Source organism: Lygodium microphyllum, chromosome 30, assembly GCF_053477565.2.
Source record: "Lygodium microphyllum isolate KBCC chromosome 30, Lygodium_microphyllum_v1.1.10, whole genome shotgun sequence".
In the NCBI taxonomy this organism is placed as follows: Eukaryota; Viridiplantae; Streptophyta; class Polypodiopsida; order Schizaeales; family Lygodiaceae; genus Lygodium; species Lygodium microphyllum.
Genome location: NC_141164.1, coordinates 26,371,266 through 26,515,444, shown reverse-complemented (window position 1 = coordinate 26,515,444; position 144,179 = coordinate 26,371,266). Strand labels below are relative to the sequence as shown.

The 144,179-nt window shown below is 41.6% G+C and overlaps 1 protein-coding gene and 1 non-coding gene across 11 annotated transcripts; one reads left to right on the top strand and one right to left on the bottom strand.

Moving 5' to 3' along the window:
* Nucleotides 1-49,903: 49,903 nt before the first annotated feature.
* LOC148009637 (putative NOT transcription complex subunit VIP2) lies at nucleotides 49,904-127,315 on the bottom strand. 10 transcript variants are annotated; one of them, XR_015689780.1, is made up of 18 exons: nucleotides 127,044-127,312; nucleotides 126,871-126,954; nucleotides 126,674-126,748; nucleotides 126,348-126,490; nucleotides 77,790-77,901; nucleotides 77,508-77,680; nucleotides 77,017-77,413; nucleotides 76,053-76,262; nucleotides 75,820-75,918; nucleotides 75,605-75,693; nucleotides 73,551-73,727; nucleotides 72,996-73,430; nucleotides 72,838-72,890; nucleotides 72,629-72,670; nucleotides 52,065-52,209; nucleotides 51,812-51,892; nucleotides 51,262-51,376; nucleotides 49,904-51,084 (listed from the first exon to the last, which is right to left on the bottom strand). XR_015689780.1 is itself a non-coding variant. In XM_087673452.1 (12 exons), exons 2-12 carry the CDS (start codon nucleotides 126,384-126,386, stop codon nucleotides 72,625-72,627), a joined length of 1,830 nt encoding a protein of 609 aa, XP_087529578.1. In that variant the 5' UTR covers nucleotides 126,387-126,490; nucleotides 127,044-127,314. The 10 variants fall into 10 exon arrangements, 1 of the variants encoding a protein (XP_087529578.1); XR_015689783.1 differs by lacking the exons at nucleotides 126,674-126,748; nucleotides 126,871-126,954 and having other exon boundaries at nucleotides 51,262-51,358; nucleotides 127,044-127,313; XR_015689785.1 differs by lacking the exons at nucleotides 126,674-126,748; nucleotides 126,871-126,954 and having other exon boundaries at nucleotides 126,385-126,490.
* On the top strand, nucleotides 77,790-77,867 carry LOC148009638 (small nucleolar RNA snoR35). The gene has a single exon (XR_015689817.1). It is a non-coding gene; the product is annotated as a small nucleolar RNA snoR35 (small nucleolar RNA).
* Nucleotides 127,316-144,179: the final 16,864 nt, after the last annotated feature.

Here is a 144,179-nt window from a genome sequence, read left to right as displayed (position 1 = left end):
TGCTAAGAAGTGATGTCTTGTGGTGTGTGGAGATTGATGGCCTGATTGTCCACACATTCAATTTTTGTAACCTGCAACATGCAATTTAGTAGTATGTCCATTTTACGAAGAAAATTTGCTTGTTTTTTACATTTTATGGTCTAAATGAAATTAAAATTTTGAAATACGAAATTTAAGTGAAAAAATAAGGGTTTGATCCATTTCGAGTGGAAAAATCATATTCTTATGGGATGAAATGAAAGATAGTGGTGAATCTTAGTGTAATTCTAATCAAGCTGAATCAAAAAATAAAAAACTAATGGTAATTATTAATAAATAAATAGAAAAATATCAAGAAAAATGGACTTTAAATAAGAAAAAATAGTTTTTATGTGCCAAAAATTTACAAATGTGTTTGTGGATGTATGATGGGCCTAAGCCATGAGATTTAGCCTCAATTTATCCCCATTTTCATGTTACATTGCATGCTTTATTGTTTTTTGGACAAGAAAATGACATAAAAACACTCTCTACACCTATCACGACAAGCATAACATTAAACGGTAGGGAAGGGAGAGGTCATGAGTGTTGAATATAGGAGGATAAAATTTGTTTTTTAATTATGAACTTTATATATATGATATGTTTATTTTAAAAGTTAAAGGGTTTAGTAGCACAAGTATACTCAATGTTGTCCTTATGCAATGCCACAAATATGCTAGTAGTATGAAATCATGAAAAGAATTGGTTGTGCACATCCACATTGCTGATTTGATTTAATAAATTTTTTGTGCACTTGTGGGTATTCATATTTGCAACCCATTCCATATATGTAGTGTCAAATGAGTATCAGCTCTCTCGGATTGCATAGCACTTGGTTTTCTAAATGTTGACCCAGGTTGAGAGTGTGAGAAGTTCCAAGAAGCTATAGGGTTAATACGTTCGTTTCTTTGGGGATTGATTCAGTATAAGGATTATACTTAATCTCTTGGAATGATTTTTATAAAGAGAGGACTATGTGTCGTATGTGTTATATATGTGAACAGTGCATCTTGGGACTAATCCTCGAGGTGTAGGAGAGCCGTAGTGGGCCACGATAGCTAGTCGAGGGGTGCTCCTTGTATATGTGGTACAAGGTACTAGGCACCATTATGTTTGGGTAGTCCTTGTGAGGAGTTGAAAAGGGATTCGTTGGACTATGAATAGTTGAAACATGTACCTAAGTTAGACCAGTGTGTGTAACCTATAGATGCTCCTGGTCGTGAGGCCATGGGGTGTTTTGGTTGAGCATAGAGGCTTGGCTAAAGCATTTTTTGGTCTCAACAGGTAGTGCATTTTTTGGGAGCAGCTAATAAATGGTGTGATAGAATCTTAGTCGATAGGGAGGACCAATTGATTAGTATATACCAAAAGGCAGTGAAACAGATCCAAAAGACCGTCAGCTGAGCTTCAAAGGCAAGAGAGAGCTGAAAGGGCTAGACGGCAAGCCGAAATTATTAGGAGGTATTCTCCTCAATGGAGAAACCCAATATTCCTACAAGGGAGGGATGTTTTATGAGTAGTTATTTAGGAGAAGGAGAAAGCTCTAGTACTTCCCCTCTCCTAGTCGACCAGCCTACTTTGAGTGGGGTAGTGGTTCGACTCATTCAAAGATCCTTAGAAAATCCGTTTGTTGTCATGGCGCAACTCATCACAATCCCTGTAGAACACCATAATTTCTAGCCTTGGGATTCCCTTTGCCCATTTTTAATGGGTTAGTAGAGGAAGATGTGGAGGTCCACATTAATGAGTTCCAAAAGTTAATGTTCAATTGTTGAGTAGATAAACTTTGAGACTAAGGACACTATTTAGTGATTTTTTCTCCGTGCTACACAAGTACAAGACTAGCTTTGACGCATGCAGTCTGCTCTTCCAAAGGCACATCTTGTGGGGATGGTCCTCTATAAGCTCCCCCCAGAGTTTGATGGAGTGGCCAATGCTTTGAGGGTGCAAACATCTCTCGATCCCTATGAGTTTTACCCATATGTCCTTCATGATGCTTAAGCATGAGGCAACTTTGCATCTATAAGGGAGGCTTCTGTCTCATTATGGAGGTTCTAGTGAGGCTCTTGTTGCTTCTGAGAGGGGTGACAAGAAGAAGAAGTCAAAGCCCTAGTGTTATCACTATAGTGAGAAGGGATACTTGCATAAGGAGTGTATAGAATTAATAGCTTTAATAAGGAAGAAGAAGGAGAAGATGAAGAAGAAGGTTCCGAACTCTTCCACTAAGTCATCCTCTTTCTCAGACTCCAATTCAAATCCACTGGCCCAAGTGAAGACCAAGGAATGAAAGGGGTTTGCTTCTTCAGATCGAGGGAAGGGCTTGCATGTCCCTTCCTTTGTTGCTTTCTAGTACAAGTAATGTGGTCACCCCTCATGACTTTTCAATGCCAGAGAAGGAGTGTAAGAGGGTGGTGAGATGCGACAGGCAAACCTCATCCATGTAGGTATACAAGTGCACATGTTCAAGAGTGGGACATCCCTGATGCATCAGCCAAAGTCTAGCAGGTTCAAATCCTAGAGTTAGGATTGACATTCACACTCATGATGGGATGGTATTTGACAAAGAGTGGGATTGGCTCCTAGTCTAAGCTCACATGAGGGGATACTTTGGCAATCTAGGGAATATGTGGTGACATCTGTTCAGAGGCATTTTTGAAAGGATGGTCTTGTATGCTATTACGAAACATTATTGACACATTGAGAGCTGCTTTGATTCTTCTCTATTTTCAAGAGGTGGTATGTTCAACGTCGACATCATGTTTTCTTCAAGGCACCTTGTGATGGCTTGTGCATCCATTGCTTGGGTATCCATGGTTCTACTATGTTGGACATTGCTATATGCACTATGATGGGACATTATCATTGTATATTGTATCATATTAGATCACCTGGAGATCTTGGAGGATAGAGGTGCTAGTGCTAGTGCATGTGCATCCAATGACTCATTATTGTTCGCAGCTGCCTCATGTCTTGGTATATGGATTCCATTTCTTGAGAATTCTTATGAGTTCTCTTCTTTTGTGGTGTTATTCTTTTCTCTTTGCCTTGAGTTTCTTGGGTTCAATAGTCTATTTCGACATACATATACGCTTCCATTGTTCCGTTCACTTCTAACATGTTTTTACCAACCCATTATTATGGTTGGCTTTGCATGTACCAAGTTCAACCCTTCATCAAAAGTGGTTTGTTTTAACTCACTTGAAGAATGTGCTAGTTTGACATTAGAGATATTCCCTTTTGATAAATAATTTTTTTAGTCCACCATACTTTTTTGTTGCATACATCGATTTTGTGTTATATACTTAATTATATTAGTTTTTAAGATCCCTAAAACTTGAAATATAGCCTCATGGTTGCATGATAGTGTCTAATTTGGAAACTTTACGAGTCTCTAACTAGTATTATCGTTTGGTCCCTTTCCACAATTTACGTATTGATGTGTTTCGAATTAATAAGTTGATGTTTCTATTCTACAATTTGAAAACACATGTAATATAGTGTTGAATGCTGAAATGACTAGATTTTTTGGTTGATTTTTGTTATTTTTGAGGCTTGAATGGTTGATTTATGATGGATTTTAAGTAATGATTAGTTTTTTTGGAAGTGTTTGAGAGTGTTTTGGATGATATTGATTATGTTTTGGAAGCTCATGATGATTCTCACTAGAAATATGAGGTTCTGTGATGTTTTGATAGGTTCTATGATGTTCTAATTGATTCTGATACCTTCTGTTTAGCTCCTGTTTTGTTCTGATTTTCTTCTATATGAAGCATGGATTGATGATTGATGAAGGTTGGGTCTTTTGAAAGCTCATTGAATGGTTTTTGATAGTTTGGAATGGTTTTAGTATGAGTTATGAGGTTCTGATGTTTTGTGTTGATCTTCTGTAACCCTCTATTGAGCTTCTGTAGAGCCTCTGTTCCTGTTCAATTCTGTTTTGTATGCTTCTGTAAGTGTTCTGTGGAATGTATGTGTGACTTTGGGAAATTTTTCTAGCCTTGGAAAGAGGTGAGTGTAAGTCCAAAAGAGCTCAAGGAAGTGGAAGAAGTAGCTGCTGAAGACTCAAGAGAAGACTGGAGTGAAGTGACAGTGTTGAGCTATGAAGAGTCACTGTAGTGGATCTGGTGACCTTTCATATCAGACACACCTCTTATAAGGGGAATCCACGACCTAAGAAGGATTATTATGAGTGATTATTGAGTATTGTAGAGAGGAGATGATGTACTATTAATTGAGAGAGGAAGAGAGAGCCAGAGATAGCCAATTCAATGCAAAACAATGTATCTATCTACGAGAGATTGAGAGAGAGAACTATGAAGACAATGAAGATGAATACTATGTAATTATTTCCATTTAAAAGTGGTGTATTATTTTTTGTTCTTATTAATTTTGATGGATTCTATGAATATGTTAAAGATTATGGTTGATTCTATCAAATCCGTGGGAGATATCTTCTATGATGATGCGTGAAGTTTTGTTCTTTTCCTTGTTGTGGTTCTCTAAAGAATGAAACAAAATCTTGTTGATGTTACAAGATAGATTTTCTTACAGTAGAAACCCATTTTCCTTGGTGTCTCTCTTGGGGCTCCATGTTTTTGGTGCGCAGTTGGGGAAGCGTGCCATCAACAAGCATCAGAAGAGGCTGAAAATGAAGGAAATGGCATTGCCAAGAAGAGGAGAATTCAATGGATGTTTGCAAAGTTCCTTCTTCCACTGAAAAGTTGGAGATTCTTATTGCCAAAGTCACTTTCTATAAGAAGTTCATTCCACAATGGAGGAAACATATTACCATCATGATGCAAGCTCTATGTGGTGGACTATTTCCTCTTTTAGTTGAAGCAACAGAGATGTGCATGTTGGTGGCAAATTGTTTGAGAACAAACTGAAGTGCAAAAACAGAGAGAATGACTATCCATGGAAGATTTGGCATTCATTGAGAAGTTTCTAGACATCATCAAGTGGGAGATCGTGAAGAAGCTTCAGGAGTTGTGGTCAGTGGAGGTTCACAAAAATAAGAAAGAAAATAGTTGGAAATTGTTCGTGGATGCTCAACAGCAGGACACGTGGGATGCCTGGTGCACTGATAATCTCCTGTTTGTTCAATTAGCAACCCACTGGAGTTTGGTGGATAGAGTATTCTTCATAACATACACTATTGAAACCATCAAAAGCTGGCATTATTATGATGATGGCACAACAACGATCCTCAAAAGAAGGAGTTTTGATACCTATAGAATGGAATATCTACCCCTCTGTAGTGGCATGAAAGCAGAATTCAGAGATGTTGAAAAGAAAGAAGTAGAAAAAATGTTGACAAGGGAGTCCTCCAGAGACTAAAGCCTTCTGTTATCCTTCTGTGGACCACTAACAACTTAGTGGAGCCAATCCTCTCATGAATTATGCCATAAAGGGACAAGCGCTAGCATGAGTCTAGAGGTATGTGAGAAGAGAGAAGGCCAGAATCAAGGCTGAGAACGAGCTTGTAGCAGAAGCCTCCTTTGACACCTTAAAAGCACTCTTTGCAGAATTCCCCATGGTGACTCAAGGTCCCCTTTCTAGTCAGATTCAAATATTGATGACAGGCTAGCAAATGTAGTCGCATTGCTAGCTTTTAGGGGAGAGTACAATGAAGACCCTGATCTTCATGTAGCAAAGTTTATGGTAGCATGTGTAGCTAACAATGCCAGAACCCCCGAGCATTGCTTAGCAATATTCCTCGCCACTTTCAAAGGCACGGCGTTTTAGTGGTATGAGAGACAAGCATCAAGAACTTTTGGCACATGGGACGACCTAAAGTTGGCCTTCCTCACTAAATTCAGGCGTGAAGGTTTTGAAGAGAGGATGCGAGAGGAGTTCATGAACCTAAGTCAGTCCTCTGGAGAAAGAGTAGAAGCTTATGTCTCGTGAATGGAATCCATCTTGTAGAGATGGACCAATCATCATTTGGATGAAGGCATCCAGAAAGGAGTGTTCCTTAGAGACCTACAACCAAAAGTTTGCAAGTTCGTGGAATTGAGAAAACCAGTCAATCTGCAAGCTGCAGTGGAAGGTGCAACACTGTATAACGAAGTTAAAGCAAGACTGTCAATGACCTCAGGAAGAGGAGTCTTACCTCCTCCCATGCCAAGAATTCTATACCCACCAAATGCAATTCCAAGGACAGTTCCCTACCCCTACCCCTAGATGCAAACAATACCGCAGTACAATGCACCTAATCCACAGTGGTGGCCACTGCAATCGACAGTGCCTCAAATGATGGTTCAACCACAAAAACCGTGGCCTCAAATAGTTTCTCCAATGGTGACTCAACAGCAATGGAATCCAACCTAGTGGAATCAACAATCCCAAGTCTCAATAGAAGCTTTGAATCAAAACCAGAATAGAGGACCTCCTGGATCAACCCAACCAATGTATGCAATAATTATAGAGGCTTCCCAAAACCCTGCTACAAGTACTTCAGGAGGTGAAAATCTGAAGGACTACCTATCCAATTTAGTGGCAAGTATCAAGAAAGAGCTTATGGATGTGATTACAGAGCAACTACAGACGCTGAAGGTGAATACCTCCAATATATCCACTCCTGCGGGAGGTGGGAGAGATGTGATGCATTCTAATACATGGTGCGGAAAGTGCCATCAAGTGGGAAATTTAGCCATTGAATGTACGTGAAAACCAATCATTCCTAGAGCTTTCTATTCATACTGTTTAAGAAAGAACCATACAGAGGATATCTGCTCTTTGAAAGAGATGCACGAAAGAAGAAAGAAAGATAAAGATGCAAGATTCAACTTGCTAGAATAAAAAATGACAACACAAGAGGTTTTCCTCTCAAAGTTATAGAGGATGATAGTTTACTGGCAGTGGTCAGAGATCAGAGGTGGAATGTTACAAATGTGGAGAAAAGGGTCATATCTCACCAAATTGTCCAAGCCCTAGAAGATCTATGGATTACAAGCCCTTATACAATCAATGAAAAGGAGAAGGCCACACTGCAAAAGATTGCCCAAGTCTAACCCCTGTGAAATCTGCTTCTGACACTACCCAATAGAAGACCCAAGAACCTGCTTCCAATTTGGTGGAATTGAAAGTGGCCGCAATAACACGAGCAAGAAAGGAGAGCCCGTAGTTCCAAAAGAGAACGTTCCTTCTCCCAAGACTGTGAAGTTCAACCTTCCTTGGGAAAAATAGAACAATGCAGTCCAGAACAATGTAGTGCAGAGTACTACAGAGCCACAGAGAGCTACAGAGACAGTTACAGAGACAGGACCAGAGGTCTAGGAAATAGAGGATGAGGAAGTAGCTCCTCATGAAAAAGAAGCACATATGTTGCCATTCCTAGAAGAAAAAGCAAAGATAAAGTGGACGTGGCCCCATTTCCTAGTCGATTGGAAAAGCTTGTGGATCCTATCAAAGAGTATGATTTGGTCCAAGACCTAGATACTTTTAAAACAAACTTAACATTCTGACAAATTTTTATGTTGTCTCCCAGCTATTGAAAGAAATTCAAAAGTATATTGACAAGAAGAAGAGGCCTAATAATTGTTTCCTTCGTGGAGATCAAGTCCAACAGAGCCTCAGAACCTGTGAAGGAAGTAGATGTGGCCAACACGTTCCTGGATCCTGAAACCCCAGAGATTGGCGTATGAATAAAATTATGCTTTATTGCAGATGCATTGATTGATGGAGGCTCATCAATAAACATAATGATGGATGTGATAATGAAGGATCTAGGCTTGCAAGGAATGTAGCCTATGCATTGGCTTATTAGATTGGTAGACCAAAGCAGAATCAAACCGTTGGGCATCCTCCCATACGTAAAAACAACCCTTGCAAGAAGAGACTATTGGGCTGACATATTTGGTGGTCAAACCAAATTCCTACAGGACCTCATACCCTCTGCTGTTGGGAAGATCTTGGCTTTTTGAAGCAAGAGCAAAGACGGGGACTGGTTCAAAGGAACCCTAACCCTAGGTAGAGGACCCAATAAAGTGGTGTTGAAGTTGTATGGATCGCAAAAAGGCAATGGATCTACATCTATCAAAGTCATAACAGACTCCTCCAATGAAGTAAAAAATGGTTCATTAGGAGACAAAGAGGTTGTCAAATAGATATTTCCCAAGAAAACAGAGGCACAATCCCTAACATTAGGCACTATAAGCCAACTACCGAATGAAGCAAAGTCTTTGTCCATGGGAGAATACCTCTTGTCTAAACCCAAATTAACTTCTAAAATCACCCTTGACAATGAAATAGAAGCATGTATGTACTATTCTCCCTGTTACATGGTAGTCACAGAGTTAGAGGCAGAGATGGAAGCAAAGACAGAGACTTAGTTAGAGGCAGAGGCAGAAGCACATGACATAATAGAGAGCTTGTTCTTCTCTTACAGAACACCCACAGATGAAACAGAACCTGAAGAGGACAAAAGTGATAATGCAGACAAAGATTATGAAAGAGAGCTAAAAGGATCTATCCTACTCACAGAAGGCAGAGATGAGGAAGACGTTCCTGATGTTCATGAAGCCTTAGAAGCAAAAGATCCCTTTCTGTTTGATAGAAAGATTGTGGTACCCTTTGGACATATCCATGAATCATGTCATATGCAAAGACTTTATAAGAAATTGATTAAGAAGAATAAGCCTTCCTACGACAGTGGCTCTTGTCATCCAAAGTTACTCTTTCTTAAAGAAGATGATGACGATGCACCATGCCATTAACCCCTGGCCCTGTAGCTCAAACAGAATGCAGGAAGTTCCTATTATGTGATGTTCTTGGATGCATTTTCGGAAGACGAATTCTCGAGCCAAGAAGTAACTCATCCCCCAACCCAAACTCCAAGCCTCAATTATGCCCTTTCAGCCTCCCAAAGAGCGAGCTAAGCCTCCATTAAAAGACAATAGTAGTTTCAGTGTATCATAAAAAAATGAGACCACTCCCTTGAAGGAGTCGGGGATCTCTACCCACAAGCAATCCGTGGGACATTTATCCGTGAAGTGGAAGGTGAAAGGAAATTGACGTTCTTGGATGCTCACGATACTGAACATCACCTGAAAGTGGGTCTAAATCTTTCAGAAGAAGAACTAGTGGTCCTACGAGACCTAATCAAGGAGAACTTAGATGTGTTTGCATGGTCGTATAAAGATCTAAAGGGGAATGATCCCACAGTATGCCAACACCACATCGATCTAGAGCCTAATGCCAAACCTATGGGGCAAAGACAGAGGTGCATGAATCCCAATTATTCTGCTCTAGTGAAGGCTGAATTATTGAAGCTTCTTGAAGCTGAGTTCATTTATCACGTGGCTAACAGTGAATGGGTTTTTTCCATTGTGATCGTACCCAAGAAGAATGGGAAACTTTGAATATGTGTGGACTTTCGAAAGTTGAACTCCAAGACGAAGAAGGATCATTTCCCTATCCCTTTCACAGACCAACTGTTGGACACAGTGGCAGGCCATGAGCTCTATAAGGGAGCTACGGAGCTCTACCTCGAGGCCTACGGACCGATTATTGATCAAGCGTTTCAAGCCGAGCAGCCATGGCTACCTCTCACATAGTCGACGTGCAATGCCTACCTTGCGGGTGTAGTGAGCTTACCTTGATGCTCGATCGAGTTCCCTCCTCTCTCTCTCACTTCGGTAGCTCCACGATCCTCATGGCTAGTTCAAGCAACCTCAAGCCCTCTCCGTCAAGCTCCATCCTCCAAGCCGCGCGAGACAAGAGAAGAGAAGAAGGGAAGGAAAGATGAAGAGAGAATATGGGAAGCTTCTTCTCCACGATCCCTCACTCTCACACACTCACTCTCTCACACTCCCTCAATCCCTCACTCAAGCACAAGCAAGAAGGTAAGAAGCAAGACAAGAGGAAGAAGAAGCTTTAGCCACACCCAAGAATGAACTTCTCATTCACTTTTGAACTTTATACACATGCCCTACTTTTTGGGCGGTCATCCCCACTTTTTACATGGCCGGCCATTAGCCTAGGCCCTCTTTTCCTATTTCCCACCATTCTAACTTTTCCCGTTCCCACTAATGCATACAATTTGCACAGGAGTGATCCCGACGCTCTTTTTACAAGGATTCGGGAGCGCCTTTATATTTAATGGCGCGCTTTTACTCTTTTCTTTTCTCGAGGTGACACCGTCATTCAAATTTTCAGAGTCTGTCCTCCATCCAGGACGCCTTTCCTTTCTTTGTCTTGTGCCTTCTTGGTTGTCTCCTTCTTCCATTTTTCCTGCACTTTTGCTCCATTTTTCATTCCTTTGTGCTGTGGTAAACATTACCCCCCCCTAGCGAAGTGCCAGTCCCATGGCACTGGGGTGGGGAGCAGCAGGGTAGTTGGGGTTGGTGCTAAGTGGAATTGGTGGGTAGATGACCACTATCAAAAAGGTGGTGTTGTGAATGAGAGATGATGGGGTGTTGATTCCTGATGATTTGGAGAGATTCCGGCTTGCTTTGATCTGCATGAAGATGCTCGGCCTTGGTTACACAGTTGGAATTTGTCGTCGGCGATGACTGTCAAAACCGAGGCTTCGTAATCAATTGAAGAACACGTGGTTCCAAGATCTATGCCAATGGCGGGCCCCGATTGAGTTACGAACAGCCTTCAAGAGAAATTTGTGCACTCCCTAAGGGGTGTATCTGTCTCACGGTGAGGTGTAAGTGCATGTGCAGTGGAACTGGGAGGAGATGGGTCAACCTTGGGCAAGCCCTTGGTAATGTCTCACACTTGAGGACCCAGTTTGTGTGTTGTTGAAGGTGCAGTGCAGTGCAGAGCTTAGGGTGATAGTTCTAAAAGTCCTGCCCTTGATGTGCCCTAAGCGTGGAGTGGGGAGAGGGGCTAGGGGTGATCCCTAGGTGCGGTGAGCAAAGTTTGTGTTTTTTTTTTTCATAGAAGGCATTTGGCTAGTGTCGATCACCGTCAACCGAAGCGCAGGGAGGTCACAGGCATTGGGATAAGAAGGCACGGCTTTGGAGATATTCTTTAATTACAGCTCGGGCCTTCAGAGGTGTGGATGACAAAAAGGGATGGTTACACCTTGTGAAGCGGGTGTCATTCATGTTTTCTAAGAGTTCCAAGCAAAAGGAAGGATGCCCTCATCATTAATCTAGTCATAACTCTACTATCGATGCCTAGATTGATGTCAAAAAAGAGGGGGGAAAGGTGAGCTTCTTCAGCAGTAGGCTTTTGTATTAATAGGAATTCGAGCAACCTAAGATAGTTATAGGTGGTTAGGAAGGCAGGATCCAGGCAGGAGGAGAAGTCCGCGAGGAAGCGGGTGATGGATGGAAGGATATCCTGTTGTCTAAATACTAAGCATTCCTCGGGAGTTTGGGCATTTACATTATATATTTTAGAAAAATCAAAATCCCCGTGAATGGTGCGACCGTAGTCCACTCCATGCCGGCGGGGGTAGGGCATGTAGGAGGGGTCATTTCGCTCCTTAGGGAGTGAACTGCAGAAGGCAGTCTAGGAGTCAAAATTGGTGTCCCAAATCCTCCTCCGCCACGTTAGCTACGCTTTGTAGCCTTGGACGGATTTGGGAATCCGGTTCACCTTGTCCTGCTAGTAGTCTGTAGGCTCCTGCCTCCACCTGGTCATAATTAGGCTCCTTTCTTCCACCCATCTATTTGGTAGGTCATTGGCTAGATCCTTGATTTTGGATAGGATACTAAGCAGCAATGCCCGGTCCAACGAGTGTGGGTAGGAGAAGGACATCTCAAAAGGCCTCGTCTGAAACTCCCGGTCACGCCAGATGACCAATTCCTATGGCCAATCAATGGGGTTGGGGTCCCTTCGTAGTGGTACTAGCTCGTCAGAGAATTGTCTGGGTAGTGACCGGGCTCTGCATTTTGCATCCTCTACCAGCTCCTGCCTCCTTCTTGTGGCTGCCACAATGTGCTTTGGCATGTGGGTATCTTCAATCTCATCTGGTGGGAGGTCTGATAGAGGGGGACTGGGCACTTTCCATAGTCCTTCGTCGGCCTCTTAGTCTGAATCTGGGCCTTTCTCAGTATCTTGTTTGCCACGGCTGGGATTGTTTGCGGTGGTGCTACGGGTGGTTCTTGCTCTTCGAATCCTAAGTCCTTGAGCTCAATAGTGGAGAGGGTGGCACTGCGCAGGTAGCTGAATTGCTGTTCCTTGGTGAGTCCCGTGCTGGTGGGGAGCTCCCATTCCTGAAGGCCGTACCTTAGCACTCGGGTAGTCAATTCCAATTTTCTTCTCACCCTTTCCACTGAATCATTGCCCTATGCTTGGGTGACATGTAGCACGGTGCTGAGAAAGGCTTGTCTTTGTGCATGGGTGCATACATTGGCTGCTTCAGCTCTAGATTCGGCAAGCACTCTCTCGCACTCTGCCATCGCCAAGCGCTCCGTTAATTGCCTGATTCTGTCAAAGTTGTTTGCTTTCCAAGCATTGGCCCTTTCATCCATCTTTTTTCTTTCCTCTTCCATCGCACTTGCTAGTGTGGTTACCACATGTTGTTGTTCGCTCGTTAAAGCCCAGAGTTGGTGCCATTCCCTAGACTTCCAAGCTAGCTGTTCTTCGCCAATTTCCTTCGCTTGAGTTGCGATACTAAATTTATGCTCTGCCTCATCAATTCGTTCTGATCTTTCCTATGCCAGTAGCTGCTCGTGGCTCTAGATCTCTGCAAGGTGCAGTCTTCGTTGCATGAAGGCCATGGCCATGAGGGCCTCAGTGTCTTCCTTGGCAACTTCCAATGCCCCTTGCAGCCGTTGTACCTCTTGTTGTTGTTCTTGCACTTCCGTTGCGAGGGTTGTGGACCGGCCCTGTGCTAGGAATTCTATCTCTCTTTCTAGCCTATTTTGCTCCTCGAGCTCATACTGAAGCTTCGCCATGGTGTCCCCCTGCCCCTCGCTCGGTTCACCTTCTTGAGTTGCCAATAGTCCATACCCCTCCAGTCTGGCCGTTCTTTGCTCTAGGTCAGCTGCACCAGCAATTTTAAGCTCCGTTGCTCAGCCACCAGGTTCTGTTCTTCGTCCTCCAACCTCTGTCGTAGGCAGTTCTCATTCTCCTGGGCCTCCTTCTTTTTTGCCTCCGGCTGGTCTTGCAATGCCTTAACCTCCCTTCGCCGATTAGCCTCTTGCTTTGAAACTTCGAGCTTCAGGGCCATCAAGATTTCCCTTTCTTTTTCTAGCTCCAGTAGGGCCACCTTCTTTTCCTCCTTTGCCGCCTCCAGCTGCATTAGGACCTCGGCCACGTAGGCATCGTAGTTTGCTCCCGGTGACAGGGGAATGGGAGCTGTGGTGGTCGATGCTTTGAGTTTTTGCCGCTTAGGGTCTTTCCTAGACTCAACATCAGCGGTGGTAGGTCTTTTCGCTCCAGGTTCTGGGACAATCTCTGCCACCTTACTGACCAACATCTACATCATGCTCATCAGTTGGGCCGTGTTCGAAGAAGGCGTGGGTTGTGGGGCATTTGGGGTGTCTGTTGGCGTCGGCACGAAGGAGGGAGGCAGGGGGTGTAACAATGACTTTCCCTTGCTTGTGATCATCGGGGCTGCCCTTGCGCTGCTACTCGCTTCGGTTTCATGGTGAGGACCATAGGGGTTGATTTCTCCTGTTCTATGAGTTTCTTCAATAGACTTGTGAGTGGCCTCAGCCAACTCGGCCAGTTCCTTCATGCTCAGTTCGTAGGCTTCCTCTTCTGCCCTTCTCTGTCGTTCCTCTTCTACCCATTTTGACTCCTCTTTAACTCTTGCGAGTTCTTCCTCCTCCTCCTTTTGCAGTTGTCCTTCCAACCCACATCACTCTTTTCGAGCCCTCTTCACCTCAGCCCGCTCCCCTTTGCTAAGGGTCTTCGCCTTCATTTGGCCCTTGCCGTTCTTCATTTTCTTTTGAGGCTCGGTCTTTTGCGGGGGTGGTAGTTCAGGATCTCCTACATCGCTAGCCATCCTTTTGCTCGAGCCTTCCTCCTCTCGACGTGGTGAGTCTTAGTGCTCAATCTGCTCTCCCTCCACTCCAACACCCTTGATGGCCTCGTCAATGATTGCTGTAAGTATACCTTCGTACCTGATCGTAGAGGACTTGATGGCAGGTTTTTTCCTCGTGGATCGCGCGGTGAAGGCTGGGGATTCCCCACCGGCTAGCATTGCGGCTGGAGCTAGAAGGGCGGCTAAACTCTTTATAGTCTTCTGGACGAAACCGTTCCAGTCCACCTCCTCTGGAACTCCTGCGCAATGCTTTCCAGCAATGGCACGCTGATCCTATTTATGAGGGCATTGTACCTGTGGCTGGAGAAGAGAGAATGGATCATCTTAGCCTGTATTCTTGTCACCGGGCCTGGAATGTCGGCTAGACTAATTCCATCGACCGTGTGCACATCTTCCTTTTTGACTCCCAACATGGTGTACATGTCCCTTTTTGGGCGTCTTTCTTTTTTGGGCACGAGTCCTAAGGCTCTTTCGACAGTGGAGGCATTAAGGGGCACCTGTACCCATCTTTCTTGATTACCTTCCCTTACTGTGACCGTGCTACAGCTTCGTCCTTCATTGAAATTTCTCAAGAACTCTATGCACATGCTATAGTCGACAGCCTGCCAACTTTCTCTACGTACTTTTAGAGGCTGCATTTGTCCACCAGCTCTCTTACGGCCGACTCCTCCAAGATAGCCTCATCCAGGTTCATGGTATGCTTGAAAGTAAATTGGCTGAATCCTCATGTTTCGATTCTGATTCCATATTTCGTCATCTCTGCTTGCGTAAATGGAAGTCTGCCTTGTCGTGCCATGGTATGTGCCTGTCATTACCCCAGCCAATATTAGAGTTACGATTTGATTCATTCTCAACATATCCCAAGAAAAAAATATGTGTGCCAGTTTACCGGGCAGATTTAAGGAGATGAAACTTTTTAGAAATAGTTAACAACCAACATCTTTTCCTCCTTGCTTTCTTTCCTATTTGAATTTAGTAGAGCATTGTTAGCCTTCACACTTTTGCTACATCACTTCATCGGTCCCTTGGTTGTCACTGGCTCTTCCCCCCTCTTTTCTAAGTGGCACGGGGGAGGGAAGGCTCGCATGGGCTGTGTGGGGTGAGCTACTTGGCCATAAGCCAGGTATACAAGTTAGGGTTGTATTCAAACTAGGCATGGCGATCAAGTTCGCCTGGTTGCAGGGAATCTTGAGTGATGTAGGTTAAGGCATCATGAAAGATGTCTCCCGAGTTGAGACGACTAGCAATGTGCAACTCCTCCTCTATGAGGAATTGGCCAATGTACGGATGGGTCAATACCTGATCATCTAAGTGTAGGTTGCATGTAATGGCCAAAACTCTGAATGAAAGAGGTGCCATGTACGTAGGGTCGCATTCAATTGTTTTGATTGCCCTACTTTGCTTAGCATTAGTCATGATCCGGTGGCCTTTTTTCTCCCATTGGAGTCATAAGGCGTACCACAGTTGCAGGAATGAAGAAGCAGAGCTGGCAAGCTGCACAAGCTCCTCCAGTTCATGTTCTGGCGTAGAGTGAGCTGGCTTGCGATATGAGGTGACTAGTTGTCTGAGAACAGCTTGTTCCTTCGAGATCTCTCCATTAGCGATTAGCTCGGCTGCAACTTTGGGAAACTTGATGGTCATGAACTTGTAGTCCTCCCAAGTGCATGGCAATGAGCGAACATCGAAAGCGAGGGGTTCGTCAAGAAGTCCTAGGTCAAGTCTCTCGTAGCTTCTAGCGAATGTAGTGAAGGTGTCGTCCAACTCCTTGATGCATGTCACTACATCATTCCCAGAGGTCTCAGCGAGATCCTTGGCCACTGATAGGAAGTATCATCTTTTGTACGAAGGTTTCAAACCTGCTTATGGCAATGGAGCAGTTGGGCTGGACAGTAGTGACTCCCTAGCAGGCGTCGTTAATGGGGCTGTGCTCTTTGGATCATTTGGAAACGCTGCGACGGGCTCCCGTGCCACAGGGAGTGTGATGCAATTGATTCGAGCTGGCATGGGGGTGTGCACCTCCTCTGACCTAGAGGGTGCTAGATCATCCGGTTTGGGACACTGAAGGTGTTGGGTGGCCTTAACCGTCACCGTTGCTGGTTTGACGTTCCTTGGGACTTGTGCTTTGCCTATGCCGGTATGTTCAGCTGGAGTGGGGTTGCCCACAGTTGACTCTTTTGGGTGTCTGACCTTAGGCACCCATATCCAGGGTTGCCCTCATAGTATCCTTGCGCTCGTAGGAGATCTTTCGGTATCCATCGTGGCATGGCAGTGCATCCATGTCGATGGTGCCTGGGCTGCCTCTTAGGCTGCGACTGATAATTTTTGCATTTAGAAGCGTGTTTCTGTGGTCTACCAGGAGGCGGCGCTCGTTGTTTCAGCACCCATGTGTGTGTGGGCTCCCTAGCCATGTGGATGGCTTGGGTGGGTTTGCTTCTGGTGGTTGGGGTATGGGGTAAGATATCCATACCCTTCTCCTTAGGCTTGGCTGCGGGGGTGTCCATCAGTGGTTCTGCAATTGTAGAAGGCACAAGCTAGCCCTTGCTGGAAGTAGTTACTATATGCACATTGCCCATGGTCAGGTGAATGCGGTCTAGGTTGTAGTCCACATTGCAGCTTGTCTGCTTTTTGAAAGTGCGCCCTAGTAGTGATTTATCACTGGCCCCTTTAATGTTTGGTAACACATAAAAGACGACTGGGATAGTCCCAGACTCAACGGAGACAGCCGCTCAGCATGTCCCTAAGAGAGGGTAAGTGTTGCCCCCAAATGGGCTAAGTTTCACGTTTGTGGGCTGTAATTTAGGCCGACCAATGCGTGTCCAATGGTCGTGTGTCAAGACATTACGGTCGGCCCCTTCGTCGATCAGGGCATCAAAAAAATATGTCTGTTTTGCAGTGACCGTGATTCGAAGGTAGGCGGGTGCCACTGCTTCTTCATCATGATCGGTTAGCTCGGTGATTGTGGCCACGTAGACAGTGACGGGGGGTTCGCGCATCGATGGTTCGTGCACTGGATGGGAAGGGGGATAGTACTTTTTCATGAGACTGCCATTGAAGAAGCCTATTCCTTCCCCTTCGAGCGTCTCCAACTCGACATTTCCTGCTTTGCTAATTGCACGCACCCGAAAAGGCCCCAGCCCTCGAAATTTCATCTTCTATTTGTGCCCTTTCACCGAGTAGAGTAGTACGAGGTCCCCGTGATCAAAGTTGCGCTGGTTGACGTGCTTGTCATACCACAGCTTTCATCGTGCCTTTTCACAGATTAGAGCGTAGGTGGCTAAAAGTCGAGTTTCTGTGAGATGCTCTAGCTCCTCTAAGCGGTTAGTCCAAGCCTCTCTTCCCTCCCAATGCTCCTGCACTGTTATTCTTAAGCTAGGGATAAAGAATTCTAGAGGTAGAATGGCCTCCGTCCTGTAGGTCAGCCGAAAGGGTGTTTGCCTGATAGCCATCTTATAAGTCGTCTGATAAGCCCACAAGGCGGCCATCAGCTTATTATCCTAGTCTCTTCTTGATGTGGATACTACCTTAGTAAGCACGTTAACTAGGATTTTATTTGTGGACTCCACTTGGCCATTTGCCTGAGGGTAGTAGGGGGAGGACCTTCTATGAATGATTAAAAAGGTTGAGAGCAAGTGGGATATCACTTCATTAACAAAGTGTGCGCCTTGATCACTTACTAGTTCGATTGGACAACCAAACCGCGAAAAGACATGTTCCCACAGGAACTTCGCAGTGGTCCTAGTGTCATTGCTTCTGGTGGCTCATGCCTCCGCCCACTTTGTCAAGTAGTCTATTGCCACAATGATGTAGCACGCCTGGGAGTATTGAGCTGCTAGACTGATAGGTCCGATGAAGTCAATGCCCCATTTTTCGAAGGGCTGTCAAGCTATTATGGGGGTTAACTCCATCTTATCTTTGCACATGGGCATCTTAGTCCTCTGGCACTCGTCACAGTGTTTGACGAACTTAGCGACGTCGTGGAATAGGGTGGGCCACCAGAGTTGGGATTGTAATACCTTACGGGCGGTCGTGTCCCCACTAAAGTGCCCGCCAGCTATCCCGCCGTGCACCTCTCCCAATACATCATGCATCTCCTGCTCGCACACGCATCCACATAGCAGCCCATCCTGTCCCAACCTATAGAGTTGGCCACCAATTAGTTGGTATGGCTGGATTTTTAAGGTAAGCCTCATTAGCCTAGCTTTCTCAATAGGTCTCTCTGACAGGCTGTTTTCTAACACTTGGACAACATCATCTGTCTAGTAAGGCATCAGATCAGCTCTAAACAAGCCCCTTTGCTAGACAGGCCAAAGAGATGCGTGCTCGGTAAATCATCAGGGATGCCTTGGCTAGCAGCTTCCCCTGTGGGTATGCGGGACATGTGATCGGCCATGTAGTGCTGCTTTTCTTTACACACAATCATTGAGAAATCAAACTCCAACAGGAGAAGTAACCACCTTGCTATGCGACCTGTGGCGCATGGCTTGTTCACGAGATACAGTAGGGCTTGATGGTCCACATAAAAGACGAAGGGTGTGGCCAACAGGTAATGCCTAAATTTCTTTACGGCGAACACCATGGCTAGCCCTTCCCTTTCTGTAGTGGAGTAGTTCATTTCTTTTTTGGTGAGCTGCCTGCTAGCAAAGCTCACGGGGTGATCAAGACTATGTTCACCATACTAGCATAGAACGGCTCCAATGGCAAATTTGGAGGCATCTATGTGTACATGGAATGCTACACTCCAGTTTGGGGCTCACAAGATGGGTGCAGTGGTGAGAGCCTTCTTTAACTGTTCATACGCATGTTGGCATTCCTCAGTCCACTCAAATACAATCAGCAACTTGTACAATGGTCTAGCAATCAGTGCGTAGTTTAGTACAAAGCGTCGGTAGTATCTTGTGTGGCCTAAGAAACACTGGATGCCCTTGTAATGGGTGGGCGGTGGGAGGTCGGTAATGGCCTTGAATTTTGAGAATTCATTGGCAATGCCATTCCGTGACACTACATGCCCTAGGATGCATCCGTACTTCACCCAGAATTGGCACTTCAAGGGGTTCAACGAGAGTTTTTATAGTCGACATCGTTCAAAGACGGCTCCTAGCCTCTCTAAGTGTTCGGCCCAATTGGAGTGTATGCATAGGTCATCTACAAACACCTCCAGCTCACGTCCCAGCATATCCTTGACGATCGTGCACATTAATCGTTGGAAGATTGTAGGAGCATTCATTAGCCCAAAGGGCATAACGATGTAGGCAAAGACACCCCACTCCATGGCGAAGGCAGTCTTGTGCCTATTGTCAGGATGCACTTGCACTTGATTGTAGCCTGAGAATCCATCCAGAAAGCTGTAAGCTTCTTTGCCTGCTACTCTCTCCAGCATGTGCTCGGTATATGGCAAAGGGTAGTTGTCTCTCTTTGTAGCGACATTCACCTTCTTGTAATTCACGCACACTCGAATCTTGCCGTTCTTTTTCATAACAATCACTATGGGCGATACCCAATCTATGTGCTCGATTTCATATATAAATCCCGCCTTCATGAGCTTATCGATCTCTTCCTTCACCGCATGAGCGTGTTTGGGATTCATAGGGTAAGGTCGCTGCTTCGTTGGCACCGCTTCTGGGACCATGGGAATGTTATGGGTCACAACCCTAGGATCGACTCCTCTCAGTTCCTCCAAGGACCAGGCGAACACATCAACATCCTCTTGCAGGAGAGCAACCAGTCTAGCCTCCTCCTCCTTGGTCAGGTCGTCAGCAATGAACACGGGTCGAGGTTTCTTACCCTCCCCTACCAAGTCGACTTCCTTGACCCTGGCGGGCCCCTCAATTGGTTCCCTGGCTTGCCCTTGTCTCTTTGCTCCTAGCAAAACCACCACTCTATCACCCTTCTTAAACTTCGTGAAGCATTTGGGTAGGTCATGTGGTTTCTTTTGCCTCTCTCCTTCTGAGTCTCTAGTTTTCCTCCTAGTCCCCTCCTTAATCCGCTTGCGCCTTAAGTGGACTGGCAAGTCCCCTTTAGTGCGTCTGACCTTAGAGGGTTGGGGTATTTCGGGATCACTCTCTGTACTAACTTTAGACTCCGAGTTAAACTCGCATCCCTTGCTTGAGGAAGGGGTTTCGCACGGAGGTCGTACTTCAGTAGGTGACTCCGTCTTCAGTATTGGGACTACCAGCAAGTGTGCCACCCCTGCCTGCTCATAATCCATAGCTCCCACCTGCTCCAGCCAAGTCCTATTGCATTCCATCCGCACAACTCCTTTTCCATCCCTTTCCCGCTTCTGCCTAGAGTCTGCCTCGATTTGCTCGATTGCTCTCCCTTCAGTGTCATAATCTATCGTATTAAACCCTTCCTCGCTCTCATCTGTCTCAGAGCGACAGTGCTCGTACTCCTCATCACCGGAATCTCGCCCCTCCGACTGCTCGTCATCCCCTAGGTTTTCCTCTCTGATCTCCTCTTCATTGGTGATTAAAGCCCAGTTGTATGATAGGTTGAGATCATGCACGTTGGTCAATTCCCATTCAGGCCGAGCCAAGAGATCGCTTAGGGGTTTTAGACTAGCTACTTTGCTGCCTTTCAGTTTAGTGGTTAGGTACCCTATGATTCCCTGAAGCTCAAGCTTGTTTGTGGGGGTGTGGAATGAGACCGGCCTCCCTGGATCCTGCAAGCTCCCCGCCATCATGCAGAGTGGCATAGTGGGCTCCTCTGCTGGCATGCTCGGTGACTTAACCACTTGCTTATACAACTCTTCCTTATCTGAGAATGGTAGGTCAATGGTTGCCAAGACATGCATCCAATCCCTCTCATCCTCAAGGCAGGGAATGTACTTGGTCAGTGTCCCATAGTGCTTGTGCGCTTGGGCATCGCCTTTTAGCATGGTCGAGATAGCATCAAGGTCGGCTGGAATATTCTTACATGTGTCCATCTCAACCCTTACCACCTCCATCCTATTCCCCAAGAATATGAGGTTGTTTCCCCAGTCTTCGACCACTCGTGCATTCCTCATCCATGGTTGACCTAGCAGTGTGTCATAGTCCACTCCCTTCATGAAATGAAATTTAGGAAAATTGCACTCCTGCGATCTTCACTGGCCATTTTTTTAAGACCCCAAATGGTCTAACCTTCATTCCGTTGGCCAATGTAACATTGAACATAGCCACTTCCATAGGTGGGTTTTCCCAGGGCTGTAGAACTGCATGGCTCAAGACACTGATCCCTGTGCCGGTGTCCACAATTCCTTTCCATGTTGTGACCCCTAAGGCTAAGACGGGTAGGACTGCATGCATCTCCGTGCTTTCCCAGCAAGTGTTGATGTGCAGTGACCTTGGAGCCAAGTGCAGCGTTAGGCTTGGAATTTGCGTGACTATGTCTTGCTTGCGCAAGTCAGCGGCAGCATGCTCCCCCTTCCCCTCCACCCAGTGCCCCAATTCTCGCCACAATGGAGGGTGCTGCCAAAGCAGGTCTCCCAAATTAACGATCACTGGGGTGGTTACTAAGGTGATGAGGAGGTTGCTGGGTAGTTGGCTTCCTCCTTGGTCACAACTCTTCGGCCACATGTCATGGCTAGCTTGTTGATAAGCTTCTCCCTGGTCTTGCCTTTGTGGCATCTCTTGTGGTGTTAGCGCATTCCCCGATTGAGGTCGCGATGGCGAATCGGGTGTGCTTGCACTAGAAAGGTCCTCCATCGGATCCTCCAATATGGGTTCTACATCCTTAAGGTGTTCTTGGGCATCCTTGACCCACTCTTTTACCTTGGCGATAGCCTCGAGTTGCCGCCTAGGATGAGGGTATTCCCCCACCTTGGCACTACCTAGTTCCGCCGTCTTGGGGGCGAAGGTCTCTGCCTCAACATCTGTGGCCTCCCTTCCTACCACTAAGGCTGTAGCTTCCTCAATCTTAAGAGTGATCCTTGCGTCTGCTCTCTTTCTCCTTCTCCTCTGGCTTTTCTTTCCCAATGAGGCTGCATCCAGGTTACTTGGCCCAGGCAGTGAGATGCATGTTCGTCTTGTTTGCGCTCGCATCATGACATGCAGTGGGATGGGTGTGTCCTCCCCGCCAAAGGTCTCTACCCCAAATAGCCCCAAGGGCACAGAGGGCACGTTGGCTGGACTGGCTGATGGTTTTTGCCTAACTAGGGCAGTCAAGAAACAAGTGCGTGATCCCACATTCGGCGTACCTAAGGTTAGCCTTGTCCTGATTTGCCTATTCCCTTTCTGGGCAGCGTGATGATATATGGCCTAGATGACCGCAGGTCCAACATGAGATTAGGTCCTAGCTTGGTCCTCCAAAGCCTCTGCCTCTTCTTCTGCCCAGCACCATCACCGGCACCGGTCAATAGTCCATTAGGACTGGATTACCTTCCTCGTCATAGGAGATGTATGGGTTTACGTAGCTCTCTTCTTCACTAGGTTCCTCCACATAATGAACAGGAGCGTCACTCGATGGTTGGGTTACGTAGGGTCCTAGTGGTCTGGGTATGCCTGTTGGGTTCATCTCTAGCCTAGGGATGGCTGGTCTCATGTTGTTTGGTGCTAGGAGTGCCAGCTGGGCTCCCCTGCCAAGGAAGTTAGATGGCCTGTTGCCTAGGTAAGGAGGGTTGTATTTCTACGCATATGGAAACCTCCTGGGCAATCTGCAGTGCAACGCGTCATGTCCGAACCTACCACAGTTTGAACACGGCCTAGATCTAGGATCTTGACACTCGACTGGAAGGTGGTTTCCACCACAGTGTATACACTGCACATGAGCTCGCGTAGGCTTCCTTATTTGTTCTTGCAAACGTGCAAGCTCCATTCTCACCTCAGCCAGGTCCTGGCCTTTGTTGACTCCCTTTCCCTTATCCCGTGTGCTAGAGCTCTCTCTCTCACCCGATGTCGTTGACCACTTTGAAGCCCTCTTGCTTGCACCGTCCCAACTAGTGTTCCTCATGCTTCGCTCCCTAAGCTAGTCATCTACCCTCATTGCTTCATCAAAAACCCTAGCCAACACATCTCTGTGTAGGGTGGAGTTACTAGCCAAGGCCTTGTAGAGTTCCTCGCTACGGATTCCATTTATGAACACGGTAGACACAACCTTTTCATTAGGTCGCTCATTGGCCAGGATCCTCTTAAAGAGGCTACGTACATGTCTGACATAGTCTCTTACGTCCTCCTTTTCTCTCTGGCTGACATTCATCAAGCAGACGATGAGGTTGTCGGAGTATCCTGCCTTAGAGAACCTCTTGATAAAGTGGTCCTTAAGATGGGAAAATTTCGCGTGCTCGACTGCATCCAGGCTGATGTACCACACCCTCCCCTTGTCACCTAAGCACAACCCAAAAGCTTGGGAGCGTTGTGCAGGGTCTGTGAGGCCGTTTGCTTCACAAACCTGTTCGAACTGCTCCACAAAGCTATATGGGTCATTCCTAGGTTCATACTTGTCCAGTTGTTTCGCTACTATAGGGATCCTAGATTGCCCCTTGTGCGACCCCTAATCCTGAGAGTAAGCCTGTGGCTAAGGCTGTCATGCCTTGCTCAGCGAACGTGTTATCCATGAGCCGCCTCGCTACAAGTTCACTTAATGACAAGTCAGCCTCCACTACCCACTCTCTCTCCGCATTTAGTCCTGCCTTTGCTGCTCCAGCCAGGGCTAGGACGCGCCGGGCCTCGTACATATCCACGTCTTGTTGGAGTTTCCTAGTCTTTTGCTCGTGGTTGTAGGCGATCATGCTCTCTAGCGCCCTTCTGATTGCCTTTCGTTCCTCTTCTAGGGTCGCTACCACTTCCTCTACTGGCCTACCCTGAACTACCATCCTGGCCAGCAAGTCATACTCGTTGACTAACTCCTGCACCATGACTGGGAATTCTCCCAAGTCCAATCGGTCCTCTCCTAGTCCGCCTTGGGATCCTGACATTGCTTCCACTTCCTGTTTCACTAGGTCGTCGATCAACTTGAGTAGCTCTGGCAGCGTCTGATTCTCTATGTTGTTGTCCTCCGGATCTTCGTGTCCTCTTGGGGCCCTACAAATGGAGTTCCCTAGTAGCCCGCTATGCTTCAGGATCCTCTCCTAGTAATGGGTTCCTTGATATTATTATGGTTCTTGTTAAGCTCCTTGTTACTAAAAACCGTCATTAATCTTATCCACAACTTGTGCTTCGTGCTTTCTAGTGCTCAGTGTGGAAGCAGGCTTTTCCCTTCCTTATAGTGCATCATAGGTGATGAAATCAGAAGGTGAGGTGAGGATGCACTAAATGGCTGATGCAGGCTCCACCCCACTGCCTACGATTGTGGCCTAATGTGGCTTTTGGTGCAGGTCCTGGCCAATCTAAAGTCTTACAGAAAGACCCCGTTGCATTCCCTATCCTACTTCAGGGTTGGTTAGTTGGTTGGCTGGTCTCGCGGAACGTCACATCCAATACCAAATTATGTTCGCCCGGTGTCTAGATATTCAGGGTGAATCTTCGGTCACCTTGTTTGGTCTCCAGATTCCAAGATTAAACTGGGTTCCTTGGGGGGTCAGAGACGTGACCAGGGTACCCAAGACTGTGGCCTAGGTGAACCACCTTTTATTCAAGCTCTGGTGCTGTAGTCCGATTTTGGGTTGGTCCGATTCTAGGAATCAAATGGGTTGGTCCAATCTTACTCTGGTCCGGCTTCCCTTAGTCGGAAGGGGATGGTCCAACCACTGCAATGGGTCGAGTGGCTCAAGTCTGGGGACTTAGACACGTGGCCCGACTTGGTGGGCTGGTCCGATTATAGGAGTTGGATTCAACTGGTCCGATCCTGGGAATCGGACGGGGACTGGTCCGACGGTGCGGTTGACGGCCCACAAGTTGCACACGACGCCTTTAGGTCAATGCCTACTCTATCAAATCATGCCGCACCTTCCAAATCAATGTGAGCAATGAAGGGAAATGTCTGGCATACCTCGAAGTGATGGGGCGCTCGATCGATCAGCACTTCACGATCTCCCATTGCTATGTCCCTCTCTCGCTCTCTCTCGGGCTCACAGGCTCACAATCTTCTCAAAAAACAGGGTGTCAAATGTGGGTACCCTGGTCTCCTGGGCCCCTTATTACCTCCCTCAGTTTGTTGTAGACTCAGAGACTAATCTCATACACTCCATCAGCCAGATGTCTGAATCTACGCCCCAACTTCCCTGTCTCCAGTAGCAACAGAACCCTTTTGTTCCCTTCTTTTTCCTATCCTACCCCTAACCTATTGAAACAGAAATCAGAAACAGAAATAAAGACAGATGGTCCTACTCTAACATTTAGCGACAAATCAAAATACTTACTTGCTCGAGGTATTAAAACCTCCTAATCCTCCTAATTATCTCGAGAACCGGTTCAGGCTGCAAACCCTACTGCCATGCTCAATCTGGTGCACGTGGCGCTCAAGGCTCGATTCCGTCTGTCACGACAACGGAATTAAAATGTAGGGGAGCTATGGAGCTCCACCCCGAGACCTACAGACCGCTTATTAATCAAGTGTTTCAAGCCAAGCAGCCATGGATACCTCTCATATAGCGGACGCGCAATGCCTACCTTGCGGGTGTAGTGAGCTTACCTTGATGCTCGGTCGAGTTCCCTCCTCTCTCTCACACTCCAGTAGCTCCACGATCCTCATGGCAAGTTCAAGCAACCTCAAGCCCTCTCCATCAAGCTCCATCCTCCATAGCCGTAGGAGACGAGAGAAGAGAAGAAGGGAAGGAAAGATGAAGAGAGAAGATGGGGAGCTTCTTCTCCAAGATCCCTCACTCTCACACACTCCCTCCCTCACTCCCTCACACTCCCTCAATCCCTGACTCAAGTACAAGCAAGAAGGTAAGAAGCAAGAGAAGAGGAAGAAGAAGCTTTAGCCACACCCAATAATGAACTTCTCATTCACTTTTGAACTTTATATACATGCCCTACTTTTTGGGCGGTCATCCCCACTTTTTACATAGCCGGCCATTAACCTAGGCCCTCTTTTTCTATTTCCCACCATTCTAACTTATCCCGTTCCCACTAATGCACACAATTTGCATAGCAGTGAGCCTGACGCTCTTTTTACAAGGATTCGGGAGTGCCTTTATATTTAATGGCGTGCTTTTACTCTTTTCTTTTCTCGAGGCGACACCGTCATTTAGATTTTCAGAGTCTGACCTCCATCCAGGACACCTTTTCCTTCCTTTGTCATGTGCCTTCTTGGTTGTCTCCTTCTTCCATTTTTCCTATACTTCTATTCCATTTTTTGTTCCTCTGTGCTGCGATAAACAAGCTCTATTCCCTCTTGGATGGATTTAGTGGATACAACCAAGTCCAAATCGCAAAAGATGACCAATCCAAAACAACCTTCACAATAGAATGGGAACCTATGCTTACAGAGTGATGCCGTTTGGGCTCTGTAATGCTCCTGCTACCTTCCAATGAGTGATGATGGCTACCTTCCAAAACCATCTACATGATTTCATTGAGGTGTATCTCGATGACTTATGTGTCCATAGCCTAATCCGTGAGCATTGGGGACACCTAGAGCAATGTCTTGATAGATGCTGAGAGTATGGGATTTCTCTCAACCTCGACAAATGTGTTTTTAGTGTCTCATCAGGAGTTCTTATGGGCCACATTGTCTCTGCACAAGGGATAGCAACAGATCCTGCTAAGATTGCCACCTTGACAGCCCCAACTAACCTTAAGCAATTGAGGGGATTTTTGGGCCGTATGGGCTATTACAAAAGGTTCATTGCACACTTTGCGACGAAGGCAGCCCCTTTGCATAAACTCCTAAGAAAAGATACCGAGTTTACATGGACCACTGATTGTGACGAGGCATTTAATATCCTACAACAGTGTTTGATTGAAGCACCCATCATACAGCCTCCTAATTGGATAAAGGAGTTCCATGTTCACACTATTGCATTAGTTGAAGGCCTAGGTGAAATCTTATGCTAAAAGGGCCCCTCTAAATTAGATCAACCAATCTATTATGCAAGTTGGAAAGTAACCGACAAAGAGCGAAACTACACAATGACAGAGCTTGAGTGTCTAGCAATAGTGTTTGCTTTGGAGAAGTTCCAACATTATCTGATGTCGACGCATTTCAAATTCTACGTGGACCATGAAGCCCTTTCCTTCCTGATGAACAAGGCTGATGTGAAGGGAAGAATGATGAGATGTCTCCTTCTATTTCAAGAGTTTGACTTTAAAGTGGTTACCAAACCCAGTCTCTCTCATGTCCTAGTTGATCACCTTTCGTGAATTCCTCAAAGTGATGATGATGAAGAGCAAGATGATCTAGACCTTCTTGATGCTTCCTTGTTTCTAGTCGAAACAGTTACCCCATGGTATGCAGACATAGCCAACCTCCTGGCAACCTAACAGTATTCCCCCAGCATCTCGAGCCATGAGAAGAAGAAGCTTCTCTTGGAATCATCCCCCTATACCTTGTTAGGTGGCCCTCTCTACAAGAAAGGCAAGGATGAAGTCTTCCTTATGAGACGGCATCCTTCTGCTAGCCCCTTCTAGACACCTCCCATCCTTACTCTATTCTCCTCTCATCTGATCCAATACTGGTGGTGAGGATGGTCTTGACACATGGTATTTCTATTATTCTCTTTATTAAAGAAAAAAGAAGGGAAAAAAATATCGATCATGGGAGAAAAGGACTTAGGTCCCTGTCATGCAGACCTATTCTTCGAGAAAAGATGGAAACACCCTTGGGAGTAGGAAAGAAAAAAAAAAGTAAGAAAAGAAAAAAAAACAAATAAACAAACTGCTATGAGAGAAAAGGAAGCAATTCCCTGTCATAGTAGGCCTCGTTCCAAGAAAAAGGTAGTAAACACCCTTGGACGGGAAGCTAGCTGTGGAAAAGGTGGTAACACCCCGTAGTCCAGGATAGCCGAATCATCAGCAGACACTTTTCCAGAAGAAATTCCAAAGGCACCTCCCTTGGTGTGTTGTCTCTGTACTCTCCGTAGAACATGTGATTCCCTCACACATAATAGGACATGATCTCCAAAAAATCATAGTACTAGATATATGGGCTACCACCCTAGGTATGCCTCATCTTCAACACCCTGATGACAATAATAGATGAAGCGATCTTCATCGTCAAATAATTGAGTGATGCGAGCTTTCATCTTAACAGGATGGGTTGTGAGTATGGGCTACCATCCTATTTATCAACAGTGTGAGATAGAGGGTGGGGTGAGTAATCAATCCTTACCCTTTACATTTAATAGAGAGGTGCAATGTGTAGAGTGTTGCACGCACGGGTTGGGCCTCTCAATGCACAAAGCACGATCTGTTCTTTATAAGACTCCATGGCTTTCCTTCTCACACTATATTCCGGCACAGGGCAGGTTTTAGGAATGGGTTGCCCTCTTACATCTCTCAGTACAGTGTGAGACAGAGGGGGTTTGAGTGTGACTGGTGTTTCCTAAAGCAATTATCGAGAGGTGCAGATTGAGGGATGTTACGATAATGAAAGTCAAGTATGTTCTTGTTTCCCTATGCACCCATGGGATGGGTCTCTGCCGTCATCACAAGACACATCACCCTGTTATGTACATTGCACAACAAGGCTCCCTAGCCTTCCTGCTTACACCTATGCTAGACAGGGTTAGACGCACTAATGCACTATCAATTGTGCACCCTGGTACACTCTCTCTACACAATCCCCTTATCGATTCCTCAACCGGGTGTGAGATCTGGGTTTCCATCAATATTACCTCAAGTGATGTAAGTTATGGGGCGAGTGACTGTTCTCTCATCCCATGTGAGTGCCCGTGAGCTGAGTGATCAATGACACTTACCCCGACGGGCTTTATCAACCAGATATCTCCCTGGGTGCTACTGCATGGTCCCTGCCATGCTGCCTGAACACTGGAGTGAGCCCTAGTACCTCCTACAGCCAGCCGACTCCAACCCTTCTATAGATGTGGTTCCTTCGACCATACACGAAATGGGCTAAGTTTTTCTAACCCTATCCTTCTGATTGCAAGCGTATGTTATGTGTTAAGTGTGGGGATGTCATAGTCCAGTTGGTTGACGAGTCCTAGGCGGTGTTGATGCATCGAATCTTTCCCATTAAGGTTTTAAGTGTGGGGATGCGTTCCTGCGTGTCTATGATGCATACCCCCCTTGCATATGCCTCAATTTGATCATGCATATTTGGCATGACTTACTTTTATCCTAGTGGAGTCCCTCCCCCACCCACTCTTTCACTTTCACCCCACTTCTAGGGTTGTTCCTTCGCTTTTTCCCTTTATCCCTTGTTTTGAAGTTTTTTCATGAGAACGCACCCAAAAAAAATCTTCCAGCCATGTTCGTCCCTTCGGATTGACCATTTTTTCTTTTTACCAACCCCTATTCTGCCAGACGGTTCTTGTGTTATTAATTTTTGAATCATTTTTTGTCCGTTGGTCGTGTTTCCATGTGAACACATCCTTTTTGCTTCGGAACAACAATCTGACATCACATCCCTGCCCTACGCCTTCCATATGACATTTTTCTTTTTACACCCTGTCATTCCGATGCATGGTTCGTCAGTTATTACTTTTTACGAGTTTTGGAGATCTTTTCGTGCGTTTTTTTTAAACATTTTTCCATGTGAACATGCCCTATTTTTACCGAAATTCTTGTTCCATTTAACAGTTGTGTCCAACATACCTTTTTCCTTTTTTCTCTACCCTATTTTGCATGTTGGCTTTTTAGTTATTAATTTTTCAATGTGTTTTCGGGCGTTTTTTTTGTGTTTTTCACATGTGCACCCCTCCTCATTTCCCCAACAATGAGTTTTGATGTGCCCGCCCTGTGAATCCCCTTCCCGTGGACATTTTTCATTTTTACTGCCCTTCGTTCCAGTACTCGATTCTTCTTGTATTAATTTTCGATTCTGTTTTTTGGGTTTTTCCCATGTGAACGCATCCTACCTCAGTCACACCCATGTTTTGACATGCTCGGTTTGATGGACACCTTATTTTGCACACTTTTCCTTCTTTCCGCCCTACATTTTGGCACGTGACTTTTCTGATATTCATCATCATATGTATTTTTGGGCTTGTTTTTCGCATTTTTATCCTGTGACTGCCCTGCTTTCGCTTTGGACACCCTATTGCACTTTTCCATCATCTTCCTCTCATCATTCGACCCATTTTTTCTTTTTACAATTTTTTTTTTCGATGCACGTTTTGCATGTTATTAATTTTTCTTTGTTTTGTCGTGTTGCCGCACCTCTCGCCTCGCACGTGACTGCGCGTGTTTTCTCTTTTACGTACCTTGCGACACCCCCATGGCGTCTGCAACTCCCTCGCCGCCATCCTGGCCCCATCTGATCCTGCCACTGTAAATTTTTTTTACCCTCATCCCGCACTTGTGCACGAGATGCGCGGGGCTACCTTGTTTTCTTTTTAAATACAAATTTATTTTTTTAACCCCATTTATCTTTTATTTTTTAACATTTTCCAAAAAAACATTCACTCCCCCCTTTCTCGACAGTTTCCCCAACCTCTCCTTCCTCCTTCTTCTCTCTTCTCTTCTTCCCTTCTCTTTCTTTCTTCTTCTTTCTCCTTGACCCCTCCCTCTCTCTCTCCCTTGCTGCGTCCCCTTTCTTCTCCTCCCACCATCCCCTCCCCTCCCCCCTCCTTCTCCCCTTCCTTCTCCTACACCATCTCCTCCTCCTCCTTCCTTCTTCCCCCTTCCTCCCCTTCCTCCTCGCTGTTGCCCACCCTCCCTTCTCGTTGCCGCACCGCCTCCTTGCGCTGCTTTTGCCCCCGCGCCGCTGAGCCCCAGGACGTCACCATGCCGCTTGCACCGGCCGCACCTGTGCCGAGGTCGCCGCCGTTGCCCACCTCACATCACCTAGTGCTGCCGGTGCCACCCACCGCACCTACAATACCCGCCGCTTCCCTCCCTTCTACCCCTCGCCCCCCGCCTGCCGTCCCTTGTCCCTTCTACCCCCTACCCGCCCGTCCCACCCCGCTTTGTCCCCTTTGTCCCTTCCCACTACCCACCCCCTCCCCCCTATTAGCCCCCCTTTCTCCCACGCACCCCCTCTCTTACGTGTGGGAGTACGTACTCGTGTCATTCGTGCAAGCTTGACTGTGGATTCGTGTGCGTGTTTGTGCACTCGCGAGGTCACTACCGTTGTTCACATGCAGTTGTGCGTGGTCAGTGTGGCCGTGGTCTTCGCGAGTGTTCACACGTGAGGACGCGCGTCAGACTTGTTCATAGGTATGCGCAATCGATGTTGTCACACGCAATCGGGTATCTCCTTTTAGTTTCCAAAAACCCGAGAAAACACCTAAAAATACTTAAAAACACTTTAAAATATTTTTAAAATTCATAAAAAATTATATAAATATAATAAAAACCCAAAAAATAAATAAAATTTTCTTTGACAAATTGAAAAGTTTTTTGGATTATTTTTCTAGTCATAATTGTAGAAATTTAATTGTAGGAAATCCGTGCGCCCTCAGTTTCTTGCATACACATCCCTGCCAGGTATTTATTTTTTATATTTTTTGCCATATTTATTTTTTGTCACCTCATAACCACGGTTAATTGTTAAAATAAACTTTAATCAACCACTTTTCAACGCGCGCTCGCCCATAACACACACTTTTCTAAAATAAAATAAAACAACCATTCACTTAGAACGTGCTTCATGTGCTATAGACACATCTAAGTTTATTAAAAAATAAACCCATCGTCACAAGTGCACGCACTACACAAAAAGTACTAAACGTACACTTAATTTTTAATCAATGAATTTGCATTTAAAGACCTCAGTCTAGGTATCGAAGTCTATGTTTCGTTTAAAGCACCGCTTTACCCTAATAATTTGTCATTAATATTTTAAGAAAAAATCATCGTTTTCTTATTAAGATTTAGTACATAATAAAATGTCACCCATTTTTAAATAATTTCTTAAAATAAGCATTCATTAAAACTCATTCCCCTCATTGCACTTATTCCCCTTTTCAATAAATGTGCTTCGTGGACTGAACACGTGCCGTCTTTTGAGTTGTAATGGCTTACTGGAGTTCTGGTTATGTTATGAGTGGGTTGTTGTTGTATTATGGTTTGGTTGTTATGATACGATTACGGGTACGGTCTGTAGTTTTCTTTTTTGCCTGATACGGGGATTCAAGGTGTTTGTATGTCTTGGATCGCATGAAGCTTTCGGTCGCACGTGTAGAGGTCATGCCGAATTTTTTCTAGGATGTGGATTGTTTGGGGTGGTTAGTTTGTCAGTCTCACGTCTATGTGTATTTCTTATGGTCGATCTTTTATTTTTAGTTATTCTATTGTTTTGCATGCATTCATTATGATTGTTTGTGTGTGTGGTGTGTGTGTAATCTATCTGAATGGTGCCTCAAGCTCCTCCTCTAGTTTAGTACGTCCCCTTGGTATCTCATGATTATTCTTTATTGTTGGAGTCCAAACTTATTGGCAAAGCAAGCTTAGCCAAGTTCATCGCACTCTCATTACCACTCATCCCAGAGAATACTGATACTTGTGATCAGTTTCTAGCCTCTTACAGTAAGAGGTATACTCCTGTCTCAGAGGAACAATTGTTCAATTGATGCCTAAAAGTTTGGGCCAGGCTTTACCCTATCGGGGAGACTCCTTTCCTACTGCTCGATAACTATTCTCAAATGAGGATATCCTTAAATTGTTACAGAAGCAGAGCCAAGATGTGTTGGATCCCAAGAAGGTTCTTACTACTTCTAGCATCAGTGTCTCCATGGTCTCCAATCCTGTATGGAAGTAGCTATGACAGTTTCTTTAGGACAAATTTATGCCTGCAAGACACCCTCTAATTACCTTGCAAAGGAATTGTTTACAGATTTTAGAATGGTGTTGAAAGGCATAACAATTGATTGGAGTTCCTATCTTCTGTCAAAATTTGAATCAACACTTTGTCAGAGCCACAAGGGGTAATGTAACTAATGTTACATTTTGTTCCTACCTTTCTGTCTTTTTGGTATAAGCCGCCCCTTCAACTGAAGTTCCTACCTTGATAGTTGATCCACCAGAAGCTCCTCCCCCTACTGAACACTCTAATGTCGTCATTGAGGATCTTGTTCCTATCCCTCCTGTGGTAGTTCAGAGGAAACGCTTAAAACGAGTGGCTCAATCAGCCCCAGCTCCTCCTCCAGTCTCCGTTCCTGATCAATCTAGTAGTCACCTACCCGCTTTCCTCACAATACTGAATCTTTTCAGGGCACATCGTGAGGGTACTCTGGAGATTTCCATCCCTTCAGTACAACACTTGTTGGTAGCTGGAGATGCAATTCCCTTCCTATGTCAAGATGTTCAGTGTTCTATTGAGCTCTCAGTGACTGCATGTATCCAGCATCTCTATTCCTCTTGCTATGATGAAGTCCAACAAACCAAAGAAGAGCTGACAAAAGCGAATCTAGAGCTAGCTTCTACTCATGAACGTTTTTCTGATCTTTGTACCCAAATGGAGCAACAGACTAAGATCATTGATGCTCAAAAAATGGACATTTCTGGTTTGCACACTCAGTTGGATGATGCTAAATCCCAAGTGGTTAATGTGACTGAGGAATGATATAGATTGTTGAAGGAATCTCAAGAGCTTCAGGCTTTACTAGCCACCCAAACAAAGGAGCTTAAGATAGCAAATACCACCTTAGAACAAAGCAGAATCCAAATTCAACAACTTAACGAGCAACTAGTCCAGTCACGATTTTCTACACCGAGTCCTGGGCAACCAGTTTCTTCTTTGGCCCCTGCGAACTTGGCCGTTCTCCAACGACATGCCGCGTTACAACCATTGTTCCAAACTAAAGTGCAAAGACTGCAGTCCAGGATGGACTTATTATGGTCTTTATTTGAGCAATTTCAGGAGTATGTTCCTCCTGACCATTCCTTTTTTGTCCACTATCAGTTGCAAAAGTTGGTCTTCTATATTAAGCTCTCAACGATGGATCTACTTCTTCCAGAGGAGGATGGTTGGAGTGGAGCCTGGTTTTTTGATTTAATGAAGTAGTTTGTATGGTCTTTGAAGATTCTGTGACTTTGAATACAATGCTGCTATCTTATATGTATTTACGAGGTGATCTGTTGATTCCTGATGATGAAGATTTGACTTGGTATGTAGGGGATATGGTCTTACAAGCTGCCTTGTATGTCAAACATTTGGAATTGAGGATAGATGAAATGTTCTAGTGCTATTCTTCTAAAGTGGCTACTTGTGCTGACACTTTATGGCATACAATGATTGATTTCGTAGTCTTAAACCAACAACAGAATAAAGCCTCTACTCATGTGCAAAACACTAACCAACTGAGGGTGGATCTTTTAGCTTATCTTTTCAAAAACCATCCATTTGATTCATTCTTCTTTGATACCTACCATCGTCAATCTGCTTTAGGTCCCTCCGTTCTTAGCTTATTCTATTATCAACAAATGGCCCATCAATATGATGCTTATTTTTCCCTTTATCAATCCAACTCAATGGCCATCTTACCTCTCCTTTTCCAACCTCAGGGTGCACCTCAAATTCCAATTTTTACATATTGTTCTTTCATTGAAAATCAAGTATTTTTCCCTTCTCCTTCTTTTCCTTCCCCAGTTATCCATATTCCTTCTACTTTTCATGCTTATCAATTACACCTTTCTTAACTAATTCACCTAAATTCTCAGCTAATCCTTATTTAGCTTATTCCTCATTTTATGATTTTGCCTACCCATCTCTTCATCCTCTTTTACCTATTCCTCTTCCATCTCCTACCACTTCTATTTATCAACCCCCTCAGTTGCTTAGTGGTAAAATTAATTCCAAGGGACTAGACAACTGCTAGTCAAGCATACCAAAATTATCTACATTTTTCCCAACAATATTCACAATCTCCAGATCCTTCAGTGAGATTGACAGCCTACTTTGCTTGGTACCTAGCATATATGCATAGGCATTCCCATAATGATCAAAAGGCCATTCCCAAGTTATATATGAATGTCAATGTGAACATTAATTCCCAACAACTAGATGTCCTATATTTTCTTGCCCTTTGTTTTCCTAGCAGATATCTTGTTTTGCTAGAAAGGATGTGATGCATTCAATTCTTTCAGAATCCTCCAAAATCTTTTGTAGATGAATCCTTATCCATGGATCATTTTTGTAATCATCAAGCTTTCAAGAGGGCTCATATTCACTGATACCCTTGGATGTATATTCTATGCTTCTTAATGATATATCTCTCTTTTGGAGGTGCCATTCTGATGGTTGTTTTGTGTTTGTGTTGTGTTAATTTTTATGTGATGAGTTTGTGGTGGTTGAATATTGGATTTGCTCGAGAGTTCTCTTTTTGACTACTGAACTGATGGTGATGGTGGATGGAAAGCCTACGATGCAAAGCTGAAGAACCTCTTATATCCTTTACAAGTTTGTTATGACTTTCTATTGTTTATAAGTTGTGTTACTAGACAATGGTGTTTTCCTTTAGTTGTATTTTTTCTTAAATACAGGTAACAAGTTGGAATCGTAGTTGGGTGGATTATTGAAGCACTAGAGAAGATTGAGTTGAGCTCTTTAATGAACTTATATTACCTCTTTCTTAGGTCGCGAGGATTCTTCCTTATTAAGTGTGGGGATATGTTGAATGCTGAAATGACTAGATTTTTTGGTTGATTTTTGTTGTTTTTGAATCCTGAATGGTTAATTTTTTATGGATTTTGAGTGATGATTAGTTGTTTTGGAAGTTTTTGAGAGTGTTTTGGATGATATTGATTATGTTTTGGAAGCTCGTGATGATTCTCACTAGAAATATGAGATTCTGTGATGTTCTGATGGATTCTGTGATGTTCTGATTGATTGTGATACCTTCTGTTTAGCTTTTGTTTTGTTTTGATTTTCTCCTGTATGAAGCACGGATTGATGATTGATGAAGGTTGGGGTCTTTTGAAAACTCATTGAATGGTTTTTGATAGTTCGGAATGGTTTTAGTATGAGTTATGAGGTTCTGATATTTTCTATTGACCTTCTGTAACCCTATGTTAAGCTTCTATACAGCCTCTGTTCATGTCATGTTATGTTATATATGCTTCTGTAAGTGTTCTATGGAATGTATGTGTGACTTTGTGAAAGTTTTCTATCCTTGGAAAGAAGTGAATGTAAGTTCAAAAGAGCTCAAGGAAGTGGAAGAAGTAGCTGCTGAAGACTCAAGAGAAGATTGGAGTGAAGTGACCGTGTTGAGCTATGAAGAGTCACTGTAGTGGCTCTGGTGACCTTTCATATCAGACACCTCTTGGAAGGGGCATCGATGACCTAAAAAGGTTTATTATGAGTTATTACTGAGTATTGTAGAGAGGAGATGGTGTACTATTGATTGAGAGAGGAAGAGAGAGCCAGAAATAGCCAAATCTATGCAAAACAATGTATCTATCTATGAGAGATTGAGAGAGAGAGAGAACTATGAAGACAATGAAGATGAATACTATGAAATTATTTCCATTTAAAAGTTTTGTATTCTTTTGTGTTCTTATTAGTTTTGATGGATTCTATGAAGATGTTGAGAATTATGGTTGATTCTATCAAATCTGTGGGAGATAACTACTATGATGTTACGTGAAGATTTGTTCTTTTCCTTGTTCTAGTTCTCTAAAGAATGAAACAAAAGCTTGTTGATGTTACAAGATAGATTTTCTTGTAGTAGAAACCCCTTTTCCTTGGTGTAACTCTTGGGGCTCCATATGGGCCATGGTCTTCTAAATAGCTATGGTCAATATTATTTATGTATCCCAAAAATAAACAAAGCACTTATCAAGTTATATGTATATTTCAAAATACATGGCTTGTTGAGACAATAATGCTAGCCTATGGGGATCCTTTACCTACACCTCCAACATTCATGCAAGGCCAATTCATGTGTATCAAGGATGCGAATTCCATAGGGTAATCATTGACACAAACAAAATTACCCTTAGTGAGGATGATGATTTGGAATCCTTACTAGGTTTAAAGTTGGATATAGCTTGCTAGCTCAAAGTATACTAGACTCACCTCACCAATCCATAATTTGTCATCATTAAAATCATGGTGTTAGTGCAACATCTTCACAAATTTATTGAAGAAGACAATTAAACACCTATTGAATGGCTTGAACTATCTAAAAAGATCTTGAAACTTGTGTTCCACATCAAAAAGGCCACCCTTGCATTTGAAAAGCCAAGGCCACACTAAGCTTTTGAAATACTTTCTCCTTTTCCTAGCTTAAGAGCAATTAAATGCACTTCCATAACTCCCCTAGCCTTTACAAAAGAAGAGGCTAATATTCTACTACCCCTTGGAAAACACAAGAGTGGACTACATAAAAGGATGAATCCTTGTATGTATATGCATTCACTCCCCGCACCCCAGGATATCTTGAAATTATAGTCCCAACTAAAGATATTAAGTCATGGAATTTTGGTACTTACACCTTATTGGCACCCATCCCTACTAAAATGTGGCTACTTCTCCTAGGTGAAAAATACCTAGCCTTGAATACTCAAGGCTCACACAAGAGGATGCATCATCTCTCTTCAATACACCTCATTTACCAGGTGCATTTTTTATGCAAATATTTGAAGGAGGAATATGCTCATCCCCATATGGGTTATGTATTGCTACTAGGTCACATAAATAAAGAGGGGGTAAAAAAGATTCCAAATTCTTGTATGGTTATATGATCTATTTCAAACCATTCATACAATGTGCATGCAATGCCATTGGATATAGAACTAAAAGTAAGAGTAGCTTTAGCTTGTCCTTTTCTTCAAATGGGTCAATGACACACATGACTTCATCAAAGGATCTTTGGTATTTTCTTATTGTAAGGAATTGGTTATTAGTGCTATGAAACAAACTTCACACATCATGGAAAAAGCCTACTCGGACACCTCAAGGGGTATGGCATTAAATTCATCAACAAATGTATCCTCCCATCACAAAGAAACAATAATCTAAGAGCTCCTACACAATCTATAGAGTGATAATTCTCAATTACATTTCCTTCACATGGTAATAGATGAGGACACAATGGTGCAAAGCCAAAACAATTTTGGCAATAGAATGGCCCTACATGAAGCTTCTACTTGGAGTTTGACTTCTAAAAATCATAGTAACATAGTAACACTATTAAAAAACATAGTAACACTATTAAAAAACTATTGGAAACCTAATGCAAGCTCAACTTTTGGAGTCTCCACATGGAAGAAAAATTATGCAAAAGAATAAAAATCCCTAAGTCTTATAAAACTTAGTACTCGGCTCATGTGCTACATGTACCAAATATTACAAAAAACTTAGTTTGTGTTGGTTAGATGGTGGAATAAGGATTGCATGTTTAGTTCACGTGTGATGTTGTTATGTAAAAAATCTCAAAAATGATTGCAGGTTAATTGCAAAAGGGAAACGTTCTAGAAGACTATTTAATCTTGATCTAAGTTTGCCTAAATTGGATGTTGCCATGTCTGCACAAGGTTCTATGGCTGATATTGAACTTTGGCATAAGAGAATTGGTAATGTGAATGTGTAGCAGTTAAAAGACACACAGTCAAAACAAATTGTGGATGGTTTGCCCAAGTTTAGGGTTGAAAGGATACATAAAGTATGTGAAGCATATCAATTTGGAAAGCAAGCAAGGCATGAGTTTCCACATGAAAAGCATGTGTACAAGAAGCTACTTGAATTGATATATTCTCATATGTGATCCTACAAAGACTCACAAAGTATGGGTTTACTTTATGTGTGAGAAAAGCAAGGCATTCACTCACTCTAACACCTTTAAGACTTTGGTAGAAGGAAGGGTTGCACATTAGATGCCTAAGATCAAATGGAGAGGGATAATATCTCTCCAATGAGTTTTTTTATTATTTGAAAAAAAAGTTATATAAAGACAATATACATGTAGATATACTCTACAACAAAATGGAGTTGGTGAGCATAAAAATAGGCATATTGTAGAGGTGGATCATGTATTGATGTTAGAAAGAAACTTGCCTTATTAGTCTTAAGCTGAAGTAATTACTATTGTTGTATACATTACGAATAGAACACCCACTACTACTGTACATGGTATGATACCCAAAGAGAAGTTAAAGGTAGAAAGTCAGATTTGTCCCATCTAAAAGTATTTGGATGTATTTTTTATGGGCATAATCTTGATGAGTTGCATAGTAAATTGAATCCCAAAGCAAAAAAATGTGTATGTGTGGAATATTCTCTTGAGGAGAAGAGATATAGATATTATAACCCAATTACACATGAGTTGAGAGTTAGTAGGGATGTTGTTTTTTATGAAATGAGTAGTTCATATAGTAATGTGAAGAATGCACTTGGAGCTAATAAGTATGAGAGTGTGGCTATGTAGAAAATAAATCATTAGTAGTCATAGACATTGAGTGGACCAGAAGAGTTTCCTAGTCATGGTTTTGTTGATAAACCTTGGAGTGGTAGATTGAGGTCACATATTACTCCACCAATTATACCATTGATATCCAAAAAAGGTAAAGAGAAAGTTGGGGATTCACCTATTATGACAAATGTATCATTAGGTTTCTCTAATGTTCACGTTAACTCGGATGGTTTTGAACAAAGCTTGGATGAGGAGTTTGGGATTCCTTCTATTAAAACATATGGTGTGTGGAATGCACAAGAGGATGCTAAAGCATATAGAAATGATCCAGTTCTACGTAGGTCAACTACAGTAAGAAAACCAATGTAGTATTTGGCCTTTGATAACTATGTAGCTTAACACTGTGCATACATGGCTAAGGTTGTAAAGGATATAGAACCCAGTTGTTTTGAGAATGGAGTGGATAATGAATATCGGGATCATACTATGGATGAAGAAATGACTGCACTTAAGGAGAATGACACATGATAGTTGGAGCCTTTACCTAAAGGCAAGGAAGTTATTGGTTGCAAAGAGGTTTACAATATCCAAGCACAAGTCAGATGGATCTATTGAACACTATAAGACATACCTGGTTGTCAAAGGGTATGCGCAGACTCATTGTATTGATTATGAGAAGACTTTTGCTCCAGTGGCTAAAATGGCCACTGTAAGGACTGCCATAGTAGTGGTTGCATCAAAAGGTTGGATCATGCATCAAATGGATGTTAAGAATTCTTTCTTATAGGGAGAGAGTCAAGAAGAAGTTTATGTGGAGTGGCCACCTGGTTATATGGATGAGAGTCATCCAGATTATGTAAGCAAGCTTCGTAAGGCCTTGTATGGGCTAAAGGGTTGAGATGGCAAGCTTAATACGTGCGGGCATTGATGATAGACCGCTTGGCTAGATGGGTCCGCACATCTACACTTAGCACGTTGGTGGTCATTATGGTACTCACATGGCCACTAACTTATCACTTATTATATTTAGTTTGTTACACCTATCTACAGCTGGCAAAGATATAGTGCCAGTCGATTAGTATAGTCTATTATGCATAGTTTGACTTAGTAGGCAACTTTCCTTTATATTTTATCTTATCTATACTTTGTGTACATTGTATAATGTGTGGAAGAAGAAGAAAAAATCAACAAGAAACCTTTTTGGCCTCCATCTCTCTTCTTCTGTTCTTGAGTAAGCTTCCTCTTATGTATACAGAGTGTGTTTGGTGCAACAGCTCAAGCAAGTCCCCCCACTACGCGATTCTTGATATGGTATCAAAGTGGCGCCACTAAGAGAGGCTAATTTTGAAGGTTGAAGTGAAGGAAAAGAAGCAAGATTTGAGCAAGCAAGTAACGGGTAAGAAGCTCCCCCATTCTTCAACTCTTTCTCTTGGATAGTCTTTGGAGGTATCGGAAGAAGGGTAGAGTGAAAATCTCAGATTGCTGTGAGATTTGGTGTGCAAGCATAGCACTGTATATTCTATTGATAAGTCGTTTAGGACTTGCCCATAATTTTTTTGGGCATTCTGAGGCCGTTTCAAGCCTCGTTTTAGAGCTGCAAGGTTGCAAACAACAGTTTCAAGCCCACTGGTTTTTTGGGCATTTGAGGCCGTTTCAAGCCCCATTTTAGAATCGCAAGGTTGTTGCAAACAATAGTTTCAAGGTATACTATGATTTTGGCTGTATTGACCAAAAGTGGGCGCACAAGTTATAGATTTTGAATCTGTAATTTTTGAGGTGTTTGCCACAGGGAGCAAACATAAGGTTTATTTGCAAACAGGTTGCAGATTACATGTACTATTGAGCAATCAATGAAGAAGGTTTCTTGATGTATTGCTGTGCACTTGTTTTTTAGAAATGTTGCAGAAGACTAGCTTGCTGTGTTGTATCATTTTTTGCGATAATGGTAGAGAATAGTGGAAATCCCATTATTGAGAAGCTCGACAAGAACAACTACCCTTCATGGAAGTTTTGTGTGACGAACTTTCTCATTGAAAAGGGCCTTTATGCTTTTGTTTCAAGTAAAGAAAAGGAGCCATAACTGAGTATCCATCTGATTGTAGATGAACTAAAGGCATGGAAAGAATGGAATACAAAAGACAAAAATGTGATGTATTGGCTATCTGTAGTCATTGATAAGGGACATCAGAAATGCAGAAACTTCACATGCAGCTTGGACAATTTTTGAGAACATGTTTTCAGTAAATACAAAGGCACGAAAGATTCAACTCAAGCAAGAGTTGAATACCTTGAAGAAAGGGTAAAATGTCTGTCAATGAGTATGTTTTGAAGGTGAGGAGCATTGCAGATGCTTTAGCAGTGATTGATGCAATGCCTAATGATGATGATTTGGTTTCATCCACTTTGAGTGGCCTTAATAATAAGAAGGCATGGAAATCATTTGTCACTTTTGTATACGTACGTCATTTTCAAATTTTGACGAGTTGGTCTCTCTCATGATTATCAAAGAGATCAATATCCAGGGTGACTCGTCTGAAAGAAATGGTGAACAGGTCCAAGCATTTTACTCAAGTTCAGGATGGGGATGTGATAGATCCTCTTCGAGTGGCCGTGATATGGGACATGTTGGCGATAACCAGCAAGATATGTTAAATTAACAATTTGGTGAAATGCAGGTTTCAAGAGGCCGAGGAAACTTTAGAGGCAGGGGGAGCTCTAGAGGAAGAGGTGGATGGCAAAGGGGTTTTGGAAATTCTGCTATTGTTTGACATTATTGTAGCAAAACAGGTCATATTGCAGCCCATTGTTATGCTAAGAAGGACGATATTTGCAGTGGCAAATTACAAGGAAACTATACATCGTCTTCACGACATAATGAAGATCAAAATGAGTGTTTGTTTTGTTATGCAACATATGATGAATGCAATTATAGGAAAGGGGACGCATGATGATGTATGGTATGTCAATTTAGGTGCATCTAATCATATGACCAGTCATGTTGAATGGTTTGGAGAGATGTAGGACTTACAAAATCCAGGTTATGTGCAGACAGGTGATGATTCATGCCATCCAATTTCACATATTGGAAATGTTCCCTTGTCCTTCCATGATGGCCGGACAAAGAGCCTGACAGATGTATTACATGTGCCATCAATCACAAAGAATCTAGTGTCTGTTGGCCAAATGGTAGAGCAAGGGTTGCAAATTTGATTCAATGTAAAAGGTTGTTTTGTAGAAGACTTTAATGATAAGTGCAGGTTAGTCGCAAAAGGAAGTAGAGCTGGCCGCATGTTCACTTCAGATGCTAGAATTTCTACAATGGATGTTGCTATGCATGCTAAAGGAAAAGGAGAGGTTGTAGACATTGAACTATGGCATAAACGTATTGGACATGCAAATGTGCAACGACTGAAATTAATTCAATCCAAAGGATCGGTTATAGGTTGCCTTCTTTTAGAGTTGCAGAATTTCATAGTGTGTGTGAAGCATGCCAGTTTGGTAAGCATGCGAGACAGCCCTTTTCGCATGATAGAGAAGTGAGCAGAAATATACTTGATGTAGTGCATACAGTTGTTTGGGGGCTTACATAGAATGTATCTCTTGGTGGTAGCAAATACTTTCACATTTATTGATGACTGTTCGAGGAAGCTATGGGTATATTTGATGAAGGAAAAGCGTGATATATTTGAGCACTTAAAATCTTTCAAGGTAGCTATTGAAATAGAAACAGGCTTGAAAGTTAAGTACTTGAGATCAGATGGAGGGGGAGAGTACCTCTCTAATGAGTTTATTGGCTTCTTGAGGACTCATGGGATAAAGAGGTAATTTACTTGCAAGTATACCCCATAGCAAAATGGGGTTGCAAAAAGAAAAAATAGGCATATTGTAGAAGTTGCATGGGCATTGATGGTTGAAAAGAATACACCAAAACATTTTTGGTCTGAAGCTACTCATACCGTTGTCTCTATTATGAATAGAACTCCCACAACTGCAGTTCATGGAATGACCCTGTAAGAATCACGATGTATCACACTTGAAGGTATTTGGCTGTGTTGTATATGTTCATATGCCAGATGAGCTGCGGAAGAAGCTTGATCCAAAGGCTTTGCAACCTCTATAACTCCAAAGCATGTTTTGTTAACAATAATGAGTAATAATGTTTTTGCCACCTCTATAACTCCAAATTCTATTCCTCCAATAATGAACATGTTGTGACATGATTTAGAAATATCTCTAACCCAAAGAAAGAGTCGCTTCTTTTAAATGGGGTTAACCATATCCCCTTGCATTCTTATAATCCTCTTCTTTTGGAAAAATCCTTAATTGAAGCATTCACTAGCTTCTTTACAGTGTAATACGAATAAGATACATTTTCTTTCATTATTTAAAACATTCATACAAAATAAATTAGAATTCATTTCTCATCATGATCTATGTGACCATGAAAGGCATGATAATATCTCCAACGGCCTAACTAATCATTTTTATATTTTTGGGCTAGATAAGGCCCCCAATAGTGCTCCTTTTATTTGCAAAAAAATTATTTTGCAAATACCTTTTGATAGAATTGATGCACTTGATTTTGAATATCTTTTTATTAATAGCAAAGATATGGCTAGCCTACTCCTTACTCTTACCAATGATTTAAGAATAATACTGACCCTTTGTCACCCTTCTCTTTCCCTCCTTATGGCTTACATACAAAGAGCATAAAAGAGACTTTAGATGGCTAACTAATGCCTCTAAATGTGTATAGCCATATATATACCCTTTGTGTCTCTCAACTACTCTCATGCAAAGAGGATGTTTCAAGAATCATATATTTTTAACTTCAGGATTATGTATTCCTCATCATGGGGATAATGGTTTGAAAACTATCATAGCCACAATTATCAAAATCAAACAAATCAAAATGATATATTGTTTGATGGGCTCCCTACCGATTACTGTAGCAAAAATTAGTCTAAAGCAAAAAGATCGCTCTCTTTAAACTTGGAAGAGACTATCATGATCAACCATTGTCTCATAGATCATACATCCAAAAAGTGTTTAGACAAACATGTAGTATCCCTATGGGTTTCTTATGATCTCCACTATGGTGCAACCTTTATTTATTCTACTTCATCTTGCCAAAAACTTCTTAGAAACTAAAGATGGGACCTATTGATATCATTTTCCCAGTTATAGATACTACAATGATATTCCATGTAGGTGACCTAGGAAGTTAAAAAATAAAATCTATTGCAATGCTATGCCAAGGCTTATCTAGAATATGTTTTACTTGTAGATATGCCCAAAATACTTCATACTAAACTTCATGGAAAACCAATTTCTTATTTCTCCAAGATGCTTTATTTCCACAAAAACAATATTTCTCAATATGAAAATAATTATTGGAGAATTTGATTATCTCAAAAGATCATTTCATAAAAGAGGTATCTCTTTCTCTTGAGTCAAATTCATTTATCATTATAGCAATAGACCATCATGTTGGTCACACAAGGTCATGCAATCACTAATACGTGCACTTATATACTCACACAATTCAAATTGGGAAGTGTTATTAAGCATTCACAAAACCATAAAGACATTTTACAATAATGTTTTTGATCAAGCACACATGGATGCTACTATATAATATTTGCAAAAGACTTCCTCAAGTTTCTCTTTCACAATAGAAAGCTTCATGGACTTCTCCAAAATGGTGTGTATAGAGTGACTTTATATCATATGGGTAGGTGCCTCTCTATGTGACACCTACCCATGGACATCCCTTGCTATGTGGATATAGGTAGGTAAATTTTGCACACATTCAATATATTTACTTGTGTGGATACTTCAAAAAGATTAAAATAATCCTTTCTATGGATAGGATTTGTCCAAATGTAATACAAGTGTAAAGATATCCTATAGAGTTGTTGGGAAAAAGTTGTCTTAAGAGGTAGGGTTTCTTAACCCTAACATCTTAACATTGAGACCTTTGTCCTCTCTTTCATCTTTTCCATTATCCTAGCTAAACCTCTGCAGACCATGAGCTGCATGCTTGCTCGTTTCATCATGGATCCACCACCTCAATCCTACACTTGGCTTCAAGGTTCCCTTTGGGCTCCTCATCATAGCTATTGTCCTCATTCATAGTTCTAGCTTGAAAATTCATATGCAGATTGCATGAATGTCTTGACATGCAAGAAATCAACACCTAGTGCTTGCTCCAATCTTCCCCAAATGGTTGATGTGTGCATCTTTCATCTTTTACAAGTATACTAATGGTTGAGTATCCTTTTTAACAATGCTTTCATACATCAATAGCTAATATAGTTTTATTCCAAGCCATAAATCCCTTCCACACATGTTATCTTATGGGCTACTTAATCATTCCCATGCAAATGAAAGTATGGAATGAGTTTGGCATTCTAGCTATTCATATACCTAGTGTGAGGAAAGCTAGGGTTGATGTAAAGGGATTACAAAGTGCTCAATAAGTGCTTAGGTCAACTAGAGCAAGGTATGATGTGCAAAGGTTGACTTTAGAATCACTTTAGCCCACTTGCTTTGAGGAATTTATTGTTCATGTCCATTGGGAAAAAGCCATGGATGAAGAAATGGGTGCATTAGATGTAAATCACACTTGGGATTTGGTGCAATTGCCTAAGGGAAAGAAAGCTATAGGTTGCAAGTGAATTTACAAGGTAAAATATATAACACAGATGAAAGTGTAAGAAGGTACAAATCAAGCTTGGTCGCCAAAGGTTATGCATAGACCTATGGGATTGATTATGAGGAGACTCTTGCTTTAGTAAAAAAGATGGCAATTGTGAGATCTATCATTGCAGTGGTTGTAGCAAAAGGTTGGGTGCTACATAAAATGGATGTAAAGAATGCATTCTTGCATGGCAAGCTATGAGAAGAAATGTATATGGAGCAACCACAAAGTTATGAGAACATAGTTCAACACAATTATGTGAGTAAGCTACATAAAACCTCAGATGGTGGGCTAAAACAAGCACCAAGAGCATGCCATGACAAGATAGGAAAGTATCTTGTCTCTATTAGTTTCCATGTTGAAAATGCAAACCACTCACTTTAAGGGTATTAAAGTGATAGAGATATTGATATGATTACCTTATATGTGGATGATTTGATTGTTGGGGGTGACAATGTGCAACAGATTGAGCATGTGAAGTCTTCTCAAGTAAAAATTTGACGTGAAAGATTTGGCAAAGATAAAGTACTTTCTTAGCATTGAGGTGATTAGGACATTCAAGGGGATATTGCTCTCATAAAGATAGTATATCTTGGGTATGTTGACAAATTATGGTATGGCTAATTGTAAGCCAAATCTTAAGGCCATTAATCAAAATGTGAAGCTAAATGTTAATGTGGGTGAGATATTGGAGGATCACACAATGTATAAGAAGATTGCAACTACTTAGTTGATTTAAGAGTAGGTTTATGCAAGTGCCTCAGAAACCTCATTTGGATAGTGTGAGATGTACCTTATGATACCTTGAGGCCACATTGGATTATGGTACCTTTTATGAGATTGATTTAGCCGTGCAATATTTTGGCTATATTGGTGCAGATTAGTGAGATTATATGTTTAACAAGAAGTCTGCTATGGCTATGTATTTTCATTCGGGAGGGGAGTTGTAACCTAGAGTAGTAAGAAACATCCCACTGTTACATTATCGAGTATAGAGGTAGAGTACAAGGCTATTGCTATGGCAACATGTAACATAGCTTGGTTGTGAAAGACATTGAGATTCATTACCATTTCATTGAAGAGCAGAACTTGGCAAGTCATATGGACCTCACATATATGAGCACAAAGAAGCAAATTGCAAATATTTTCACCAAGGCCATAGGAGCAAAAAAGCTTTGACGATTTCAAAGCATACTTGAAGTAGAGGTCATGGAGTTGAGCTTGATGGTGCATATTGAGATGTCGAGCCCAACCCACACTGACACTCATGTACTTGGATGATCATTTCGGCATTCATATCACCAACGCGGTTGGTAGTAACTTTCCATATGCTTTTAATGATACTCTATAGTTGAATCTACCTACCCAAGTGATGGGATATGCTATGAAGTAGAAGAATAGAAGAAGTAAAAATAGGGTTTTAATCTTCCTATCTTGAGTGCATTCTGTAAGTTTTATGTGTCTTATGAGAGCTCAAGCTCCCTCTCTCTTCCCCTATCTTTTCAAATAGTTGTGTATTATGAATAGCCATAGTTAAGACACATTATTGAGCCATCTAAGTTAATTTTCTTGAGAATTAAATAAACCCGTAAGAAATTATGATTTCCTCATTCTACAATTGAGGGAGATTTCGTGGATTAAGCTTATTATGGATTGACATAATCATATTTAGGCAATCTTCAAAATACACACCATTTGATCTTTCATTTACAAGGAATGTGATGGGCTTTTACCAAAACAAAAAAGGGTTATTAGAGGTTATCCACACCAAATATGAAGAAGTCTTCAACCACCTTCGAGGTAATGGAACCATTTGGCTCATAAATCCAAATGTTAAGACAATACCCATATCTATTTCAAGCTTATTAGAAACATATGAATTTAACCTGTCTTTAGAAATACTTTTATCAACGATACATATATCTAAGAACCAATCAAAACCATCCATAAGCACTAATTTAGCCAAATTAACATCATGACATCTAAAGAGAACGCGGTTGAGGCCTCAAGTGAGGAGAGTGCACATATGTTTATCAACAACCATCTAAATATTACTGGTGCCAACATGTAGGAAATCTTGAAAGTAATAAGGTTTATCATAGTACTAGCAATTACAAAAAGAGGGACTCTTCAAAAAGATATCATAAGACTTGTAGAGTATCCTTGAAAGGAAGGAAAGAAATTTCACCCCAAGAATGACACCATCAAAAATATGAGGTAAGGGCTAATTTCAGAAAAACAAGAATCCTTGGAAGCAATCCTTTGGATTTACACAATCAAATAGCACATTACAAAAAGTAATATACCATATTTTCACAAGGAACTTCACAATGGTAAGATCTTCCTTCCATGCATATGAGCTCATGGAACCTACATCCTTAGTTCACTTACGATTTCTTTGTTGTAGAACTATAATCATCCAAAAGCAATCCTTTTCTTTTCAAGTAGTCAAGTATGATGTATGTATTGCTAGAAGCTTGTTTAGCAGTAGAAATAATCCTCGTCCCTTAATTTTGTTGGATAATAGTAGCCTTCAAAGCACCCCCTAATTTTGTTGGATGATAGTAGCCTTCAAAGCACCCAATTACTGGTGTCAAGATCCAGATATTAGTAGGACAAAGCATAGCATGCCAATTAGTACATGGAATATTAGAGGGATTAGCTATAGATACACCACCCCCAAGTGCATGTGTTATCAAAAACAAGTTTAACCATATACTGAACATATTAAAGAGTTTCAAATGTCCAATCACATATGCTTATGATACATGTTTTATTGATGTGACATGTTATCACATTACCTTGAATGTCACCTGTGCAAACCATCTTCATGTAAGTTGTGTCCCATTCAAAGCTATTGCCACAATTATCTATGCCTTCTCCCAATTAGTGACATTAGCAGTAGTAGCAATAGGATAGAAATAACAATAACAATAACAATAACAATTCAATACACTGGTGGTGTTGGTGGTGGAATTAGAACAAGAACAAGAATATATGGCTTTGATAAACCATTTCTTACCCATGCTTCTTGCACTATAATTACAACCATGCTATAGAAGACGAGTGATCAACCAAAGAAACTAAAGACATGACTTTTTAGTGTTAACTTGAAATATACACAAGCAAAGGTAGCTAAATCAAAGCTAGAAGATTATTAGAACGTTCTGGAGTCACTTTTTCAGTCTAAAGGGAGCACGAGGCAAGGGAGTTTAGGAAAACCTTTCTTTTACAGATATTTAGCATGTGAAAACATAAAGGCAAATGGGCAAGGGGGTCAAATTTACCCTTACATTAGAGCATTGCAATAGTTCTTTCCCAAAATACTGACAAGATTGGTATTTTTGATTGACCAATAAGAGAGGGAGATGAAGCATGCTGATTACATGTCATGCTTCTAAACTGGCCTCCAGTTATTCCAATTTTGTTTTAGCTGCACACTCCTTCCAACAGGTCCTAACCTTTGAAAACGGCCAATCACTAATCCTTTCAACAGGCACTAATGTAGTCTTAACATGGTATCATCCTATTATAAGTACTATTAAGGTCACATCACATGATTAGGTACCTCATACATCGACTAATAAAGAGAGCTGTTCATCCACAGCTAGGGTACATGTGAAAAGTATAGATGCCATACTAAAGAGACTTGCAACCACTCAACCATAACATTCTGACATGCTTTGAAGAGTGATAAAAAGAGGATGTAAAGATCAGGTCAGTTCAAGCTCTGCAACTTGCCAACATTTTGAAGAGTGATAAAACAAGATCACAAAGACATAGCCACACTTTTAACCTGGCTATGCCAAAGAAAGGGTATGACAAATTGTAATTTGTTCAAAATGCATCAAAAGCCAAGAGATGAGATGAGGAAGCCTTAACTGAACTATCTCAAATGTGAACAAGTGAGGTATTATAAGCATTATCCTCAATCAGAATACATATGTTCTTTTGATCTTTCCTACACTAAAACCTGGGTCAGATGCTTCCCCCCCCAAAACACAACAGAAAAACAAAAGGGGATGTGCTCTTGTACTTCGCTTCTTCAGACTTTGACCCAAGTCTATTTTGCAGGTCTTCAAAGCTTTGCAGTGTAATTAACCAAACAGTGGTGTTGTTATGCCCTTCCTTCTTCCAATGTCTCTAATTTCTTATCACAATTACTTATCCATCTTTTAAAGAGAAGCTAGCAGATCAAGATGTCTGGGAAGAACCTATCCATTCATCTCATCCCATTGATTTCAAGGAATTCTTAAATGAAATGTGTAAGATCTCTAGGATTTGTTGATGTGATAAGTGGACAGCATGTGATTCCTCTCTTGTGATATATGCCCTCCTCCATTAACATTTTGCCTTTTATCTGTTTCTAATGTATCATAGGCCCAGTAGAAGGCATGCATAACATAATGCACTTCTGAATCACTTCTTGGGTAACCAAAATCACAAAAGAAATATAGAATCTTTAACATCTGTGAATGATGCAATTATACAGCTCTTCACGTCTGTTAAATATTGATTAATTTTTTAGAATTCGTAACAATCCCATCAGTACCATGGATTTGCTCTCCTCCTATCCTGCAATCTCTGCCATTTTTGGAGTTATCTCCATACAAGCAAAAACCTGTACTGCCAGAGTATCTCAACACAAATGAATTGAGGTACTAGGCCTCACCACCCAAACCCATCAGCACCCTGTTGCATAGATTTAAGATCTCCAATGACCACGACTCACATCAGATGCTACCTATTCATACTTGACAATCTTTACAGACTATCAAATTGGCACTTCCCTAAACAATTTTTGTCTACTGCAATATTGCACTTATCTCACAGTTGTACTCTACAAGATGTATCTCGCAATCTCTATACAGAGTAGACAGTCATTATCTGTTACAAAAATGCAGGTGTCATGAGCTTTACAAGACAGCTGCACAAAATGGCTCAAAAGACGATACAAGAAGTGTGACTACAGCTGAGAAGGGTGGCCCTTGTACCACCAGTTATTGGGAACCTAAAGGTGTCTATGCAAGCTCTGTACAGTTGGTTTTATGCTCCCCACACAATGTCTCGGCTCAAGACCTGAATGAAATATCATCAAACAAGGAAAGATTAATGTGTATCCTGCATCAACCATAAAATGGGAATGTGCAAAAGTGTGCTTATATGGTAAGTTCTATTCTGATGTGGTACAAAGGGAGCCATAACTGATACTGTTTGCAAGTGCAAAATGTACAGAAGTGTAAGTTCTAGTCTTACATGGTCTACAGGGAGTCGTAATTGTAACTGCCATGAATATCCAATGGCACAGCAGACAGTCTCAGGAATTGAGTAACCCAGTGGAGGTTATGGTTTCCTGTGTCCAAGGAGACACCTGGATATCACATTCATCAGACACTAACGCGATACTTTAGAAACTAGCAATGCTTGTTAGGAGTTTGAATAGAATGTCTTTTTTCTTCACACAATGGGTTTGAACATCTTACGGCAAATTATTGTCCTTAACAAAATGGCAAACCAATTAGCATTTTTTTGGCAGAAAACTACGTCAAACGTATTTTATACGTTGACTTTGAAAATGGTCAACAGGTTTCCTGCAGATAATTAAGTCTCAATGCTATGCTAAAAGTTTTAGAATTAATATGCATGTACCATGAATCGGGCAGAATAACCTGCAAAGCATTCTAACACTAGTCCAAAGTAATGAATTATGGGAAACTCTCAAAATGTAAAGCATGTCTAACAGTAGCTCAATTCAGAGAGTAATCAGAGAAAAGATTTAACTGCTGACAAAGTTGTAGGTGTATACCTTCAGCTTGAAACCTGATTATGGCTGTTGGGGAAGTGGCGGGAACTTTTCCACCATCTCATGATGAAGAACAAAGTTGTCCTGCCACATTTACATACAGGAGCTCATCTTTCTATCTTCCTCTGTAAGGTTTTATGCATCTTTTAAATCTAGCAAGTTCATGTTTCTTCTAAAACCAAAAATCATTTGAATCGTGACAAGAAGTTCAAATTTACTCAAAAGTTTGATTAACCTGACATATCAGAAGGCATACCTTTCTTGCTGTATCCCAGGAATTAACATCAAAGAAATAATAAGAACTGCGCTCATAAGCATTTGTGGTCACAAGAGGCTCAATGTTGGGCACGCGCATAAACCATGTACGAAGTTCTTTGTGATAAAACCAACCCCTTTTATACCTGTAGTAAAAAATAAGAGTGTTCCTCATATAGTGCAGGCGAGTGTCAATGTTCTATAAATCCACAGTTTTTGGCAATTTACAGTTTGATAATATAAACACTGCAAATTCCCATCTGATTCTGTGAAAGGAAAGTATGTAATAGAAAGAAGTTCAGGTCCTTTCAAACACATTTTAGATGTTATTGATTGCCTATGGGTGGTAGTGCTCACCTTTTGTATGGCATGGAATGCAATCTATGCAACAGTTGTGAAGTTAGAGAGATATTTGTGTGCATTAGAGGTGATGCAGAAGCAATGAGGAGTGATTACCTTCAATGGAAAGTGTCCAATCAAGGTGATACAAATTAGCTTGAGTGGTTCACTTTGAGTAAATGTGATGCATCATAGTCAAAGTGTTGACCACCTTGAGTGGAGGTGATGCACCGATCAATAATTAAATTAAATTGTCTAGGCCAATTTATCTTCCAAGTATCCCAGAGCAGTTATTGACCCTTAGACCGACATTGATAAATTAATTAATACCTAGTCTCTAATATCACTACTGACATTAGTGGCCAATATATTAGATCAAGCTAAGTAGAAAGTGTTTCTTGGATGAGAGATAGATAGGAGAGTACAAAGCATACCGCTGAAATATCAGCACGAGAGCTTGTTTTGAATAAAGAGAGAGACCTCCAATATATAGGTATGGGCCTTGGGTGCTCAAAAGTAGAAAGTAGAGGCTACAAATGATAAGCGTTTGCTGAAAATGACAAGTGTAGGCTTACTTGTCTCTTCAAAATGACACGTGTCCTCTTCTAGATGCCACATGTTACTTTTCTAAAGAAAGAAGCTTCCAAACCTTCTACTCTAAAAATCCCTCAACTAGTTAAGAATTTGAGATAGTTGCTGAAGACAAAATTGTTCCTTGAGAAATTCCGAAACCTTTTACGCGAACAGAATTTCCATTTGAACAACTTTCAAAAATAGTAATCTCATAAATTTTAGGAGTTGCCAAATTTAGCTTTTGGAGAGCTTCATTATATAGATTCACTGATTCATAGTTTGTTTCTTTGATCATGAGCATTTAGTTTCATTTTTTGAAACCACTCATTATATAGATTTCTAGTCAACGTGACTATCTGAGTATAAAAGTCTTAGTTATGTGAGCTTTCCAGTCAATCTAACCACTTGACTAAAACTTTTAATTTCTCTTGGGCATCTCGTCAATGACGACCCAAGTATAATTATAGGGCATTTTTGTCATTGGCTACCCTTAACTAGAAATATGAACATTTAATTATATCTTGAAATACTTAAATAATACAAGTCGTCTTTCAAAGTACATGAGCATCAAATTGATTTGGAATCATTGAGCCAATATGTCTTGATAATAATTAATATACAAAAGGTTTGTTACATTCCTCCCTTTTGAAATCCATCTTGTCCTCAAGACGTTGCTTAAAGTATTTTTTATCCTACAACTCCTTCATAAGCTGTAAGTATTTCTGGATAGTCTTTAAAATACTCATTTAGCATCCATTTAGAATCTTCTTTTTTTTCGCAAATAAAAAGTGGCTGATTATATTACTTCAAAAAAAACCCTAAATACAAGCTAGAGCTCATGCTCAACAGACTAGCTGGAGCTCATGCAGAGTCACAAATATATCAGATGTACAAGCCTTTCAGAGCGGTCTAGGGGGGATGGGGCAAGAAGCAATGGAGGGGATGTAATGTCATTTGGGGCTGCCTGCTTGCATCTCAAAAAACAGGTCCTGGCCGCCCCAAGTGCGCATGAAATGACAACGGAGCTCCTAAAGAGCCATGGACTCGCCCTGCACTTGATCCCATTAACCACAGAGGGAGTGGATGATGGAGGTCCAAAGCTCTGCTAAGGTCGCTTGTATTGAAAGTCTCTCTTCGCCAAAAACCTCCTGATACCGCACCTTCCAGATATGCCATCCAGTAAGACTCCTTATGATCTCCCATACTTCAGAGCAGTCTACTGTGGGCTCCAATACCTAGTGGATGGGTAGAGCCTCCAAACCGACCACTACCCACGACCCTGCCTTAATAATGAATATCATGTCCTGCATCCCGACCTCATGTAGAAGGTGACGGCCCTGGTTGATTGCCTACCAGCAACAAGCTCCCCAAGAGATACATCCAAGGCTGGGAGCCATGCGGCGAAGGATGCGACATGCTCCTCTCCACACTAGCTGGGCTGCCTCACACGAACAAAGACAGTGCTTTGGGATTTCCAGAGGTTGTTGTGTGCAGTGCTTACAACCTTGCTCCTTTTGCATCTGGGTAAGCCAACTTCCCACCGCCAAACCTCCATGTATCACCAGCCATAAAAAATACGATACCATCTTCAGTCTCCAGCTATCCCATTGGCAGCACCAAAAGGTCCGTCGGAAAGGCTCCGTGGTGCTGTGCTCCACCCAGTGCCTGCTACGTGATAGCACCCAATCCATATCCTCATGCATCAGTACATGTCTACCAATCCTGGCAGTATACTCCGGAAACCTCAGTGGCTTCTTAGCGACCACAGTGGCCGGCCATAGCCACTCCCTCGGATCCCACTCCAACTCATCAAGTGGCCTACCCTCCCAGATCCAGAAGCACCACACTCCGATCTCCTCCCAGAAGACAAAAAGGTCCAACCGTCATGTCTTTTCCTAAAGGCCAATCACTTGTATCCTCCTCCAAGTGGATCCATTTAGAATCTAAATGAGAGTAATTATTAAATTTTAAAAGAAATTTTCTATAAATATTTCTTCCTCATTATTTTATCATAAGAAATACTAATTGCTCTAGTTGAAGTATCTCCTTCTGTTCATCTACTTCAAATGGATCCTCTATTACAGGTTCCAATGATTAAGGCCCTTCATAAGGCTTCAGAAGATGGATATGAAAAGCATTGTAAATTCTCCAATGCTCTAGAAGTTGTAACTTGTAATAAACAACATTAATATTTTCAATGGCTTGAAATCGCCCATAATTTCTTAATAGAGCTTGGTAACTTGGGATGAAGGCTTGTTAGAGCTTTTTAGACAATCTTTGTCAAATTTCAATCAATTGCCTTCGATCCTTGTCTGCTGCTTTCTTTTGTTTTTCTTAAGATCTTTGAATAGCTCGTCTAACTTGGGTAAATGTTGTATCCATATCACGCACGAACTTATTGGCATAAAATATCTCCTTGGTTTTGAGAATAGGTAATAAGAGTGGTTTTCCATATATAATCTCAAATGGTGCTTTACAAGAAGTATAAATTATGTTGTTATAGGCATATTCTACCAAAGGTAAATACTTTTTCCATTGTTGGTTGGTTTCATAGCAATAGCATTTCAATATATCCAATATTGTGAGATCGCCTATCTCACTTCGACCATCTGTTTAAGAATCATAAGAAAATAAAAATGTACGTTTTGTACCCAAATTTTTAACAAGAGCTCACCAAAAGAGACTAGTGGCTTGTGGATCTCTATCACCCACAATGGAATGCGGCAGTCCATGATACTTAAAGATTTGTTGAATAAATATTCTAGCTATATATGGAGACTTAATAGTCTTCTTGACTGAAATGAAATGAGCATGTTTGCTAAACCTATCAATAATAGTTCATATATCATCATTGCCGTTTGCTGATTTTGGCAAGCCAAAAATAAAACCCATAGCAATGCTTTCCCAAGGTTGGCTCGGAATTGGTAATGGTTGCAAAAATCCTACAAGCTTTTGGCCAACAAACTTAACATCTTGGCACACAAGACATTCTTTGATAAATTACTCAATGTCTCGTTGAAGACTTGGCCAAAAGAAACATATTTCAAGTGCCTTGGTTGTGGCCAGAATACCACGATGAGCCATGTAAGGTGCCACATGGCATTCTACCATTACTTTAGGCCTGAAATCTTTACACACATAACTTATTCTCCATCATTAAAAACCTATCTTTAATAACATAAAAATTTACCCTTTTGCCAAGTTGTAAATTCTTCCGGATGATTTTAAAATCTTCATCAGAAGCATACATATTCCTCGTATTAGTAAAATCTATATGATGAATCATGGACACTACATGAATCTGAGATCTTCTTGACATGGCTACCTTGTTTCACTTTCTAGAAATATACAATATTTGAAAGTTAAATTGAGCTAAATAATTGGCCCATCAAATACACTTTTCAAAAATCTTCGGTTGATTAAGAAAATGTCTCAAATTATCATGGTCTATCTTGATTGAAAATTCTCCACCTAAAAGATAGTGTCTTTAATCTTTTAAAGCTTAAATGATACCCATTAACTCCTTTTCAGAGGTAGTAGCATTACTATCTCCATTTTGTAACCCTCTGCTTATATAAGCAACTGCATACCCTTCTTGGTTTAAGACTACATCAATGCAATCTCTTGAAGCATCACATTTTACAAAGAAAGGCCTCAACAAATTAGATATAATCAAAACACATCCTTTGCTTATATAGAATTTTAGAGTTTCAAAAGCTTCCTTCTTTAGTTTGGTCCATCGAAATGCCACTACTTTCTTGATTAAATCATGCAATGGCCCAGCAACCATTGTAAACCATTTAATGAATCTCTTCTAATAAGAACATAATTCCAAGAAACTTCGAACTTCATGAACGCTAGCCAATTCTCGTCATTCTACAATAGCCTTGATTTTTTCTAGATCCATCCGAATTTCATATTTGGATACAATATGACCGAAGTAGTAAATCTCTTCTAGGAAAAACTCACTCTTTTTACCATTAGCATAAAGTTTGTGTTTGCAGAGTTCTTGAAACACTATTTTCAAGTGTTGCTTATGCTCTTCTTCATCTTTTAAATGAACCAATATATCATCAAAGAAAGTACCTAGAAAACATTTGATGTGCACTAAAGATTCTTTCCATCATTCTATTAAAGGTTGCAAGAGTATGGTGAGACCAAATGGTAGCACAAGAAACTCATACAAACCAAAAGATATCCTGAATGCTATTTTATAAATATCTTGAGAACAATCCCTTTTTTATAATAGCCACTCTTCAAGTCAATCCGGCTGAATACTTTGCATCCATCCAATCTATCCAAGATATCATCAATTCTTTGGATCCATCCAATCTATTCAAGATATCATTAATTCTTGGAATCAGAAACCTATTCCGAATTGTAATTTTATTGAGGACCCTATAGTCCACACACATGTGCCAAGATCCATCTTTCTTTTATATTAAGAGAACTGGAGAGCAAAAATGTAAGAAACTGGGTTTTATTAGATCCTTCTCCAAGAGTTCATTCACTTGCTTCATGATCTCCTCTTATTGTGTTGGACTCAGACACTAGGAGTCATCTATTTGGAGGTGAGCTCCGAGGAATGAGATCAATGTGATGATCTTCAGGTTTCTCTAGTGGTAACTCACCAGGTAAAGTGTTTGCAAAACAATATTCATAATCCTTTAAGAAACTCATTCGGTCCTCATTCATATCTAAGATGGACTCTTCAATTCTAGACTCTTTCTTAGAATCTTTAATAAAAATCAAGTATTGTACGAGGAAATAGACTGTTTCATTGCTTTACAAATTTGTACATGGGATAACATGAAAATAGAGTTTCCTTCCACTCCCATATCAAAAGATACATTTTTACTCTTGAAAGGAAATCTAAACTTATTTTGATTCCAATCAATGGTTGGATCTATTTTTCTATAGCAAGGTATTCCTAATACATCATCACAATGACCAAGATCTCCAATGACAAAACTCTCATGATCTACATAATCTCCTATTTCAATTCGTAGTTTCCTAAGAATAGAAATAACTTCAAACTTCATTCCTTGAAAAGCAACACCTAACATTTCTAGTGTTCCAAACCTCTTCTTTGGTAGATGTAAAGCTTCAACAATCCAAGGATAGATATAATGATATGTAGCCCCTGTATTAAAATGAATGGGAACAAGTTGATTAGCAATCTTACCCCAAGCCATAAACAGCTTCGTTTTCTCTAACAGAGTTACATCTTGTTGCAAGAATTCCTTAGGTACAGTACTTGCTTAAGGTGTCTTTTGGGGTTGGTTTTTCTTCTTTGCCTTAGTAGGGCATTAACCAACCATGTGTCCTTTTTCTCCACAAGAGAAACATCGTCTTGTATATTCTACTAAATGTTGATATGTTAGCTTCTTTTTGGATGGCAAAGGTGATCTATCTCCATCCTTATGCTTTGGTTCTTGTTTATCTATCTTCTTTTGATCAAACATCTTGATCTTCTTCCTTTGTGGTTCTTCTTTTAAGGCTTTACCAAGTGTTATGGATCCCCATCGGACCCAGTCACGTGCATCGCGCCACGGACCATTTCACCATGTCATCCCAACATAGCACAGCACAACATAACACGGCCCTCCTTAATATGACACAGCACCTCAACACAACATAACACCTCCACCCAACATGGTTCCTTAACACAGCATGGCACCGGTATAAGGGAAGGGAGTACGAGGCTTGGGCAAACCATGTCTCCCCACCTCCTCTATGTAGGCCGTGCCTCATGGAGCAACCATCATTTTTGCCTCCCGGTGTGCAGGGTTCTCATTTTGAGCGAGGCAGCCAAGCCCCCTGCTCCGAGTTTGAGTCGCCATGACTTATTATGAGGAGAGATGAGTTGTGAACCGTGTCGCCCCCGTGTTCTAAGATGATTGATTGTGGATCCTTGTGAGCCCAAAACTCTTCCGTGGCATGATCCGATGACTCCAAGCGCCATGTTACCTTGCGAGTTAGACAAATGCATTACATGTGTTGTGAGCGAGCCGCAACGAGGGAGGGACATCAAGGGCGTAATGGCCCGTGATGCGACGCAACGCGACGGGGTCATGTTGTGACGCGACGGCGTGTCGCCTTGACATGTCTTGCAAGTTGGCTTCTGCTATGTGTTCAGGACGTGATGCGGTGCTGCTATCCACGGGCCATGTTGCTTGTGCGGGTTTCACGTGCGGACCCGTGGGACCAAGTATGCACCGTCACACTTGGTATCAGAGCTACCTCCTACCCAACTGCTGGGGTGGTCAACATGGGTGGAGGCAGGTCGGCCAAGGTTTCAAGCTATGAGTGTCCAGCAAGTCGAGACGTCAAGTCGAGCTTGTTCAAGTTGCATGTGTTGAAAAATGTGCTGTCATGTGAAATGAAGCAGGGTCGGGGCTGCGTGCTGCCACCCACAACTTGTATAGAAATGTGAAGAGACTGTTGTAGCTGAATGGTTTGAGCCTGAATCTATGCCTAACCACGGGCAATGAAGTGGAATGCTCATCTGTGCTCAAACTGGATCTCTTGGGACTATGAGGGCCATGTTATGAGACCAAATCTTATTGGCGGACCAAAAACGCGGGTTGACAGGTTTAAGCAGATCAAAGAAAGTTGCTTTGCCCGTTTTCTTATCCCGAGGGCGGCTTGTTGACCTGAAATCTATGCAAGCTAAAGATGGAGCCTACAAGCTTAGTGTCTCGAGAGAAGACTCATGGGTTTGGCGCGAGGATAAAGAAAGCGGGTACAGGAGAAGGAGAAAAGAAGAAATCTTTGAAGACTCCCGGACCTGGCAAGAGTATAAACAACGTGGGCATGGTAGAGATGACGAGGTGTATTTGATGGAGTAGATGAGCGCCTGAGGGTGAATTTCTAGTCTATTGAATGAAAACCCTTGTGTCGATACCGAAGACTCCCGGACCTAGCAGGAGGATAAAGAACGCGGGCTTATGGTGAGACCACTTGTTGGAGAATGCGGATTGAAGATCTGTTTGATGAGCTAAAAAATGAGCCAAGAGGCGAAACGGAGCAGAGTATGGATGGCCGTGGATTATATTAGTCGGAGCTGAAGGAGATGGTCTGCTTGTTATGGGACTACTATAGACTGCTTGAATGAACCTGCGGCACTGAAGTCACGTGAAGGGAAACTGATAGGCTATGGCTTGCAACTCCTAACCCGGGGAGTATAAAGGAAGCGGGCATGTGGTGAAGAGTTGAATTCGGGCGAGAAGGCCCTTTGTGTTAAAGAGGAAGATGATGGAGTGGAAGAAAGCGGAGGTGAGAAGGAGAGAAAAGAGCGTGAAATATGGATGTGGACTTCGGCCCCAAAGTTTTATGAAGAAAAGATAAAGGAAATGAAGATTAAGAAGATGAAGATGGAGATGAGGAGGCAAGAGATGAGGTGGAGAAGACTCGTGACGCCGTGAGTATAAAAGAACGGCCATGCTGAGTTAGAAGATGCGAGACTCCTTGAGCCGAGAGTATAAAAGAACCGTCGGGTGCATAGAAGAAGGTGAGGAGTGTGAAGATGTGTGGTGCACGACGCTCGTGAGCCACGAGCCTAAAAGAACGGTCGGGAGCGAAGGCCATGAGGGCTGAAGGAAGAATGAAGACTCCTAACGCCGGGAGTATAAAGAACGGTGTAGAGACTCGTGGACCTAGGGCACGTATAAACAAGCCGTGCCGGGTGGAGAAGGAAGGGCCCTATGACCTCGCCCAACTACGTGGAAGCCAAGGCGTCTCGGACCCGAGGTGGAAGCTAGGAGGGCGCAAACATGTGCAGGTCTGGAAGCGACGCAGCGGGGTATGGGACCCAATGTGAGGCTGAAGGACTTGTACCATACACGGGTGAAGACGCTTATACGGGAGAATCAGACCCCATATGAGTGGATGCATTTCCTGCAGCGGAGCCCTTCATGAGGCAACGGCAGTTGATCTCGACCCTAGAGTACGAGCAAGGGACAGGGCGACTGTGGCAACCAACCAAGGCGGATGGCAACATGCTGGAAAACACTTGCGGTCTACGACACGAGGCTACTACAAGAGTTCTGCTGCGGAGTCACACGTGAGGCAATGGCGTTGATCTCTCATTCCCACAGAGCCTCTACAATGGGATGGCTAGTCTCACCATAAGAGGCTCAGAGCCGTCTACGCATCTGATGCATAGGCGGTTTGCCCCAGGTTGTTGGGGGAAAGCAACCCTTCTTGGGTATGGCACGAGGCGTATGATGGGACGCGGCTTAGGCCCTGGTTGAAGCAACTCTAAGTCTACTTGCCTAGAAAAAGGAAGAGGGGAAACGACTTCAATTCAAGTTCAGAAAACAACTCAAGGATGCAAGTGGCAGTTGTGTCTCTGACGCGGAAGCTAGAGCAGGTGGCAACGCCTCAGCTATCTGAATGAGGAGAGAAGCAAACCAAGGCAAGTGACACTTCTTTGGTCTTCGGATCAAGGTCGGACCTACGGCCAGTGGGTTGAGATCTGGCCAACAAAGGCGAGCTCTTTCTCGTGCTAGGTGGATGGGGAATCTTGCAAGGGTGCCGGGACATATTACAAACGACCCAAAGAAACCGCTGCCTCAGCTCTAGATTACTATGTGCCATAGGTAACTCGAATGGTTGGTGAATCCTCATACTACTCCTTTTCAGGGTGATTAACATTGATCCTCTTTGTAGGGAACCAACTCAATTCGAGTGGACTCGAATTCGATCAAGAGGGGGTAGGTATGAGGGAAGGGAGTGTGAGGCTTGGGCAACCCATGTCTCCCCACCTCCTCCATGTAGACCGTGCCTCATGGAGCAACCATTGTTTTTGCCTCCCGGCGTGCAGGGTTCTCATTTTGAGCGAGGCAGCCGAGCCCCCTACTCCGAGTTTGAGTCGCCATGACTTATTATGAGGAGAGGTGGGCTATGAACCGTGTCGCCCCCGTGGCGCCGTGTTCTAAGATGGTTGATTGTGGATCCTTGTGAGCCCGGATCTCTTCCGTGGTGTGATCTAACGACTCCAAGTGCCATGTTACCCTTGTGCGAGTTAGACAAACGCGTTACGCGTGCTGTGAGCAAGCCGTGACGCGGGAGGGACATCAAGGGCGTAACGGCCCGTGACGCGACACGACACGACAGGGTCATGCTATGACGCGATGGCGTGTCACCTTGACATGTCTTGTGAGTTGGCTTCTGCTGCTGCGTGTTCAGGACGTGACGCGGTGTTGCGTGCCTGCGGGCCATGTTGCTTATGCGGGTTTCGCATGCGGACCCGTGGGACCAGGTATGCACCATCACACCAAGCATCCATGGCATATACAATCCTTCAACTTCTCAAGCTGCATCTTGGGCTGCTTTCAAAGCATCAAGCTTTGTCATCTTGACAACCCGTCATACAAATGTAATCCATGAATAAACTTTCTCATCTCCATATTGGAAGAAACTTCATTAAGAGATGTAAACTTAAGAGAAGATATGTTTCAACATTGTCTCCGTGGCTTTGCTTTAGCTCATCCCATTCTTGTTGCACATCAACTTCAAAGGATGAAGGCAAAAACTTCTTGTTAAACATCTCCTTAAACTCTTTCCAAGACTTGGGTTCTTTTTCCTCTTAAACAACTTTGAGCTACCAATTCAAAGCGGCATTCTTTAGATGCATTTTAACCTTTCTTTTTTTTTTTGTATAATCTTCACCACCAAAAGCAGTATCAAACAGTCTACTAAAAGACACAGCTTTTTAAGAATCTCTCTTACAACAAAAAACATCAAACTTGACACTCTTCTCTCCAGGCTTAAAGTCCTTTTTAGCATCGTTTTCCTTTGCTAAAAGCATCTTTGGAGATTCAGCTATCATGGAAATAGCCGGTTCTTTGACTTTCTCCATACTCTTCTCAATGGAGGGATTCTTAGAACAAGAGGAGGCAGCTTGTGTATGAAGAGACTTCGAAGTCATTGCTTGGATGGATCCTCCAATGATAGGTGATATATTGACTTTCATAGACTTAGTTGCATCAATAACATTGATACATTTTATGCTGAGGTAGGCCTTTGCAGCTGTAATACCATCTGTCTCAAGAGCCTTCTCGGTAAAGAAATCTTCAAAGACCTTCGTTTTAGCATGTACTTTAGCCCTTCTCTCCATCAAAGCTTGAATTTCTGGATCAGTTTCCAGCTCCTTGTATCTTTGTATATTCTCATAATTAGAGAAGCATACAAATATAAAGTGTTGAGAGCCTTCCGGTTCTTCACAAAAATTCTCCTCTTCACCTATTGACATGGTGAGAAAATTGAGTCCAAAGATCTTGTCAACCAGAAAAGTTCTTGGAAAGAAGAAGTCATTGCTCTGATACCAATGTAAGTGTGGGGAAGAACGTGATAATGACAATACTTTAAACTTAACTAACTTGATCAAATATCACCATGAAAAATTAGAAGAGAGAGAGAGAGAGAGAGAGAGAGAGAGAGAGAGAGAGAGAGAGAGAGAGAGCAGAGTCAACACCATGTTGAGAGGGGAACCAACCCCTCCCTCTTTTTAGAAATTTATTGAAACAAAACCAGAAGCACCAAATACTTGAACCATATACAAAAGAGCTAATTTGTTGCAATTCTGAAAACTACAGTTTTGAAACCCTAATTTCTACAAACTTCGCGTAGTAAGTTGATTCACTTCTTTAGTGCTTAAATTAGATCAAGCTAAGTAGAAAGTGTTTCTTGAATGAGAGATAGATAGAAGAGTACAAAGCATGCAGCTGAAATTTCAGCACGAGAGCTTGTTTCAAATAAAGAGAGAGACCTCCAATATATAGGTATGGGACTTGGGTGCTTAAAAGTGGAAAGTAAAGGCTACAAATGACAAGTGTAGGGTCACTTGTCTTTTCAAAATGACATGTGTCCTCTTCTAGATGCCACATGTTACTTTTCTAGAGAAAGAAACTTCCAAACCTTCTACTCTAAAAATCTCTCAAATGGTTAAGAAATTGACATAGCTGTTGAAGACAAAAATTTTCCTTACGAAATTCCGGAGCCTTTGACGCAAACAAAATTTCCATTTCAACAACTTTCAAAAATAGTAATCTTCTAAATTTTAGGAGTTTCCAAATTTAGCTTTTGGAGAGCTTCATTATATAGGTTCACTGATTCATAGTTTGTTTCTTTAATCATGAGCATCTCGTTTCACTTTTTAAAACCACTCATTATATAGATTTCTAGTCAATGTAACTATCTGAGTGTAAAAGTCTTAGTCATCTGAGCTTTCTGATCAATCTAACCGCTCGACTAAAACTTTTAATCTCTCTCGGACATCTATCTTGTCAATGACGCCCCAAGTATAATTATAAGGCATTTTGACCATTGACTACCCTTAACTAGAAAGATGAATATTTAATTATATATTAAAATACTGAAATAATACAAGTCACATTTCGAAGCATATGAGTATGGAATCATTGAGCCGATATATCTTGGTAATAATTGACATACAAAAGGTTTATTACAGAATTTCAGAGCTCCTAATGTCCAATCTAGCTAAGACTAAGACTCACATGTAAGAGATGATTGTGCAAGTCACACAACTACTAGCATCCTCCATAAAGGGTTGACTTGCCAGAGTAGGTGCATGCCATAATGTAACTTATGGGAAAGAAGCCACAACACCAATGTGACCAACTTGTAATGAGAGGGTGAAAGAGAGCAAAACATAGGCCTCCTCAAAATTGCAATGGAATGGACTGAAAAAACCTAAGTTAACATTCATATTGTCACCCCTCGAAACCTATGTTCTTCAAGCTGAATGAGAATCTATAGATCTTGGAGCACCCCTGCGCTTGATACCATGTGAGGAAACAGTGGGGTTTGCAATGGCGACACAAAGTGAATGAACATAGAAACACATATAATAGGAGAAAGGCAAATGAACCAAATGATAATACAATGAGCCTCAAGCCTCTGTGTCTCTAGGACAAAGGCTAAGGGGTGAGCCAAGATTCTAAAGTTCATGGAGTGGCTCAAGATAACTACTCCATCCCGACTATCAAGGTAACACTTGTAGAAGTAATGTGCACTGCAAAGGGGGCAAAACGCTGTCCTCTGGGCAAGAGGAATGTCGAAGAGGACACTAGATGAATGTGAACAGCAATGAAGGAAGCACAACAAAATCTTTTGTAGGTGCATGATGATGAAGAGTAGCCTCCAAGGGCTACAACAACCAAAATGCAGGTAGCAGCTGATGGAAAAGGCTTCTAGGAGGGTAGTGACTACACTAGAGTATGGTCAAATAGCTGCAAGGGCAATAGCAGCAAAATACAAAAGGAAACACCCTAAAGGAGATGGTGACTATCTGTAAATGTAGGTGATTGGCTGCAAAGTATCTATGGAGTATAATGTAGGGGGTATGCTTGGATCAGCCCGTGCTTTTATTACCAAGCTTTGAGGATCATTAAAGAGCTTTGGAGATTGATATTGAAGTTGCCTTCAAGCCTTCTCAGCCATTGGAGCATCCCAAGCAAGACATCGAGCTAGCTATTCTTCATCGGGCCAGTTAACAAGGAATTCCTAATCATCTTGAATCTCTCTTCATAATCCACTTCATGAGCCTTCTTCCACTTGCTAAGATTCAATTCTTGGTTAGAGCCTTAATCTAAAGTCCACTCTCCCTTAGAATTGCTCCAATCATTAAATCAGTGCATTGAAAGGCATCTTTACAAGCATGTATATCTGAGAATTGCATCAAGTATGGAATGTTATTGAAATCGGACAGCTCTTAGAGCATTATTGGAGTACGAGGCTTTATTTCAAGTGCCAACAGCCCATTCATCTAAGAAGCAATTGATCATCCTGTCGACTTGGAACCTAACTCAAAGCTTAACAACTAACCTCCCTAAAGACTCTCCAAATGTGAACGAGAAGAGATGACTAAGCAAATCTAAGGGTTTGCTGGAAATGGTATTCATAGAGCCAAGTTCTTTGCCATATGTCTCACCAGTGTTGTTGGCAAAGAAGAAAGATAGCATCTTTCAAATATGTATTGACTACCAAGTTCTAAACAAGATCACAATCAAGAATAGAAAACCCATCTCAAGAGTGGATGATTTGTTATAGATGAGTTGAAGGAAATCAAATGCTTCACAAAAATAGCCTTGAGATCGAGCTACCACCAAATTAGAATGAGAGAGGGCGATGAAGTCTCTACCATTTGAATTAACCAATGCCCAGCCACCTTTCAAAGTTTAGTGAAAGGTTTTTAACCCTTTTCTCTTCAAGTTTATATTAGTGTTCTTTGACGAAATCCTCATTTACCAAAAGCCATTGAAGAATCATCTTATGCACATAAGCAAGGTGTTTGACATAGTAAGGGAGCATAAATTGTTTGTCAAGGAGAGCAAGTGTGTATTCATGCAAACGAAAGTCAAATATTGGGGGCATATTGCGAGTGAAGAAGGCATAAATACTAACCCAAAGAAAGTGCAATGTGTCAAAGAATAGCCAACACCAACCAATATCACTTCTCTTCATGGTTTTCTTGGACTTTCATCTTTCTAAACAATTTATTAAGCATTATGCAACAATTGCAACACCTTAAACTGATGGGCCAAAGAAAAAAGAGTTATTTTGGGATGCCATAACTAATCGGAGCTTCAATCAACTCAAAGAATTACTTACCTCAACGTCTAAAACTAGTCTTCCTTCCGTGGATGGGCGGTAATTCCCTGATTACAACTTAGTTACAGCAATAACATTTATTACAAAACTAAGAAATGCAAAATAACTTACAATCTTGGACAATGGACATCCTGTTGGCCCCAAAATTGGCACCCCTTTCGGTATTTATTTAACTTAATTGAAGAAGAAGTCGATGTATAATGGGATTCTCCCAATCCCTTTTGGTATTCCAACTCCCCTTGCTGTCCAAAATGACCAACAAGTCTTCAATCTAATTTGCCCCTTGATTCGAGCAGCCAATTGGCCTTCACCCGCTTTGAAGGAGATGAAAAATACCCCAAATTCATTGATTTGCTGGTCTCTCCACCTGAATTCGACTGAAAACAACTTCAACCCTGTCGAATCCAAGTCTTAGAGCTTCCAATTTTTAGCACACTTCCCGGGCTACTGCTACGACATTATCCATAATCAAATATTAATTTTCAATCTTAAAATATTGACGATTAATCTACTAATTATTTTAGTACCCGAAAAAATAATCTGACTAGCCAATAATTAAATTTGCTAGGGAACTTCCATTCCGAGTGTCTCCGTGCTATCTTTGACCAATCAAATTGGCACTAGATACCATTAAATGCCACTTCTCTAGTGTCACCAATTGACACTTATGGCCAAACGAATGACCTAGGCCAACAACTCACAACCAGATACCACCAAGTACTTGTGCAATATAACTTATAGCAACTTTTGCCTTTGACATCCCGTGATTTCCTCAGGTCCTAAGCTCATAAATTTACTCTAACCCCAGTTACACCTCACATGTGCAACATTTACTTAACCATGTGACTATAATCCAGATGTTAAGTGAGGTTTCAAAAATACATGTCCTCGTGATATGAAGAAAACTGCTAGGGTTTGCACTGAGGACACAGAGTGTACAACCACGACAGAAACTCAAAGAGACAGACACAGACACAGAGGGCAAAACTCAAACCCTAAACGCAAAACTTGAAACTCAAATCCTAAATGCAAAACTCAAAACTCAAACCCTAAACGTAAAACTCAAAAACTCAAAACTCAAACACAAACAAAAGAAGGGAGAGAGAAAACACAACTCTGAAGTGAATGAATGCTGTAAATGAATGGAAGAGTGTACAGTGTGCTCAAGGGCAGAGTAATGTTAGAGCGTGACGTCCACCGGAGACGGATCCTAAGTCTGTGACCACCAGTCAGAGTGTAGAAGTGTTGAATAGTGAATGGCAGCAAGGTGGTCATCAAAATGCAGCAGTCTTGAGGCTGGAAACTAATAAATGCAGCAGTGTACCACCGATCGAAGGCTGGAAGCTGTGCACAATCTGCTGTAAACAGCAAGCTGAAACAATGTTTGATGTGGCTGGCAATGACTGGATGATTAGATCGCAACAGATGATGATGTCGCCAACAGCTGACGTCAGCATGGATGAAGGCGCCAGCAACAGGAGCAAACACGAATGGAGTGGCAACAGTCTCAAGGGTTGGATAGCCACGTGGGAGAAGGTTGATGGCTGAAATCTGCACATGGAGTGAGAAACCTGCACAGACGGAATGAATCTGAATGGGGGCAACCTGTCTATTCATAGATGTGGAAAGACAGCACAAAATTTAGGGTTCCACTCTCCGTTTTAGGGTTTCCACTGACTCTCGCGAACCGCTCCCCGTTTTAGGGTTTTTACTCTAAAAGACATTTTTTTTGTGTTTTGGGGCTGTTTAGGAGGCTAATCAACAAGTAATGCATGTTTTAGTTCAACACATGATAGTGTCTATCTTGGTTTGCCCCAACTTCTCCAAGAAGTTCACCATTCAATGTGATGCTAGTGGGAGAGACATGGGTGATGTTCTACTTCAAGACGATGGGATTATTGCATTTGAAAGTCACAAGATGAATAAAAAGAAGATGGAGATGAATGTTTATAATCGAGAAATATTGACTATTCTTCATGGATCAAGAAGTCACAACACTACTTTTATGGCAGCCGCTTTTAAGTCAAAAGAGATCATGGAGTCCTTAAATATTTCCTTTCACCATTCATCATGACTTGTAAGCAAAGAAGATGAGTGGCTATACTCCAAAATTATGACTTTGATATATCTCATACACGGGGCAAAGACATGTGAAGGCTCATTTGTTATCAAGAACGTGAGCATACAAGGTATCTTCAATAATAAAGCTTCATAGTGATTGGATTGAAGAGCTTCAAGAAGCTTCTCTCTTGGATGAAACACTCAACCATGTGTTTCAAAAATTACACCATGGATTTATGGAGAAAAACTCCCATTTTCAGCTTAAGAATGTATGGCTTCATAGGAAGATTGTCATACCCTACACTTCCCATTTCAAGACAAAGATCATGAAATTATAACTTTAATATATCTCATACACGGGATAAAGACAATGTGATGGATGATTCATATCAAGGATGTGGGCATGCAAGGTATCTTCAATAATAAAGCTTTATAGTGAATGGATTGAAGTGTTTCTTTTTTATTTTGCAAGAACAAAGTGTCTAGTTATATTATTTAGAAGACTTTACAACAAAGTACATGTGCTCAAGAATCTTAGCTAGAGCTAATACAAGGTCATGTTTGGATCATATACACAAGCCTCTCAAGGCAATTTGAGGGAAATTGGGGGATAGAAGCCACACAGGAGGAGAATAGCGCCACCTGAGATTATCTGCTAAAATTCAACCAAAGGTTCAAGAGCTGGATGAGATATTGATACCCTAGCAAATTTTGGCACATAACAAGAGAAAGATCAAAGGTAATATTTACAAAAGATATGTGGTGAAGTTGCAAAATTACCCACCAATGGATGCTAAATTGATGGAAGAGAGTGACTTGGCAAACCACTCTCAATTGTTGCAGCTTTACCTCAATGTTTTTCAACTACAGCCGAGCTCGGTCAAGCTCAGTAGCACAAGGGTCTAGAGTATTGCCTAATGCTTAAGAAGGAGATAGCACTTGCACTCCTCCAATGATGGACAGCTCTAGTGTATAGTGGATTTTGAATGTATTCAGCATGCATTCAACGTATTGTTTGCTGACGATATGTTTGCCATGGGATCACTATTCAATATACTAGTCACTACAATCGCTATGCTATATGCTTAACTTAGCTACTATTGGTTGGCAATATATCTGCTTTGAAACTTTTATGATGAGTGATCATGACACTCAAGTTGTAAGAGCTCATATGGGTACTTGCTATAGCTATGAGTACCATATTGAAAACTTTTTACTCAAAAATTTTTATTTTCTTTGCATGGGTGTGGCTTATAGTGGCCATGACAATTGGGTGAAAGCATGTGAACTTGTTACGCTTTTTGTGCCTATTAAACAATAATAGTTTACAAAATGGGGGATTTTGTAAAATTTTGGTAGATCAAATCCTAATTCTCAAAGATTATACATTAAGATTCTTTGATTCAAGAGCTTTTCAATGATATATAGCATGATAGAAAGTGTTGCATTGTGGACCATCTTTAGATTTGGCTAGAACAATCAAATTTGTTGTCCCCATAACCCAATACTATCCATGGACATGCTATTTTGTAATAGGCTAGCATGCTTTCACCAAGTTGCAAATGTCGAATGGAACACCTAGCCACATATTGCCAGTATACAGCTAGCATGTTTCAGACACACTTACATGCAATCAAGATGCTTGCCATTTTACAGCTTACAAGAAGGTGGGTATGTCGAGGGGACATGATTTCTCTTTGGAACTCTTTTGGCAGGTCAAGGCATTTCATGAGTTGTATTGGCCATTGGCATGTCCATCAGTTTTTTAGGTTTTGTGGATTTTTAAAATGAATCAACTAATTTGCATACATTTAATTAATTCAATTTAAAGGAGCCTTAATGAAAGTTAAGTTTTAATTTATTAATTTTGGGCATGGATCAAAGTTTCAAAAACAAGACACTTAAATTCAATAAATTATGGCTGAATATTAATTTTTAATAATAAATTTTATTATTTAGATGAAAAGCTAACAGAACATAGGAAAAGTAGGAGAAACACAGCTTTTCTCCATCATATGACCTATTTCTGGGCAGATCGTGGTTACCAAGATCAGCTGGTAACCATCTGCTGATCATTACTGCCAGAAGCTGATCGTGTTGTTCCCTATGTTGACGATACCATTCTTTACGTGGGCAATGTTGTACCCAATCCTGGCGAAGCTCTTTCCCAAGCTCACAATGTTGTCTCGTCGATTGGTGACATTGTCTTAGCTCTAATGACAGCACATCTAAGTATGCAGTGGCTGATCAAGAGCTCACAATGTTGTCTTGTTGATTGGTGACATTGTTTTAGCTCTAACGACAGCACATCTAAGTATGCAATGGCTGATCAAGAGCAGGCAGTGCCATCCTAGGCAGGGTGATGCAATTATGGACCATTCTAAGTGGTTTGGAGCTGATTTTGACTTTCTTACAAGCTTTTGTGCAATCTTCTTGAGATTTCTTGCATTTTGGAAAGATCTGGCATGACAGATTTTTGTCAGATAGGCCTTGTGACCCTGTGGAATCAAAGTTGCTCTTCTCAAATCCAGTATTCATGGTCTTAGCTGATGAGAGCAGCTGGAGAAAAGTACTTGAGTAGTACAGATCTCTGAGTTGTAGTACTGAACTGGCCTACTCAGGGCTGAATTTAGAAAACCAGCAATCAGGTCTTTCTAAACAGTAAGAATTGTATTAGCAATTCAATAATGACAAAGAAATACCACAGGGGGCACCAAGCTTTGGGGCTTATCTTTCTTTGTATCCAGATTCCAACTGTAGAAACATTCTAGCTCCACTGTTTCTTTTTTTTTTCCTCCTATTGCTGTATCTCTATATGCAAGGTGCTTGCAAGTCAAATTTCACTGCCCTTTGGTCCAGCAGAGCTCAGTTTCACAGGTTGCTTGCATCTTGTGTTTGGCATTCCACCTACTGCTGCATGCATTAGCATCCAAAGGAATCTCTCATTATTGAGATTCGACAAGGGAGTGAAAAGACCAAATCTCTAGGATCAACCATTCTATGTGCATGAGTGCTGCCACAATCTAGAAGGCACAATAGGTACCTTACTAGGTATCACTTTCTGAGATTATGACCTGGTGCTATTGTAAATATCAAAGCAGCAAGAGAGAGCAAAGCACTATTTGAGTCCTTTCTCAAAAGAATCGCATGTATGAGACATCACAATAAATCAGCAAGTCTTGAAAGGTTGGGATTGGCCACAAAGCTAGAGAGCTAGAATCCAGACTACAGCTTCTTAGCAGCTAAGATTGCAGATGTTGAGCTCACCTAGAATCTCTTAAATAAAGAGAGAGGAGTTTGAAATGCAGCTTGGCATCTGTTGGAGGCCTCAAGAGGAGGTCATTGATGGCCCTTGGACAGAGTGGTGCTTGGATGTGGCTTGCCATCAGTCCATGGCTATTTAATTGTGGAGACTTAAGTATTGTTTCCACATCAAAGCTTCCTTTTTGGACACGAACAGTTTGGATGACTCTGATTGACTCATCAGACTTGTGGATACAAATTGGCAAATGCACAGGGTCAAGAAAAACAACCACTTTCATTAAGAAATGGCAGGAAAATGATGTTCAAATGTTAAAAGTACTAGAAATGCCGCTAAAAGAGGATGCTAGGAGGTGATAACAACAAAGGGGTGGAATTGGTTCGAGACTCCCTGCTAAAAGGATGCTTTGATATGAAGTTAATGCATACCGCACATGACACTACTTGAGGTATTCTGTAAGTTTGGGGCAGATGCTTGAATACTACATGCTGTGAAATTTGAGAGGGTCCAAAATGGATCCATGTTGCAGCTAGGATACCAAATGCCCAAATTTTGCCAACTGGAAGCAATTTATGCCTTCAATCCAATGCTCATCATTAACCTGCACTAGTAAAACTCCTAAAGGAACGGCTTCATAACAACCTGGAGAATACAAAACAAAGCTTTGAACAAGAATAGGAAAGAAAACTCACAATTCATTTGCAGCATATAGCTGAGCCTCATCATTTGGCATGCTGCATTACAACATCGGAACAATTTCAAAGTGACAAATCAGAATGAGATAAAACTTGAACTGTTTGTTAAAATCACATAACATCCTTGGGGCCTTACATTAAAGGAAACAAAAGTTGAGCTTGACAAAGTGGTTGGAATTACATGTCAGTGCAGAGGTCACCCATACCTGTAAAATATGTAAAAAAGAGTATCTTGCTGGAACTTTTGGAAGTACCCTGGCTGTAGCAAACAGGAATATCAAGAATGGACAACAGGATACTTTGCAAATTAATTAGACACGTACTTAGTCACAAAATGAAACCAGTTCCCAATAAATGCATGAACCTGAAGCTTGGGAGCTTGTTGAACATAGCATGATGGCAAGGTGTACTCTGGCTCCCCTTTAGCAGGCCCTTCAGCCCACGGTGATGCAAATGTCTTGTACAGGTTTTCTCTTGAATTTAAGTTGAGGCCTAATGTTGTAAGATCTGTGCCAAGGGCTAAAGTTGTTAGATCAGGATTGGCCATCCTGATCACTCCGAGCAGACCTAGAAGACCAAAGCGATCAATCCCTATTGGCCGGAGGCCCTGTTCTCTAGATGAGTGGCCTACAGCAGAAAGTTGATGACTGCCCAGCCTAAACTGTGATTGGTTATGTTGCTGATATTGCTGAACTAGCTGCTCATATGAACCTAAACCTGAACTAGGGTTGACACTTGTTCGCAAATTAGATAAAGGTACTTGTCCACTACTCACACCAGGTGTAACAACTGCTTGAGCCTGAACCATAATATTCACAACACCATCACATGAGTCAAGTTATTGCTTTTTTCAATATTACAGTGGTAGAATACGCATGCATTGTAACTGTACTAGTGAGCATTAATACAGACATGCCACCTGAAACATATCAGATGCTGCATGCAATTGGAGCAGATCTGAAGAGTTTGCCCCTGCAAATGATCCAGAAGCAGTACTTGTAGAAATGATGGATGATGGATGATGTTGTGGCTGCTGCTGCTGTTGACGATGAGGAACATAAGAACCTCCAAGTGTAAAACCAGCTGACCTTCCTACCTACAAGCACGCGTATTTGTTGGTGATTTGATACAGAAACCGCAGGGCAATACGACTATCCAAGCTGCCCCTTTTCCAAGCTTTAAAAGGGAAAATTACCGAAATCCCCTGAATTCTGTAAAATGTCCCAAAATACCCCTGAAATTTCAAAAATCACCAAAATGCCCTTACACTTGCAAAGTCCATTCTTCCTTATGCCAAGGATTTGGTATTCAGTGCCTTAACTAAAATCATCATAAATAAACTAAGAAATAGTGGTTGATATGCATGAATCAGGGGCTAGTTCCCCCATCAATGTATGGTACCGTCAAAATTTTTGTTCTATCATCCTGCATCAATGGAGCGGAATTCTCACTGTAAAAACTTGCAGTTTATGATGTATGAAATTTAAAATTTTGGGAGATTTTCAAGGAGCCTTAGGGATTTCAGCCAAAATGGAGGGATCTACTGAGTTTTCAGCCAAATGTGAGGGGTATTTTTGCAATTTTTGAAATTTTTGGGATAATTTAGAATTTCCAGAAATAGTATGGGTATGGGCATTTTGGTAAATTTCCCATTTAAACTTTCAGAAGCTTGCATATATGATAAAGCAACGCTCCAAACAAACCCAGACTTTAGAACAGCCAGTAAATGCTTGTCCGACCAACAGCAAGTTAAGTGAAACAACTGATTAGTTGACATACCGGTTTCCTCATCCAGCTTTAAAATTTTAAAAAACTATGTGAAATTCATTTCACAGCTTTGAAGACAATTAAGTCATAGTCACATGGACAAGAACATATAGATATAATGGCAGTCCTTTTCAGCAGGGTAGCGAGGGCACTAAATATAGTTGGGAATGCCACATCAAACTTTGCAGCATAAGATGATACAAGACCCAAAACACGCAGCTATTTCAATGTAGCATTGCAATTTAAGAGTAAGATTTCACCCATATGCACCATAGGCTAGCTTCATAGCAGTACATGTTTGTTGGAATGGGAGTGGGTACAGTAACACTTATAAAATGCGTTCCTAAGTTCGTTGAGCCATGGAATGGAATTCCATTATGACTATAAATTAAGTGTGAGTTCCTACTGAGGACCTTTTGCAGCCAGCTGGCTACACAATGAATATGAATCTTTTTGTCGAATGGGAAAATCCTATTCCCTCCCCACTGCTCAATATCCACAAGCTCGTTGCTTCCTGGACTTCTGTATATGAAGAAGAATGTGATTGGATCCTAGCCCTCTCAGGTCAACTCAGGTGCTAGACAACTTGGCCGAACTTTCCCAATTACTTTTGAGCAAGGTATTGAATTGAACCTTCATTCAACATTGTTATGCTAAAGAGTTTTTCAACACCCACTCCCCATGAGATTCTTCAGAATTTGCTTCCAATGAGGAGTATCCAAGCTTATTTCGTACCCATTTTCTGTGGAATTCCTGAAGGAATAGCTTCTAATGAGGAAGATCCAAGCCTTGAGCAATTGAAAGTCAGGACTGCTTTTCCAGCACCATATTCAATACATGATAATCATTATTGCTATCTGGCATCATCATAAAAACTTACAAGCCTGGATACTGAAGCACGAACGAACGAACTGTCTTGACTGAACAAAATAATTATGTTGGTAACCTCTAAGTTGACACATCTCATAAGATCAGTGAATACTTCTAAACATCCTGCTTGATTCTTGTGCACTAAAACCAAAACCTTGATGTGTTCAGCAATGATGGCTTCATTATCTCTTTAAAGAAGAATGAACAGAGAACATTGTTATACATTCAACACACAAATGTCCACCAAAAATTGAGAGAGTGAATAAAGCAGAGGACTCTATTGTATGCCTAGCCAGAGCCCCTCAATGGTGTGCATAGAAGAGAGGAAACTATTACCCCAAAATGCTGAGATTGCACAAATGCAAGCGCATTTTCATTTTGAGAATCCTTGTGATGCAAATCTGTTGAAAACTCACTGTTTCCACCTGTTCAATTTGTCATAAACAAGAGAAGGGCTTACATGACCTTAAGCAACTCTTTTCCAAGTTTTTAACCTCAAACAAAACTTTCGAAGGAGGAAGAGAATCTTTTGATAGCAGCAACTTTCACACCTTTGAATCCTGGCAAAGCAGGAAAATCTTCATTCTGAATACTGAATTCTTGACTTTGTTGAACAATAGGATTGACGCCCACTTGCTTCCTTAATGAAGCTACAGGACAGACGTTACATCAAACATGTGTTTTAAACAAAGATATGCTTCTCTTTAAGGGGAAAAAGAGCTCATCATCTTTTAATGTATAGCTAAAGAGTAGACAAGCCAAGTATGCACAGATTGGAACAAACCTAAGCCACCCTGAGATCCTGCAGAACTTGGGCGACTTGACAGTTGAGGAAAATCATTCATGTCAAAAGCTGCACCATAATTAGAATTCCCATCATTAAACAATCCCATGGATGAAAATTGGCCATTTGCAGCAGGTGCTTGACCTTGAGCAACACTGTTTAAAGAGTTTGAGAAATTGTTCCCAAGTAGCAACACCATTTGTGAGGATGCTGTCAAATAAGGGCTTCCATCAAACTTTTGATAACAGACCTTAAAAGACATTTCTTGCATCAAAGCTCATTGACCAGGGAGTTTCAGCCTCATTGACTTTTATTGCAGTTTTAGGCTTTACCAGCTGGCATTTTGAAATCCTCTATCCCTGATACATGACTAGACACTAGTAACTGACACATTACCATCTCTTAAGAGTGAAGTTTCTTAGATCAAGGCATGCCTAACCCTTTACTTGTACTACTTCACACTGAAGAGTTGCAACTAATGTTAAACTCTGACTCCAAAAGCTAGATTATATATTGTCGTAAGATTTACAAGCATTCTTTGTTTCAAAAGCAATCCTAGAGGGCCAGGTTCACCCGTAATTCTTTTGTTCAATTATTGAGCCTTACATCTGCCAGATAATCTAATAGTTGAAATTTAATTAAGTCATGTCAGAGGTTACTGCCTATTGTTCTGGATGACCTAGATAAACGGTCTTCTCTGGCAATGAAGATAGTTGTTTTTTGTAGATTCTAACTTCATTTGTTATATCGTTTGACACATCATTGTGCTTTTTGTATTTTTAAGATGATACTCTAATCAAATTTTACCAAAGCCAGATTGCCTTATTTCCAAATTGACACAAAAAGACAATAGGCAAACAACTTGATGCAGCAAACTCTATTTTTAAAAAAAGGCTATTGTTTTTGTTTGGAAAAACATATTACCCATTTTCCAAAAACGGCTAGCTAAAGAAAATGATCCAACCTTGATCAAGAACAGTGCTCAAAGTTCTTCCTGAACCTTGCATACTAAGGCCCCCAGCTGCATTGTTTGGCCCTAGACTCACACGGGAACCCCCCAAACTTGGCACATTAAGTCCTGCTCCTGAATTGATGGTTCGACCCAAACTTCCGCCTGCAGCTCCACCAATTAAATTGCCACCTGAATTTGCAATCCGTGGTCCAGCACCACCTATCATTGATGGAGACACTCCTAGTCCAGGGACACCTACTCGACTATTTACTGCTCCCGACCCTGGAGACGGCCCTGATAATGTTGAGACCGCTCCATTCATACTACTGCCATATGCATGGTTGCCACCGACACTTAGACCTGCTCGGCTTGTCACCCCACCGTGGCCATGAAGCCCTCCATGTGAAATCTGCTATGAAGCCATGATAAAGAGAAGGATTGTGAATCGATAAAATACAGAATCGAGAGAATAACTGTTTTTAGTCAACAAAAGTGGATATTACCTGTGATAGTGCAACAGGCAGATTATTGCTACTAAATCGCCCAGCTGGTAGATTTCCTGTTTGGTGGACAGAACCTGCAGCAGCACCTCCGATCCCAGAATTCCGTGATAATGAGGACGGTAGGGTTGACATGTTGTAGCTCCCATGCACGTTATGCAATCCTTGGAAGCTGCCTGAGCAAATAGCCAGCACAATTGCACTATGAAAAACTGAAGGGCATTCAAATCAGCAAAAAGTTACAATCAACACAACTTGAATGAAAGCCTGATGCCAATAAGTTACCTGTGTGATGGAAAACAGACGCTGATGCAGACTGAGCAGAAAATGGTGAAGGGAAAGGTCTAACTGTGTTGTTAGAATCTAGCAAGTTTGAAGCTGAGCCATTAAGCAAAGACTGCATTGAAAGAGAACAAGAGTGTAACCACCACAATCAGAAGAAAGCTTGCAAATTAAAGGCTAGTGAAGGGCCTGCATATTCAGAATCAGAAGAACCAACAAATAGATCAATAGACTTCTCAATCAAAATGTTTTAACATCATTCCTTGCAAATCTCTACCAAAAATGAACTGCTCATAGGAGTCAAAAGCATCTCTGATTCAAGAAGGGAGCAGTATAATAAAGCTGTCAAAAGGCTCAGATGAATTTGCTGTCCCAATCAGAGAGAATCCTCTGCAGCAAACTATGCAACTGTAAAAATTCCCAAGTGAACAACAGTTTACTTCTGACTTTGCCCTAAGATTTGTGTGGCTTTATCTCAGGGGCAAGATGTGTTCAGTGAGTGCGGGTGAATTATGGGCTATCTTCTTCAAGAGGACCATGATATTCCTTTAGGTCTCCATCATACATAGGGCACTACATTGAAGAAGACAAAGGGCACCACGAGCACATTTGCATGGACTTTGGTAAAAGCAAGAGATTTTAGAACTCTTAGCAATACCCCAATGACAGACGGAGGGAGAAGTTCATCTAATCCTGTGCCAGTCTAAAATAGATGCTTCAACTATTGACTTTGACTAAAGAGACATCATCATACACTATGATTGTCGAAGTGTATGATTGTCCACTGACAACATCCAGCACCATATTCTTCTTCCTAGAATTTGCTAAACCCCAAAGGAAAACTAAGCCAAAAATGCCACCATAGTTGCTGCCTAGGCAACAAATCCTGATGCAATTACATGTCAAGATCGAGCAATTGTAACCCTACCCATTTGCGAGGAGGTGTGAATCTGTACAAAGACTCTATGGAACACATGTTGAAACGAGAACATATGCTAAATACAAATCACCAAGGCAACGGAATAAAAAGTACTCAAAGATGGCAACAAAGTTGATGACCCCATATGCTGAACTGGATCTGAACTGAATAAAAACTGAGACTGAAAACTGTCTGATGACTAAACCATAGCTAGCAAGAATGGAGAACAAGGTATAGGAACAGGGGGGCCCCATTGCCAGAAAACTGTCTAATGACTAGACCATAGCCAGCAGGAATGGAGAACAAGGTATAGGAACAAGAAGGCCCCATTGCCAGAACACGGAAGGAATTGGACATTAAAAACTAGATAATTTTAGGAATTTTTCATAATTCTGAAACAAGAGTTCAAAGTGTTGCGCTAAAAATGCATTACAAAACTGATTGGCTCTTTAAAACAGCCCCAAAACATGTAAATTACCAAAAGTTTCATTGAACGGTGCATGGTCCTAGAAAGTTTCTATGTCCCATAAGCAGAACCCTAAGTTGGGAAGATCCTTCTACACCTAAAAATAGACAGGCTGCTCACCATTCAGCCCATCCCTTGTCTTGAAGGCTTCAATCATCAGCTGTCCCTCCAATGGCTATCCAGCCCATCGTGACCCTCCGATATCATACCAGCCCCTGGCACCCTGTCCTCTGCTGCTGTCCTGCTGTCCAACCACTTCCAATGCATGCTGCAGCTTGCATTTACTGCAGTACAGGCCTAGTTAGCATCGTCTTCACCTTCCTCTACTATTGCCCAAGTTCTTACAGTCTCAGGTGATCAGCTGCCATCATCTTCAGGCAGTAACATTGATGTGTTTACTAGTTCCAACCCCAAAGACTACTGTGTTCTGGTTTCTAGCCTGCTACCTTTCCATTTCCAGCATTGGCTTGATTTGCGTTTGCATCTACAACAGGTCATTTGTGTGTTTTCAGCACTTTTCTTCATCAGCCTCTGCTCCAAGTAGTGGTTGCTACACTCCAAATCCGTCTCCGGTGAGCAACACACATTGACACCTCCCTTAGCCCGCTTCCAGAAGAGCCACCCGTTGTTGGACAACTCTGCCCTTTAGCATTCTGTACTTTCTCTCATTCATTTACAGCACTGATACATGCATTTCAGAGTTCTCTTTCTTCTCTATTTATATTTGTGTTTTTGCGTTTTACATTTAGGGTTTGCATTTATTGTGTTACTATCGGAGTTATTTGTTTCAATCATGTTTGTACATTCTGAGTTTTCTCTATACAAACCCTAGCATACCTTCACACGAAGCCACTCTAAACATCATGTTACACAATTAAAAACAAAATGAACAATGCATATGAAACCAACCTTCCTTCTTGAAAAGGGTGGTAATTCCCTAATCAAGCACTTAATTACAACAATCAACAAATAACCATAAATGAAATGCACAGTTTACCTTAATCTTGGTCAGAAGACACCCTGTTGACCCCAAAACTCCCGTCCCTTTCAATTTTTCTTTAACTTCAATTGCCAATGGATATATCACATGCTGAGATTCCACAATCTCTTGGCTGTTCCAAAAGCCCCTTTTGCTAATCCAACAATCAGCAAATAAATCGGGCAATTTGCCCCTTGATTTCCACCCAAGACTTAACTCTAATTGGACCCCAACTGGCCAAATGCTGCCCCAAATTTACAATGGATGGTTGGGCATCTAAATCCTTGACAATTCAACAAATTGCATGTGCTAATTTCAGTGTACAATGCTTTATTCAGTTTGCATGGGTCCCGAGGTGCCTGCCAAACCCTAATTTTTGTATAAATTTAGGGTTTACAGCAAAGATCCCTCTATTGTCCACCAAATTTGGTTGAGATTTCCTCAAAATGGCTGAGAAATGTTGAGATCCATTCTCAATGGAAGGAGTACAACTGATATCCTCTAATCTCCTCCGCTAATGCAACTACCTCTTGCTGTTAAAACTGACAGCAAATCTCCAAACCAATTTGCCCCTTGGTTTGCTTAGAGATTGGCCTTAACCCTGCTCCTTGAAAAACAATTTCGACCCCAAATTTGATATTGGCTGGTTGGCCTCTTGAATCTCCATGAGATTCCTCAATTTCAACTACCGAAATTCAAGTCCTAGGCCCTCAATTCTGAGCTGCCAAACCCTAATTTCTGCTGTAAATTAGGATATATAGCAGACATCAACTGAAATCTCCTCCTCTAATGGCTCAAACTACTAAAAAATGTTGAGATAACTTGAGAGATGGCTGGGGGATGAGAAAGTGTGTTGTAGAGAGAGAAATTTCAAAGTTTCATCGTGAGAAGTGTTGGAAAGCTATTGTTGCACTAATCAAACAACCATGGAAGCTATCACCTACAACTTAGCACCACCAAAAAGACTGTTGCCCCCTCTTGTATACTATCATTTGCACCAAAAGGACCTTGGGCTACTGTCACCTACACCTGTAGGGCTCCAAACTACTATCACATACTATAGGACCGATCCATGGTGGCTGCAATCACATCAGCAACCTCTCCTTACTCTCTAACAGTCTCCTCCTCTCTCACAATGGCTGGAACAGACTTCTACCAACCCCTAAAAACGTTTTTTTCCACTTGGATGGGCAAGTTTTGCCAAGTGGTACCCTTCTAATCCCCTTTTTAGCATTATCCAACTTATTAAATTACTTTTTAGAGTATTAATTTTGAAAATTAATTTAATAATTATTCTAATACTCAAGAAAATTAATTTCACCAACAAATAATTAAATTGGCTAGGTCAATTTGTCTTCCAAGTATCCTTGAGTAGTTATTGATCCTTAGATTGGCATTAATTAATTAATTAATGCCTAGTCTCTAAGGCTACCACTGACATTAGTAGCCAATAAATTGGTCTAGGCTCAAATCTAACACTAAGTACCACCTAGTACTTATCAAGCATAACTCATTACAACTTTTACATTTAACACCTATTGATATCTAGAGGTCTTGGGTCCCACAATGTGAAATAATTAACTTGCACCTCGCATATGCAAGTCAAATCAGCACATATGATTAACTTTTAATTAAATGCTAAGAAAAGCAATAAAATTTCACATCCTTATGACAGACCACCCCCTTGAAATCTCTATAATTGTCCTCGAATGCATTGCATTGTGCCAAAGGAAAAGCATATTGCACTCGAATTTCCATGAGGCATTACAATCACACATGCCACATATCCCAAACCTGCTATATATTTGCAACCAACATAAACATCATTTAAATATGGAAAACAGTCCTAGAAACCCATTGGATGCACCCACAACTCATGTTTCTCAACCGTTCTATCAACCATAAAAAAGCATTAATTCAGCATAAACTATGGCTGAAATTGTCAATAATATTTACTAACATGTTGTTGTCCATGGAACCAATTGTAAACCACTGAAAACAAAGCATAAACTAATCATAAACTCATCATTTGTTGATCAGAGAACTAATCACAAACTACCACAAATGTGATCCCAAACCGATCGCAAACTAATTGCAAAATCTGATCAGTAACTAATGCAAAAACTGATGCAAAACTGATCCCAAAGGTGACCCTAAATGGTTCTTAAATTGATCAAAAACTGAGTTAAAACTTATCAGAATTTGATCTCAAACTGACGTAAAAACTCATGCCCAATTGATCATGAATTGATCCCAAACTAATGCAAAAGTATAGTCTCAGGGCCACGATAACAACCATTCTCATATGCATACATCTCACAGTAACTAGTACACTCAGTAGTGACCACATGGCAAATATACTATCAGTAAAGTACCTTGGATACATACTAAGTACATCCGAGATCCACTACATACGAGAGTTTTCCTCAACTGGCAGAGTGGAAGTACTACCTCCCCCTTGAGCATCAAGCAATGCTCCGCATCCCTGCTCTGTTGAACCGGACTAAGCCCGAATCAAAGTCGACTCTAATTGAAAGGTATCTCAATAAAGTTGCAACAACTAAAGATGGTCTGCCAAGTTGTCATGAGGACATGAAATTTTATTTCTTTGCTTAGCATTTGATTAAAAGTTAAATCAAATGTGCTAATATCACTTGTACATGTGAGGTGCAAGTCAACTATTTCACAGTGTGGGACCTAGGACCCCAAGATATCAATTGGTGCCAAAGGCAAAAATTGTAATAAGTTATGACTGATAGATACTAGATCGTACCCAGTGTCAAATTTTGGCCTAGACCAATTTATTGGCCACTAATGTCAATGGTTACATTAGAGACTGTATTAATTAATTAATTAATGCCGATCTAAGGGCTAATAATTGCTCAAGGATTCTTGGAAAACAAATTGGCCAAGCTAATTTAATTATTGACTGGTAAAATTACTTTTTTCACCACTAGAATAATCATTAAATAAATTTTCAGAATTAATATACTGAAAATTAATTTAATAAGCTAGATAATGCCAAAAAATGGGTTTAGAAGGTAGCCGCTTGACAAAAATACCCATGCAAACTAAGAAAACGTTTTTAGGGGCTAGGTCTCAACCATTTAGTTAGTTTATAAACTAGAGAGAGAGGGAGGGAGTTGTCGGTCCATTTTCTTATCAAAGTTGCAAAAGACAATTATCTAGGGGCCTCAATAGGCAAGGGATAGCAGAGAGACACCTTCCAAGGCTTGGCAACAGCATTGCTGATCAAGTGGCAACATTTTGGAGGTGCTCGATAGTAGTTGATTGGACTAAATGCAAGCTAGAGCAAGCAACAGGCAGATTTTAGGGTTTTCTCACGAAGAAAATCAAATTTCTCTCTCATCTTTGCTTTCCCTCACCTTCTCCACTAATTTCTCAAAAGATCTCAACATTTCTCAACCATTTGGAGCAAATCTTAGCCATATTTGGTAGACGACAAGAGAATTGTTGCTGTAAACCCTAAATTTCTGCAAAAATTAGGGCTTGACAACCACCTTAGAACCCATACCAATAGGAAAAGGCATCCTACACTGTGAAATTTATGCAGTTATCAAGGAATTCACATGCCAGCCCATTCATTGTAAATTGGGGCAACATCTAGCCAATCTGTGGTTCCAATTGTGCAAGTCCTAGGTAAAAAGTCCAAGGACAAATGGCCCGAATTACTTGTTGATTGTTATTACACCAAGGAGATTTTGAAACAGCAAAGGAGATTGTGGAATCTCAACTTGTACTCATTTCATTAGCAAACACAATTTTAAAAAATACCAAAAGGGACGCTAGTTTTGGGGCCAACACGATGTCCAACATCCAAGATTAAAGTGGTAAAGTGTGCATTTTCAATTTACATGAAATTTATGCTTGTTGTAATTAGTGCTTAATTAGGTTATTTACTACCCTATCCAAGGAGAAAGGCTGGTTTCAAGGTTCCATGGCCGGGATACCATCAATTCCTTCAAATTGGTGAGCCGGAGGCACCTCATTGAAGGTTAAAAGCTTTACTCTAGTGCTAAAAGTGTATTCAAATGAGCATTACAGCAAAAACGTCTTCAGATAGTGAGATGAGATCAAGCAAGGATGATGCCTCTCAATCTGAAAATTCACAAAGTGCTAGAGAAAATGCAATGTTTGACCTTGGACAAGGCACGTAGCATAGATACAAGCTAATAATGTTGGTTTAGACCAAAATGTGGGCCCTTCTAGGTCGCTTGAAGCTGATGATCAACAAGAGAAAGAGAAATTTGATGACTAATTTAAAGATTAGTCAAGGACAGCAACTGAAATGTTTATACAATTGGCAAATGATTCTCACTTCATATGCTTTTTGAAAACTTGAGGGCAACAAAGGCAAGAAAAGGAAATCATCTTCGAGACCTTCGGGACAATAATATGCACCAAAGAAAGAGCTAATACATTAGCATGATGTTCCAAAAGTGGACAGTGAGCATAAGGAAATGATGCTAGTCGGGCAGTTGATGCATTGCAAGGCCAACTTGGAAGTGCAAATTCAATGCTTTTTGGACAACAAGGCATGCATGCAATGCTAGGGCAGCCATGATACTTTGGTGGTGGCATTAGTTTCCATGCTACGGTGGATTAGGGACCGCATACCGGGATGTATGACACAACTCCTTATCATATGCAGCAACCAACGCGTGTTATACAAGGCCCAATGTATCCCAGTATGGCTAATAACATACATAGCTCCATGTATAACAATGTTGGCATGATGTTGGGACACGCAATGGCTAGTTTGACAATGCATATATGCAACCCATTGTGTTTGGGACTCATGGTTTTAATGTTGGTCATGCAAATGCTCTATACAGAGCTGGTCATGAGAAAAAATGCAGCTAGTAATGTATGCAACATATGGGAAAATGTATCTTGGTATGGCTGGTAGTATGTAAATTCCCATGTACAATCACATTGCAATGGTCGAAAGTATGCAAACAATAATGTTTTCTTATGCATCTGGTGCTCCTAGCATGTCAGGTACACATGAGGGGCTAGTCAACTAGATGCAATGTTGCATACTAGTTAAGTTGGAATTGCAAAAGTGTAAAAGTATAAAGCATCGCAATGCTTAAGGAGAAGAAAGGTCTACAACCTAGTGGAGGTTTGAGGCAAGTTAGAGGTAAAGTTTCCATATGCTTCTTGGTGAAGCTTCAACATTGTTTTACCAATAGATACAAAGTGGATGGAAGAGGATGACTTGGCAAACCATCCTCAATTGTTGTAACTTTAACGAGATGCATTTCTATCCAAACTCAATCAGGTTCACCAAAGCAAGGGTCTGAAGTATTGCCTGATGCTTAAGGGGGAGATAGCAATTCCACTCCTCAAGTTGTGGACAGCTCTCATATGTAGTGGATCTTGGATGTATTCAGTATACATCCAAGGTGTTGTGCTGACAGTATGTCTACCATGGGGTCACTACTCACTATACTAGTCACTGTGAGATGTACGCAAGTGAGCATGAGTTTCACCTACACACTGAAACTATACTATTGTATCAAATTGTGATCACTTGGGCATGAGTCTTTGCCTAAATTTTGGGATCAAATTTTAACCCGTTTCAGCTCAGTTGTTTATTAGTTTGAGAACTGTTTATGGTCACTTTTGGAAACAATTTTGCATTAGTTTTTTCATCGATTACTGATCAGTTTTTGCAATCAGTTTGTGATCAATTTGAGGTCACATTTCCAACCGTTTGTGATCAGTTCTCAGATCACCAAGTGATCAATTTATAATCAGTTTATGCTCAGTTTTCAATGGTTTACAGCTGGTTCATGGACAGCAGTATGTTAGTAAATGCCATTGATAGTTTCAACCATGGTTTATACTAAGAATATGCTTTACTATGGTTCAAAATTCAGAACTGTTGAAAAACATGAGTTATGGATGCATCCAATGTGTTTCTAACAAGAATTCAAGACTGATTTTTAGTTTTATGTTATGTATATGCTGGCTTGAAATTTTCAGTCGATTTGAAGCATATAGCATGGTTGGACAATAGTGGTCAATGTTATGGCTGTGATGCCTTACGGAAATTCCAACACAGTATGCTTTTCCTTTGGCACACAATGCAATGCAATCAAGGACGATTACAGAGATTTCAAGAGGGTGACAATGCAGTGCAATCAAGGAGAATTGTAGAGATTTCAAGGGGATGGTTTGTCACGAGAACATGAAATTTATTTTTTTACTTAGAATTTGATTAAAAGTTAATCAAATGTGCTAATGTCACTTGCAAATGTGAGGAGCAAGTCAATTATTTCACAGTGTGGAACCTAGGACCCCAAGGAACCCAAGATATCAGTTGTTGGTGCCAAAGGTAAAAGTTATAATAAGTTATACCTAACAAGTACAAGATAGTACCCGATGTTAGATTTTGGCCTAAATCAGATTTCTCTCTCATCTTGGCTTTTCCTCACCTTTACAATAATTTCTCAAAAGATCTCAACGTTTCTCAACAATTTGGAGCAAATCTCAGTCATATTTGGAGGACAACAAGAGGATTTTTGCTGAAAACCCTAAATTTCTACATAAATTATGGTTTGACAACCACCTCAGGACCCATGCCAATAGAAGAAGGCATCCTACACTGAATGCAGCACTTCAAATTTGTGCCATTGTCAAGAAATTCATATGCTAGCCCATTCATAGTAAATTGGGGCAGCATTTGGCCAATTTGTGGTTTCAATTGTGCAAGTCCTGGGTAAAAAGTCAAGGGGCAAATGGCCCGAATTGCCTACTGAATGTTATTACAACAAGGGGCTTTTGGAATAACAAAGGAGATTGTGGAATCTCAGCTTGTACTCATTCCATTAGCAATCAAAGTTAAAGAAATACTGAAAGGGAAGCCAGTTTTATGGCCAATAGGGTGTCCAATGTCCAATATTAAAGTGGTAAAGTGTGCATTTTCAATTTACATGAATTTTATGCTTGTTGTAATTAGCGCTTAATCAAGTTATTTACCACCCTATCCGAGAAGGAAGGCTAGTTTCAAAAGTCATCCTCTTCCATCCACTTTGCATCTATTGGTGAGACAATACTAAAGCTTCGCCAAGAAGCATATAGAAACTTTGCCTGTAACTTTACTTACCTCGAAGAAGAAAGATTGCACTCGATCACCGTGCGTGCAATCTCAACATCAGCTTGTCATTGCCTTTCTCTAAGAAAGGCAACCGATCCACATGTATGACCGGGAGCTTGAGAGAGAGAGGATTGCCTCTCCGATACCACATGAGCCTCTAACCTTTGCCTTTTGCTAATGCTGGAGCCCGAAGCAGATGTGGAGTCGGCACCACTAATGGTGGAGGCCTCACCCGCATCGGTTGAAGATAGGCCTACATTTGAGGCTTCCTCATGAGTAGGCATAGGTATAGATGCCGCCGCCGCCGATCCGCTACCTCCTCCTCTAGTGGATCCCCCTCTCATCTTGGCGAGAATCTCGTCCGCAATGTGTTGAGGGATCAACTTGCACGGAGCAACTTGCTCCCCCGTCTTGCAAAGATGTTGGAGAAGCCGGGTCGCACCACTTGTGTAGCTCTTCCTGCAATACTTACATATCCAATTGTGGGAGTTGGACTTCTTTGTGTCCCTCTCCACATGGATGGCATGCAAGTTGAAGGCCTCATGCTTCTCGCGTGTCATGGTGCCGAGACAAGGCCGGAGGCCCGATAAAGAGGAGAGAATTAAGACTTGTCACTCCTATCGGCAGTGATGCTTGAAGAGGGAGGGGATGGGGGGAAGAGAGAGTGAGATGATGCTTGAGCCTTGAAGAGGGAGGGGATCGGGGAAACTTGGAAAGTTGGAAGAAGAACGAACTTTGAAAAGGGAGAGGATGGGAGGAAGACTCAAGAGAAGAGGGAAAGAGGAGAGAGGAAGAGGGAGCTTGGAGGGGATGGGAGCTTGATGCAGCCTTGGAGTCTTGGAGACAAGAGGGAGGGCTGAGGAGAGAGTCGAGACTTGCAAGAGTGTGTGTGTGGGTCGCAAATGATCAATCATGCCCAGTTTGCACCTTTTTCCCCAGCCCATTTCGTGTGGAAACTCTCTGGATAGCTCGCCTTGTCCCGCAGGATACGTGGCCAAAAAATGTCTAAAACCTCGTACGAAACAGTACGAATACGTACCGTACGGTTCGTATGGTACGAACCTGTCCGTTCGACGTAGGAGTGCAACCCTGCATTGGGCCTTGCACACCATGCATTGGTTGCTGCATATGAAAAGGAGTTGTGTCATATATCCCCGTATGCTGTCCTTGACACACCAAAGCACGGAAACTAGTACCACCGCCAAAGTACAATGAGTAGCTGCCTCGTCATTGCACGCATGCCCTACTATCCAAAAACCATTGAATTGACACTTCCAAGTTGGCCTTGCATATGTAACGATTGCCCCATTGGTATCATTTGCTTATGCTCACTACACACATTTGGAACGTCATGCTATTGTATTGTCTCTTCCTTCAATACATCTTGTTGTCCCCAAAGCACTTGGAGAAAATTTCCTCCTTTAAGGGGTTCAAAAAGTACGTAAATTGAGGATCGTTTGCCAATTGCACAAACATTTCAGCTCCTATCCTCAACTGATCTTTACACTGGTCATCAAAGAAAGACCCACATCTTGTCCAATTTCCTCATTCTCGGGTTGTTGCCCATGCACCGCCTTGTCCAAGATTAGGCATTGCATTTTCCCCAACACTTTGTGAATTTTCAAATCGAGAGGCATGGTCCCTTCTTGATCCATCTCATTATCTGAAGACATTTTTGTTGTAATGCTCAGCTGAATACAATTGTAGTACTAGAGCAAAGCTTCTAACCTTAATCACGTGCCTCAAGCCCATCAATTCGAGGGAATTGATGATATCCCGACAATGAAACCATGAAACCAACCTTTCTTCTTGGAAAGGGTCGTCATTCCCTAATCGAGCACCTAATTACAACAATCAGTAAATAAACGTAAATTGAGATGCACAATTTACCTTAATAATCTTGGACAGTAGACACATGTTGGCCCCAAAACTAGCGCCCCTTTTGGTATTTCTTTAACTTCAATTGCTAATGAATGTATTATAAGCCGAGATTCCATGATCTCCTTGCCTAATCCAAAAGCCCCTTGCTAATCCAACAATCAACAAATAAATTGTGTAATTTGCCCCTTGATTTTCACCCAAGACTTGCTCTAATTGGACCGTAGCTAACCAAATGCTGCCCCAAATTTATAATGGATGGCTGGGCATCTCAAATTCCTAGCATTACAACAAATCGCAAGTGCTAATTTCAATGTATGATGCCTTATCCTATTGGCATGGGTCTCAAGGTGGCTTGTAAACTCTAATTTTTACAAAAATTTAGAATTTTCAACAGAGATCCCGCTATTGTCTACTAAACTTGGCTAAGACCTGCTCAAAATGACTGAGAAATGTTGATATCCATTCTTAATGGAAAAGTACAACTAAGATCCGCTAATCTCCTCCACTAATCCAACTGCCTCTTGCTGTCAAAATTGACAGCAAGCCTCCAAACCAATTTGCCCCTTGTTTTGCTTAAGGATTGGCCTTCACCCTACTTCTTGAAAAACAAATTCAACCCCAAATTCGATATTGGATGGCTAGCCTCTTGAATCTTCCTGAAATTCTTCAATTTTAGTTGCTAGAATTCCAATCTTAGGCCCTCAATTCTGAGTCGACATCCTGAGGTGGTTGTCAAACCCTAATTTCTTCTATAAATCAGGGTATACAATAGAGATTAACCAAAATCTCTTCCTCTTATGGCTCAAACTACTGAAAAATGCTGAGATAACTTGAGAGATAGCTAGGGGATGAGAGAGAATGTTGTAGAGAGAAATTTCAAAGTTTTATCGCAAGAAACACTAAAAAGCTACTATTGCCTTGCTCAAACAGCCATGGAAGCTATCATCTATAGCTTGGGACCACCAAAAAGACAACTCCCCCTCCTATATGCTATCATCTATACCAGAAGGATCTTTGGCTGCTATCACCTACTCCTGGAGGACTTCAAACTACTATCACATGTTCTAAGACTGATCCCTGGTGGCTGCAGATCACATCAACAACCTCTCCTTACTCTCTAACAACCTTCCTCTTCTCTCACAATTGTTAGAATAGACTTCCACCAACCTTGAAAAAGTTTTTTTCACTTATATGGACAAGTTTTGCCAAGTGGCAATCTTCTAATTCCATTTTCCGACATTATCCAGCTTATCAAATTAATTTTCAAAATATTAATTCTGAAAATTAATTTAATAATTATTATAGTATTAAAAAATTAATTTCACTAGCCAATAATAAAATTGGCTAGGCCAATTTGTCTTCCAAGTATCCTTGAGCAATTATTGATCCTTAGATTAATATTAATTAATTAATTAATGCCTAGTCTCTAATGTTGCCACTGACATTAGTGACCAATAAATTGGTCTAGGCCCAAATCTGACACTGAGTACCACCTAGTACCTATCAAGCATAACTTATAACTTTTGCCTTGGACACCTACTAATATCTCAAGGTCCTACGTCCCACACTGTGAAATATTTAACTTGCATCTCACATATGCAAGTCAAATTAGCACATTTGATTAACTCTTATTCAAATGCTAAGCAAAGCAATAAAATTTCACATCCCCATGACAGCACGATGCATCATATTGAGACAAACTAATCATGTACAAGATTTGGGATCAAGATGGAGATTCAGACATGACCGAAGCTACAACTAAAATAATAACATAGTATAGATCTCTATTTCATTGAACATCGCACACAGAGAGAGAGAGAGCCCGCACACTCCACAATTGCCCAAGCACTCTATTTGTTGGTTGGCTGAGAGAGAGAGAGAGAGAGAGAGAGAGAGAGTATATACTACTTAAAATGTCTTGAATAGTGAAGACTCAAGAGCCATAACTACCTAAAGGCCGAAGTGCATATCATACAAGAGCCAAGGCACAAGAGGCAAGGCCGATAGTAGATACAAATATCAAAGTTTAACTGTCAAAATAATGCTCATAAATGGCAAGCTGAAGCCACAAGTGACAAGCTACATCTAGATTCTATGTAGTATAAATACTCGAGGCTCAAGCGTTGTTGGGCTCGTCAAAGATATCCATGATAGTATTCTCATCTCCTACCTCATTTGTGGCTTGCCTCCTCAATTCCCTCCCTAGGGCTCTCGAAGATACCCACGTATCCGCTCTTCTTGCTAAATCTTCCACCACCCTTAGCAATCACACTCTTCCAAGGCATACACAAGTTTGCACAGATGAAGACATCATCATCGACCTTCTACACACTGAGCACACTTGCCCATAAAGCCATTTTGGCATCGCAAAACCAAAGCACCAATATGGAAATGTTTTAGAAAATCCAAAACACGTTTGGTGCTTGCCATTCAATTTTTTATGTTTTTGTTTTGAACTTTGCATTTGTTGCTTAGGAGTAGGGATCTTGAACATTACACAGCTGTGTTTCCATTTTTGGCCGACATTCAATGTGGTTTAATTTGTAGACTTTCATTTCTAGCCTTCAAATTCTACTTTTATTGAATGTGTTTGCAGCATGTTTCTCTTCATTTTAATCAACCATCTATGTGACAGGATGTCAGCTTTCATTTCTAGCCTTCAAATTCTACTTTTATTGTATGCATTTGCAGCACGTCTCTCTTCATTATAATTTACAACTATCTAGAGTAAGTGGATGCAAGGAGTCACACAAAGATTAGCGTAGCTTTGAAGGTGGTACTAATTATATAGTGACTATAATTTATATGGTTGCCAACATAAGCAACTAATTATGTAAAGGCTAAGGTAGTAGCTTGTACTACAAGTACACAAACATTTATTTATAGTTTTTTTGGGTTCTCGATTTTCTGTTTTAGATTGAGGCCAAAATTCCATTTCACAACTCCGAAACGTGTTTCCATTTCCCTCTTTCTAAAACTCCTAGCAACTACGACACCAAGGCTACTTCCCTTCTTGGAGGCAATGTGACTCTAAGAGCTCCACAATTACTCCAAACAAGAGGAGCTAACAACTTAGCTCAAAATGAGAACCACTAACTGCTAAAGCTCAAGGCCATCTGGCCCAAAATCCTCCCACCACAAGGCACCCTTAGTGAGCCTATCCAGTCGTACATCACTAGAAATCCCTCCCTTAGTATCTTGAAACATCCCCCAATATCCAACTTGTATAGAGACAACACAATCCATATCCACAAATAAAAGGGACTGGACATCAAGCTCACCTCCTAGCCATACAGCCAAACGAGTAAATCCAACTCATAGGATATGCTACTTATCTTCGTGGCAATTTGAAAAGAACCACAATACCTCAAAGGCAATTATAGCACTTACCGGTAGTCATTGAATCGTAGTCCTTTAGAACTTTAAGGTAATTCCATATGCCCTCCTAAATCTCTCGAGGAATATAATGTTGGTTAGTATAAAACATGGCATGATCTTGGGCCATTTTAATGCTTTCTCTAGCAATTTTCAACATCTCTTGCATATCGTGCACAAAGTCAACTGTGGACTGCATTTTCACCTCCTAAGCTATGTGACAATAGGTAGTTTCAACTGATAACAATACGTAGGTATAGAGGAGATATAACCAGTATTAGCCAAATGATTAGCATTGTTATAAGCAAACTCAATCTGAGGAAGATAATGCTCCCAATCAAATTGCCTAAGGGAGATATATGCACACATCATATACTCCATAACTTGATTTGTCCTTTTGGTCTATCCATTGGTTTCAAGATGTTCAAAGAACAACATGGATAATCAAGTTTCCACTGTTTGAGAAACTATTTGTAAAAAATGACCGATGAACTTAGGATTCAGATCACTGACTATTTCATTGGGCCAATTATAAAGTCTATAAAGATGTTCGACAAAGAGACCATCCAACCTGTGGCTTTTCACAATCCTCTTTGTAGAAATGAATCAAACCATTTTTGTCAATCCGTTGACCACAACCCAGATTGCATCGTGACCTTGATTCGTATGGAGCAATCCTACTACAAAATCCATATAAATGCTACTCCACTTTCTATCGGGAATTTGTAAAGGGTGCAACATCCCAACCTATCTGTGTCATTTAGCTTTATTAAGTTGACATTGCAAACACTCACACACATAAGACTCAACCATAGTCGTAATATACGGGCAATAAAAGTAGCGAGTAACCCAGGCCAAAGTCCAATGTATGACACGGTATCCAGTGCTCCGTGCATTGTGATACTCATATAAATATTCTTACAAACACACTTTGCCTTGTTTTAAAAGTAATCCATTAAGAATGAAATACTTTCCGCCATCTTTCTCTCAATAGCTAGCTTTCGGGCATTCAAAGCGCCACAACTTCCTAATCTACTAGATCCCTCTTGATCTTCCTGCCAAATCTTATCAAAATGAAGATCATTTTGGCAACACCCTTTGAGAGAAAGATAGAAATCAACCAAAATTTCAAAGAAGGATAAGATATTAACTTCAAGAATTTGACCAAAAGCATTGGCAACCATGGATACCTCTCATGTATAGTGAATCTCGGATGTATTCAACATGCATCCAAGGTATTGTGCCGCCAATATGTCTGCCATGAGGTCACTATTCAATGTATTAATCACTGCAGTTTGGTATGCATATAGTATGATTTTTCACCCGCAACTCTAAAACTATACATGTGTATCAATGTGCATCAATATGCATCAATGTATGATCATCAGAGACAAATTATTCGTTGCTAATTTTTAGTGGATGATCATCAATTCTCAGTGGTTTTTAGCTAGTTTTGTGGACAGCAGCGTGTTTTATGAATGCCATTGATAGTTTAATTGTGGTTTATGCTCAATTTCAGCTTTACTATGATTTTCTATGAGTCTTATGTTTTCTTTATGCTAACCAGAAATTTTCAGCAAGCGTTCAGCATTAGCATGCTTAAGCAACAATGGCCAATGTTGTTTTCACTATGATGCCTTTTGAAATATTCAAGGGCAGTATGTTTTGCTTGTTGAGAAACCCTTCACCTGTGTTTTGCGTTTTGTGTTTTGGGTTTAGGGTTCCACAGTGGACAGCCCCAAAAAGAGGTTGGGCATCCACAGTGAGGCACCACCCTAGACAGCGGGGTTGGGCATCCACAGTGGGGCACCACCCTAGACAGCCAGCACCCTCCCTCTAGGCGCCACCCTAGAGGGTCTCTTGCCTATTTATAGGCTGCCTCTGCCACTCATTCTTCACAGCTGATTCATTCAATCCGTCACCTCTTCTCTCCAACCTCTCCGCTGCCCTCACACCCCTTTGAAGGACATTGCAGTTCATGGTTCGTGGCTGTCTTCATTATCTCCCTTGTGCTATGGCGCCCTTATTCCCTTGTATCACATTCACTCCATGATTCAGATATTCATCATTCCATTCATCACAGTTTCTTCTCTCTTCTCTCCTCTTCTCAGTGTTTGCGGAGTTCACTTTGTGTTCCTCCCCACAAACCCTATTGTCTCGTTGGTTCAACGTTTTGACGTGGTATCAGAGCTGGATTTGCTCAAACAACAGCAAAGTTCCTCCACTCCAGTGAAGGCAAAGACCGGTGGTGGGTTCGGCATCTACTTTTCTTCTTCTGCTGTATCAACACCTTACCTGGCGGCTGCTCTCCCCTGCACCTGCTTTTTTCTACTGCATTTCAGCCTGTTGACAGCTGGTGGCTCCTCCTAGTCATCTGGTGGCTTCTCCCTACTGTTGGTGGCTCAATCAGTCTGCTGACGGCTATTCTCTACAACCTAGTAGCTCTTTCTAATCTAGTGGAACTTGCATTTCCAATTGGCAGCTCCTCCTTCTCAGCCAAGGCTCCTCCGTTCAGCTATTGGTGGCTCCACCATACTACCATACCCTGTGTTTTTCTATTGGTAGTTCTACCCAATCCGCTAACGGCTCAACCCAGTCTACTAGCAACACTTCTTGACTACTGACGACATTCGAGCACCTACTTCTGTTGTTGCTGAAAGCTGCATTTGCAGGCTGGTGGCTCGTCCAAGTCAGTCAGCAACTACTCCTAACTATTGGCTACAACCTCTTACTGCTAGTAGCATCCTCCTCCCACTGGCACTTCACTTCCAACCCTTCCACTACCCTTCCATCCCCAAAGACAGACATTGTGGTTCATGCTTCGCACTGCCCTCACACCCCTTGAGATGGACATTGCGGTTCATGGTTCATGGCTGACCTCTTTTACCCCAGTCTACTGGGTGCTCCTTTGTGGCATTACCGGACACAGCACCAATGCTTGCCAACTTTGACCTTTGCTCCCCACCCCCAGAGTATATGCATCTCCCACTCGGCACTACCTGTGTCGTCTCTCCTTTCAAGGCCACAAAGATCGCTCTACATTGGCTATGAAAGGACTATGCTCAAGGCAATAAGACGCACCCAATGCGCACTAAGTCCTTTTGAGCGCATGAGGATCAACTAGCACTACAACCTCCTAGAGGGAGATCATCGCAATGCTAGTGGCAATCTTCTCCCACCTATTTTTTAGTACAGTGGCTACCACAGCCCGCAGTTCTACAATCCACTCCATTGAGAGATGGTGATTGTTTGATTCCATCTCCTCGTCAATCCGCTCCCTTGAGAGACAGTGGTTGCTCAACTCCTTCCTCTTCTTCGGCTTCCCAATCCGCTCCAGTGAGAAGCAGCAATTATTGCCCACTCATTGCTCAGTCTGAGCCCCACTCTTCTCCGCCCTCGCCTACTCAGGTTCGAGAGGCAACCTCTGGGAGTTCTTCACCACCCCACATACCTTCTTCAGCACAACCGGCAGTACTTCCTTTGTCCTCAAACATTTCAAAGTCCATGATCCATGAGTTTTTGGATTCCCTATCTACCTCAGAGGGGGATGATCTTTCTTTGCCCTCTGAGGGAGCATCTAAATCTCCTAGGACTTCAAAGGAGACTCCTATTCCTCCAGTGTCAAAGGGAGTCCAGCAATCTTCAACACCCTTGGAGCTTGTTTCTACCAATCTTTTTGGACTAATGAGGACGGAGTGCAAGATGACATGGGCTTATTTTTTGAAGTTGAAGTTGGAGGCTTTCTCCAACTTTAAGGATTGGTTGCTCTTTGAGAAAAACTCATCGGGCCAGAAGCTAAAGACCTTACCTTCGGATAAGGGCAGAGAATTTGTTTCTACTGAGCTTGCTCATTTTTGTGCAGATCATGGTATTCACCAGGAGTCTGCCAATAAAAACACCCCTTAAGAGAATGGCATCTTGGAGTGAAAGAATCGCAGTGTGATCGAGATGGCCCATACCATGATGGATCATTGTCAGCCACCTTAGTGTCTATGAACTAAGGCTGTGGCTACCGCAATTCACATCCTTAATCATTCTCCTACTTCCGTTGTTGTTGGTATGACTCCATAAGAGGCGTACTTTGGGTCTAAGTCAGATGTTTCTTATTTCAAGGTTTTTGAGTATGATGCCTATGTTCATATCTCGAAGACACAGCATGACAAATTTGAAGCGACTTCCAAACGACAGGTGTCTATGGGCTATAGCTCGCAATCTCAAGGCTACGGATTGTATGATCTTATTAAGCAGGATGTCTATACGAGCCATGATGTTCAGTTGGTGGAAGTTCCAGCCTCAGAGGGAAGCGAGGAACACCTTGTTCTTGGAGATCCCGATGATAGCTAGGCGCCAGTGACTATTCCTCTAGAGCCTATGCCTCTTGAGGACTCTTCTTCGGACGAGGAGCTTAGTTCTCAACCACACTGGATTCACTAATTGCTCCCTTGCCGTCAATGGATCTTCCCGAAACTTCAACAAACGGAGAGCGATAAAAAGGCAAGATCCAACCTCCTCCTCGTTGGGCTCGTGACACTCTTTGTGATGCAGGGATTGAGGGGGTCCCTAAGGAGTGGTAGCTGATGCAGGATGGCCTGCGGCATTCTCGAAGAAACCAAGCACACCACACTGAGCTTGTTTACACTAATTACTGTTTGATGACTCGTATCATACACGATCGGGAGCCCGCTTCCATCAAGGAGGCTTTACAACATAATCATTGGCGGAAAGCAATTGAGCAAGAGCTGGAGTCGATTAAGAGAAATGGGACTTGGTATCTCGTGTCGAAGCCTCCTCATAAGAAAATCATTGGAGTCAAATGGATCTTCAAGACCAAGTACTGCAGTGATAGCACATTGGACAAGCACAAGGCCTACCTTGTTGCTAAAGGTTTTGCATAGCACCCAAGCATTGATTTCCATGATACTTTTGCCTCTGTAGCTCGCATGACCACTATTCATGTAGTTCTTACCTTGGCTAGCCATAGGAGATAGCCAGTCTATCAACTGGATGTGAAGTTTACCTTCTTGAATGGGGAGTTGAAGGAGGAGATCTATGTTAAGCAACCTCCCAGCTTCGGTTCTTCTGATGGTAAGGTATACAAGTTGTGGAAGGCTCTCTATGGCCTTAAGCAAGCTCCCCGTGCTTGGAATGAGAAGATTAACTCATTCCTCCAAAAGAAATTAGGGTATTAGCATTCCAAAGCCAACCCCCAGTTGTGTGTACACACCTCAAGTGGAGGTCATGTGTTGTTTGTCCTTTATGTAGACGACTTAATTGTGACTGGTGACCATACTCAAATGGTCGAGCAGACAAAGACAATACTTCATGAGAAGTTTGAGATGATGAATATGGGACTTTTTCACTTCTTTCTAGGTCATGAGATCTATCAGACTCCGAGGGGAATCTTTATTTCCCAGCAGCAATATGTTTAGAAGCTCTTAGCTACGTGTGAGATGGAGGGATGCAAGTCTCTCTCAACTCCTATGGATCTGAATTGGAAGGCTACAACTTATTCCGATTCTCCTTTGGTCGCTGCTACCCGATATAGGCAGTTGGTTGGTTCCTTGATCTGGCTTCTTAACACCCGTGCTGACTTATGTTATATTGTAGGTGTGCTAGCTGGATTCATGAGTGAACCCAAGATGATGTATTGGTAGGTTACTTAGAGAACTTTGCAATTCCTACGAGGGACTCCTGATCTTCGGATCTATTATCCCGCTAGTACAAGTACAAGTACTTGGTACTTACAAGATGAAGTAATTCAAATTGGGCTGATGATGTGGATCATCCGCGGTCCACGACAAGTTATGATTTTGCCTTGGGTGCTAGTGTTGTTTCCTAGAGCAACAAGAAGCAACCCACATTTGTCGTCTCTTTAACTGAGGCAAAGGTATCGGGTGGCATCTTCTACTATATGTGAGACAATATGGCTTCGCAAGCTCCTGGAGAAGCTTGGTTGCCCACAAACAAGTCCTATTGTTCTACCGTGCAACAATGAGAGTTGCATTGCCTTGGCCAAGAATCCTGTGTTTCATGCTTAGACAAAGCATATTGAGATCCAATACCGTTTCATTTGGGAGAGGATCATAGATGAGACCATTTCCTTGGTCTATTGAAAAAGACAAAGGACAATCTTGCCGATTTTTTTTACCAAGGCGCTTCCCAAGGCTTTAACTCAACAGCACTCCAGATCCCTTAGCCTTTTGTCGTAACCAAGATCTAAGAGGGGGTGTTAGAGATTGGCATTCCTTGGACACACAAATTCAAATCTAAGCAATTTCTTCATGCAGTCCACATGGCATAGTCGGCCAAGTTTGCTACAATCAGACAATTGCTGTCCAGTCGACTACATTAAATGCAGCTGGCCTACATTATTTTTGGCATTTTTCCCAGCCTATTTATTGGTCTTGATTTCAATAGTCTCCAACAATTATTTTCACAGATTTCAAGCTGCAAACCGTGGAGACCTCCCTTGGGGTTGACGGAGTCTGAGATCTTCGAGATGGAGACATACGCAGATATTCTCTCTACACCTATGTATATTTCTGCATCCTTACACAGCATTCTGTTGAGAAACCCTTCACCCGCAGTTTTTATTTTTGCGTTTCCGCGTTTTGCGTTTAGTATTTGCAGCCCCAAAAAGGGGCACCATCCTAGACTAATTGTGACTATTTATAGGCCACTCTCTCTCTCATTCTTTACGGCTGATTCATTCAATCCGTCACATCTTCTCTCCAACCTCTCCACTACCCTCACACCCCTTCAGAAGGACATTGCGGTTCGTGGTTCGTGGCTGCCTTCATCATCTTCCTTGTGCTATGGCATCCTTGTTCCCTTGTATCACATTCACACCATGATTCAGATCTTCATCATTCCATTCATCAGAGTTTCTTCTCTCTTCTCTTCTCTTCTCCATGTTTGCCAAGTTCACTCTGTGTTTCTCCTCGCAAACCCTACTGTCTCGTTGGTACGTCATCTTTTGACATGGTATCAGACCTGGATCTGCTCAAACAGCGGCAAAGATCCTCCACTCCAGTGAAGACAAAGACCGGTGGCGGGTTCAACATCCACTTCTTTTCTTTCCGCTGCATCAAAATCTCGTTTTTGCAAATTTCAGGAGTTTTCAGCTTGCTTCCCACACCCCTTTTGCGGAGGACATCGCAGTCTCAGCTGTCCCTTGCTGTCACCTACAATCTAGTGACTGTTGCTGATCACTCTCCATTCAAAAAACATCTTGTTTTTGCATATTTCAAGTATTTCAGCTTGCTACCCACACCCCGGATGCGAAGGACATCGCGGTCCAAGCTGGCCATTGCTGTCTACAACAGTTTGGCGTCTATTTCCAGCCTATCACACGCAGTTCAGAGCTGATTTTAGCATGCTAACTGCTACTACTGGTTTTTTCCTACGTTTTTGGTCTTTCTCTCTCCTGTAGCTTGCGTTTTTAGTCTCTCTCTCCTCACCTGTGGTTTTCTACTGGTTGCAACCTCTTACTACTAGTCGCATCCTCCTCCCACTAGCAGCTCACTTCCAGTGCTTCACACTGCCCTCACACCCCTTGAGGCAGACATTGCGGTTCGTGGTTCATGGCTGGCCTCTTCCACCTCTTCCTTCTTCAACAAGGCACACTGGTATCCATGGTTTCTTTACCAACAGATGACCAGACTACTAGGTGCTCCTACTACGGCACGAACCAACACACCACCAAAGATTGCCAACTTTGACCTTTGCTCCCCACCCCCCCGGAGTATATGCATCTTCCACTAGACACTCCTTGTGCCACCTCTCCTTTTTGGGCCACAGAGATCGTTCTACATCAGTTATCAGAGTATTATGCTCAAGGCAATAAGATGCATCCAATGCGCACTAAGTCCTTTCAAGCACATGGAGGATCGATTGGCACTACGACCTCCTGAAGATCGTTGCAATGCCAACGGCAATCTTCTCCCACCTATTTTCAGGTACAATGGCTACCACGGCCCACGGTTCTGTAGTCTGCTCCATCGAGAGACAGTGATTATTTGATACCGTCTCCTTGTCAGTCCACTCCTTCGAGAGACAGTGGCTACTCGATTCCTTCCTCTTCTTCGACTTCCCGATCCGCTCCATTGAGAAGCAACAACTGTTGCCCACTCATTGCTCAGTATGAGCCCCACCCTTCACCCTTGCCTACTCAAGTTGGAGAGGCCAACTCTGGGCATTCTTCACCACCCCAAATACCTTCTTCGGCACGACCGGCGGCACTTCCCTTATCCTTAGACATTTCGAAGTCTGTGATCCATGAGTTTTTGGATTCCCTATCTACCTCACAGGGGAATTTAGAGGGGAATGATCTTTCTTTGCCCTCCAAGGGGGCATCTACATCTATTGCGACTTCAAAGGGGGCTCCTATTCCACCATTTTTAAAGGAGGTTCCCACCTACCATTTCATTCTTTCCACACCCTGGCAGAGGCTTTTTACCTTCTTCTTCTACCCTTGGATGGGGTGGCTTCCTTCCAATGGTCATCTCACCTATTGATACCCAAGATCTCGAGAATCTATCTAGATTGGAGCCTTGGAGTTTTAGCCGCAACTTGGTGACAAGGCCTTCGTATTCCTTCTTACATGGATGCACGGAGCTAGTGGCTTCTCTCCTCAGGTTGAGTTCCGGGTTCTTCAGTTCACTCTGTCTAATATTCTTTACTGCAGGTTACCTTTCACGTGAAAATCTTGGATCTTAGGGATCCTCTACATCTTCTTCCTCCTCTTCTTATTGCCTTGGTCACTTGGTCAATATAAAGCTAACTCCCGAGATCGAGTATAGGCATATCTTTATGGTTCTTGGCACTACACAAAGTCTAGCATTCCTCATATGCATTGCATGTTTTCATCATCTTTGTACAAGGGTGCTTGGGCAAGTGAACAATTTCCCCACGAGGGACACTGTCCAAGTGGCACCTGCTACATGAGCATTCATTAGCATGTAGCATTCCATCTCCGCCTCACTCTTCTCTTCTTTTCCTTTTTGGGCCTGAGAGGGGGTGTTGAGAAACCCTTCACCCGCAGTTTGTGTTTTTGTGTTTCTACGTATTATGTTTAGGGTTTGCAACCCCAAAAAGGGGCGCCATCCTAGACTAACTGTGCCTATTTATAGGCCACACTCTCTCTCATTCTTTACAGCTAATTCATTCAGTCTGTTACCTCTTCTCTCCAGCCTCTCCACTACCCTCACACCTGTGGAAAACCAGAGTTGCAACAAGAAAAGTGTGCACAAGAGGGAGATAGGAGCTCAAAGTACAAGAATAAAATCTTGTTTACTAAGTTGCTCAAAGTACAACTTGGGTACACCCTATCTCACACTTTGATAGTGACCTATAGGCTGTTTATATAGCCTCTGCCTAGCTAGGGTTAGGATTTCCCCTGTCCTTCAGGCTATTCACACCTATCTGCACTCATACACCCTTAATTACAGTGGGTTCCTATGCCTATCTTCTAACATCCCCCCCTCTCAATGCCAGGGTGGCATTGGATTACAAAGCATGTAAAATGTCCCCCCCTTGAAACAAATGGGATGCCTTTATAGATCAGGCTACAAGAGTGTTTATAGATAGATGGTTTGGAGATTTAAAAAAGTCGATCATCAAATGGATTGGAGGTATAGTTGGCCACTAGTTCTTTGGGTACTTCAGGAATGTTGGGGCATTTACTAGTGATATGCCCTGTCTTCTTGCATTTGTTACATTTCATTTTTTTGGGATAATTCTTCCAACAGTTGTTTACAATATGCCCTTTTTTCTTACAAAAAGAACATTTAGTGAGAACTGTATGTACCAAAACTTGATCACGGGAAGTTGAAGATGCCCGACTGGTGCTGCCTTTTTTGTGGTTTCTCTTTTCTTCATCCAAACAGGATTGGATGGTACTTGCCAAGGTAGGATTTGGAATGTTGGTAAGAGTGGTTACAAGGGTAGCAAACACCTTTTTTTATAGCTTTTAGGAGAATAGCAATAGCATCCTCTTCATGGATTGGAGTATGTACTGAGGCAAGCTGTGCCATGAGACCCTTCATGGGAGAAATGAATTTTCCCAAGTCTTCTCTTGATTTATATTCCAAGCTAAAGAATTCAATTTTAAGGAAGATTTTAGTATTTTTACCAGTGGCTCCATAGAGCTTTTCAAGCTCATCCCATTTTTCTTTAGAAGTATTTAGTTGATCAACATGATGAATCAAGGACTCGTCTAAGTGTAACATGATGATTGCTTGGGCACGTTGGTCATCCTCTACATCAACCAAATTTGTAGAGTTTAAAGCTCTAGTGCCTTGAATGAGAGGCCAATCCCCTCTCTCCATCATCTTGTACTTGATAAGTACCTGCCATGGGTGGAAATCTTTGCCCTCAAATTTACGAATTTAAGGGCGGACATCAACATATGTTGTGGCCATTGGAAAGATCTTATCACTTGCTAAGACAAGGGTAATGTCTAGTCCCTTACAAACTTGCCAATGAATGCGGAAGCAAATCAAGGACACCCCTACAAACAATTAATATTCAAAATTGTAATGAAGAGAAAGGTTGAAAATCATACATGTGTAGTACTTCAAAATATGACTTTAGTGGTCCTTTCTTATGTGCAATCTTCTTCCGAGGCTTAATGATCTTTTTAGGCTTCAACAATGTGAACCTAGACTGGACTTCTGGCTCCTCCTTGTGGTATAGTTTGGTAGATGAACCTTGTGTTGGACAAGGACGGTCTATGATTTCAACACTTATTGCTGATGACTTCGAGGAGAGTACAATGACACTCACCTCTCTAATTTCATTGACCAAGATATTTGAAGGCAGCCACACATGATATACAACAAGTAACACAGGTTTAGGATAGGATGGTCTATGCGTTTATAGTTATACACATAGCCTTACAAAATGAAGTAGAGCACTTAATGGTTTTAATTTTCCGATAAAAAACTCAGATTGAGTAAATACCAGTAGCAAAATGATTGAGCAATGTGCTTTAGTGCTTACAAGCACTCATCTCTTAGTTTATGCTTCTAGAGATGGTAGATGTCGGTCTTGATGAGCTTGGTGATGCCCTACCAAGTGAAAGAACCTCTGAAATGGAGTTCCCACATTAGTAACTGACTCTGGAAGAGAACTCAACGATTAAAATCACTGTTAGTGACAGTAGAAGATGAAAAAAACAAGAAGGTCAAGCTTTCAAGCTTGTGGCTATGGCTGCTATGAAACTGACAGTTAGGGTTTGGTTCATTGTAGCCAATACAAGAAGAATTTCAGCAAACCCTCTTAGAGGGAGATAGCCCACTGGGGGGGCTTTGTAAGCCCTATGGTTGTTGAAGGGATTGTTGCATCTACAAGCCGCGCTGATCTCTGAACATCAACGTCTGCAGATCTGTGCCAATCTGGCGATTTCCTCGATGCCGTCTTCAACGTTGCCCAACGTTGCTCTTTGATGTGCCAAGACTTGTCGCCTTGTGTCAGGGAAGAAGTTTTTAGTTGAAGCCAAGAGCTGAAATGCTCTCCTTTGGCTTCCCCAGGTCCTCCAAGATCAGGGGGTCAAGCTGGCTATGGAGTTTGAAGGTCCAAGATCAGAGAAATGAAGATTTTCTTGTGCACTTAGTGAGGCTGAGGTTTGAGGAAGCTGGAAGGATCATAGGAAGCTCTCATACCATGTGGAAAACCAGAGTTGCAGCAAGAAAAGTGTGCACAAGAGGAAGATAGGAGCTCAAAGTACAAGAACAAAATCTTATTTACTAAGTTGCTCAAAGTACAGCTTGGGTACACTCTATCTCACACTTTGATAGTGACCCATAGGCTGTTTATATAGCCTCTGCCTGGCTAGGGTTAGGGTTTTCCCATGTCCTTCAGGCTATTCACACCCATCTGCCCTCATACACCCTTGCTTACCGTGGATTCCTATGCCTATCTTCTAAAAACACCCCTTCAAGAGGACACTGCGGTTCGTGGTTCATGGCTGTCTTCATCATATTCCTTGTGCTATGGCACCATTGTTCCCTTGTATCACATTCACTCCATGTATAGTTACCAGGAATGGGAAACGAGAACGGGAACAGGATCCCCTGGAACGGGGGGAACACCAAAGTTAGGGAACAGGAACGGAGGGAATTGCATATATATATATTTATTATTATTATTATTATTATTATTATTATTATTATAGAGAGAGAGAGAGAGAGAGAGAGATCATATTAACCATAATTTGTGAAATTAGAGACATAATAATCAAGTTTCAACAATAATAAAGATTCAAAACTTTGTAATCAGCAATGGATTGTCGCATTCATGATTCAGCATTGTAATCAACAATGTTGCATAAGTCCAACAAGTGTGCATTCAAAAGACACAAAATATGCACTAAACTTTAAAGTCTAAAGATCCAAGTTACAAGAGCTCCAATTTTCAAGTCAATACTCTAAAGTTCCAAAAGGCTAGTTGTTAAGTGCTCTGATTTATGGAAGATGGCTCCACTGTGCCTGAATGCTCATCCTTTTGAATAACATCCTGCCCATCACCATCACCATCATCATCATCGTTGTCATCTTTTTCCCAACGTATAAAAGAATCAGCCTTTGCAACTGATGTACGAGCTAGCAAGCAAAGATTGGAGCTCACATAAACTAGGTCATTCGTTTTCATTGTACCAAGACGATTTCTCTTCTTTGAGTGAATGTGATTAAGTGAGCTCCATAGTTGCTCTAAACAAGAAGAGCTAATTGTTTGGCTAAGAAAGAATACGAATAGCCAAACCCTATAACTCTAGAGCTTCTGCCCGGTAGTCCTCCCACCATAAAGCAACCCCAACATTTGTCATGCCCTCTAGTGCATCCTCTATACCAAACATCCCTAATGTTTGCCGATACACAGAGAGCTGATTTTTAATTTTGCGTTGCATTTCACGACTAGGATAAAGCCTTGCAAGCAATGTGTTCCAAGCCTTGACCACCTCAAGGTTTCTTTCTTGCATCATTCTTTGAAATTAAGGATCAAGCACATATGCTGCAGCATTCATAGGAGAGTCATACTCATTCCATCTACTGATGCATAACTCCTTGATTTGCTCATACCTGTCAGCATTTGATTCCAAACTCTCCAACCTCTCAATCATGCGATCCATACCTTCATGGATCTTCTCAATGCATGGATCCATGCCATCTGCAAGCCTCAACATGTGCATAATAGAATCAACCATTTGGTTTGTGCGATGCACCTCATCCCAAAAATCTCTATCAAAGACATATGCATTACATAACACAGCAGTAGCAATGGCAGCCCCATTCCAATTTTCATACTCATCACTAGCAAATAGCTCCCTAATTGCACCTTTGCAATAGTGCAATCAACCAAGCATAAGAAAGTTATATGCAAATCGTGTATCCGAGTATTTGAGAAGTTCTTTGTCACTTCTCTTGCGAAACTCAACATGCAAGTACTGATGATTACATATAAATGTGATTATCTTGTTGCCTTTCACAACAAGAGATCGCCATGCATGGACTAAAGGTGATATGTGGATACATTGCCATTAAAATGTTTCCTGCTACCCTATTTATAGGTTCACCATCTGCCACAAGCTGCACTACATTTTCTGCCCCAACAACCTGCACTGCCTCGCACCACTCGGATGCCAATACATCTACACTCTTTCCAATCTCTGAAGCATCATGACTACCAATGAAGTATACATCCCCACGAGAATATGCAACAACACCATGTATGGACCTATGGCGTGTGTCACTCCATCCATCTGCTATCAATGTCACTCCATTTCTTGCCCATTGATTGCAAATATTTGCTGTTGCAATCTCTATGGCTGCTTTCTCCTTCTGAAGAGCAATGTAGTCTTCATAGTTTCTGATGAAGAGGGCTTATATGTGGGTCCATACTTTGCGATCTTTGTCACCATATTTAAAAAATAAGGTGACTTGGCTGATTTGAATGCAATATGGTCATGGTAAAAAAAGTGTGCCACTGGTGTATCTGTTTCCTCTTTTTTCTTTGGTTCCCATGAAGTGTGCAATGAACTCTGTCTAACACCACAACCTACTACCACTAATGCCCCATGAGAAGGCTGCGTAGCCACTAATCCTGGTGGTCTTTTGCATGAAGCACCATGCCCTACTGGTCTTGGAGTCCATGTTGTTGGATCCATTGCTATATTTTGCGTCCTCCTGGCATGTGAATTCCCCATAGAAGTGGCTATGTGGTCAAGTAACTCCTGCCTTTTCTCAATTGATACATTGGTGCAAAAACGCACCTCTTTTCCCTCCTCATATAGAAGATAGGCTCTTACTTTATCAACCCCACTAGTATAAGCATAAGAGCAAAGTTTGCATTTCCAAGGGCGAGCCCCTCCACCTCTCAATGGCACCCCTGCATCTACCTCATCCCACCATGACCAAGTAGTGCTTTGACTTCATCCAGTTATTGATGAAGTACTTGCTAAGGATGATGAAGATCCCATAGATGTCAATGCTGACATCTATATGGAAGTGACAAATAATCAGTAAACTTCAATGAAATTGCAGAAATTTGCAGCCAAAATTTCAGCATCCATGTGTCAAAGTTCAATGAAATTGCAAAAACTTCAAGTAAAGTTAAAAGTTCAATGAAATTACAGAAATTTCAGCCAAAATTTCAACACAAGCGTCGAGATTCCTTGGACCTCACCTAATCATGGACAGGAGTCAAGCCGGGCAAGCAGGAGAGGTGGGCCGCATGCCAAGTAGGTGGGAGAGGCAGGTGCGAGAGGCAAGAGAGGCAGGAGAGGCAGGCGGGAGCATACAAGGCCCAGGCGAGGCAGGTGTGGCAAGTGGAGCAGGCGGAGCAGGCGAGAGAAGCAGGAGCAGGTAGGCGACACAGGCACGAATAGCAAGAGTAGGTGGGCAACACAAGTGACACAGGCGGGGCAGGCGGGAGTAGGCAGGCGACACAGGCGAGGCAGTCGCATAACGTAGGTAACAGAGGTGAGAGACATGGGAGAGACGAGAGGCATGGGAGAGGCGGGAGAGTCCACGAGCCAACAAATCGTTCTTTTTTTTTTTTTAATTAGCTGTTGGAATGGCCGTTCCAAACAGGGAACGGCCCTGGAACGGCCAAGAAACAAAAGGAAACGGGACAGGGAACAAGCTAGAACATTCTGCCAGCATTTCCTAGGCTCGAACCTCCCAAAATGCGTTAATCCATTCCTATGGGCCGGAACGGACGTTCCTTGTCTCTATGACTCCATGGTTCAAATCTTCATCATTCCATTCATCAAAGTTTCTTCTCTCTTCTCTTCTCTTCTCCATGTTTGCCGAGTTCACTCTGTGTTCCTCCCTGCAAACCCTATTGCCTCACTGGTACATCATCTTTTGACGCATTCTTCACTGCAGATTTTTTGTGTTTCAGTCTCTTTCTCTCTCTCTTTTCTCTCTCTGTTCACTCTTTGTCTTGGTCATTCGCTTCCGCATTGCTTCACTCTAACATGGGTCTCATCTCATCCTCTTTAACGCCTAGACAGCTGCCATGTCAATAGAGATGAAATTGGCTCATGTACCATTATCAAAGAAAATCAATGCATGCTGATCCCTAATTTTGCCCCATGCTCTATACAACTCGGTAGTATCACCATTGGGTTGAGCACTAACAACATCATGCACCAATCTTACTAATGTTTTGGGCTTCTTTCCTTTAGAATCTCCCTGATTTTCTGATTTTCCAGCTTGCTACCTATTGGGAAAGTCCCTTGCAATGTGACCCTCCGGTTCACAAATAAAATATTTATTTACAACCATCAATTCCCTATGTTGTGACAATGTTTTCGAGCCCTTTCTTTGCTGTTTTGGCATCTTTTTAGGCTGATTTTCAGATCTACCCCTTTTCTTAGCCTCAAATAACTTTTTATTCGGCTTCTCCCCACTCTCTAAGAAGCTTAAACCCTATTTTTTCACTTGTTCATGTAGGGATACAGAGCAATAAGAAGTAATAGGCAACAATGCATCCCAAAACTTCTTATTATATTGCTCCAAATTCTTACATTCCTTAGCATCCAACTTATTCCAAGTTGTCATGATGTCCACCTCAAAGGTACTTGTCAACCAATTCGATGCAAGCATTTGCTTGAATTGTACCCACGTTGACAAAGACCTTGCATCAAAAGAGTGAACCAACATTGTAATGCATTCCCTTTCAAGAAAGTGGCTGCCTTTCGAATCTTCGAGGACTCGGTGAAGTTTTCCCCTAGATAGGCTACATCAAACTACTGAATGAAAGTCAAAGCTTTCAACCTATCTTGTGCACCTCTGAAGAACTCAAACTTCACTGTTTTTCCTACCCTCATCATAATTACCTTATGCTACCCAAAATAGGCTAATTAAGCACTACTTAAACTTTTTCAGGTCCAATCCGAATGCCATCAATCAAGATGGCGTAACTAAGATATAACAACTTTGTGTGAAAAAATTCGCACTTGGATAGTTTTGTAAAAGATAGGACCAAATTTTGATAATATCCATACCATCTTTGAAACAGAGTTTTTCGGAGATCCTCCTAAGCTATCCATATTCGATATTAACCGAACCTAAGATTGATTTTGGTATAATATCATGTACCACAAACTCAATCTATAAAGTCATCCATCCTAGATAACAAATACATATTCTCAACGGTCACTTTACTGATACCTATATAGTCGATACAAAAACACATCAAGCGATTCTTCTTTTTAGCTAGAAGGATAATCATGCCCCATGGGAACTTACTTGGCTCAATAAAACCCTTAGCTAGTAGTCTTGAAATTGCCTAACTATCTTGTCTTCCTCTTTCAAGCTAAGCTTATAAAGTTACCAAGAGACAGGATGGCTACCGGGCAACGTCTCGATCCTATGGTCTAAGGTTCCAAGAGATAACAAAAGTCTATTAGATAGTTTAAAACTGAAAGACATCAAGATGCTCGAGTAATATCACATCCAAATACTCACTTAAATTTAAATTCATATTAATATTATTATTTTAAAAAATTGAATTATATTGCAAATCAAATGATTAAACTTTAATAAAACAAATATAAACAATAATGCTCGGACTGAAAAAAAATTACTAAATTTCAATGTTAAAATCGCATGTACATTATTTTCTATGATTCCAAAGGATAAACAGTCATCGATAACATGGAAATGATCATGAAGCTAAAAAGAAAATACATGATTTTTATAGTATATGTACAAAGAGGAATATTTATCAAAAAACTATGGCATGCCAAGAATGGCATCAACATAATCGAGACTTATAAGTCGAAAGTCCATAAGCTAATGATATTGTTGAATTGAAAGATCCAAATTTGGTACCATTTGATCCCAATGATCATAATATGACCCTTTGCATATCAGACATAATAAACTCAATCAGCGAACCTGAGTACTATATAGAGCTATAGTTTCTACACCAATCAAGAAGAAAAAAAATTATGAGTAGAGCAATTATCGAACAAAATTGTAATTTCTTGGCTGTTTATACCGCCAGTGACTTTTCAAAGTCATGCAGACCAAATACAGTTTTATTAGTGGAACTACCATTACTACTTGCATTAATAAAACAATCTTCCAATAAAACTTATGAAGATGTACTTAAAACTTCAAGAGTATTTATTGAAGTCTTAGAAGTAGACTTCATCTTCTTATTTTGGAGCACTCTCAATCATTAAAATAAAAGTGACATATCTAATGACAAGCGAAGCAATGGCCCTTCACTCTCCGCTACAAGTGACCTTATGCTTACCATTCTTTTTTTTACACAACTCCAAAAATGATTAACAAGTTAGCATAGATGACTTTTGTAACTTAAACATAGAGGCAGTCTGATGGACCTCCTCATCAACTAGTTGCCCCTACTCGTAACCAAAGTATTATCAAAATCATTAGCATATCTGCAAAGCAAGTGAAGCAAATTACGAAGCATCTTGTTCTAGTAGTCCAACAGCAATTCGAAAAGGTATTGCATTTATAGTGCTTGAGAATTGTCTAAGGCCTTTATTTTGTGCAACAAATCTTTAAACTCCTATGAATAGGCATCCAAGCTCTTATTCCCTGCATCTAGCTTAAATAATTTTTAAAATTTTTTAATCCGATCATTGATTACGAAACGTTTTCAAAAAATAGATGGAAAACCAACCCATATCTCCAGCTTGGGGTGTAGCTCCATTCAGCAAGCATTTGTCTTCCGTTTTAACATGATTTGTATTTGTTAAATGCACTAAGCATCATCAAATTAATGCAAATCAAATTGCATCATCCATTTAGCTAGCAATGAATCAATGTTCGTCTTACCACATTCCTACTTTTCCCCTTTAAAGCGATTAGGTTGAAATTGAAGAGGCAACATCCTCATGGTTGCAAACACAAATAGAAAAATGGAGAGTACGCAACTTGGCTGCCTATCATAGCATGTCATTGACTTAAGCTTGGAGAATTGCCACAAGTAACGAATCTCCATCAGATTTAAAGGAAGAAGATGCTTTAGAACGCTCTCTGTGCGTATGTTCAAGTTCTTCCATGCGTTGAGATTTAGTAGCAATGGATGCATCAAAAGGAGATACGCCTGCAAGAAGCCATGACAATAAGAGAGAATGTATAAACTAAGAGAAAATAAAAAGATTGAGAGAGCGCACACAAGAACATGTGCTGATCAAAATTGAGAGAGAAATAGGGTGCTAAGAGGAACGAGATTGTAACGAGAGTGCATTTAATCCATATCTATGCAATCATTTTTTTCTTTTTAAAGGCGCTAGGAGCATTCTGAGTCACGAACACATCCCAAGGGTTGCCAGCCATACCACCAACCCACACCATCCCAACATTCAGATGTGTCAACCAACAAGCCAAGAGTCTAAGAGTGGTGATCATACTATGAATGTACACAATATGACCTTGAGTCCTATAAACAGGACTCAGCTGCCCTAACCCCAAAGTGTCCTTAGTACATTTGCACTAAGTCACTTCATGACCACAGTAATCAATGCTACTAGTGACCATCTGGATGTCCAGGACGTAACACATCTCATGCCAACACTATGTACCACGCACTCCAAGATGCCCCTCCAATTATGACTACCCTCCTTGTCATTCTTGTCCACAACTATAAAATTCAAGGTCCAACCTAAATAGAGTTGCATACGAAGGAGATGCATAGGCATCCCATCATATCACACATAAGATACACATCTCACCGTACAGATCCTCATGTAGCGCTAGCTCCTGTAGACTCTTGATCATTCTATCCATAGCCTTGTAAACACTAAACCCTACCAATATATGGTTGCATAGTGTCTACAAGGCATAATTAATGCACAATAGGTTGAACTATGGCATGAACACTTTCAACTCATCCCAAAAGCACATGTCCTCAATTATGGCCATGCATGAGATTCCTATAGGAGAAGCCAAAGGAGAGCTCATGAACTCATCACCAATGAATACTTGCCTCTATGTACCACTACATTCCCTCAAGCGACCCAATACTCACAAGTTGAAAGCAAGCGAGTATCAAAATCCTTGAGGAGAATCTTTCTGGACTTCTTAGAGAACTCATGGGGTGAACAAACTAATGATTGAGCAAAAAGGTCAACATCTCACTAGCAATAGTATTAATCAGCTCTATCCATAAAAGCTTGTTGATATTCAAGCAATAAGCCATACAAAAAAAATTAGTAATATGGTAGTAATGCCCCTCATCTATAGCACGAACTCCTCTATTTCTTGACTCGCCATGTGCTGGAAATGCTACCATATTCTCTAGCCCAACCATCTCAATGATGTCTATCCACTCATGCGCAAGTACATCAATATTCTTGCCTACACCCAAATCATCATGCATATGAACAAAATACATCTCACTCTGAGTGTATGCCACACATCCATACATGGATCTTCTACGATTGTCCCTCCATCCATCTACAATCAAGATCCCTCCATCGCATGCCCATAGCATCTTTGTGACTCTACAATGTGCTCAACCTAGTGTTGGGAATAAAGGGCCATCGTGCCTTCGGATGTGAACACACCCTTAGCACATTGTACTTGCACATATATGTACATATATATGTACATATATGTGTGTACATATATATATGTACATATATATGTATACATATATATGTAGATATATATGTATACATATATGTACATATATATGTGTACATATATATATGTGTACATATACATATGTACATATACATGTGTACATATATGTATATATGTATACATATATGTACATATATGTATATATGTGTACATATATATATGTACATATACATGTGTACATATACATGTGTACATATATATATGTACATATATATATATATGTACAGATATGTGTACATATATATATGTACATATATATATATATATATATATATATATATATATGTATATATGTACATATATGTACATATATATATATATGTATATATATATATATATGTACATATATGTATACTAAAAACCTAAAGGTACACTCATCATTGTACCAAAACACTGCTTGCTTTCACTCTCTCTGTCTCTCACTGCACATACGACAGTCTGCATCGATCCTCGTGGCTAATCGATTTCCACAAACCGGTATCAGAGTGCAAGGTGCTACAGACAATCGCCAAGCTGAGGCAGAAGACCAGCGTGGTGACGAGAGCTCAAAGGCGAGCAGGAGAGTCATAGGTGTAAGTTGCAGGCAATGACAATCGATTGCAACAGGCGACTGCAACAGGCGTGGACCAGGCGTGCGACGGGCTGTAGCGCTGACGAAACACCAGGTGACACTGCAGACGAGCTGACGACTGCAGCGCTGACGAACGAGAAGGCTGCTGCTGCGTGACACGAACACACACTCGTGCGAAACAAGTACAAGGTCCCGGGCTGCACGAGCAATGATCGCGACCAGCAAGGACGGAACCGGCAACCAGCAAGGACGGAACCGGCAGCGGGGCTCACGGCGCCTGACAGACGGGTCAACGGACCCGTCAGAATTTTCCAAAAAAATCAATCTTTTTTTAAATTTCTTTTACCCACTAACAGGGTTTTGCGCACGTAAGCACAAAATCTCAAATCTGTGCAAAATCGGCTCAGAAATTTGGGCCTTTTCTCGAATCTGGGGATCTCAACACAGAATTGGACAATCTGACTCAGAAATTGCAAAGTCAGTGCACATGTGCCCGGGAATTTTAGAGCTTCTCACATTTTAGTGAAATTCTTTCAATTTCACTGAAATTAGTACACGCAAGACTTGGAAAATTTGGGGATTTGTCAAGATTTGGTGCGAGCAAGATGCAACAGTGATATTTGTCTTAAAAATTGCAGGAATTTGTGACATTTTGTCCCCGATATTTAGGGCTTTTAATGTACATGTGCAAATTGGGCTGAAATTAACTCAATTTCTCGACATTGAGGCACATTGGACCCTGTGCAATTTGGGGATTTTGCAATTTGGGCAAAATTTATGCAGCATTTGGTCATTTTATGTACATGTAGGTTGAATTCCGCGCAATTAGGTCATCAACACTTGGTAAAATTTGGGGGTTTTGCTGAGATTGCTTTATTTTCGCAAAATTGGATAGTCCTATGCATGACAGAGGAAATGCATATGTGTATTTGACACTTTTGAGCACAAATTTTTGGGGCTTTTGACCGTTCGTGTCAAATTTTATGCCCGTGGGTACATGTACGACAGAAATTGCAGCTGAAATTTTGGAATTTCTCATGTAATGTGATGCACATGCCCTTTGGAACAGCTGTAATCAGTTGGATAATGCTGTAGCACTTGGTTTGGTGCTTCTGAAAACTTAATTACAGATCTGAAATCTGTACTTCTGCGTGGTCATTTAATGCTGATTGGTACTTGTTTGTACCTTGGTCACTTGGGTGACAGTTTGGGCCTGCATTTGCTGGTTTTTTTGTCACATTTGGGCTGAAAACCATGGCTGGTAGCAATGACAGCAGTAATTTGATGCATATAAAAAAGCTTGAAGGCGCACATAATTTTGCAGTGTGGCAAAAACAGTGCTACAATATCCTGTTACAAAGGAAGCAGGCAAAGCCAATCAAAACCAAAGGAGCAAAGCCTGCGGACATGGATCAGGACGATTGGGATGAGTTGAATGAGCTTGCACGCTCAACCATAGAGCTATCAATTTCTAATGCCTTGCTCTTCAACATTGAAGGCTATATAGACTAGACTGGAAGAACTGTATGCACAGAAAAGTGCTGCAAGCAAAGTGTATTGGCTGAAAAGCTTATGAATTTGCGTATGAAAGAAGTACAGCAATGTCTACTCACTTGAGTGAGTTTAACTCCATTTTCAACCAGTTGGTTGCCTTGAAGTTCATGATTGATGAGGAATTTAAGGCTACTTTCTTGCTTTGCACTCTACCAGAGAGTTGGGATACAGCTATGAGCAATTCTAATGTGATCCTTTTGTATGCTGATGTAGAGATGCTCTACTTATGAAAGAGATGAATCAGCAGAACAATGCATCCAGTAAGTCTTCCAATGCTTTGCATACTAGGGGCACATCACAGCAAAAGGGCAAATATGATGGCAAGGGACGCAATAAATCACATGGCAAAGATGTTGAATGGCATCATTGTGGCAAGAAGGGTCACTTTAAACGTGACTACTACAAATGAAAGAAAGAGAAAAGAAAAGGCAAGAAGACAAATGATAGCAAAGAAGAGAATAAGTATAGTCAGCCTAAGAAAAGCAGTGTAAAATTTGAAGAGGTGAATGTAGTCACTCATGACAGTGACAGTGGGAGCGATGTGCTCTTTGTCTCTTCACATTTTGGTACACATGCTTTACTTGCAGATACAAATGATAACATGCATACCTGGATTCTTGATTCAGGTGCTTCATTTCATGTCACTCCTTATCATGAGTGGTTTTCCGCCTATACAGGGGGTCGACATGGTGTTGTCAATCTTGGGGACAACTATGCATGTGAGATTGCAAGTATTGGCAGTGTGCATTTACAATTTCAGCATGGCTCTTTCTTTACACTTCAGCATGCACGGCATATACCTCAGCTCAAGAAGAGCTTGATTAGCACAGGGCAGGTAGATGATGATGGTTTTCATACCACCTTTGTGTCAGAGTGCAACGGTGCGGAAGCGTAGGACTGAGAGAGAGAGAACGCAAAGAGAGAAGGGAGAGAAAGAGACAGTGGACGATGAAGATCTGCTGTATATAGAATGCTGAATACAAAGATATACACGGGCGCAGTGCGCTGGACTGCGTGTCTCCACCTCGACGATGCGACCTGCTGTCCACCTCGAGGTCTGCTGCAGTCTGCACTGTCTGCTGTCTGAAATCTGTGAACAGAGACAGAAAACTGCGCGGCACCGGTCTATAATCTGCGACAGAGAAGAGTGTACAGACTGCTGGAAATGTCGACTATAAATAGTCGAAAACTGCCACGAACTGGGGCGCCAGAAATAGGGCGCAGCCTGGAATAAGTCGGCTGCATTAAATGCAGCCGACTAGGCTGCTGACAGTCGGACTGCCACGTGGCAGTCCGACTGTGCAGCTGCTGGTCCGACTGTGCAAGCTATGATCTCGAACACCCCCTCTCAGAGCCTGGACAGGGCAGAAGCCTGAGGGATCTGGAATGTTGCCGAAGTAGAGCCTGAGGAAGCGCCTTCGTAAACAAATCCGCAAGATTGTCCTCCGTCTTGCAATACTCCACAGTGATGGTCTCATCCAGAAGCTTTTCTCGGATGAAGTGGTACCGAATCTCAATGTGCTTCGTCCGGGCATGAAAAACCGGGTTCCTTGCCAAGGCAATGCAACTTTCATTGTCACATCGCAGCAATGTAGGACGAGTCTGGGGGCACCCAAGCTCCGCCAACAATCTCCGAAGCCACACAACCTCGCATGTGGTGGAAGACGCGGCCCGATACTCCACCTCAGTAGACGAAAGGGCGACCGTGGGCTGCTTCTTGCTACTCCATGAAATAACACCTGCACCCAAAGTAAAGCAGTAACCTATAGTAGACCGCCTGTGGTCCACGTCACCGGCCCAATCCGAGTCGCTCCAACCTGCAAGTACAAGATCTGACCTATCTGTCCCTGCGGGGTAATGAATCCCTAAATCAGGCGTCCCCCTCAGATACCGAAGTATCCTCTAAGCAGCCTGCCAATGCACCGTCTTAGGTTCACTCATGAACCCTGCCAAGAGCCCAACAGCAAAACATAGATCAACCCTCATGTTGAGAAGCCAAATCAAAGACCCAATCAACTGTCGATAGCGGGACGCATCCGCCAAAGGAGAAGCGGAATGGGAAGTGGCCTTCCAGTTCGGATCCATAGGAGTAGAGAGGGCCCGACAGTCTTCCATCTCAAAGGACACCAAGAGCTCCTGTACATATCTCTGCTGGGAGAGAAAGATCCCCCTCTGAGACTGATAAATCTCATGGCCTAAAAAGAAATGGAGTAGACCCAAATCCGTCATCTCGAATGTCCGATGTAAAGCTGACTTTGTCTCCTGGACCTGCTGTGCAGCATCACCTGTGACAATCAAATCATCAACATATAATACAAACAACACACAACCATCCTCGGAAGTGTGAACATACAGCTGCGGATCGGCCTTGGACCGCCGATATCCCAACTGAGACTGGAGGAACGAATCAATCTTCTCGTTCCAAGCTCGCGGGGCCTGCTTGAGGCCATACAGGGCCTTCTTCAACCTGTAGACTTTCCCATCGGAAGAACCAAAGCCTGGAGGCTGCTCAACGTAGATCTCCTCCTTCAAATCACCATGCAGGAAGGCCGACTTCACATCCAACTGATAAACAGGCCATCTCCTATGGCCAGCCAAAGCAAAAACAGCTCTAATGGTTGCCATACGAGCTGTGGGGGCAAAGGTGTCATGACAGTCAATCCCTGGGCGCTGTGCAAAACCCTTAGCAACAAGGCGAGCCTTGTGCTTATCCAAAGTACCATCACTAAGATATTTGGTCTTGAAGACCCACTTGACTCCAATCACCTTCTTCTTCGGGGGGCGTGGCACAAGTGACCAAGTGCCATTCCTCTCAATAGCCTCCAACTCAGCTTCCATAGCTTTCTTCCATGGGGCGGACTGTAAAGCCTCCTTCACGGAGGTGGGCTCTCGATCCTGCATAAGACGAGACATCAAACAATAGTTGGAGCAAACAAGCTCCGAAGAATGCGCCTGGTGCCTCCGTGACCGCCGCGGATCATCCTGCGGTCCCCACTCCTCAGGAACCCCCTCGATCCCTGAATCACGGAGTGTGTCACGGGCCCAGCGAGGAGGAGGCCGAACCTCCCCTCGTCGTTCTCCATCAGCAGAAGACTCTGGAATATCCACCGGTGGTAACTCCTCAGAGGGATCCGATGAAACAGTAGACTCTGTGTCAGAAACAGAATCATAATCAAAAGGCACAGGCTCCAGTGGAACTGTAGAAGGAGCCCAACTCTCCCCTGGATCTCCAAGAACGGGATGCTCCTCACCCGTTGAAGTAGCCGGAACCTCCACAAACCGCACATCACGGCTAGTATATACATTCCGCTTGACGGGATCATACAGTCGGTACCCTTGGGACTGGGAGCTGTAGCCAACAAATACCTATTTTCGAGAAGCTGCTTCAAATTTATCACAGTGAGCCTTGGGAATGTGAACATAGGCATCACACCCAAAGACCCGAAAGTAAGAAACATCTGGCTTCGTCCCAAAATAAGCCTCAAATGGAGTCATCCCTTCCACGGCCGAAGTAGGGGATCGATTAAGGATGTGGACTGCAGTAGCCACAGCCTCGGCCCACAAAACCTGAGGGGTCTGTCGATGCTCCATCATGATGCACGCCATCTCGATCACACTGCGGTTCTTCCGTTCAAGAATACCATTTTCTTGAGGAGTATTGGTATTGGCAAACTCCTGGTGAATGCCTCTATCTGCACAAAACCGAGCAAACTCATTAGACACAAATTCACCGCCCTTGTCGGATCGCAAGGTCTTCAACTTCCGGCCTGATCGGTTCTCCTCAAAGAGAAGCCAATCCTTGAAGTGCGAGAAAGCTTCTGACTTGAGTGCCAAAAAATAGGCCCATATCATCCTGCTATAATCATCCACGATCAGCATGAAGTACGAGCTTCCACGCAGGGACTCATTCCTCATAGGGCCGCATAGATCCGTAGATACTAGCTCCATCGGTGAAGTAGACTGCCGCGAAGCTGTGTGGGGAATGGCATCCCTATGCTGCTTCCCCCGTATGCAAGAGACACATGGCTGCTGGCTCACCACTATATCCGGCAACCCTCGAACAAGTTGTCCACGTGACGCCTTCCGAAGATAGTCATAGTTCAGGTGACCAAACCTAGCATGCCATAACTCTGACTGTGACTGTGAGGTAAGAAGAAGAGTAGAGAGGGCGGTGGAAGACTTCAGTTTGTAAATGCCGTTCTCCTCATATCCAGATGATAGAACCTTCCTCGATTCACGATCAAGGACGCGCACTGTAGTACTGTCAAACTCCACCAAAAGACCAAGGGAACAAATCTTATGAACTGAAAGGAGATGGTACCCTAGTCCTGGTACATGCAAAACCTCTGAGGTATGGGTACCACCTCGTCCATCCGGAATAAGCTGCATCTTACCCCGACCTGCAACAGAAACTGAAGAGCTGTCGCCAATGAGAATCTGCCCACGCGAGGGTCGCAACTGGGCAACACCATCTGAGGAAGGAGTCATGTGCCGTGAGGCACCACTATCAACAATCCACTCTCGAGCCTGGGGGGCCGTCATCGCAGCATCAGAAGCATTCGGTGAAGCGTCCTCAATGACAGCTAGATGAAGAAATGCAGCTGATGAGGGTGCAACCACTGCTCCAGAATCCTTGGTTTCCTTCTTCTTGGTGTCCTTCGAGTCTTTGTCAGGGCAATCCTTCTTCCAATGGCCAGTCTTGCCACAAATATGGCATGTGGAGTCTTTGTCCTTGTCCTTCTCCTTGTCCTTCTTGGACTTGTTATCCCCCTTCTTCTTCTTTTGGTCCTTCCCCTTCTTCTGAGAGGCTTGACCTGTCAACGCCTCCGTCTTGGAAGCATTCTGTCCCTTTAACTGTTCCTCTTGGTCCAAGACCATAGGAACCAACTCTTCCCACCGAAGAGTAGACTCTCGCCCCGAAGCAATGAGGGCAGAGTAAAATGTACCGAATCGTGGCGGCAACTGGGACAGTAGTGTGATCGCCATGTCTTTGGAGGAAATCGGCTTCCCCGCATTCTGAACCTGCATCTGAAGCTGCCTTAGCTTGTTAATGTGTTCCCTTAGCGAAGAAGACTTATTGACGGACAAGGTCCGCATCTGTACCTCCAAAGAAACCCGCTTCATCAAGGTCATCCGATTGTACATTTGATCAAGCTCCAGCCATATCTCACGAGCCACCGTCAAGTGCTCGATGTGAGCGATCACGGCTGTAGTGCATGATAGAAAGAGAAAGGATCGAATCCTTGCATTCAGTTTGTCCCAATGAGACTGGGCCCTGGCCAACTCCGCACGAGCATCGGAAGAGAGTTTGGACTCGTCTCTTACCGAGGGCCGATCAATCTCCTCCTGTACCAACTCCGCCAAATCATAGGACTCTAGAATGGCCAACATCATGACGCGCCAAATGCGGTAGTTGTCGCCGTCGAGCTTCTGATCTGTAGGAAGAGCCGGTAAGACAGGCACCTTCTGGTCCATAATCGCCTAGAACTCCAAGTCAATCTCTGTAGACATCTTCACCTGTAATGCCTTTACAAACGCAAAAGCAGCCCCCTCTGACTGGGAAAACTCAGCCTGCTAAGGCTCTTCCGCGTCCCGAACCTTCTTCACCTGCCGGAGGCGATGAAAAAGCAAAACCTGCACTTGTAGGCTGAAAACTCAAACTTCCTCCGCGTCAAACAGCAGTAAACAGCAGCAAATCCACCACCCGTACTCCTTTCCTGTGCGCCCACACTCGTTTCAGCCTTGTTCCAAGGCGCAGCCCTCTTGTCTGCCCTTAAACGCAAAAAACGCAAATTTGTGTCGCGATGGAAACTCCTCTTCAGGTAGATTCTGTGCTCAGTCAGCCCTCAAACACTGCTCTGATACCATGTCAGAGTGCAGCGGTGCGGAAGCGTAGGACTGAGAGAGAGAGAACGCAGAAAGAGAAGGGAGAGAAAGAGACAGTGGACGATGAAGATCTGCTGTATATAGAATGCTGAATACAAAGATATACACGGGCGCAGTGCGCTAGACTGCGTGTCTCCACCTCGACGATGCGACCTGCTGTCCACCTCGAAGTCTGCTGCAGTCTGCACTGTCTGCTGTCTGAAATCTGTGAACAGAGACAGAGAACTGCGCGGCACCGGTCTGCAATCTGCGACAGAGAAGAGTGTATAGTTTGCTAGAAATGTCGACTATAAATAGTCGAAAACTGCCACGAACTGGGGCGCCAAAAATAGGGCGCAGCCTGGAATAAGTCGGCTGCATTAAATGCAGCCGACTGGGCTGCAGACAGTCAGACTGCCACGTGGCAGTCCGACTGTGCAGCTGCTGGTCCAACTGTGCAGGCTATGATCTCGAACACTTTGGTGATGGAAAATGGAAGATCTGTAAGGGATCTAGGGTTTTTGCTAGAGGCTGCAAGAGTGATACTTTGTATCCACTTCATGTATTTGGTGTCCGTGACCATGTTGTTGCCGTGACCAAGCAACCAAGCGTTTCTTTGTGGCATGGCCGGTTGGGACACATGAGTCAAACAAGAATGAAAGTGCTTTCTCGTTTGGGTTACTTGCCTTGTCTTCGTTATGCTAATTTTGAGCATTGTGATCATTGCATTTAAGGCAAACATGCACAGACGTCACATAAAAAATCTCTTTCTTTAAAATCTTCTCCTCTAGATTTAGTACATTCGGATGTATGTCAAATGTCAGGATTCTCTTTAGGGGGAAAGAAATATTGTCACCTTTATCGATGATGCTACACAGAAAGTATGGGTTTACCCTATTCGTAGCAAGGATGAAGTGCTTGATAAGTTTAAAAAATTATTGGCATTGGCTAAAAATCACACAGATAAGACACTTAAGTGTCTTCGCTCTAACAATGGTGGGGAGTATGTCTCCAAGGCCTTTCAGGCATTTTTTGACAGCAAAGGGATAAAGAGGGAGCTCACTGCCTCTCATAATCCGCCCCAAAAAGGAGTTGCAGAGCGTTTGAATCGGACCACACAAGATAAGGTCCGTCGATGCTATCTCATGCTGCATTACCCCATGGTTTTTGAGCAAAGGTTGTTATGACAGCCGTTCACTTGATTAATCGGTCACCAAATAGATCTTTGCCGGGGGGGGGGGGGGGGGGGGAGTTTCCCAAGAAGCGTGGTCGGACAAGCCATCTTCATATGCTCATCTAAAAGTGTTTAGCTGCGAGACTTTTATGCACATTTGTAAAGGAAAACGTGGCAAACTTGAGCCAAAGTCCTGTAAATGCATTTTTCTAGGATATGGTGACGAGGGTAAAGTGGGTATAAATTGTGGGATCGCGAGAAAAGAAAAGTAATATGCAGCAATAACATTATCTTCTGGGAAGATCGCATGCACAAACAGCCTGATAAGACTGAGGAGGTCCGTAGGGTTATATTCCATGAAGAAATACCTTTTGGACAGCAAAATGTGCCCACTGTATAACAGCAAATACCTGCTGTAAATGAACTTGTAAATGCAGGAAATGATGCTGGAAATGATCAGCCAACTATTGCCCATGAAAATGAGCCATTACATGTGCAGGAACAGCCAAGACAGCAAGCTGTTAATGCTGATTTGCAGGCTGAAATGCCAGGACAGCATGCTGAAAATGGAAATTTGCAGGAACAGCCAACAAACAATGAGCATTGGGTTAGGAGATCGTCTAGGGCTACTAGACAACCTGACAGGTTTGTTCTTGGTGCAATTAATGTGGCTGATTATGTCATATTGACAGACTGTGGTGAACCGTCTTGCTTCAAGGAAGCAATGGACAGACAAGACAGTAAGAAATGGTATAAAGCCATGCTGTCAAAGATGGAATCTCTTGAAAAAAATGGCACTTGGGACTTGGTGCAGTTGCCTAAAGGGCAGAAAACCCTTCCATGCAAATGGGTTTACAAGATAAATGTCACTTCTGGTTCCTCACCAATGTACAAAGCAAGATTGGTTGCAAAAGGGTACAAGCAGGAGCATGGAATTGACTTTGATGAGATTTTCTCTCCTATAGTCAAGATGACTACATTGAGAACCATTTTGAGCTTGGTAGCAATTGAGGATATGGAGCTCATACAGATGGATATAAAGACTGCGTTTTTACATGGTGATCTGCATGAAGACATATATATACAACAGCCTGAAGGGTTTGTTAAACAAGGGAAAGAAAAAAATGATATGTAAACTCAAAAGAAGTTTGTATGGGCTGAAACAAGCACCAAGAAAATGGTATCATAAGTTTGATACATTCATGTAATCCCAAGGTTTTCATAGAAGTCAAGTGGATCACTGCTTGTACACCAAGAAGGCAGCAAATGGCAGCCTGATTATCTTAGTTTTGTATGTAGATAACATGCTGATTGCTGGAAGGGATACTCATGCCTTGGATTCACTAAAGCAAAGTCTTCATGGCAGCTTTGACATGAAGGATCTTGGTGATGCAAATCACATTCTTAGCATGCAAATACTCAGAGATAGATCGAAAGGCTTACTCTATCTATCTCGACAGGAGTATATCTCCAAAGTTTTGCAGCGTTTCAATATGGAGGGGGGGAAAACAATTGGGGTTCCATTGCCTACTCAGTGCAGAGGACAACCCTACATCTGATGATGAGAAAGCTGAAATGGCCAAGATACCATATGCTTCAACTGTTGGCAGTTTGATGTATGCTATGGTTGCTACATGTCCTGACATTGCCTTTGCAGTGGAAGTGGTTAGCAGATACATGGCAACCCCCGGCAAAAAGCATTGGGATGCAATGAAAGATATTATGAGATACCTCAAAGGCACAAAGGAGTTGTGCATCTGCTTTAAAAAGCAGAAGCCATCTGTTATTGGCTTTACAGATGCAGACTATACTGGTCATGCAGACTGTAAGAAGTCCACTTCTGGGTATTTGTTTACTTTCACAGGAGAAGCAGTCTCTTGGATCTCCAAGCTACAAAAGTGTGTTGCATTGTCTACTACAGCGGCAGAGTATGTGGTTGCCATTGAGGGCCATCGTGCCTTTTATATGTGCACGGGTGTGAACACACCCTTAGCACATTGTACTTGCATATATATATATATATATATATATAAACCTAAAGGTACACTCGTCATTGTATCAAAAGAAACGTGCTCACACTCTACACACTCTACATTGCACATTTTCACTCTCTCTGTCTCTCATTGTGCATACGACAGTCTGCCTCAATCCTCGTGCCTAATCGATTCCCACACCTAGTCTTCCTCCTCCACTTCAATTTTATCGTACACATCATCACACATGCACACAATAAACTATAAAGTTAATATGTAAATATTGCATATAAATATCAAATCATCATTGAAATTTGATTCATTACTAGATCTCCTCATTCTACGAATCCCAAGAAGCCTCAAGAATACCTTGTTGTTAGATGCCTGATCTCGATATGGATGCATCTAGTGATGGTCAAGAATACATGTGACAAGATCAAGCAGCCACACATCACCTTGATTGAGCCAAGGCATCCTAGTCCACAACATGCATCTCAAGCTCTAGCCTCTTCTCAGGCATCAATTGTGTGCAAAATTGCACCTCTTTGCCTTCTTGTGGGAGTAACAATGGAAAGAAAAGCAGATGCTGAGAGGAGGAGAGTGAATCGATGTAGAAGAGGAGGAACAAACTCACTGCAATGGCTGAAAGATACAACCATTAGCCCCAACACACAATACTGAGCGTCAATATAGGCACTAGATGATAGCAAGGGGATAAGAGAGAATGAGGAGGGCCGGCTGAATGGTCACAATGGATAAATGGATGAGGGGGCAAGCCACCTATAAATAAGAAAACTAGGGCCACACGTAGTATACAAGTGGGCAAGCCTAGTCTTGTAGACCATATGAAGTGGGCCCACAAAGCTGCCATGACTTTATTATCCCCATCAGTAATAGAGATAGAGATAATTTTGGTCAACGTGCCTTCAATACACTAATCAAGATCTTGTTAGTTGACTTGGCCTAGCCAATAGCTAGAGGGTAATGGAGATGGCTTCATGTGAATGACCAAGAATAAAGAGAAGATGCTTAATCAATTCATTCAAGTAGCGTTTCTCTTGGTCACACTGATCTTAATGGATCTATCAAATTGAGAGATCACCTACCCCCATATGAACTTCAAGCATTATTCTTTTTTGTGGCTCTTACCTCAATCCACTTTGTCAGTTAATATCAATTTCTATGATGGTGATGTATCCTCCATCTAAAGTGCCTCAAACACACAAAATGACACAGTGAAAATATGAAAGCTCCAACCTAATGTCCTCATCTGACTCAAACCGAGGCTCACAAGCAAGAGATGACTATACAAGACACATTTGCACACCCCTGTCAAATCCTAGATGTGGCAAAAGGCCAAAGGAGATGCGAATCTGTGGGTAGCAAGAAGAGTGCCACAGCCGATGTACTTCATTGATGAAGAATGACAATCAAGGAGTAAGACTCCCTCTCCAAATGAAAACCCAACCCAACAAAAGGCCATCATGGGCCAGTAGAAACTGAGAAGCCTCAAACAAATCACTCACCAAAAAACTCCAATCGGTAACGGCAGAGCCAAGCCTCTTGTCCATCTGAGAGAGAACAGTGAGGAGCTATCAAGCGTGCCACCATGAATTGCCAAGAAATAGCAAGAACCAAGGGCCACATGATAGGGGATGGTCGCTCGATAATGAAGGAACTTGGAAGAGATTGCTGCATGAAAGAGGGGCACAAGATGATTGCAATCATGAAGAATCTCCTAAAGATCTTATGAATCCACATTTGAAACATAAAGGGCCAGGGAATCCACAACCACATCACCCATATCATCCCTCTTTGAAAAGGATGGGAGGTACAAGGATGCAACCAAAGGATATGGTGGGGGATGGATAGAACCAGTGGGATGGGTGGTGCATAAGCAGAAATCGGTGCAACAATAGAAAGCTACCTCGGAGGTCCCTTCACAATGGAAGATGAATCAAGCATGTATAGCTCCTAGCAACCTTTTCACACGAATGGCTCCTAAAGAAGAATCCTCCACAAAGACAACCTAGTAAGTGAAGACAACCCATGTATCAAGTCTGCTAAGGCCATGAATTGAGAGGAAATCGATTTATACCTACAAATATCCGTAATAGAGATTATGGCCAGCCCATCAGTGGGGCCACAATGGCTGGTGCCTAATATTGAGTTTGTAGGGCTTCGGTGGGGCAGCTGCACAGCAGATAGATGTAATGTAGCCTATTGGGACCGAGGAAAATAAAATTGCCATAAATGCATTATAGCACTCCTGTGCAGATAAAGACACGTTATTTTTTCATGTTCAGTCAGTACAATGTAACGTATGGGGACAGAGGAAAGTAAAATCGCCATAAATGCATCAAGTTCGGTCAGTAGAATAGGAACATGGCAGCTAAGGTTGAGAAAGCGCAAACCTTATGCATTAACAATGTTAGCCATTTCAACCAGCTTATAAAACTTCTTCAGGAGGGCAGAGGCAAACGTGCACGGACATAACTATCAAGGATAAGTTAAAATTTGCATTAACATCATGAAAACAGGACTAAAACCTCTTTGGCATTGTTGTCGTGACGAAATGGAAAATACATGGTCTGCTTCGTATCATAGCATGACTTTCCAGATCGGTGTAAATCCTAGCTCCTTAGAATTCCTGTCCCCGAGAAACCAATAGGAAGGCATGGCAGGAGCACACCTGTATCATACCGGACATTATAAAACTTACAACAAAGATTGGAAGCACCAATAGTGCGAATAAATAGAAGTCAGCTAAGTCTGACAACGCATATTTCGTTGTGTGAGCAGCAAACACTTCTGATAAGAGTGGAAAGCTTAAAGAGGAGCCATGGATTCAAAGATGGCTTATGGTGACCCATACATCATTGTTAAAACTGAAGCTCCATTTGATGAGGATGAAAAAGCCAATGAATGCCCCTGAGGTTTAAATAGATTTCTGAAATGCCCATTAAAGGAATCAATAAGAAATTTTTCCAGAATTGCGTGATATCCAGGCCCGAAATGCTGCAATAAACTGAAGGCACCATGGCATCACATTCAGGCTTCTGCATATCTTACTTGAATTTGCAATTGCCCAAACGATGTGTGCGATACAGGGTCAAGGGTGTTGCACTGCTTGTTATTGGAAGCTAAAGTGACTGCCTGATTATTCAAACCAAAAGCTATTTTCTCAAAGAGACAAACACAGGCACACGGAAGAGAGAGAGAGAGAGAGAGAGAGAGGGAGACACCTGAAATTGAACTGGAATTGTGGTCCGATCCAGATAAATTTTGGCAAGAAAGAAAGCTTTTTATGCTAGCTTGGAAGGACAGAACAGAGCAGGGCAGAGAGAGAGAGAGAGAGAGAGAGTCTATGAGCTACCGATTAAGGCGGGAGGTTTTGATTGGAGAGCAGACGATCTGTCACTCAAAAGTAGACCTGATGGGCTTGCTCTCCTTACCTTTCGAGAGAGAGAAAGAGAAAGAGAGAGAGAGAGAAAGAGAGAGGAGATGCTGAAAAGGAGCACACCCATTTGAAGGTAATAGTGCACATAGATATTGCTTTTGGGTGTTTTCGTATAGTAAGAAAAATCACTTAGCGCCCAAGCCGGCCACTCCAGCCACGACAGCCAGTCTATACTATATTATATCTATACCGATACCGATGTTATATAGTTTTTTATTATGTCTAAAAGAATACTCGAATCAACGTAGAGGACTCATGTGACGAGATACCGTACCGTCCCCCCCTCCAAGGAGGTGAACTTCGTCCTCCACATAAAAAAGTTTCTTTGGCCTACATCGCCCCATCTTAGAAGGTCCCTTGCCCTTAAAGAGTGCTTAGCCAGAGAATTTGGTAAGCACCCATGGGACCACATTCTAGAAGACGGAGGGCTTATTAGTCTATCGAGCCACTATTACCACAACTTGTGGGATTGGCAGAGAAAGAACTTCCCCAAAACAAGGGTCAAAATGTGGAAAAGGAGAGTCAAAACTAGTTAGAAGAGCACCGGTGCCCTCATGATGGCTCAATATGTTATTATAGATGTCTCTTGAATAGGCTCTCAACCAAGGATTGAAACTCTAAAAGTTGCTTAATATCCCCTCTATGTGTTCTATACAAATGAGAGGACAAATCTATGGCACACCTTTTAATGGAGCTGCCATCAAATCAAACCTCTCTGGGCAGCCCAAAGAAGATGGATGGACCAAGCAAGATTTTATAGTCAAATTAACTAAAAGTTGATTTAGTTTGGGGATGTTAGTGATCTAAATGAGGCATCTATGAAGCTTTGGAATGTTGTTTGAGCAATAATTATAAGATTCACATGACACCAACCATTTGGGAAGTGGCGATCGAGGTTGTAGATAAGAGATCTTGCTAGTAAATGTAAGGAAGAACTACCAATTACTATGAAAAGGCATACAAAGAAGGATGTTGTTTTTAGGATTGCCCTGTGAGCTCTTAGAAAGGCATTGTAAACAATTTGTTCGAATGCCCATGTGCCCTTGATGTAAATAGTACATTATGTAAACCTACAATAGACAACATTAAAGGGGTTGAAGAAAGATTATGCAATAATCAAACTCATTGCTCACAAAGTAACTACCAAGTTGGCACGCAGATACAAAAACCCATGTTTGCTTCTCAAAACTATTAGAGAACATTGCAAACTACCTTGACTTCACTCAAGGATTCACATGGAATGTATTCTACATTATTGACTCGATCATAAACTGTAGTAGAGAAAGGGGTTTAGGAGCAAGGAATAGTGTTACATAGCATCACTTGCATGAGAGCTTCAAAACCACCCACCTATGGGTGTAGCTTTGATGCCACAAAATAACAACAGTACTCATTCAAACTTCCATTGTTTCATCTTAGTAATTAGTAAACACATATGGTGAGATGATATCCCTAGTGAAAGCACTTATCTTATAGATCAAACTCATGGTTGATTTACTCTTCTTAATCTTGAATAGTCCTTGGGGTGAAAAGTTAACTATAAAGTGCAGTTTTCTAGCACTAAAAAGTGGGAGTCCAAGCACTCTAACAAATTTGCTATATTGTACAAAAATTGAGTGAATGTTACTATGTTTTGAATAACTGTTATAGAGTCAAATATATCAACTTTACTCCATGTTTTTGTGAGCCCATTGATTTGCAATTACTATATCTAACTACTCAAGGTTTCAATGCATGAAATGCTCCAGTAACAAATTCAAAGAACTAATCATGTTTCTCATTGAATAGAGTAGATTTAAATATCTGACATTTACAAACATGTACTAATCAATGTCCTAAAACATGATTAAAATATATAACCCAAAAAGGCTTTTGTTGTCACTATACATATCATTTTCACACAAATACAAGAGTCATTATATGATGCACAAAATGGCATTGAGGGAGCGATATCAATATAATGTAGAGTATGGAACAAACTAATCGAGCTCACCATGTCCACATGGATATAACACAATCCTTATTGGCATCAAAAGAAAACCATCCCATGATCATCATTATTTGCATACACTTGTCCAATCTTGCTTACATTTCAAAAGTAGATAGAATGAACCTTATATAAATATTTCAAGTTAAAGATGAATCATAAATCCCTCAACCACGTGTTGATCCCAACTATGATATATGGAGCATTTCCCTCTACGATTATAAGAGTGGCAAGCAAGCACCAATAAATACACTACTTCATGGCTATATAGTGTCCAACAAATCAAATATTTGACTTTAATGCTAGCTCCACCATTTCCACCCTTGAGCTTATTTCAATATGAGGAATGTGAGGTTATCCTTCTCCTTTTAGAGGTATGCCACAAACACATGGTAAAACTATGTCAAACTACATGCTATATATATGGATTGTCAATTTACAAAACAAAAAGAATTGTTTTGAAGAATAAATGTTGGCAAAGTAGCCTAGAACTCAAAGACAAGGGGCAGACATGAAAAGCATGAAGAATGCAAGCATCAAGCAAGTCAAAGCACTTGCTAGAACTAGAACATAATATAAGGATTTTGAATCATCGCAAATAGCTCTCAACTTTAGGCAAGTATTAAATTGAGAATTTTCTTAACAATGTATCAATTAGGCCCTATGAAGTCTCCATCAAATTCTCATGTGCAAATAAACAACTCATATTTTTCCTACAATGCCTTCAACACCTAGATCCACATGTAACACACAAAGACTCTAAATTCGATGCAAAGTTTCCATGGTATATGCTCAAATGCATAAAATTTCAATTGGGTGATATCATGACCACATTAATGCTCTTACAAGTCTCATTAAATATGATATTCCTCCATCCAACAAAGGATTGAAGAGTTTCTCTTTGTCATGAAGGTTTACTGAACATGATTGTTATCTCATCATACTCAAGCAATCACCTAAACAAACTCACAAGAAGAAGCAAGCACAGTGTCACCTTCAAATACTTTAAGCCACCCAAAAAAGATGTGCACTTTTTATCTCACAACTTTTTTGCAATTTTATTCAATAAAAATCTATATAAACGAGTAAAAGTTTGAAAAAACTGACATTTGCAAATAGATATTGAGTATAGACATGAAATAGATAATAGTACTCATCATATACTTAACCCTCCAAAATGCCGCTAGAGCACTCGTCTCCACTCGCGAGCCAAAGTTAATAAAGAACCACGCAAGGATTAGGGAAAAGAACCCCCATATCTTAACAATATCAAAGAGGTGGATATCCTAATTGTGATGATCCACCCTCCTATGACCCCTTTGCTCCCAATTAGGATATCATGATGTTGGTGTAAACATTACCTAGCTCGAAGCCCACCTTGCTGAGTCTAAAACTTTGTCCCTAAAACATTGGCACCACATCCATGCACTCCTGAGTGCTGAATCCCTACACAAATAAGAAATGAATGGCTTCTAGACCCACCTTGTCACCATCACATTTAAGCGTGATCAGCTCTAACAAATTCGGCTGGGAGTGATGTACTTAGAAAAGCTCGCAATTGAGCTAATCTTTCATAATGTGCCACAGCCTTCACCTTAGACCCAAATCGATTTCTGACTGCAACAACACCACTTGTATTATAATATACTCCCTTTGCTACAACCCAAACCACCTAGTTCATCGACAACACCCTTGCCTCTAGCCTCCATCAAACCCCAACCCACCCCACCCCTTACTTCCTCTTGTCCCTCCTTTGGGTCCGAATTTCATTGCACTACATCACCACCAGGTCCAAATCCAACAAGACGATGCACAACTCAATGGGTTCAAAGTCCACTGTGCGTACTAGTGTTAAGGGCGCAATAGCTAGCTGTATTTAAAGCAAGATGCCTAGTGACGCATTGATGAGCAGATGGCTGTAGCGACAATTATGGCCATTGGCATGGCACGTGGTTAGAGAGAATATTGTAGCTAGCAACAAACAAGCTATACAAGAGAGAGGCTCTTCCAATCAAGGGGTTCGTTCATGTTTTTTTTTTCTGGTAGTGGGCAATTGGTTGGTTCAATGGTTCACAATCGACATGCTCTTTGACTGGTAGCATGGTTGCTACAATAGCAACAAAGCTATCCTCTGTGTATATCTTGAGTCATAATCATTGGCAGTAGTACTCCCCCCTCTTATATTTTTGTTATCTATAAGTCTATGAATTTATGCTACTTCTCTAGTATTGGTGTTTGTGTTTTTGGATATTGTCGTTCATGTTCTTTGATGAGACTATTCTATTGGATACGAATATCAAAGTAGGTTTTCTATAATGTTGTCCCTAATGGGCAATCTCTGCATGGGACATATGGGATAATATTCGCAATGTCTATGACAAGTAGAGCCCCACTTCTCAAATGTATTAACTAAAGCAACTAATGGACATTCGCATGAAGGAGGGCACTTCTATGTCAAGCCACTTAAATGAGTTTCATTCTATTCTTAGCCATTCGTCTTCATAGGGGATTGAATTCAAGGGTAATCTTTCTCCTTTGTTCCTCTTGGTTACACTGCCTAAATCATGGGATACATTTGGTACTGCTATGTGTGTAAACATACCTACTGATGGGCTAAAGTTGTAGGATGTAGAGGGTGCACTTTTGAATGAAGAGGTTACAAAAAGAATGTTGATGCTTCTCATACATTTCATGCTTTGACTGTTAGAGGCAATAATGGTAGGAGCGATAATGACTGCCATGGGGAGAACTCTCAACAGTCTCATTCTCGGTCACATGGACAATCTTATAGTAAGTCCCATGACTATAAGTCCTCATTGAGTTGTCATTACTGTGGAAAAGCAGGGCACATTCAGCCATAGTGCCATAAAATGCACAAGGAAAAGGGAAAAGGTAAAGTACATGACAAAAATGACAGTCACAATATTGTCCCTAGCAAGTCTAGTGTTAAGATTAAAGAGATCAATGTCATACAGACTGATTCTGATGATGATTTTATACTCGTAGCTTCTTTACTTGATACTTCATAGTTGACTAATGCTTTGTGAATATATACTTAGCATTGGCCGATAGATTCAAGGGCTTCCCTTCATGTGACCCCTCATAGAGAGTGGTTTTACTCTTACCCTAGTATGACTAGATCTGTCAATTTGGGTAATGACCTAGCATTAGAGATTGTTGGTATTGGTGATGTCCAGCTACAGTTTGGTTCAGGTAGCATGTTCACTCTTCATGATGTATGTCATTTGTTAGCTCTCACAAATTGCATTATCTTTGCTGACACTTTGGATGATGCAGGTTATGTCATTTATTTTGGCGATTCCTCATGAAAGATTATATGTGGGAATCATGTCATTGCACATGGTGCTAAGTCCAATACTCTCTACCCCTTACTTGTGTTTGGGTCAGTTGACCATGTTTTGGCAATGAATGCAGTTCCACATGCATCTCTTTGGCATCATCACCTTAGGCACATGTCCTTGAAAGGAATGAAAATGCTTACCCATTTGTAGTATCTTCTGTCCCTTGACTATAAGGGCTTTGAGTCTTGGGATCATTGTTTATATGGTAGGTAGACACATAATATGCATAAAAAGTTTAGTATGACATGCATGGGTGAGCCTTTAGCTCTTGTTCATTCGAATGTATGTTGTCCCATGCCCTAAAAGTCGTTAGGTGATGCGAAGTATCTCGTTTCCTTCATTAATAACTATACACATAAGTTTTGGGCATACCCTATTAAGCAGCAATTAGAAATCCTAGCTACATTTTAGCATTGGCTTGCTTTGATTGAACTAGTCCAGTGAAATACCTAAGGTCAGATAATGGGGGTGAGTACATCTCTAAAGCCTTTGAGTAGTTTTGTGACAAGAGCAGTATTAAGTGTCATTTGACTACCCCATACACCCCACCTTAGAATGGTATGGTTGAGCGTATGAATATGAAAATTCGAGAACGAGTATGCAGTATGTGTATCCAAGTAGGCTTATTATAGTATTTTTGGGCTGAGGTAGTTACTACTACCTTACACTTGATCAATTGGACGCCATGTACTACTCGACTATTAGATTGTAGAAGAGGTATGGTTTGGAAAAACTCCCTCATATGCTCATTTGCATGTCTAAAGGATTATGAGGCTTTTTTTCATGTTCCCACAGACAAGCACAATAAGTTGGATCCTAAGTCTAGAAAATTCATATTTATTGGTTATGGGGATGCATGTGAGATGGGCTATCACCTATGGGATCCACTAGCTCAAAAGATTATCTACCTTAGCCATGATGTTGTTTTCCATGAGGACAAAATGCAAAAGCATCCTGAGCATGTCGTTGAAGTGCTAAGGATGATATTTTAGAAGGAGCATCTTGCTACTGTACAACCAGCTAGACAGCCTATAGTAGCGGCCGATGCTCCATTAGTCCAATCCCTTGATGATCCACATGATATACATGCCCAACAACGTGAGCGGTTTGCATCCTCTATGGATTATGTTATGGCTTATGATGAGGCCATGTGCAAAGGTGATAGTCAATCTTAGAAGAGGGCCACGCAGTCAGAGTATGACTCATTACAAAAAAATCATATGTGGGATTTGGTTCCTTTGCCTAGTGAAAAACATGATTTGCTATGCTAGTGGACATACAAGTTGAAAAGTACCCCTAGGACACCCCAACCCAGCATACAAGACTAGACTAGTTGCTAAGGGTTTCAAGCAAGAGCGTAGTGTAGATTTTGATAAAGCCTTTTCTCCTATTGTGAAGATAACTATTATATGCTTGGAACTCACTTTGGTTGCTCTGCTTGACTCGGATCTCTATTAGATAGATGTCAAGATGGCTTTTCTTCATGGAGACTTTCATGATTAGATTTACATGGAGTAACCTAAGGGCTTTGCAGAATCTAGCAGGGACTACCTACTGTGCAGATTGAGGAAGAGCATTTATAGCCTTAAGTATGCACCTAGGGAATGATACCACAAGTTTGATGCTTTTATGCATTCACAAGGATATTCTCATAGTGATATGGATTTGTGTTTATACACGAAGAAGGCTTGTAATGGGCAACCTTATGAATTTTATACTCTAAGTGGATGATATGTTGATTACTGGGAGTGCTCATGATGAGTTGGATGCCTTGAAAGATTAGCTTAAGAAGAGCTTTGAGATGAATGACATGGAATAGGCCCCACATATTCTTTGGATGCCCATTATGCGCAATCGCTCTAAGGGGCTCCTTTACTTGTCACAAAAGGAGTACATCTAGAAGGTCCTTGAGCTGTTTCATCTGCAGGATGCTAAGCCTATTGGATCTCCTTTACCTTCTCATGTGAAGGTTAGTTAGGTGAGCAAAAAGGCCGAGATGGCCAAGATCCCTTATGCATCCATAGTGGGGTAGTTTGATGTGTTTCACGATAGTCACTCGCCCTAATATAGCATTTATAATGTTATATGGCTACACTTGGGTAACGACATTGGGATGTTACCAAGGGTATCATGAGGTACCTAAAGGGCATGGTAGCTATGTGCATTTGTTATGGTGGCTAGGATATAAGAGTCATGGGGTACACTAGCTTTGATTATGTAAGACATACAGACAATAGGAAGTCCATCTCTGGTTATATATTCACCTTTGCTAGAGATGCTGTTTCTTGGATGTCCAGGGTGCAAAAATGCACGGCCCTATCTACTACAGAGGTAGAGTATGTTGCAACCACCAAGGCTTGCAAGGAGGCTTTGTGGTTTAGGCCATTTAACGAGACAAACCTTGGCATTACTGATGTGGTCCCTACACTACATTCGATTTCTATGAGTGTTATTCAATTGGCCAAGAATCAGGTCTTCCGTGTGAAGATGAAGCACATTGAGGTGCATTACCACTTTATTAGAGAGGTCATTAAGGATAAGTCCATTGAGCTTGTCAAGATTTAAACTGACCAAAATTCTACATATCTGCTCACTAAAAGACTCTTAGCTGAGCATTTTTCCTTCCTTAAAAAGTTGATGGGCATTGGATGTGATGGCAAATTTCGTCATCCTATTGTACTCATATAGATTGTACTTTGTCACTTTTTTTCTTATTCTCCTCTCATTAGGGGCACATTCGCCTTTGAATGGGATGTTGTTAGGGGTAAAGGTGCCTATGCCTAGCCTTGTGCCTAGCCACCCGTGTAATGTGTCTGTGCCTAGCCATCTATGTATTAGTTACACTAATAGTGCGCTTGTGCCTAGCTGCATGTGTTTTAGTTACACTCACTATACCCGCACCGTGTATATTAGTTACCCGCACACTTGTACATTCCAGGTGGTAATAGGGACCCATCACTATTGCTTCATTCTTTATTCTTTTGACATTTGAATAAAGGGAAGGCCAATCACACATTGTGACTATTGGAGTTCCCACATCTTGTGTTTCTCTCTTTCTTGCTCTTGCTCCTTTCACCATAGCTCTTGCTTTTGCCTCGTGCTTTGACTTCAGGGCTCACTCCCTTTAAGTTTCCCATAATTGGGCTAGCCATCTAGCCCCCAAAACCTTAAGGTGTTGGATGACCTCCGATCTATCCAATTATGGAAATCTTCCTCCATTTGTCCTAGGATTCAAACCTAGTCTCAACACATTGCCACAACATCGATAGTGAGCTAGTTTTCTCTAGCAAGTGTGGATTGCATTTCCAACATTCCCTCTCAAGCCACACCTTGGTTGAGGTCCTAGTGACCCAAGCTTAGTAGCTTGAGCTCTAATACCAAGTTAGAAACTGGGTGGGGGCCCTTCTACATCCCCTTAGTGGAAAGTCATCCATCCTAGTATTGTTCATGCCACTGCGCACTTAACCGGAAGTTTCCCATAATTGGGCTATTCATCTAGCCCCTAGAACATTAAGGTGATGGATGACCTCTAATCTATCCAATTATGAAAATATTCCTCCATTTGGCCTAGGATTCAAACCTAGCCTCAACACATCGCTATTGCACCGATAGTGAGCTAGTTTTCTCTAGCGAGTGTGGATTGCGTTTCCAACAATTTAGAACCATGGCAACTAATGATTGCATTATGTAACTTTTTTATGGATAATGTGACAACTTTTTATTAAGGTGCCAAGACCCCCCCTATAAGTGAGATAGTGACTCATCCTAGGGATTCAAACTTAGCTTGAATACACAAACACACATGCTAGCATAAACCAACTCACCCTTATTGGCTTTGTGTAACTTTCTTCTCTCTCTCTCTCTCTCTCTCTCTCTCTCTCTCTCTCTCTCTCTCTCTCTCTCTCTCTCTCTCATGTTGCAAGATTGTGCTGCCTCTCCTCCTCTTGCCTCCCATTGCTCACACTTGTGAGGTTGCATGCAACTCCTAGTCCACCATGCATTTTGCCTATTATACCTACCCTTATGTGTCAAAACCCATTGCACTTGCTTGCAATTTTCACAAAGAGAAAAAATATGTGAGAAAGATTAGAAATACAAAAAAGGGAAGGACACAAACAAAGACACATAAACACAAACATAGATTTTAAAATAACAAAAGGGACGAGAGAGAGAGAGAGAGAGAGAGAGAGAGAGAGAGAGAGAGAGAGAGAGAGAGAGAGGGGGGGGGGTGGGATGTTGTGTGACATTGCTTTGCAGTGACTTCTCACAATAGTGACAACCTATATTTTCTTGTATGGGTATGCTAGGAAAAGTCGATTTTCAACAAGCAATATATCTAGCACTATTGTTGCTCCTAAAAATTAAATAAAATGCTTCACATTCAACAATAGGATAAACATAAAAAAAACATTGATTGAAAGATTATATTTAAAATAGAGTTTGCAAGTTTTCATGTAACCATTGTAAGGGAATTTGAAAAACAAAAGAGACCTCAAGGAAAAGGAACTTGTGAATTTATGCCAATAGTAATGACTATTTATTTAGACAACGATCCAAGTTGTAACACCAATAAACTACCATAAAGGTAACGCTCCGAGCAATCTAAAATGAGCTCCAATGCCTATAGCACCTATAGAGAATGGCCTTAAATCATGATGTGAGGATTTTTATGAAGCCCTTGATACTTCTTATACAATTTACTCTTTATTGCATTTGTTAAGATTTATGTTTTCAAAGTGTGGGAGATGAAAGAATGTGGGCTTGCCATGGCTAGCAAGAGCAACAACTAATGCAAACACACACTAAATATTAAGGTGATTGTGTAATCAAAATATAGAAATATCTAAGGAAGATTATGAGTATTAACTAAGCTCTTAGTATATGTGACAATCTAGAGCTTTCTCTTCTTGGGAATACATGGAAGGATTATGTAAGTGACTTGAGGATCCTCATGACAACAAATTTTTTCTAACTATGTATTTTCTTGGGTTGATGATGGTGTTGCAAGTTTATGTGGGTTAAATAGATTTAGAGATTAAACATCTGAATAGCCCTTATGGTCATTTTTATTATCAAGTCTTAGTGTTTAGGAAATTCAAGTTCTGGATAGTTGTGAGATGACATGGAAGGTCACAATGTTGCCAAATACTAACTTGAGAAGAGTCAACTTTCCATTGCCTTGAGGCTAGCATCTCCAACAAACCTATATGTCAATTCGAATGGATGTTGGGAAATCCAATAATTGATTCATTAGATCCATGATCCAATGAAGTTGAGGTTTGGGTGATTGAAGTTGTTAGATCTAGGGATGAGGTTTGGAATCAAGGAGAAAGAACGAGGTCAAAATCAAGTATTCAATTGCCAAAACAAAAGGAGAGAAGCCACTACCATCGAATTATCTATAAATACTATTAAGAAAAATTTCCCTAAGGTGATGAGGAGGTCAAGATGATATTGAATAGCAATTGGGCTTTTTATTCTCTCTATTTGCCTTCAAAATATTCCTCCTCCCCATCACCATGACATTACAACAACCCAAAGGTCCTAATGATGATAAAATCACTATCATCATCAAATTTGGTTCTAAGTTTTATTTATGAGTTTCTATTATGCAACCCCTTGGATCTAAACTCTTATTTTGGATTGTCAAAATCATTTGTATTACAGGTTTTCTTCTATTGTGAAATACTACTTGGCTTGGCCAATGTTGCTGGCTACTAGGCTTGCAAATCGTGCTTTATGCCATTTAGTGTCATTGTGGAGCCCATGCCTGCAAACAATTGTTGCTTTCCTTTGCTCACAAATAGCATGCTTTGCATGCAACAAACCATGCGCTCTATGCGCAATGTTGCATTTTTTAACTCAAATGTGTTATACAAATTTATATAATGTAAGTTTTACGTGACTCATTGATTCATAATTTTTATATCTTCAAATTTGTAAAATCTTCAAACAATGGATCCTTTAGTGTTGCACTATGGGGTTCTCATTCTCAATTAATCTTTGTGTGAAAATGTATCATTACAACATTGGCTATGCCTCATTAGCTTCACAATATTTGGGTAGCATGGATTCTCCTCATTTTTAGCAAAACATGAAGGGAGGTGCACCTTGCTTCACACTCTACATATACAAACTCTGGCTAGATGTATAAAGATTTGGCAACACGTGTTAAGATTTTGTTTCTCTAGGTGCACTTCTAAAGGATCATGCACACACACTTGTTGTGCATTTTGTTGAGAAATGACAAATGATGTATGTTCTAGGAAGAGATGTCATGAATGCCATAAGCACATAGGAGAAAAAGGGAACCATCATGAGCCTATAAAGTGATGTATCTTCTTATCATTCAATGATGGAATACTATTGTACTTTGTCCTTTCAATCATAGTCAGTGTCATACTCAAGATTGTGTTTATGAGTCCAAGCTTCCATCTTGGAACCTAATTCACTTGAGTAATAGTTGGTCTCTATAGTCTATGTCATCTCATGAACATTGTCTTTGTGTTCCATATGCCATAGCCATGCTCTAGATCCATGCATTTCAACATTGTATCAAAGCTTTGTCGAGCATGGCTAAGCTCAACTTAGCTCCTCTCTCTACTCTCTCAACCTCAATCCAACTTAATGTCAGCTAATGACTTCCCATCTTCATCTTCAACTTCATCTTCCACCTTGTGGTAGCCGTAACTAGAGTGCATCTACCCATCTCAGAGCTTCTAGATCTCTCTCTACAGGCCATATCTTCTAGTGATTCCTTCTGGAGACATCTTTCTCTGCTCAGCGCGCTTTCTCCTGGCACTTCAAACATAGACATTGGTCATCTACAACCTTAGCATTGGCAAAATTCGTGGTCGTCATTGCTGTCCTGGTTGCGCCTGCGTGCTGTCGTACGATTGGATTTGCGCCTGCATTTATGATTCACCCTGCAACTACAGGGCATTTAAAGCCCATCACATGAGCTTCCTCTTGGTAAATTTTAAGCCTCTTCTATTTCTTACTCCTTTGGGCTCAACTAACCCTTTTAATTCCGATTTACTCTGATGTACTCAGTTTTCCATTCAAATCAGCAAGGGAAGCAGGAAATCAAACATCAAGCAACATCAAACTCAACATAAAGATCTTCAAATCTTCAAGCATAGTATTTATTGATACTCAACTAGTGTTATTTGGCACTAGTCTACTTGTGTTCTTGGGCAACTCGCTTTCTGGTATTATCTCAACTATTTGAAGCTAATCAACATGGCATAACTTGAACAAATAGCCAAGTTCAATGGAGAAGGCTTTCATGCTTGGAAGGAGAAGACCATGTACCACCTTATGCAGAATGACTTATGGGACTTGTTTGAGTATGATACAGATAGCAAGAAGGAAGATGATGAAGACGGGTTTGTTGAAGAAGACCGGCTCAAGATAAAGGAGTGGAAAAAGATGAATAACAAGGCTCTAGGCATCATTGCTTGGGGACTATCTGATGATGTATTGCACCATATCTTTGGCATTAGAGATGCTAAAAAGGCTTGGGATGAGATTGATAGGATCTTTGGAAATCAAGCCAAAAACTTTAAGGTCAAGTTGTTAATGCAATTCTATAAGCTTGACATAAAAAAACACCACTTCAATGACTATGCGTATTAACAAATTCAAAAGTCTAAAAACTCAACTTGCCACTTTGAAAAAAGCAATAGATGAAGATAAAGCCATTGATGTACTCCTTGTGCTAGTGTAAACCAGGATCCTTATGAAAATCTTGTCTCTACTCTCAGCAATGTACCTAATTTGTCATAGAAAGATATTGAGCATTCTCTTCTTGATGAAGAGAATAAACAAAAGAACAAGAATGCAAAAGATGGTGTTTCATCATCTAGGGAAAATCTCTTTTACACCAAAGGAGCTGCTAGACCAAAAGGCCGAGGTCGAGGATTCAACTCTGACAACAAAGATCGGATGACATGCCATTATTGTGGTAAGACTGGCCATATAGCCAGTGAATGTTTCCATCGTAAAAGAGCACAACAGGTGTAGAATGGTAACCATCAAAATCAATTCATGAATGAAAGAGAAGAAGAAGAAGATGCTTCCACCACATCAATAACAACTCTAACAAATTGTTTTGAAGAAATTATATTTCCCATAGTGGATCTTATGTTTTCCCATAGTGGATTTTGTTTCCCTTAGTGGATTTTCTTTGTAAAGCAAAACCGTTGCCAAAGATGTAAATTTTCAAGCTTTAAGTTGACTAGGCTACCTATGAGCTTGTCTCTCAGGCCATGTTATCATGGAGGGGGCAAAAGCCAGCAAGTGTAGGAACTCATCATTTGAGGGGGGGTGTTGAGAAATGACAAATTATGTATGCTCCAAGAAGAGATGTTCTAAATCCCATAAGCACAGTGGAGAAAAAGGGAACCATCATGAGCCTATAAAGTGATGTACCTTCTTATCATTTAATGATGGAATACTATTGTACTTTGTCCTTTTAGTCATAGTCAGTGTCATACTCAAGATCGTGTTTATGAGTCCAAGCTTCCATCTTGGAACCTAATTCACTTGAGTAAGAGTTGGTCTCTCTAATCTATGACATCATGAACATTGTCTTTGTGTTTCATCCGCCATAGCCATACTCTAGATCCATGCATTTCAACACATTTATATTTTTTATGTTAGTCCAAAAATACATTTACCAAAGGTAATGGCAAACTTGGGCTCAATATCATTAGGGGTTAGTTTTGTTTTCTTAATCTTATTGATGTGCCCCAGAATTATAATTACTAATTAGATTTAATAAATATTAAGAATTCTCAAGTAGGATTTCTTGTATAAAAAATGTAAAGCTAAGGTGATGAACTTACAATTGGGATGTCAATCATCTGCTTGTTGAGATGGCAAGCTCAACACGTGTGGGCATTGATGATGGACCGCTTGGCTAGATGGGTCCGCACGTCTACACTTAGCATGTCAATGGTCACATGGCCATTGACTTATCACTTATTATATTTAGTTTGTTCCACCTATCTATAGCTGGCATAGTTATGGCATCAATCGATTAGTATAGTCAATTATGCATTGTTTGACTTAGTAGGTCACTTTCCTTTATGTTGTATCTTATCTATACTTTGTATACATTGTATTGTGTATAGAAGAAGAATAAGAAACTAGCAAGATAACATTTTGGCCTCCATCTCTCTTCTTATGTTCTTGAGTGAGCTTCCTCTTATGTATATGGTGTGTGTTTGGTGCAGTAACTCAAACAAGTGCCTCCACCATGTGATTCTTGACATGGTATTAGAGAGGCGCTACTAAGAGAGGTTGGTTTTGAAGGCTAAAGTGAAGGAGAAGAAGTAAGTATTCAAGCAAGCAAACAACCGGTAAGAAGCTCTCCCATTCTTCCACTCTTTCTCTTGGATAGTGCTTGTGGAGGCATTGGAAGCAGGGAGGCAAAGTGAAAATCTTAGATTGCTGTGAGATTTGCTGTGCAAGCAAAGCATTGTATATTCTACAGATGAGTCCTTTAGATTATCCTGTTGTTTTTTTTTATATCTGAGGTTGCTCCAGGCTCCGCTTTAGAGCCGCAAGATTGTGGATAACAATTTCAGGATATACTGTGATTTCAGCTCTATCAATTGAAAGTGGATGCATAGGTTGCAAATTTCGAATATGTAATTTTTGAGGTGTTTGCTAGGAAGCAAACATAAGTTTTATATGTAGACAGGTTGCAAATTACATATGTTGTTGAGTAATCAATGAAAAAGGTTGCTTGGTGTATTACTGTCCATTTGTTATAAAAGGTTACATAAGACTTGCTTGCTGTTCTATATCATTTTTGTCATAATGGCAGAGAATAGTAGAAATCCCATCATTTAGAAGCTGGACAAGAACAACTATCCTTCATGGAAGTTCCGTGTGATGAGCTTTCTCATTGAAAAGAGCCTTTATGAGTCCGTTTCAAGTGAAAAAAAGGAGCCAGAGTTGAGTATCCCTGCGTGACTGCGAATGAGTTAAAGGTGTAGAAAGAATGGAATGTAAAAGATAAAAGTGTGATATACTGACTATTTGTAGTCATTGATAATACTATGCTGAACATTTCAATAATGTAGAAAATTCACATGCAACTTTGACAAATTTTAAGAATATGTTTTTCAATAAATACAAAGGTATGAAAGATTCAACGAGTTAAATACCTTAAAGAAAGGGAAAATGTCTATCAATGAGTATGTTGTGAAGGTGAGGAGCATTGCATATGCTTTAGCAACGATTGATACAATGTTTGATGATGATGATTTGGTTTTATCTAATTTGGGTGGCCTTAACAATGAGAAGGCTTGAAAATTATTTGTCACTTTTGTATATGTACGGAAGCCATTTCTAGAATTTGATGAGTTGGTCTCTCTCATGATTACTGAAGAGATCAATATGCAAGGTGACTCATTTGAAAGAAAAGGTGAAGAGGTCCAAGCATTCTACTCAAGTTTAGGAAGGGGACGTGACAGATTCTCTTCGAGAGGCTGTGGTGAGGGACGTACTGGTGATAACCAACAAAATAGGTTAAATCAACAATTTGGTGAAATGCAAGTTTTAGGAGGCCATGAAAACTTTATAAGCACAAGGGGAACTCTAGGTGAAGAGGTGGATGGCAGAATAGAGATTTTGAAAGTTTCGCTATTGTTTGCCATAGGCCGTTACGATAAGAAGGATGATATCCATAGTGGTAAATTGCAGTAAGAAAACTATGCCTCGTCTTCATGACATGATAAAGACAAAAATGAGCATGTGTTTGTTATGTAGCATATGATGAATGTTGTTATAGGATAAGGGACACATGATTATGTATGGTATGTTGATTTAGGTGTATCTAATCATATGACCAGTCATGTTGAATGGTTTAGAGAGATGCAAGACTTACAAAATCTAGGTTATGTGTAGATGGGTGATAACTCATGCCACCCAATTTTACACATTGAAAAGGTTTTCTTGTCCTTACATGATGGCCAGACAACGAGTCTGTCAAATGTGTTACATGTGCCATCAATCATAAAGAATTTAGTATCTATTGGCCAAATGGTAGAGCAAGGATTGCATGTTCGATTTAATGCAAAAGGTTGTTTTGTAGGACACTTTAATGATAAGTGTAGATTGGTTCACAAAAGGAAGAAGAGTTGGTTGCATGTTCACTTTAGATGTTGGAATTCTTGCAATGAATGCTGCTATGTATGCTAAAGGGAAAGGAGTGGTTACAAACATTGAAATATGTCATAAATGTATTGGACGTGCAAATGCTAAAAGTAATGCAATCCAAAGGATTGGTTACAGGGTTGCATGCTTTTATAGTTGCAGAATTTTATAAAGTGTGTGAAGCATGCCAATTTGGTAAGCAAGCAAGACAACCCTTTTCGCATGACAAAGATGTGAGTAGAAATATGCTTAATGTTATGCATATAGATATTTGGAGGCCTACACAGAATGTGTCTCTTGGTGCAACAAATACTTTGTGATGTTTATTGATGATTATTCGTGGAAGCTATGGATATATTTCATAAAGGAAAAGAGTGATGTATTTGAGTACTTCAAATCTTTC

Bases quoted from the DNA above. Each gene is read 5' to 3' on its own strand.
- LOC148009637 (XM_087673452.1), bottom strand. From the start codon at position 126,386: ATGTATTTTCCATTTCGTCACGACAACAATGCCAAAGAG. The intron at 77,681-77,789 runs GTAACTTATTGG...CTATTTGCTCAG, and splicing joins GTCTGTTTTCCATCACACAG to GCAGCTTCCAAGGATTGCAT. The intron at 72,891-72,995 runs GTTCATGCATTT...TGTTTGCTACAG, and splicing joins AACAAGCTCCCAAGCTTCAG to CCAGGGTACTTCCAAAAGTT.